This window comes from Leuresthes tenuis, unplaced genomic scaffold (genome assembly GCF_036924035.1).
Source record: "Leuresthes tenuis unplaced genomic scaffold, fLeuTen1.0.hap1 SCAF_5, whole genome shotgun sequence".
Classification (NCBI taxonomy): Eukaryota; Metazoa; Chordata; class Actinopteri; order Atheriniformes; family Atherinopsidae; genus Leuresthes; species Leuresthes tenuis.
In genome coordinates, this window is record NW_027325359.1 from 13,126,986 (window position 1) to 13,259,997 (window position 133,012).

General features: G+C 41.3%; 8 protein-coding genes across 10 annotated transcripts; 3 read left to right on the top strand and 5 right to left on the bottom strand.

Annotated features, from left to right (window-relative positions):
• Window positions 1-3,358: 3,358 nt before the first annotated feature.
• On the bottom strand, window positions 3,359-9,951 carry hbp1 (HMG-box transcription factor 1). Its single transcript, XM_072386108.1, has 11 exons — window positions 9,930-9,951; window positions 8,457-8,620; window positions 8,162-8,339; window positions 7,619-7,739; window positions 7,346-7,460; window positions 6,754-6,872; window positions 6,309-6,465; window positions 5,918-6,062; window positions 4,570-4,857; window positions 3,733-3,874; window positions 3,359-3,637 (listed from the first exon to the last, which is right to left on the bottom strand). The coding sequence occupies exons 2-11, from the start codon at window positions 8,527-8,529 to the stop codon at window positions 3,620-3,622; spliced, it is 1,356 nt and encodes a 451-aa protein (XP_072242209.1). The 5' UTR covers window positions 8,530-8,620; window positions 9,930-9,951; the 3' UTR covers window positions 3,359-3,619.
• A 482-nt stretch (window positions 9,952-10,433) lies between these two features.
• On the bottom strand, window positions 10,434-19,354 carry LOC140307297 (cAMP-dependent protein kinase type II-beta regulatory subunit). Its single transcript, XM_072386110.1, has 11 exons — window positions 18,669-19,354; window positions 17,606-17,641; window positions 16,587-16,639; window positions 16,381-16,464; window positions 16,068-16,174; window positions 15,784-15,937; window positions 13,546-13,647; window positions 13,383-13,457; window positions 13,182-13,250; window positions 12,938-13,073; window positions 10,434-11,812 (listed from the first exon to the last, which is right to left on the bottom strand). The coding sequence occupies exons 1-11, from the start codon at window positions 18,931-18,933 to the stop codon at window positions 11,679-11,681; spliced, it is 1,215 nt and encodes a 404-aa protein (XP_072242211.1). The 5' UTR covers window positions 18,934-19,354; the 3' UTR covers window positions 10,434-11,678.
• A 3,251-nt stretch (window positions 19,355-22,605) lies between these two features.
• On the bottom strand, window positions 22,606-27,992 carry hsp90b1 (heat shock protein 90, beta (grp94), member 1). The gene is made up of 18 exons (XM_072386109.1): window positions 27,840-27,992; window positions 27,256-27,358; window positions 26,860-27,001; window positions 26,633-26,749; window positions 26,197-26,528; window positions 25,892-26,003; window positions 25,643-25,771; window positions 25,263-25,379; window positions 25,016-25,153; window positions 24,820-24,897; window positions 24,651-24,716; window positions 24,268-24,537; window positions 23,918-24,163; window positions 23,654-23,790; window positions 23,455-23,533; window positions 23,172-23,327; window positions 22,982-23,080; window positions 22,606-22,876 (listed from the first exon to the last, which is right to left on the bottom strand). Exons 1-18 carry the CDS (start codon window positions 27,886-27,888, stop codon window positions 22,850-22,852), a joined length of 2,397 nt encoding a protein of 798 aa, XP_072242210.1. The 5' UTR covers window positions 27,889-27,992; the 3' UTR covers window positions 22,606-22,849.
• A 2,436-nt stretch (window positions 27,993-30,428) lies between these two features.
• nt5dc3 (5'-nucleotidase domain containing 3) lies at window positions 30,429-39,237 on the top strand. Its single transcript, XM_072386113.1, has 14 exons — window positions 30,429-30,841; window positions 31,591-31,763; window positions 32,046-32,120; window positions 32,228-32,283; window positions 32,532-32,622; window positions 32,708-32,845; window positions 33,950-34,010; window positions 34,141-34,243; window positions 35,098-35,199; window positions 35,349-35,430; window positions 35,555-35,641; window positions 37,597-37,737; window positions 37,852-37,916; window positions 38,011-39,237. Exons 1-14 carry the CDS (start codon window positions 30,556-30,558, stop codon window positions 38,264-38,266), a joined length of 1,716 nt encoding a protein of 571 aa, XP_072242214.1. The 5' UTR covers window positions 30,429-30,555; the 3' UTR covers window positions 38,267-39,237.
• Window positions 39,238-39,691: 454 nt separating this feature from the next.
• Window positions 39,692-41,317, top strand: parietopsin. Its single transcript, XM_072386114.1, has 4 exons — window positions 39,692-40,048; window positions 40,371-40,699; window positions 40,807-41,052; window positions 41,162-41,317. Exons 1-4 carry the CDS (start codon window positions 39,694-39,696, stop codon window positions 41,315-41,317), a joined length of 1,086 nt encoding a protein of 361 aa, XP_072242215.1. The 5' UTR covers window positions 39,692-39,693.
• A 2,694-nt stretch (window positions 41,318-44,011) lies between these two features.
• On the top strand, window positions 44,012-45,886 carry LOC140306540 (D(2) dopamine receptor-like). The gene is made up of 3 exons (XM_072385145.1): window positions 44,012-45,025; window positions 45,200-45,352; window positions 45,731-45,886. The coding sequence occupies exons 1-3, from the start codon at window positions 44,012-44,014 to the stop codon at window positions 45,884-45,886; spliced, it is 1,323 nt and encodes a 440-aa protein (XP_072241246.1).
• A 481-nt stretch (window positions 45,887-46,367) lies between these two features.
• Window positions 46,368-86,329, bottom strand: LOC140307303 (A-type voltage-gated potassium channel KCND2-like). Of its 2 annotated transcripts, XM_072386115.1 has the most exons (7): window positions 85,896-86,329; window positions 84,455-85,636; window positions 53,970-54,132; window positions 53,439-53,537; window positions 52,341-52,439; window positions 49,647-49,867; window positions 46,368-47,960 (listed from the first exon to the last, which is right to left on the bottom strand). In XM_072386115.1, exons 2-7 carry the CDS (start codon window positions 85,564-85,566, stop codon window positions 47,789-47,791), a joined length of 1,866 nt encoding a protein of 621 aa, XP_072242216.1. In that variant the 5' UTR covers window positions 85,567-85,636; window positions 85,896-86,329; the 3' UTR covers window positions 46,368-47,788. The 2 variants fall into 2 exon arrangements, with proteins under 2 accessions (XP_072242216.1, XP_072242217.1); XM_072386116.1 differs by lacking the exon at window positions 53,439-53,537.
• Window positions 86,330-108,088: 21,759 nt separating this feature from the next.
• On the bottom strand, window positions 108,089-129,762 carry LOC140307304 (filamin-C-like). 2 transcript variants are annotated; one of them, XM_072386117.1, is made up of 47 exons: window positions 129,037-129,762; window positions 126,567-126,815; window positions 125,039-125,136; window positions 123,827-123,977; window positions 123,308-123,426; window positions 123,077-123,154; window positions 122,807-122,969; window positions 122,469-122,669; window positions 122,187-122,303; window positions 121,434-121,571; window positions 121,129-121,255; window positions 120,891-121,027; window positions 120,599-120,792; window positions 120,404-120,517; window positions 120,149-120,292; window positions 119,886-120,009; window positions 119,469-119,629; window positions 119,274-119,364; window positions 118,940-119,109; window positions 118,736-118,853; window positions 118,378-118,640; window positions 117,657-118,254; window positions 117,282-117,455; window positions 116,265-116,427; window positions 115,776-116,104; window positions 115,559-115,682; window positions 115,210-115,366; window positions 114,939-115,128; window positions 114,803-114,826; window positions 114,442-114,683; window positions 114,231-114,330; window positions 113,994-114,134; window positions 113,751-113,879; window positions 113,460-113,633; window positions 113,168-113,332; window positions 112,823-113,026; window positions 112,582-112,734; window positions 112,366-112,488; window positions 111,993-112,241; window positions 111,639-111,908; window positions 111,366-111,503; window positions 111,095-111,210; window positions 110,245-110,377; window positions 109,964-110,140; window positions 109,654-109,872; window positions 108,948-109,169; window positions 108,089-108,790 (listed from the first exon to the last, which is right to left on the bottom strand). In XM_072386117.1, exons 1-47 carry the CDS (start codon window positions 129,410-129,412, stop codon window positions 108,603-108,605), a joined length of 8,235 nt encoding a protein of 2,744 aa, XP_072242218.1. In that variant the 5' UTR covers window positions 129,413-129,762; the 3' UTR covers window positions 108,089-108,602. The 2 variants fall into 2 exon arrangements, with proteins under 2 accessions (XP_072242218.1, XP_072242219.1); XM_072386118.1 differs by lacking the exon at window positions 122,187-122,303.
• Window positions 129,763-133,012: the final 3,250 nt, after the last annotated feature.

The following is a 133,012-nucleotide window of genomic DNA, read 5'->3' on the forward strand; positions in this document are numbered from 1 at the left end:
AACCTCATCCAACTCAGTGACCCCAGATGAACCGATGATGGATATCTTGGCACCACTTAAATCCTTTGTATACTACTATAATCTAACCACAGCTGAGGTTGTCTCAACGATGACGGCTGAGCTGGAAAAAGGGTTTCGTATTTTCAACCAAAATGTGAGAAGATTCGACTAATGTGTTTGTTTTTACCGCAGGATATTGTATTTCTTCAGTGTCGACACAGTAATGTTCATAAATAAGACACCTCCGCTTCCAATTTTTGGGAGATGAGCTGCTGATAACGGTGACATATTGGTTTAATTTACAGGATTGTGACAAGATTTGAAAAATGTTTTTAATTTCCAACCACACTTACAATATTCTTTATTCTTCCATTTAAACCTACAATGATATTCGGCCCGAGGCCTGTCAGGAGCAGCTACCTCCCACCCCCCCCAAACTACATAAGTGTTAACTTCTATTCTGCTTTTCAAGCAGCCTGTTATGGATGTGCTATAATTAGACTGCTGTACTCGGTAGGATTGCTGGGTGTTGATCATTGTTATTTAATGAGGCATGCAAACCTATGATTTCTCACCCCTTTAGGCTGACCATCTACTACAATTTTCTCTCGCCATAAATCATCAGAGACATGTTCTTTTTTTTCTCAATTTGCAGTGAGGTGAAAGGCCAATTGTTTTCTGCTATTATGCAGCTACAATGTGTTGTAGTCGGACCCCGTGTTCTCAGTGCTGTCTTTATGCGGGATTTGAAATCAAATGATCTGTTTCATAGAGATGGGAGACGTTTATTAGTAAAAAGCCACACATCTCACTGAGGACTGATGGAGCGATGGCGCCCCCTGGCGCTAACAATGTGTATTAGTCTTCTTGGTGAATGCTGACGTGAAAATGAAACTGCACCCGCTCACAGTTCAAAGGTGTCACAACATATATGTACATTTTAAAAAACCATCAGGTCTTTAACCGGTTTTAAAATCAGATAAATACAACCAAAAAGACGTGGCACATTAGTCCACGTCATTATTTATTGAACAAAAACTAAAGTAAAATGCAAAAGCAGTGCATGAAAAACAAAATACAATCCCCGATTCAATAACTTGTAAAACTCTCTTTAGCACAAACAGCTTTAAGTAAGTGTCTGTTTGACGTTCTAGCAGCTCTCTAAAGGTCCCACCAGTGCATTTCAGTCAGGCTGAGATCTGGATTTCAAACCAGGTCCAGTCAGACATTCTGTTGTAGATTTGCTGCTGTTTGGGATCATTGTCCTGTTGCATGACCCAGCCAAGCCCAGCGTGACCCAAGCTTTAGCTACGACAGAATACTCTGGCTCAGTGAATACAAAGTGCTCATGTCTCGTGGCTGCAAGCAAACCCCAATCATTACCCCTCTACCACCATGCTCTGCAGATGGTATGAAGCGTGTGTGCGGAGATGCTGATTTGTGTTTGGTTTTCACCAAACATGGCTCTGTACATTATGGACAGACACATCTGCACTTTGGTCTCGTCTGTCCAAAGGATGTTGTTCCAGAAGTCTTCTTGTTTGTTCAGATGCAACTTTGCAAGCCTGAGCTTAACATTCGACATGCTTACAGAGGCCTGTGGAGTCTGAGATGTAGCTCTTGTTTTTTTTTTTTTAAATCTATTTGTAGTTTGCTGAGAACTGTATAGTCTGGCCTTGGGGGGTGAATTTGCTGCTCTCTTAAGTGTTTTCCACCGGTGAGTAACTGAATACACTCCCTTACTGTAGAAGGATAGAAATGGCCTTTAACCCTTTCCAGATTGACGGGCAGCAACAGCTGCTTCTCTAAGACCGCTGCTGATGTTTTTTCCCATCTTGGCAATGTGTTAACACACACCTGAATGCTCCAGAGCAGCAAACTGCCAAAACTTCTGCCTTTTATAGAGGTGTTCTTGCCTGCTGATGATCAGTTGATTAACCTCTACTTAACTTCTTAATTCCTGCTGAAGCGGTTATGGGGCGATTCATTTTCCACACGTTGAATTTGCATTTTGTTCAGTAAACACGTTGTCATAGTGTGACGCAGTGTAATATCTCACACGTTGTTAAAAAACTGAGATTGAATTGACCTCACTTTAAGGACCAGAGGATTTTGACACCTTACACAAGGGGAAAAAAGGGCCCTGAGCTGTTTTTTTATAACTTTTTAAGCATGTGGAAGCAACTTTTAGCAAGGCATTTTTGTCAAATGCACGTTGAACAGCATCAAAAAATATTTTGTGAAAATAAAAGCCTGCCTTGGAACCGCCGTCTCCAATTAACAGGTGATCACATAGTCTCCCGTTTACCTTTCCTTTGAGGTTCCAGTTACTATAGGATTCAGTTAAAACCTTTCCTTACTCATCCCATAGAGTAAGGTGCGGTATATTGCCTCGATACGACCGATAACAAAGCCTCCCAAGGACCATTTGCACATGTTTTTGATGTGGCAGACCAACGTAGACGCCGTCCAATCCCACGTAACAAACGGTTCCTCTGTAAAATCAGTATATACCGGGAGCCCTTGTAGCTTGAGATGCCATTTCTCAGTTTACTGCATCACTTAAGGGAAAAGCACATGCTGATAGATATAAATAATTACAAGAATAAAAGGACAGAACAGGACAAAACCACCTTGAAATGTATTCAAATGCAAAGCTTCACATCCCCACTTATAATTACAGTTTAGAGCTGACGACAAGGAACCACACACTTCAATGAGAAGTTTAAAAAAATTATTTATAATATGATACAAGGATATTCTGTGCAAGAGGTTGTTGGTGCTGTGAAACCTGTACATTATGAACAAAGTACTTTAAAATTCAATAGCAACCTGAAAACAGAGCATGGCTGCTGGACCATGATCGTGTCAAATGGCTAACTATGAAGGTACTTGATGTATTATACATACTGTTTCCACCAGTATACAATGGCAGTATAGGATTACATTATTTATATAAAGTGCAGAAAATATAAGCACTTGCAGAGAAGGTCTGAAGTGCTTCGTGACTGAGTTTAAACCCACCACCACAGGCTGAAGTTGGATGACGGGTGGCTGGCGGAGCAGAATCATCAACAGTTGGCAACAGCTCAGTGGCAGACTATACACTGAAATACAAACTGTATGAAAGGGTAACCAATCTGTGCAATATACGGAATCTTACAAATATCAATATGAACAGTTGTAAAAAAGTTACCGAAAAATCCCCCTTTTTACAAGTATAAATAGACGCTTGCTGCTCCTTCTCTGCTGAAGCATGGCACCACAGGCTCGCAATTCTATTACCACCACTGAATGAATGAAATGACCTGAAATAGATGAGACGTCTCCTGCTTTTCTTCTTTGTTTTATATATATAAAAAGGGGGAATAGGACATCTTTGACATTAAAAATATAAGAAAATATATGCACTGTTAGTGACTAGATTATATGTTCTGTATACATCTTATAATTCTGTTTTGCCACTATAATGCTTTAAGGTTACAAAAGCGAGTGAATTTAGCATCACAGTTGAGTCTCAAGAATACAGGAGAGTAAAGAGGCATCAAGCGGTCCATCAGACTCTGCTCAGCACCTCTGCATGCTAAAACACCAGCAGCCGGGGATTCTGGGGGATTATCTAGGTCTGCTGGGAACCCTGTGGAAAGAAAGCAGGACATGCAGGTGTTATACTCTGTTGGTGTACAGTATGGAAACTGTTGGACTGCGATGGTCATTAGCTGTGGCCCTTACTGAGTTGGTTCGTTTACGCTTCCAGCAGTCCGGATTGAGTCTTTTCTGCTCCTCAGCCAAAGCCTTGGCCTCCATGGTGTACATCCTCCTCTCTTCACTTTTCATCTTCTTCCACTTGTCACCCAGGATGACGCTAATGGCTCTGCAGTAAAAGGTTGGAAAAAGAAAGGTTTTTTTTTCCACCCCAGATTTTTGACTTGTTAAAATCTTCTGTAAAAGTACAGCTGATAAACATTTAACTAGACCGTTTTAGAAGAAAACATTCTATCTCATTTAGGTATCTGTCCCTAAACACATTGTATTAAAGCTCAACAAAATGGAATCGCATTAAGGGAGATACAGACTATTCTGCCTGGTGTTTCTAAATAGGAAAGAGACAAACAGGAAATATGCGACCGTTGATCAGGGTGGTTGTCATGATGCAGACGTGATGTGCATCACGATGTGGGACTGCTCTGACATGTCCCTGATAGGATTCCTTGGATAAAAGTAGAATAAAACCTCTAAGTGCCCTTACATTTAGCACAGCACTGTATATTCAAAGGAGGAGTAAGTCCGTCTTTGGGTCTGATGCCCATCGACACATCAGCCTCATATCATTACCTTTATGTGGAGATATCCAAGGAAAGCCAAGGTCTTGAAAAGAGTGGGAACCCAAACTATTAAACAGTAAAACTGTAATACTGCGGTCAAGTTGGGTAATTCTCTTTTTTTTTTTTACATATATTACCCACATTGGACACACAGCTTGGGGTCGTTTGGCCTGACTGAATTTCAAAGTAAAGAGACATTCGAAAAATCTAAAAATCTGTGGTACTGTGGTTTACTGGATCCCACCTGTTGTCCTTCCCAGGGTACATCTGCGTGTACTCCACTCTGTACTTCTTGGCGAAGAGCATGAAGGCATTCATTGGCCGCTTGCATTTTGTAGGCGTGGCGCCACTGGCTGTCCCTGAGTTGTGGCTCCTGTTTGATTTGCTACTGGAGGATTGTGGGGAGCTGGAGCGCTCCAGTTTATCACAGTCTGGACTGACGGCACGCCCGCTGGACAGGGAGGCCCTGCGCTGACGGGCCATGTTGCTGAGGACATACACTGCTGAGGAATCTAGAGGGGTGAAGTCATAACTGAGGACAAAAAGGAATGGGAACATGTTTTAGTGGCACTCTCTGACTTTGTAATCTGTTACATTCACTATATAGTTTCTGGGAGTGTGAGCACACAGGTGCTGCTTGTTATCGAAATTTTGCTCACATCCCTTAATAATTCACTGTTCTGTTTGTTTTTCCTTTGTCAAAAATGTCTCCAATCTGCTGCTACAGCAAATGCACACAGACATGCTTCAGCTTTAGCTTCATTTTGTCGCTTAATGAGCCATTATCAGCTGAACCAGCTCATTAGTCTATCTGAATCTTTGCAGCAGGATAGCTCACATTTGTTCACAGCTACGCAGTGCGACCACATCCACACACACTTCTTCTAACAAGTCGGTGGTGTGCAGTTTTTTTTTTTTTTGTTCATGAGATTCAAGAAGTGTTTAATTTGAGTAAACCAGAAATGTGTAAATAAGGAGAGCAGCCTCTCTCTCTCTCTCTCTCTCTCTCACTCTAAAGCGGGACCATTACAGAAAATGCCTCTTTCTATCACTAGTTAGATAGACAACGGCCTACAAACTATTCAAAGCAAGCCCTCCTCTTAGCTGGACGAGTGAGATCGGTCTGTTCATGCATCCTGCTACATCGACTGCCTGCAAAGTGCAACATCTAAAACAGAGGCAACCTCTTATCTGCCTCAAGTTAAAGTCCGATGTATTTAAAACATCTGCGCAGCAACCTGGAAGACTTCATTTTGAGATTGTCCCGAGTGAGAAGGAAGCAAAAGTCCCGTAATCTGGTGCTAGTTTCGAACAGTTACTGCGTTTTCTATATTCTACTCATTCATTCATTTTTATGAACACAGTTAAATTTTCCATCGAGAACAAAGTTGCATAATTGTTTTAGCACGCTGCCACCGATTCCTCTTGGAGAGAAAGAGATTCTGAACCGGATTTTTTCGAAAATTAAATGGCAAAGCAAAACCGCAACGAGTGCTCGTTTATATCCTTCAGAAAGGAAAAGATGTTGAGATGAGTTACTTCATGCCAGGTGAATCACACTTATAGTCTTATAGTAAGAAAGAAGACTGCACCTTCTGAAAGTGTCAAAGACGACTGAGTCATCACAGTTAATTGCATCTGGGTGGTTTGGTGGCAGGCACACATCTCCCGGCTGCATCTCATAGCAAGGAATCCCATGGTGCACCACGGTAAGGCTTGGATAAAAGGAAGACCATCCTGATAAAGAGACAGATGGTACATGACAGATCAGCTGGATCCCGAGGCTGTTCTTTTAAAACACTACCCTGAACGGTCTGTATTTGGCCAGTGGAAGCTTCTGTTTTTGGAAAAGACTCATTTGACAGATTTCTACAAAATCTTGCTTTGTTGTCATTTTGTTTTCCCTTCATGCCAACACAGCTTTATTGTCTGCTGCAATATCAAATCATACTGCTCAAAAAGGATGAACTTGCATTACTGTACCTTTGTTTTTGACAAAAAAGGGGTGATCCAATCGGCATTCAGCAGTTAGAAAGCCCTTATCTGGCGAGCCTGGGTCAAATGTGAGTTTAAGAACCGCCTGGCCAAAAGATATCGTCTCTTCGTGGTTCACCAACTTAAGCCCATCTGAACCATATCTCTGTAAATACAGCAAGAGGCAAATAAAGTAGCCTTTTCATTTCACCAGCAAGACAGACGGCTGAAGTCACAACCAGAGAAGAAGTGGTGTCTTTCTTCAAGAAAACTTTGCGCTCTGATATGCAGAGAGGGATCATTTAAGGCTCATGACTGTGCGGAGACTGTAAGCCTTTCTGCCACCTTGTGGCCAGTCCAAGCCATTGTGATTTACAGTACACAGTAAAAGGGTCTTTTTATCCAACTAACATGAATGATCTGATATCATGAAGTACTCGTGTGGCTGTTTCACCTTGAGAGAGAATGAGGGTGCCATCATGGTTTCCTCATCTGAGTCATCGTCTGAATCCCGAAGTTCATCAGCTTCCTGCCACTCCACGTTAGGACCTCGATGGAAGCGCAGGCGAGTTCCTGAATATCAACACAACAGTGTAACATGATGAATAACCAGATGTGTGCAACGGTGTTAGGGAGGATGCTAGAATTCGGATGCAATACAGCTGTTTGGACACCAATAGTAAGAGCTGATTTACACATGAGTGCGGCCTAATCAGTGCTGTTTTGATGGGTCTATTCAGCGTATTTAAGGCTTAGAAATGAAAATTGAATCATGCTTTTTCAAGTGATTAAACTTTAAAAGAACAAATTCTGTATTTGTGTTAAAACATCACTGATGTAAAAGTTGCCACTGGAGAAAACATTCATGGATGACTTAACGGTTTTAAAGTGAGGAATGCGTTTTCAGTGCAGACTTTGTGATGTAAGTTTAAGGTAAATTTCATTAAGTTATTCCGATAAAAGCTCAGGTTAACTTCAGACTGTTGGAGCCGGTCTAAATGTGCGTTTGTGTGCGTGTGCACTGGTGGATACTGGTCAGTTTCTACCTTTCAGGAAGCAGTGCCAGGCAGTGGAGGGCCAGGAATGAGACCAGGCCATGTCTTCATCATCAGAAAACGACGAGGACATCGAGAAAACCCCGGACTCCGATTCACTGCTGGCCTGTTGTAGGTAATAAAGCAAAGTTGTTACAATGACCTTGGTAAAATGACAAGACTTGGAATGCTTGTTTTACAGACTTTTAAGAGGAAGTAATTGCTAAGCTGTCAGAGAAGTGAATGTTCCTTAAGTTTGAGAAGAGTCGGTGAGTGAAAGGTTACCCTGATACGCCTGCGCTCCCTGAGGTGGCCTCTGGACGGGTTGGGTGCGCTGCTGGCTAAAGGGGGCCGGGCGTAGGAATGTAAACTATTGCTGCTGCCAAAGATATGAACTGGAGATGATCTGAAAATGACAAAACGATGAATATAAGTAGATTTTATATATAGCTACTAATTGCAGTGGTGACACTTTTTGTCATACTGACTAGAATTCTATCATGTACATATAAATGATGCTATATATTCTGAAAGTGACAGATAACTCATACAGATCCTAAACAATCATGTAAATATAACGTTTAGCTTCTGTTTTTTTAAAGGTCATAATGACTTAAACATTACAAAAGCTAAGAATCAACACAGTCATGGGAGATATTTCCTTCTCGAATGTTCTCAGTCATGTTTCGAACTTGCCAGTCCTGCTCTGTGAATAGCCCCCGAGGTGCACTGGTGTGTGTCTTCATCTTATTACAAGTGTCAATCTGTTTGTTTTTTTTTCTTCTTACAATCTCTCTGGACGTTTCAAGTCGCAATGTACGGACATACCTCTTGTGAGGAGCATCCTTCAGCAGAGGGCTCTGAGGACTGGTGGCGATCTTGGCCAACTCAGCGAGCCAGTTGGTGTTGGGGGAGCAGCTGAACTCCTGGTGAGACACTGCTCCCACCTGAAATAAGCCCTGAGACCTCTGGTCCTCCTCCACCTCCTGCAGCTCGGGCATGTCATCTGAGGAGAGATTGAAGTAAAGTTCACGTTAAATAGGCACACAGCTCAGTTAGCTTTATTTTTTTTTTTTAATCTTTAAAAAAATATATATATATTTTTGCCTGTGTAACAGTTTACCGTAATCCATGTGGCACCCAGGTGAGGAAGGTAGGTCCTCGTTACACTTCAGAGGATCAAAGGACTCGTCCATTCTCACAATGTTCTGTTGTATCTTTTTCTTTTTTCTGCTAAGGCTACAGAACAGCTTACTCTGCTTCCATCATCAGAATGTGACACATCAGCTGGTGTTGACAAAACCAAAAGACAAAATTAGAACTTCCGCAGTTAAACTGAAACTGCTAATGAGATCTACATGCAGTGGCAACCGAAACAGTGAATAATGGTTTTCTTTTTTAAACCAAGCCATTATAGTCAAAGTGGTATGTGCATTTTTAATGCAATATTGTTTCACAAAGACATCGAAGAAGGATCCGTAGAAATATATATTAACGCGACAGACGTTAGTTTTCAAAGATTTTACACCATAGCACGTAAAAAGCCCCTTACACGGTATGCAGTCATTGTATATGATTTATTACATCAATGTCATGGAAAATGAGGGCAGCCTTTAGGCAACCCTTTGTCTTTGAATCGACACAGTAAACCTCTGTGACTGGTCATGTGACTCGCTGCGTGGAGGCCCTGTTTATAAACTTAGAGGTTTGACGCATGCGTAACAAAGCTCATTCATTCATAACTGCGCAGCAAAAGTGAAAAATAGCAGATATTCGTCTCGAAAAGTGGCACACGGAAGCTCGAAAACACGACATTTGGTAAAAGCGAGTAATGCTGTCAATGACCGAGTACAATATTGTATGCTCGTGTTAAAGTTCTCTCTGCTGACATACAAACTAAGTGTAACGATTACACCGTAATCGTTTTCGATACAAAGGAAGTTGTTCGCCAGTTGATGTAAATCGGCTTCCAAGAAATAAACGACAGTCGTCTGATGTCTTGACAACCCATCAGCGGTCGCTGCACGCGCTGAAAAACCGCTGCTCCGTCTTCATAACCGTGGAGACAGTGGCAGCGTATTGTCCATAAATGACTTTAAAAGTGCTATCTCGTCTAAAAAGAAAGAAAATGAAGGCCTGGCCTAACCTTCTGCGATTCCCGAAAAACAGCAGCGGGGCTCTCAACTCAACCCTAGAGCCTGTCGGGTCTAACACCGTAAACAAAAGAATGTCAACAAGTTGAGGCATGACGCAACCTATGCCCTGTTCAAAATGAATGACACGAAAACCTCTGGAAGCCTCTGACCCACATTTTCGCACTGAGCACAGCAACTTTCACCAAATGACGGACGTATTCTTATACAGAAAACTGCTGTCGGGTGGGTTTCTTATCACCAAAACAACAAGCGTCACAACGAACGAAAAAAACAAAAAACATTGTCGATCTCTACCTGTCAGTCGACATCAAATAAACCCATGACAGCTTAGTTAAAACACCATTTTAGAACTGCGAAGATGTGGATCGTACGGATTTCTAATCGAACCTTACTTTGAATCATTTATTTCTTCGAAAAGACGCTCTCAACTTCCCACTTACCCTATCTATCGCCATCAAGAAACTCTGAGGCATTCAGTCGAGAGGCGGGATTGAATGGTTCCAGAGAAAGCCTCCTATTGGTGCAAACGAATGTCATTAATAAAAATCTCGATTCTTCATTGGATACAATTGTTGAGAAAATCAAAAAGGGCGGAGCCCAGTTTGTTGATCCTGTTGTAATTGGATGAAAGTATATGTCTGTTACTACCCAGTAACAGCTGATTGGCAATAACACGAACAATACATGGTCATTTTTTATCTCCAATGTTGCAACGACAGCAAAAAAAACCCAAAAAACAGGGTACTCGCGCACCTTGCTTTCCAGATTAATTTATCTCCATTGTAATGAGCTCATCACCATAGCTTTCAACAACGGAATCTAGCGACTTAACAAATGAATGGGTGGATTGTGAATTCATTAATGGTGAATGAATGACGAACTACTGAATGAAAACCTCAGAAGATGTGAATTGCTTAATTCGAACTAATAATCATAAGACACGCGAATATAAAATGTTCTTTATTGACATGAAAAGTGAAACATACAGTTCTTTCTCTAGTTGTTGTTGTGGTTTTGCCTTCAAAAATGACCAGTACCACCAGAGGGGAATAAAATCAGCATGTTCAAATGTTAAGCCAGTTTAAAAACAATCTGAGCTGCAGACAGAATACAGAGGACTTCAATTACTGATTCAAAAAGAGAGGAAAAAATAAGAGGACCCACTTCAGATTCCCGCTGAGCGAGAATCTGTATAAGTTGTTGTCAGAGGTAGACAGCAATAATGAATGTCTTCATAATGTATATTTCACCTACACAAAAACAGCATGGGCTAACTTTTACAATAAAACACAGAAAAATCGATTGTTTCAAGACGTTGCTTATAATGACTACAGTCTACTGGGGCAACTTATTCAGTTCAAAGTGGGCCTATATAACAACAGTAAATACTTAATCTTTTTTTTTTATTTTACAGCAATGTGTTGTGTATTCTTACAAAACTATCAGCTATCTCTCGGAAGTTTGCTTTTGGGTAAAAGCAGAGCAGTAGTGGGGCAAACAGCCACAAACACTAACCAGGAATGATGAAAAGTTTATGAGCACAGATTCAGTCTGATGATCAACAGATGTATTTTTGTTTAAGAAGTGAACTCTGTTTGGCTGTAATCAAAATGGAAGAAATATGTTGTTTCAATCGGTGCTCTTTAGCGACTGTTTATCGTGTTGTTTTTCTCATGTTTGGGGATCTTTTGCCAGTGCACTGTGACAAGGGAACATGACATACTTGTTCACAATTATCCTAAGGTATAGGCTTTGGCATCTGGTTTTCAACCAAAAAGATTTACAATTTTACAAAAAGTAATATACTGTTGATGTAGCTATAACACTGTGTAATAAAAGTGAAAATGAACAAAGTGTTCAGTGATCAAACAAATAATGCACCCGACACCGACAAGTAAAATGCACACTCACATTATTAAGGTGTTAAGTCATATGAAATGTAATTAAACAAGCTTTAAGCAACTCTGCTTTGGCTTACTGCAGTCATGGTGCTGTGAGGCGAACTCTACCTAAATTACCCTTATCTCAGTCTGCTTTATTTATCTGACACTCAAATGTTGTAGTATAGTGGATATTCACATTTCTTGTTAAAAAGGAAAAAAAAAAAAAGTTTGAGTGGTTATGGGGGGAAAAACATCCATACATGCCTCCCCACCCCATTTAACTCTACATGGTCCATTGTAGTCACCTCATGCACTTTGTTGCTCAATCTCAGGGCTACTTCCAAACAGGGTCACCAACTGCTCCTCATAGTTGGCAATGTTTCTCTTCATGATGTCCATGCACGGGCCGAGCAACCTCTCGAAGGCTTTAACATCCAGGACTGACAAAGACAGAAACGAAATGCAGACATAATTTGGGGAGAATAAGGAAAGGTAATGTGAAGTAATTGTATACTAGGAAAGGTTCATTGGGGGCGTGGGCAGACTGCAAGCATTTACACTATTACTATTTGCATACCCCAAATGAACAGAAAACACTACATGGATAGAATGGAACATTGCAGAAAAGTAAAGGTTAGCCACCAGGGGTCTGATGTTTGTGTGCTCGGGGGTGATGGCTGGGTGTGCCACTGTTGTTCACATAGCCTCTCAAAACCTGAGGTGAGTATGTCATGTGCAAAAAACTGTGGAATTTTTGTTCCGTTTCAAATTAAAGACTGACAGTGTCACCCTTTTCTCAATTATAAATCAAAATCAGGTGGAGGGTGGGGCTTAGATATAAACACTGTCAACAAGAGTGGAGACCATTGCCTTGGTGACGATAGTTTTTATAACAAAGTCGTGCTCTTCGGCTTTCTGTGATGTTTTAAGTGTGAAGTGTATGAACATTTAGATTTGTTGTATTAAGCCACGCCCACTTTAATCCGTAATTGCCACCATTTGTGCACTGAATGAGTCATGGCCCCTCGTTTGAGGGTATGACTGAAAATTTAGTATAAATCCATGAAGCCAATCACAAGTTAAAGTGGAGTGTGCCATTGGAACTTGGAAAATCAAAATTCTGAGTTCTCAGTTGGAAAATCAAGCAGAACAACCCACAAAGTCTGTTTTCTGACTCATAAGCTCAGAGAAAATTCATCAGCCCCGACTTCAGAATGCAACATGGCTGCCTCGCATATAAAAAGAACTGGTGATAACTTCCACACTAAACTTTAATTTGCGCTTCTTATCTCATTAAATCAGTCATACACTATTCAACGTTTATCAGTGAACGTTGCTACATTACAATGTGTGTTCAAAATATTGAAAAATGCACTGATGCATACTGATTAACGTATATTGCTAATAATAGCAGGCTTGGTCAGTGAGGAATATCCTGTCGTTTTTTTTCCTTGAAACTAAAATTTGGTATGACGTCACTCCCAGCTTTAAGTTCCAACTTCCACAGCATATTTAAATTTCGTACATTAGTGATGTCGCCCAAACAAAACTGCAAAAAAACGTACCCAAGCATTTGACACTCCCCACAGCGTAGGCAGACGCAGCCCTGGGCTTGTTTGTGACAAGAGCTAACTCTCCAAAATACTGGCCCCTTGTGCACGTGGCAATATCCACCTCCTCTTCCTCCTGGTCTTTTTTTGCCTGTGAGAAAGATATGCACACAATAAGACACAAGAACACCTACGTGGACTTATTTTTAATCAAAGTTTGTTCGCACTTCAGAATTAAAGTGAGACTGTGCAAAAATACCCGGTTTCTTTTCATGGTGATTCTAACTTGACCACTCTCTACAATGTAGAAGCAATCTGCTAAATCACCCTGAAATACAAACCAAGAAGACACGTGTAAATGAACAGGAAAACAAGTGAGTCAGTAATTACAAATATAAGGCAATACACGGATAAATGAATTTTTTAAAAAATGACTTATCGTATAACACAGATTCATCACCTGAGCAATAATCTGCTGTGAATCACCGTACACTCGGGTGGATAGAACGTCTACTACCTTCATTCTTTCCGATAGCTGCGGATGAAAAGAACATTTTGTTAACAATGACTTTACTGCGAATCCACGATGCTCATTAACACTGAGGAATAACGTTAATCTTTACTTCTAAAGATGTGAGCAGGGGTAGTGTTTCAATGAATGCTTCATAGAGCTTTCTCTTCTTGGCGTTGTTCTTCACTATGATCCTCCTGAATGTCAGACGATCCTGCAACACAGGTTCAGACTCATTTCTAAGAATTAAGCAGGTTTCCTTTTCTTTTTATATGTATGCATATGATTCTTTTCAATGACACAATGATGTGGGGGAAGTAATCCAAAATGTCCCGGATGTTCAGTATTTTTCCGCACTGTTCCAGACTGTTCTGGTGCATATCAACAAACCTCAATTCATATTAAACCTCATTACGCAGTAGGGGTCACCATAAGCCTGATTTTAAGTGAGCAAAGCATCTTCAGAGGAGCAACAGCCCCCCTGCTTTTGTCACCCTGAGGTTTTCATCGACAAACATTTTTAAATCTTTCATTGACATAATATATTAAAAGGATATAATATCTTAACGCATACGGTGACCGGATGACTTGGTGCATGATTATATGCAGTTGCACACACAATACTGCAGGAAGCAGAGGGTATGCTTTAGCTAAGAAATCTTTTCCCACATCAAGACAAGCAAGCAAAGTTCTGATACTGATAAAATTGTTTGGCCTAAATCAGACTCCGATTAAAGCTCACACTATACTCTACTATATGACCAGAGGCTCTTTGGCAGCTCTGAGCCTCCTCAGCCTAAGCTTATTACACACTGAACAGGGACTCCTGCTTTTTCACAACCTGAACTACATACTTCAAGTACTCAGGTCAGCAGGAGATACAGCAGGGGATACAGCAGGGGATACAACAGCATCCTGCCCAGTCTGCACAGAGATGACATAACAGAGCTGCTACCCTCTTCTTAAGGACACAACCCTTACTGAGTCATAAATAAACAAGACGCTTTACAAAAAAAACAAGTTGGGACTGAATCTTAAGTGTTCTTGCTACAAAAACAGGCTGTTTGGTCTAAGTACAGTACCATTTCAAGCCGAAATTTAACTTTAGAAAGACCTTTACCTCTTCTTCTTTATTCTGCTAATGGGTATATATGAATATGCTAATCTTTCCCGCCTTGTCTTTCCATGTGCCAGCAGCTGATACCGACCTTCCATGTCTGTTGCAAAGCAATGACCAATTCTAACAGTGGTGTAATTCAGTCATACATTTATATAACATGTATGTTAGATAAAACCTAGCTTGAAAAAGAAAAAAGAAATTAATCCATTTCATATATATATATATATTTTTCTTTTCCTTTGCATTCAACAAGCCAGGATTGCTGGGCTAGCCCAAAAGCTAGCAGAGCAAAATCTCTGCAACCAGAAACTTGCCTGCAGCAGAAGCTGATAACTCTGGGAATGCTGGCCTAGCCGGCAGCTAGCACACCAAAGTCTTAGCTGAGCAAGCCTCCGGTCAGCTCGCATGACTCACAAAGTGTTTCAGCTTATTGCTTCAACCAGCTTCTGCTGTGTTCACTCTGCTACCTCACAGGTTAACATGCTAAGCAACCCTCTCTAGCCCGGTGCTCCCGGAGCTGGGTGCTTCCACGGTTAGCTTCTGTTCGACTGTGAGTAGGCAAGCAAGCCTCTTGCTGCCTTCAATGGCTCACCGAGCACAAAGGCTCCTTGAACTAGCTTGTTACCAATTTCTCCTCAGCTTGCAAGCCTCTCATTTCATCTGTTTCTCACAGCACATGCAAATTAGCTGTACAGGCCTCCACCACAAGCTGTAGACTGGTTCCTCTAAATAGTCTTTGCAGCACAGACATGACCTGGCCTTTCTGACACTTTGGTTTGGTGGTATGCACGTCCAAAGCAGAAATCATCAGACTTCACACATATGGCTGATTTTGTTCATAATATAAAATATATCTCATGGATATGTTAAATTTGATCTTCAATTGAGGGCGGCTTCAGGTTCAATGGATTTACTGGCGTTCTTAAACAGATATTCTTAAACAGATACTGTTATATATATAGTCAGTTTACTAATTCTTTAGATTTAATATGTATGTAAAATCATTCTGAGATATGATTAGTGCCCTTCTGTTTTCCTCGAATCCATGTTTTATATGTGAAGTTGTCTCACTTGGACACTGCAATCCGTCTCTGTGGTACTAAGTAGCAAAACTGCCACAGACAACCTGGGTGTTTATTTAAATTGTGCTAACTGACTGCACAGTGTGTTATAAAACCCTGAGCAAGGAGCCAGCTGTGCTCTTACAGGAAGATGTAATGGTTTACTCACCAGGCACCAAAGGGATCCAGGCGAGGTGGCGATTATTGTGGCTGCTCTAGGGGTGTTGTACATCAGCGCTAGTTCTCCAAAGCTGCCCCTGTTGTCATAGCAGCCCACCAGCTTCTCCAACCCCTCAACCTTCACGAAAATGTTAAACGTCCCGCTGAACGAAAATACAATCAGAAGATAAACAATCGGCACAAATATCAACACAAAAACGGCAGATATTGGTATGTTCGAAAATATATTGACACAATTGATTTTTATGGGGAATGCATAAGCTTCATAAGCACCTTTCAATTACATAGAAGTTGTCCCCATCATCATCTTGATCAATGATGTGCTCTCCTTCTGTGCAGAGCTTCTCAAACATGGCATCCAACACCTGAGACATCTCTTCCTGAGAGGGTGAAACAACCAATGTTTTGAAGCAAAAGTGCAAGGCCCACTGTATGCAATTGTTTTTCCTGCTTTTAAGAAAATGAACCATCTCTTAAAATCATACATAGTGCACTGATGAAGCAGTAAAACATTACTGGCCTTGGGCCATGTACTCTTTTCTGTAGTTTAATAGAAGGCTTTGTGCTTATGGAATAATGCACTCACTGGATCCAAATTCTTGAACAGAAGAATGTCCCTACATGCTTCCTGTAGTCTCTGTCTCTGCTCATCTGTTTTGGGGTGGGTGACCTGCGAGATAAAACACCATTTCTGTTATCGTGGCTGACGAGTACAGAGACAAAAGTCGTATTGACTAAATCTAGAATCTCAACAGTAAAAAAAATAAAAGTGTGGCATTTGATGCAGTTTACCCATGGCTCTTTGTCTTCTTCATCTTCATCAGGATTAAATGCCTCAGCACACACTACATGACAGAGATCAACAGATAAATGAAATGTAGATTTCAGAGGGTCTGTTGTGTTCTATGGATGTTAGAAAATCTTCCTCGTCTGAATGGATAGATGCATTTTATCACCTTAACGTTGGTGTCAAAGGTGTTTGTAATTGCAGTTTGTTGCTTAAGAATAGAAGTTGATTTATAGTGGAGGACTTGATATTTTCTTCATTCTTTTTATCAATAAGCTCTGTCTAATGGCTAAGTTGGCACATCGCAAAGAAAACAAGGCTCACAGTCTGTCCTTTTTGACCAGATCTATTCAAACATGGAGGTTTGAGGGTGTGTATGATGGCACTTGGACCACATTTCCTTGATATTCTTTCACCGCAAAACTTCCCAGTAAAAAAAACAACAAAACCATTTACTCTCTGTAACCTAAGAAAAACCTGCTAACTATTGAACTTAGGGATAACTACATTAAATCTGGTATGAATACACTTGCTTTAGTGTCAATTACTAACATTGTTGTTGTATCTGAAGATGTTCATTTTCCCATCTGAAGTTAAAACAAAATCTAGCAAACACAGTTTTACTGAGTAGCTCACGCTTTCCAAATACAGATTTTTGTCGCCATCAGTCCAGACGGAAAAGTTATTATACAAACGATCCAGCCTTATTACTATTTTGAGCAAGAGATGATTATAAGTGGCACTACCTTCTCTAATCTCCCCACCCACGACACTCACTAATATTATAAATCAGGTTCAAGACCAAGTGGGCTCTCAGGCTCTTATAAATCAACCCAATTATAATAAGAGGAAGACAAAAGAGAGACGGAAAAACACACAATATCGAAGCCAGGCTGGCACAGCCTCGGTGTTCATGTTTCAGAGGGGATGTTTATGTTTCCAGTACTGATACTATCCAGAGTTCTCCTTTTGATACAACATGCTATTAATAACCAACCTTAATAGACAACAAAAGGTAACTCACCTGATGCTCTCCTGATGAATCTGTTTATCACTGGGGCTGCAAGGCATGAAATCCATATGTTACATTTAGCCATAAGCTGCATTTTCCTGATGCCAATTACTGAGAAGGGTTGGGTCAATGTGGCACATGTGGAATATTGCTCATTAGAGATCAGCATTCATCGGGGAAAACCTGTATAAGGACAGCTGCTTTGAAGCAGTTTTAGGTTTTTGAATAAAATTTGCATAAGAAAAAAAACAGCATAACGTGCCAGGCTCCTGCACAACAGGGCAGTATGAAATATACATTAGATCTGGTCTGAACCACCTGGCAGCCTGCCAGCTTGTGTTCAACCACTGTGTTGGTCGGTGCTGCTAACTAGTTACATTTTACTGATAAATAGACAGAAAATTAAAGGGGATGTGGTATATCTGCCCTTGTATAACCGCTGCAGCCAGTCTTGCAGACCACTACTCATTGGGATGCTGTGTCAGAGCTGGGTTGCTGCTGCTTGCCACCCCGCACCGGCCATTGTGATAAATACGATCCCACTTCAGGGAAACGCTAAATAATCTCAGCGCGTCGAAAGCCGTTAGTCGAATCTGGGAGAGCGTCGGTCTTCCGCATTTGTGCGCTTTGTCACATTTTCACACTTAGCTAATCAGGGTAAATAGGCCCGTCGGGCCTACACCTGGACCAGAAAATGTTCAAACGCTCCACTGGTGGTGGGGGTGGGGGTGGGGGGGTTGCTTTTCTACGACCAACAATGTAACACAGTCTCTTGATTCTGCAGCTGGCGTTATTAAAGCCACCCTCATCACACACAAAAAGCGTGTTCACAGACGAAGAGAGAGACACGTTATGAGCCATCTTTCCAGCCAGCGTGGCCATATATGGAAAATGACAGCGAGGTGGTGGGCGCAAGGTGGCGAGCGCCGGAGCATCACGGCGCTCCGTTTCCATTATCTCCCACTTAACAGCGCACGCGGCGAGGCATGCTTATATACTTCCAAGTCGACTACATTTGGGTCATCCACATGCACATACATTATCGTGTACCTAAGACATAAATGCATTTGCCCACCTATGAATTCCTCGTCATCGTCGTCCTCCTCCTCTCCGTTCTCAGAATCGATCTGCATGGCTTCGTCAATGAAATTGACCGCTTTTCCAGATCTTGGGGCCGAATTTTGGTCATTGCCAAATGAGGCCTCTTTGGTCTCGTTGTCCTTCAGCTGGGTGAAGTACTGTAACGCAAACTCGAGCAAATCCCTAGGCTGATTCCTTAACACTTCCACGGTAAAGCTCTGTAACAGCTCCGTCAGTCCTTCAGGAATTTCTATACTCATTCCTATTATCAGTCTATGAATGTGGACAAAACCGGTTGGCTGCGAGTTTGCGACAATCAAAAGCACCCAGTTTGAGATCAAGAATACGCGGTTGCAGTCGGGGCCACCCAGTCAGCGAGCCGTCCACAGCGGATCCTCGGTTTTTCTTGAATGAAAATGGCTCTGGATTTGTGGTCCAAGCATCTTCTGCTGCTTCTGGCTATAGGAAACCCACGCATGTGACCCAGGAATCCATGGCAACCACCTATCCAGGGATTGCGTATGAGCAGCAGCGGCGCAGAAACTGCAGTGAGTCGCAAAATACAAATTGTGGGAAAGAGAAGCCCTCGGGTTGCTCGATCTGTCAGAGACTGAGCTTCACTGGAGGAGATGAAAATTCAACATCCGAGCTTCAGACTAGATGTGTCGCCTTTTGTCTTGTAGGAAGTCTCCTGTTTTCGTTCACACCGTTTACTCTAAATGCGTCCATCTAAATATGGAACGAGTATGGAAGAATCACCGGCAACGTTTACGGGCAGACAAAAAGGGGCTGCATTTGATTTTAAACAAACAAACCCCCCAAAAATTGTTTAAAAAGACAACCCAAATAGTCTTACAAACGGTGTTGTTGAGCCTGAATATGTTGTCTAATCAGTCTTGTACGGGATTAATCAGGTAAACATTGGGACTGTTAATGTAGAGAGTGATTAGTAAAAACCCATTTTGCATTCATAATGAGCGATATATATCTATATATAGATATATACATATTAGAAATAATTAGGCAAAGCTCATTATGAAATTATGAAGGAACATTCCCTTTAATAGCACAGAGAGTTTGGGGCCCATCTCTTCTGCCACAGGGAGAAAAATGAATAAATCTGCTGCACTTTGGGACCTCTCAGAGCGCTATGACAGATGCTGTGTGCCATCAGAGAGTTTCATTACAGTATGAAAGATTCCTCGTGATTAAAAACAGTCTTTGTCTGAAACAAGTTAACACTGTAGTCTTATGTGGTGAATTCTGGTTCAAATCTGACCCATGAATACAAGTTCAAATTTAGCCCTTTCATGTACACTTTTGAACTGCTTACAAAACCCTGATTTCTGGAATTCACATACCTTAAAAAAAACTAAAAAAAAAGACCAAGTTTATGTCAGATTTGGCGTGGTTGTTCTCACCGCTCAAGTAGAGTTGCAATATTCAATTAAATTCAGTTCAGTTCAATAATACTTTATTCATTGATCCTCAGGGAGAAGTGATATTGCTCCACTACAGATTATTGCTCTCTTACATTATTGCTCTGCGTGTAGATGGATGACACAGTGAAGTGAAGTGAAATGAAAATCAGTTGACAAACGTTTGAAAAGTTGAAGTATAGCAGAGGCTCCTTGAACCGATTGGGCTGTTGTTTCTGCAGCTTGGCAACACCTTAGCTGATGCTGTTACACGCAGCGTTGGCGCGTAACACAGGCAAACCTTCTTGGTGGACAACATGGACAGAAACTCACAGCCAGGGCGGAGGAGACGTTCCAGGCCCAGGATCATGCCACCTGTTGTTAAGCAGCACTACAGTCCCTCGTCTATCAGGGTTTGTAGATCAGTCAACAGAGCTTTAATGGAAACACGGCAGATCCAAACGACAATAAGAAAGATATGAATGTCACCCAGATTATCATGTTGTGTTGGAAATTAAGAGTAGACATCAGAGCGCAGATTGGTGGGAGGGAAACATTAAAGCAGCACAAACATTATTCATCATCAGTCCTCTGTGGCTCTGCTCTGAGACCCCTCCCTCTCATGTGGCCCATATCTGTCACCTTTTATCTTTTTAACATTTCCACTCCTCTGGAGAACATACGAGAGCATGTTGCACTGCACTGCAGCCGGTTAGCTGCAAGCTTTCAACTCTCCATTCAAGACCACTGCAAGCTGTTTGCCTCTGGGGCGGGGGTTCAGTACATCCTGGTATCTACTGCCAGAGGGAGTCGCTTTAGGTCTGCTCTCTGAACCATAGAACCTCAATATTGTTCTTGCTGAGTGCTTCACAACAATAAATCTCTGGGCAGTAGACATGCGGGACATTTCTGAACAACAGTTCAATTTAGAACTGATCAGGTGCTGACATCTACTCATGACTTTAGGAACAATAATCATTACGGTAGGCAAATTTGCAAAATGTCTTGGTAGTACGAGCATGAGGCCAATATCTGTAGACAAAGGGGCCTCACTAATGTGTGTCAAGTGAGTTTTTCAGTAAAATATTCTACACCTCGTTGTTGACAATGTTGGTAGTCTTTAAAAAACACGTGTCGGTCTTAAAGTTTTTAAAAAAAGAAAATAAAAAAGCATCACAGGCTGAATATTGCACCGCTGAAACAGTCGTTTGAGTCTCTCATTCATATTTTCTTAATGTGGGTAATAGTGACACCTGCTGGACATTATAGTGTAGTGCAGCATAAGTAATCAGTTGCCATTTCAGTGTTAAGGCAGATAATTCAGTGAGGAATGTCAACACGTTCCTAAGAGGAAATTACTTTTGGACATGTCAAAGTTACAAATCCTTAAAAATCTGTAAAATAGCATTAAAGGTGAACAGTTTTTATGTATGTGGGTTGTGTTGCGTTTCTACTATGAAGGTAGACATTTGTATGACATTAAGCTTCATCCTTATTGTACCCTCTTCACTTTGAGCTTGGTTGCTACCGTTCGCGTTCTTTGGGACGAGAACCAACAGGTCCAGATATAAGAGCATCTTTAATGGACCTGCTGCTTCCTCAGTGAAAACTGGACACATTTTGCTCACTTTCTGTGAACGAAAAATAACGTAGTGTCAGCAAGCTTGGTGAAACTACACGCCATCCAAAAAGCACCCTCTGTGTGAGAGACTTTTCACAATAAAATCTGCAAGTTTGTGAGACAGAAAATCAAAATTAAGTGGAATAATGGTTAAAAAGAACAAAAATTGACATCTTTCTGAGTCGAACCATATCAGTCACAATAGGATTAAAATAAACTCGGTTTCCTCTTCATTTTGTGTAGATGAGGAACAGGCAGTGGTGCGATACTCAGGTTAAATGTGGACGATATTTGCAAGGCAGATATGACAGATGGTCGAGCTCAATGTAAAACATTATCTGGGTCATGTATTAACTAAGAAACTTTGTGCTTTGTGTTTTTTTTTTTTAAAGTTCAAGTGCTGAGAAAACAAACTTTAAAAACAAACGAACTATGCTGTTAGGAGAATTCATGTATGGAGAAAAAAAGTTCTTAAAACTGATTAAAGTAATTTTCCAGGAGCCTGATTTACAAAAGAAAAAAAAAAATAAATAAATAAACAGAAGAGGCCAAAACTCACTGGAGAGGCTAAGCATAAGGAACAAAGTCATCTCTTGACTTTTGGACAGCAAGTGATCGTTGCAGTAGAGTTTGCGGCTCAAAGCAGCCTCGAGACATTTCTGGTCGCCTTAAGATGCTCCAAACACCTGCTTGATGGTTTCACTTCTGCACCAAACTGTACTGAAACTGAACTTTGAGGCAACTGAAAGGCCTTTACCGCAATAAAAAAAAAAAAAAAAAAAAAACCTTTTTCCACTTTTCATTTATTAATCCAAGTCAAAGCAGCATTGTTTTAATTTACTTTGGTATACAAAACATTCAGATTTCAAATCACAAGAACACTAATGCAAGACTTTTTTTTTTTGTTTTCCAGGAAACATTTATTTAATCAATAGACAGGATCGCATCTTTCCATAAACTGGTCAGTTAAATATTAACAAATTTACAGTCATGAGGAATGTAAAAAACAAAACAAAAACAAAGACAAACAATGCTCGCCTTAAAAAAAAAAACCCACCCAGAACATCGACAACCACAGTGGGTCTGGAACAAGACTGGAATCCAGTGTCCAGCTCAAACGTTCTCCCATTCAGTGCTTCACAGTTCATCCTTTTTTGTCTTTGACTGCAACAAAAAGAGAAAGAATACACGTATATTACAGAGTAAAAGCTGCAGCATCGATTTTTCTTTGGCACAGTGAACATGTCGCAGCACGCAGAGAGTTCTCACCGTTTCATCGTCGTCTTCATCATCAACTTCATCGTCAACTATTTCCTCTTTATTGTCGGAGTCGTCCTCCTCTGGCTCCTCTTCTGGTTCTTCTTCAACCTGTGGAACAGTCGCATCAACTTTTCATTAATAACCCCAAATATGGCGTCGGAGGAGGAACGGTGACTCGAAACGGCGGGCATCGACTTGCCTGTTCATCCAGGGGTACATTCAAGCTGAGCCGGAGCATGCGCTCTATTCTGTCGCCGTAAGCTTTTGTGTCAGCCAGCTGGTAGCCGGAGCGCAGCGTCGCCGTCTCAAACAGAACCACCGCCAGATCTGATGCGGTTTGGTCCTCGGCATCAGTCTGAGGAGACAAGGAAAAACAAACTGCTCAGTTCTACGCTTGGTTTTGGTTCAAAACCGAGTCACTAAAACCACGCCCGGTCAAAAATAAATAGAAATGGCTCATATACTGAAGTGCTCAAACTTACATTGACTCTGTTGAGCATCTGCTTGACAAGAGGATGCTTGGGGTTGAGTTCTAGTGTTTTCTTCTGGCTGGCATAATAACTGAGGTGGAGCAAGGAGAGCAGAGACATAAGCTGAGAGTGTGATGGCAACGGTAAAGAGGAAACAACCACGGGAATGAGCATAAGCATTACTGGAGAGCGCAGGATTATTAGGACTCACCTTGTGGAAATGTCTTTTCCTGTCTGGTAAGCCTGTGCCTTCATGATCCTCTCCATGTTTCCTGACCAACCGTACTGACTGGCAACCAGAGCGCAAGGCGAGTCGGTTAACCTTTGAGACAGAACCGCCTTCTCGATCTATTGAAAGAAGAAAACAAGAAGAAGTAAGCAGGATGTTAAATAAACACGATGGAACAGAGAGAACTTGTAATTGTAGCCAAAATTCTTTAATTCTGCAGATGTGAGCACGACTGGCCCTCTATACCTTGTCCTTCAGGGGCCCGTCCTTGAGCCAAGTGGTGAGGGGTTCAAACTCCTTCTCCAGGGTCTCCCTCTTCTCCTTGGCCTTGTCACTCTCTTCAAATTTGACACCCTCCTTAGCCACATTCTGGAAGCGTTTCCCGTCGAACTCTGGCAGTGCCTGGATGCAGTACTCGTCCACAGGCTCCGTCAGGTAAATCACCTCATAGCCCTTCTTCAGCAGCTTCTCGACGAAGGGAGACGACTCAGCCTGTAGAGCGGAGGGGAAAACCACCACAGATGATGTCAAATTCAGCACATCTGCCGCATGACAGCTTTGCATACAACAGTCGGCTGAGCACCAAACGCACTCACCTCCTTCCTGTTGGTGCCGGCCATGAAGTAGATCTTGTCCTGCTTCTCCTTCATGCGCTCCACATACTGCTCCAGGCTGGCCAGGTCCGTTTCACTGTTGGAGGTCTGGAAGCGGAGCAGCTTGGCCAGACGAGTCCTGTTGGAGTGATCCTCAATGACGCCCAGCTTGATGTTGGTTCCGAACTCCTTCCAGAATTTATCGTTGTACTGTTCCTCTGCAATCTTCTTAATCATGTCCAAAGTCTTGCGGACCAGCTTCTTGCGGATGACCTAGACGGGCCGCAGATAAGAGATGGCATCCAATCATATTCCTTTATTATTCATTATTCCAAACCCTCTTTATTTGGGGACATTTTAAAAAAACACATTTATGCTGAACTCACCTTGAGCAGTTTGTGCTGCTGCAGAGTCTCTCTGGACACATTAAGAGGAAGGTCATCAGAGTCGACCTAACAGAAACACATTCCTCTTAATCTCAATGCGGGCAATATGAAAGCGGAGACCAAGCAGACTGACGCATATATAGTAATATTTCAGCTGGTAATAACTCACCACTCCCTTGACAAAGTTTAGGTACTTGGGCATCATGTCGTTGAAGTCGTCTGTGATGAAAACTCTCCTGACAAACAGCTGTGAAAAAAACAAAACCATTTCAAACTAAATTCCAAAGCAATCCCTGAATATCTTTCATCTAAAAGCACTAAGAGTCTCTCAAAATGGATACTAAACACTGTTTTAAGGCACAAACCTTGATGTAGTCATTCTTCTTGGAGCCATACTCATCAAAGAGGCCACGGGGGGCTGAGGTGGGCACAAACAGGATGGATTTGAAAGTAACCTCGCCCTCAGCTGTGAAGTGGATATGAGCCAGAGGGTCGTCGCTGTCCTGTAGAACAGCAAAACGTTTAAGATTTTAATAAAATCAAAACCTACTGAGCTCTAAAGGCATGCAATCTGCACTGTGGCTGACAAAGCTTTGCTGTTCGTGGGCCCACCTTTGAGAAGGTCTTGTAGAAAGCCTTGTACTCATCTTCCTCAACCTCTTTCGCAGGTCTCTGCCAGATGGGCTTGATATCATTCATCAGCTCCCAGTCCCACACAGTCTTCTCAACCTACAACACAAAAGGTCAAATATATACATTTAAAAAAAAAAAAAAAAGAAGTTTCTTTTTACATTAGTTCAACTTAAGGCATGTATAGTTTAGTGTGACAATAATCTCAGGGTTATCAATGAATCAAACTTTTCCTCTAAAATTTGAAAAGCTTTAAAATAACCAAGAAATCCCAGTGGGACCCATCATGTGGATTGAGATAAAGTTTACTAGCATATAACTGCAAATGTTCTATACTGAGGGTTTTGATATTTTCAGGCTACCTTCTTTGTCTTTGGCTTGTCTTTGTCCTCCTCCTCCTCTTCCTCTACTTCAACCTCATCTTCAGAAGTCTCCTTCTCTGGCTCCTCTGCTTCAGCATCATCCTCGATGGGTTCTTCAACGGTCTCAGTCTTTCATGTTTGAGAAAGACACCACGTAACCATTTGCTCCCCTTCACATTTTTCTGAGTTATAACTGGTCAGGAATCATATCTGAGTCAGAGTTTGAAAGAGAATGTCAAGAGTAATCACCTTGCTGGCCCAAACGTAGATGGGGAAGTTGATAAACTGAGAATATTTCTTGACAAGGTTCTTGATGGTCTCCAGCTCCAGATAGTCTGAGGCCTCCTCCTTGAGGACCAATCTGTGGTGAGACAGAGATGAAGATTTAAGATCAAAGTTAGTACTTTACCAGAATAGTAGAATCATGACAAGTAAAACATCATCCATGTTCACACTGTGGACTTAAGGTTAACATACAGATATTTCCAATGAACAATAATTCATGTAAATTAGCCCAAAGCAAATATTTTTGGGGAATAAAATAAAAAACTCACGTAATGGTGGTTCCTCTGCCCAGTGTGTCCCCGCGGGGGTCCTCGATGACAGAGAACTGATTCGAGTCGGACTCCCAGATGTGCTGAGTGTCATTATTGTGCTTGGTTGTTACAATGACCTTGTCGGCAACAAGGAAAGCAGAGTAGAAACCCACACCGAACTGTCCGATCAACTCGGAGGTAGATTGCCCTTCGGACTGCATGTCTGTCATCTTGTTGAGGAACTCGCTGGTGCCAGATTTGGCAATGGTGCCCAAGTTCTTCACAAGCTCTTCTTTGGTCATTCCAACACCAGTATCGGTGATGTGGAGCATGTTCTTCTCCTTATCAGACTAGAGATGAAAGGCACAATTAAATTACAAGCAGATAACACCTATTCACATTAACAGTTAAGTCAAACATACAAGTACAACACTGAAACCTTTGATGTGCATACTTTAATTTTGATGGTCAGCTCTTCATTCGTGGCCATTGCCTCCTCATTAGTCAGAGACAACAAGCGGATCTTATCCAGAGCATCTGAGGCATTGGAAATCAGCTCCCTGAGGAAGATCTGCAACAGAAAAATCAGGAGGTGACGAGCCATAACAGACAAGTAAAATCTAATGAAATCACTCTGCAGGACTGGCGAGTTTTATATAAAAAAGGTTAATTCCCGCTCACCTCCTTGTTCTTGTAGAGAGAGTTGATAATGAGCTTCATCATACGGTTGACTTCAGCCTGAAAGACATGTTTTTCAGACTTTTCCCTGAGTTCCTTAATCTGTGCAGCATTCAAACCGTCCAGCTGGATAGCCTCCTCCTCTCTGAGGGTAGACAGATGCACAAGCACAGGTGAGACAAAGCGCACACACATCTGTCAAACATCTGCTCTGTTAACAGCATGAAAGCCCAAAAGCCTTGTTGGTAGACCTTTCAGAAAGGTCAGTTTCAGGGTTGCTCTGACCTTTTCATGTACACAAGTTCAGTCATGTTGACCTAGTGTTCATCAGAGGTTTAGGTGACTGTGTTACAACGATCTCTGGACAGTTCGCTCAATTGACAAGTAAGTGAGACCTACCTTTGCACCACCTCATCATCTGTTCTGGAGCCATCCCTGCTTTTCCCCAAGTCCTCCTCTACTGTCCCATCAACTTCAAGTTCATCCTCAGCCCTTACAGCAGCTGTCAAAAGGCCAAAAGTTATTATCTTTGCATAATTAATGTAATTCACTAGTTTTTACTTGTGTATCTGACAAAATATTTACAATACGAGATTTCTATCATAAAATAAGACGTCGTGTTGGGTTAATTTAACTTTTCTCCTTGTAAGAATGTCGACATGCATGTGTTAAACATGCAACCCCTTTTCGCGTGGATATTAGTTAACATTTGATAGGCTCAACGTATGCGTTTCTGCTAGAAACTTCTAGAAAGACAATTAGGAATAACTGTGTTGTTCCGAGGAATATAACAATCATGTTATCATTAACTTTCGAACAAATTTAGGCTAAGAAACGGTCAAACTACGACAGCTCTGACCATTCAAAGCAGTGAAGAAGCAAAAAAAAAATGAAGCAAGTTAACACTAGCTTACGTGCTAATAATAGCTAAAATGTTGGATAATAATACGTAAAATGGGATGGCATATATTTCTACTACTCACCAAAGGCAAAAAGAGCGCAAAGAAGACCTATCACCCAGACTCGTTTCATTTTGAGATACTGCTAGTGTCGCTTGTGAGTCTTCAGCTACCGAGACAATAGCCGGGAGAGCAGCGCATGCAGCACTAGCTTTACAACGGAGACTGTCCACCTACCTCTCCGCCAAACGAGCCCACTATATTAGACCCGTGACAATTGACCAATGGCTGCGCACCACGCACGAGCTTTGACCAATCACAGTGGAGCTTTCCGTACATGCGGTCCAATCAGATTCGTCAACATAAGTCGATACCCGAAAATCGTGGCTTGACACCATTGGCCAAGAATGAATAATCAGCACATCACTTCCTAAAATGTATCCTTCATTGTAAAAAAAAAAAAAATCTCAGTGAACACGTTGGTTAAAGTTTGATCGTCTTATGCAATGTCGCGACCAAGTGACACATCGAAGCTTGTTGACAGCAGATATGGCGGATGCATTGATTTATGGCCCTACGACAATTAGACTTATGTGTGTGTCAGTCTTTGTATTTCTGCACTGACCTTCCTTCAAAGATGTGAACTAACATGGTGCTATGGAGGCATAAAATAATCAACACTTAAAGAGAATATCCAAGAGTGAATAGCTGCACCGTAAGCGTCTACAAACCCTGTGAGTTACTTACAGGGTAAGTTTTCAGGGTGTACCCTCCTTTCTTCCCACTATAAACCTCGAAAGGCTTTATTTCCCTGGGACCCTGAACTCGATCCATTCATTCTTTACGAGAATGAATGGATTTATACGATGTGCACCACTTATCTTTCTCCACAAGGTGGCACCATTCAGTAATTGACTTAATGGATGCACACGATGTCAGTTTTCATAATCACCCAAAAAACAAAAAGTTGTTGCAAAAGTGAGATCGTGGTTCACTTGAGCCACAAATGGTGAATTCGTGTACATGAGATGGTCACACAAATGTGCACATATATAATAATCCGTTTGCTTTTTTTTGGTTTATTTAATATGGGCATTGAATCAGGTTACAGTTGTCAAATATCAATTACTGTTGGGCAGTTACATGTCTGTGTGCGTCCTAAATGTTGATACAAAATGTCAAATATAGCAATAAACTATAGACAATAGACTTTACTATAGTAAGTCTGAATGAGCTGGGCTTTTGTGCTTATATATTTTATAGTATTTTTATAGTATTTTACCTGCTTGTACTCAGTCCCACAAATTTAAAAGCCCAGGAAACATGGATTGAAAAAAAAGAATTAAAAATCCCCGTTGAGGGTTACAGGGGCCTACAGTCTATCCCAGCTAACAACTGTTGAGATGCAGGATGTCATCTTGACCCGTCACTTGCCCATCATAGCGCTAAAAGAGAGAGAACACAGTCTGTATCCATACCTATGGTAAATCCACAATTGTCAATTCACCTAACTTGTATGTGTTTGAACTGTGGAAGGAAACTAAAGAACCCGGATAAATCTTCTGCAGACACAGCAAGAACAAGCTAATGCCATCGAAAGGCCCAGACCAGCAACTTTGAACCTTGAACCTTTGCGCTATGAGGCAACATTGCAAACCAGCTGCTTAAAGTTGAACATGACAAACCAAATACAAATGAACATTGCCTGATACAGTGTAAAAGGTTTTATCAACAAAGTCATTATTATGAGACGCTCTGTCAAAATCTAGGCATAAAAAGATCACGTCTTAAGACATCAAATAAAGAAGAAATGTCATGAAATTACTTAGTAGTATCACTCAGGATCTCATATGTTTGACTTCATTGTTAGATATGAGAAAACACAAAAGAAAATGGTAAAAAAAATAATATATATATATATATATATATCTTTTTAACATTTTTTAGATATATATATATCTATATGTGAAAAAACTATAGTGAGGCAAACTTTGAAAGTTCATGTTATAAAATAATAATTTGACTGATTTTGACATAGTTTTGAGATATTGGGCTTTCATTGCTCTTCATTTTTTACTCAAAGCAAAGTTTAGGGGTAATGTTTAGCATTGTAGACCCACAGCATTTAGGTTCCAGAGTCTCTGGAACACTCTTCCAAATGATAGGGGTCGGGTGCTAAAAATCTCCTATTCAGTTAGGCTGAGATTTCATCAATGAGGGCACTGTATTCATGGAAAGACCCCTCTGAAGAGTATAACACGACAGAAAGAGTTCATTATGGGTTGGAGGTGAACGCAAGTAATTTGTAGAGACTCTAGGAGAATAAGTGGACCCACACCATATTTAAAAATTGCCCTTGCAGCATAACAGGGCAACTGAATCTTACAGTGGTCAACCCTTACAGTGGTCAAGGATTCACGGTTTTGTTTAGTTTTTAAAGTCTTCCCCGACAAATACACTCATATTACTTCCTTGTAAATCTTCGAAACCTTTCATTTTAGATCTGGGCGAGTGTATTATTTCTGTAGCCCTGATATGTATGATGGCGGGTTGTTTTCAGCAGATATTTAGTCATTCGACCCGATGAGCGGCTGGTCCATGAACAGCAGGGAGAGACTGAGAATCAGACGCATCGGCCTCTGATTCGCTGGTTGACTGGGACCTTTTCCAAACACGGAAGTGAGGTAAGAGCAGCCATAGAGTGGCAGTTTCGGTATTTGCAGAGGAGGTTGTACCCGCATACAGTCGTCTGGGAGTCCACTGCGACCTCCATACGGTTCGCCAGGCGTTGAACAGAGCAATGGCGCCCTTCTCACTGCCCCTTTCGACTCTTCTGAAACACACGGACTGTCTGCAGAGGGCGAGTGTTTTCTTTCATGTCTTACAGGGTTTACCCCGCCGCACGTCCAGGTCTTGCCTGTGGAAACGGAATTTCACGGCGGTATCTCGTGGAGTCGGGAAACTACTGTTCCACCAGCCCGGAGCCAAAAACTACGCAGCATCTGTATGCAGCAGCTCCTCAGACGGTCGGGACATTACAGAGAGGCTGTGGTCTGTTTACAATGAGACCAAAAGGCAGACAGAGGGTATGAGCACAGTCACGGTTCGGACATTAAATAAGTCCACAGCCCTTTATGAAACAGAAAACTGTTGTTGATTTATGACCCTGCTATGACTAATGCACCATATTACACAGCTCCACCGTCACTTCACATAGCTAATCCTGCCTTCATATGAGGAAAAGGGCTTACAAAACGATAACACTGTCATTTATAGTGTCAAAAACTGCCTCTTCAGTAAGCCTCGTGGTCAGTATTTTGACAGTAGGGTGAGCATATTTTACAGGCCTGTAAAATCTACTGTAATGTCAGTCAATGGAAAGAAGTCAGCAAAAAGGCAATAGAATTAAAACCACGGTTTAAAAAGTGACATAAACGAGCAGCCAGACTCATTCCAAAATGTCATTGCACCAGTTTTACTGGAATATCAGGGCCGAATTTGTAAGTTTGTGTTATTAACAGGCAGGTGAATTATAATTTAAGTCAGAAAGTGGATATCCTTGCTCCTCATTTCACCCTAATCTTACATTAAGTACTATAAGAGAAACTATGTATATTAGAAAGAGTGCTGACAGAGAGTAAACATTCATACTCGCACTATTCAAGGACGTAGTTAGAGGCTTTTTTCCCCTCATGACCTTAAAGAGATTTGGCTGCCTGAGATTCCAAAAACTCCTAAAATGCTTTTCTGTTACAGCGACATATGAAATACCCCGATTAAACAAGACTGCACTCTAACCTCTGGTGTTTTCCTCTCTTCTCTAATTTGACCCTAGCTACATCCACCAGCTCTGTCGACCCCGACACCATTTTTGCCAACAACGAGATGAGCCTGCGAGACATAGAGATCTACGGCTTCGACTACGACTACACCCTGGCGTTCTACTCCAGCCACCTCCACACGCTTATCTTCAACATAGCGCGAGACATCCTCATCACTAACCATCGGGTGGGGGCAGTGTGTGACTTTTTGTGGCTCCGTTACTTTCCAGCTGCTGTAAAAGAACAGTCAGCAAGATGGTATACGATCGTGTGTTGTCCTTGTTTTTATGAGCTGCATAGTTGTGTCACATTTTAAGGTTCAAAGTGGGTTATGACTGATTTTTACGTGTATTTCCAATATCTGGATTTGCCTAGAGGTTTATGTAATTTTATACTACTCAGACATTTTAGCATTAAGTAGATTAAGCACTGAAGTTTGAACTAATCATTGATTTTCTTTCATTATTAGTATCCAGAGGGCCTGCGGAAGTATGAGTATATTCCAAATTTTGCTGTGAGGGGACTTCACTATGATGTCCAGAAGGTGAGAAGAGCTTTTCGTGTCTTTAGCTGTTAATACAACATTTGCAAGTGTTGCAATGTTCGAGAAGCTTTGCCTTTTTCAGGAGAATATTTTGTCATTTGCAATAGGCACTGCTGATGAAGATAGATGCCTTTCATTATATCCAGTTGGGAACTGTATACAGGTATCTGAGCGCTGGGGCAATTCTTGTGTCCGTGTTGTGGTCACAATAGTAAAATTCACTAAACTCTATCGGTATGGCAAGCTTTATCATGTCACAACAAACGTTTATTTTGATATGCAAAATGTGCAATATAGTAGAAATGCATTGTTTTAATGCAATGGATTGACTATTACAGGGCTGCACTAGATGAAATACCTCAAATAACATTATCGTCTAAGGATTTGTGAAATCTCCGGTTTCTAATGCAGAGGTCTTCATCCAGTTCCTGATGAGGAAGTAGTCGCTATGTACGAAGGCTCTCACGTACCTCTAGAGATCATGAGTGACTTCTATGGCAAGGTGGCGATCACTTCCACATTTACCGGTTTTAACTTGGACACTGCAGACACAAACAGCCATGATAACGAGTGTTACTTTCCTGCAGAGTTCACACGGCCACGCCATGAAACAGTTCATGGACATATTCTCCCTGCCTGAGATGACCCTCCTGTCGTGTGTCAACGACTTCTTCATGAGGCACAACATCGACTACGAGCCCGTCCATCTCTACAAAGATGTGAAGGTGGGGGCCTGTTTGTGTGTAATTCCATAAAGTTTCTCTAATTCCATTAAATGAATTTCAATTCAGTTTTATTTAGATGGTGCTAAATCACAACAAATGTCATCTCAAGGCACTTTAAAGACACAGCCCAATCCAAGCCAATTACAATCCGATTCATTGTAATACAATCGCAATCCAATCGATTCCAATTCGTTAAATTCCAAATGAGTCCAATTCATGCAAAGCCGATATAAAAAAAAAAAAGTTTCTTAGCCAAGGAAACCCACAGATTGCACCGAAACCTCTCTTCGATCCAGTCTCCCGTCTTGAGTGCGCACAAGGTGACGGTGGAAGGAAAAAACTCCCTTTTAACAGGAAGAAACCTGTGGCAGAACCAGACTCAGGCAGGGCGGCCATCTGCCTCGACCAGCTGGGGGTAGAGAGGACAGGAAGGAGGGGAGAGGACAGGAAACTCCACATGATGATGAGTGCTAATGTATTAACATGTATGTAGAGTGCTGTGATACTCTAGCCCTTCACTGCCGTCTTAATTTTAGCTCTGAAAATCAGCCGCTAATTTTAGTCGAGCAGGCTTGCCTCCAGCCATGTGGCTCTGCTACTTCACAGGAAGAGCAGCGAGAAATCAGCACTGTGTTCTCCCTTTGAGGCCAGCTGTCATGCTGCTCCTGTCTGTTCTGTGTGACGCTGTAGCGTTTTTGACACATAGCTGTCTTTGAAGGCACTCACACGTGCTCTGTTTGAAGAATGCCTCTCATATCTTTTCAAGGACACCCTCTTTAATCTTTTCGTCTCGCATGCTTTATTATTCACTATCCAGTTTAACAATTTCAAACTTATTCTTGGCTGTGACGTTTCAGTGCATCAGATAATCTTTGATAAATGTCCTAAGTTTTCCCTTAACTATGCAGGTTTTCAGCCTTTTCTCCAATTCTTTGATTCAAAAGTGGCCTTGCTGTGTCAACAAAGCAACTAAAGTCCTTTGTTTATATTTGATTTGCATTCAGAGATGTACTCTCTCTGTGCTTCCAAGTAAACTGTTTTTAAGCAGAGCAAAGTTGCAGTCAGAGCTGAATGCTAAGGGATGTTTCATTTTCTTCTTCACAGGAAGCTATCAGAGATGTTCACGTCAAAGGCATCATGTATCGGGCCGTGGAGGCAGATATCGGTAATGCTCTCTTCAATCATATCTCTTTGTTTGAATTCACGAATGAATGTCATGATGTTCAAATAAAAAGCACACGAGATGCGTGCTACTCATCTATAACCCTTCCACCTTCTGCTTTTTCCCTTTCCAGGGAAATACATTTGCTATGGCGAGCAAAGCCACGCTGTGCTGAAGAAGCTGTCAGAGCATGGGAAAAAGATGTTCCTCATCACTAATAGCCCCTTTGACTTTGTGTAAGTGAGAGCAACCAGTGTTTGTGGACAAGATTAATTAAGAATGTCATGTTTTTGTGCCATCTTGTTTTTTCTGCTGTCATGTTTTTGTCACATCGTTTATGGGTGGCCAGACACGCATCAATGTGCTCGTGTTTGCATTTCCGTACAGTAATTCATGGACTATGAAGCCTTTTGAAGTCAGGGCTGTTTGCACAAATTGGCCGGCTACATTCCCCAGAGCTGAAAAGCCCTGAAATGATGTCCTTGTTGTAATATTTTCGTTGCATTGAGTCATCACAGCACTAAGGAGGAGCTGTGCGCATGCAGCAGTTGAAAAGGTTTTTAATTAATGCAGCAGGCCAAACTGGTAGGGCTTTCAATGTTTTGATGTATTAATATTGAAATTCCTGCTGGAAACACTAAAAGTTAATTTGCATGCCGCTTGGGTGGGAGCAGCTGTGGCTCAAGAGGTTGAGCAAGTTGTGCACTAATTGGAAGGTCAGTGGTTTGATCCTGGCTCCTCCATTCCACATGTCAAAGTGTCCTTGGGCAAGATACTGAATCCCTATTTGCCTGTCATGTATCATCCGCATGTGAATTGGTGAAAAATGTGTGTGTGTTGTTCAGCATGTAATAAAAAGAGTGCCGTGAGAATGGGTCAGTGTGAATGTAAAGCTCTGTGAGTGGGTGATAAGACTGGGAAAACACAATTCAGTTGCTGTCTGTTTTGCTAGTTTGGGCCCATATAGCTTTGGAGCAGCAAGGGTAAAGAATGTGAGTTTTTTTTGTTGAGTTTTATGAGATCACACCAGCATAGTGGCTTGCTGCATACACATCCTCTCACTGTACGATAATATCTTTCTCCTCCTCAGAGACCGTGGAATGAGCTACATTGTTGGAAAGGACTGGAGGGACCTTTTTGATGTTGTGATTGTGCAGGCTGACAAACCTAGCTTCTTCAATGACAGGAGAAAGTAAGTGTCATCACATGCGGCTCATACTCACATGCAGCGCATCCCACAGGGGGGCTTTGTGTAATGAGATGCATATTTGTAATGTAGGTGCATCTTCGAGCTGCTGATATTATCAGAGGCTAAAAGCTGCTGCCTGCATTTTGTTGCAGACCTTTCAGGCGAGTTACAGACAAAGGCGTTTTGCTGTGGGACAGAATTCACAAGCTGGGAAAAGGGCAGATCTACAAGCAGGTGCTGTACCAGGATCTAACCATGACAAAGAACGTTTAGCATTTCTGACAATTCACTGTGGTTACACCTCATGATCATCTAACACGAGAGTCTTTGTGTTCTGATGTTTGTGTTTAATCTACAGGGAAATCTCTATGAGTTCCTCAGACTCACCGGCTGGAGTGGCTCCAAAGTACTCTACTTTGGAGATCACATCTACAGTGACTTGGCAGTAAGTAGCATATTCACAAAGGATGATTTATTCTAATGACCCATTATTATGATTATGAACGCAGTTGTTTCTCCTTGCTTTGGCAAAAACAAGAAACATGCTTTCCCCAAACTCAAAGAGCTTTGCTGCAGTCTAAATCATCCAGCTTTGGAAGAGGATGCACAAAGTAAGACACGGAATGAAATAGAATAATTTATTCTGGAATAACTGGGCTGAGGATGTAATACTTAATGCATTAAATCCCTGTTACTGAGTCAGTGCAGTGGGTTGGGCAGACATTTTAATTGGTGTCTGTGTATATATCACAGCTACTGTACCGGATCTACAGTAATGAGAATCACTGCACCTCATTTACCTTTTTATCTGTAACAGCAGCTGTCCCTCATCTGTGCCAGAACAAAAATGACCAGTATCAGTGCATTTTACTGCATCACATCACAGAGTTTAAGTGATTCAGATATACGTGCAGATATGCTCGATCATCTGTGAAGAGTGATATTGAAAGACAGAGTTTATATCTCTGGCATGATGCCAAGTTGATAGCAGGCAGCCACGAGTCAATTATGTTATCTTGCTTGTTTAGACTTATGGAACTTGGCATTCTTAGTTTACACCAACCACAGCTTACCATCAGAGACTCTGGCTGTAGAACAAGATCATAGCTGTGAGTAGGCACAGAGGAGAAGCATCTGGGGGTTACTGAAGAGTTGGTTCAAGAACACAAAGCCCAAAGATACGTTCTCTGAACCCCAGATTCATGACAGATCGGCTGTCTCGTGTCAGACAGCAGTTCCAAAAAATACCACATTTAATAAAACAATCAACGTAGTGACACTTCGGAAAAGATGTGCAAAAGAACAACATAAACAGACATCTGCTTTATTGTTTCTCAAAAATAAAGAAAGACCAAAAATAGTGTTTCTTGACACATGACAACAAACTTAAAACAAAGTAACAATATAACAAACAACACAGCAACATTTCACCAAACACCGCAATTAAACAGGAAAGAAAAGAGACTTATAATAACACATTTCATGTCACGGCGGGGTAAGATGTGTGGGTGTGGCTTGGTAAAGAGTTAGGACCCGGATGCAGATATTCATAAACTATTCCAAACAAAAGTCACGGCTGAGACGGAATTCCAAAACTCATAACAAAAACAAGACCTGACATGAACTATGATAACAGACTTGACTTGACTTGACTTGACTTGACAACATGAATGATAGTGAACAGTGAGGATATGGCCATGACGGGAGGGAACCTGGAAACTAAATACTGTGGGGAGGTGATTGGTGATGGAGTGCATCTCTGAACAAAGACAGGTGACATGGATGAACCTAACATGGCAAGAAACTAAATACTAAACGGAAACCTCAAACATGAAAAACCTAAAGTCATAACAGAGACAACTCAACAAAACTGAGATAACAAAAACATTTCAGAAAACACGTCACACAGCAACAAAACCGACAACATGGCAGATTATGCTGTTTAAATGTTGCGTTTTCTGTCGTTATGTTGTGTTTTCTACATGTTATGTGTCTGCTTTTGTTTGGTCTTTAGCACCTCAGAGCGATTGTAACTAAGGTTTTAGTTACTCAACTGCATCCCGGGGGTTTAAGGCTTCAAGTGCATTTTCTTTTCACCTCATTTGTGCAGCTCCAGTGAGTGTGTTTTGGACTGTTAAATGTCACAGTAACAACCCTGAAGCCATGCAGGTCTATTATGACAATGCTGTGGTGCTGTTTAAGTGCTGGCAATAACTACGTGTGTGTGTGTGTGTGTGTGTATGAGCAGTTTGAAGTATGAAAGCTCTCTGCTTTGTTGCTATTGCTTTGTTTCCTGCATATGGAAACCATGACGTAAAGCTAAATACTTCAATCATTGCCCAATCCTGCTGCACACAGTAGTCTGGCTCAACACAGATCTTCTGATTCTTTCTTCTCCAGGATCTCACACTGAAACACGGCTGGAGGACAGGCGCCATCATTCCTGAGCTGCGGAAAGAGATCAAAATCATGAACACACAAGAGTATGTGCATATGATGACCTGGTTACAGTCACTATCTGGACTCATTGAACAGATGCAGGTCAGGAGACCATATCAGACTTTTGTTTTCATCCTCTTTGTGCCTTTATCACATCTGCCTTTTCACTCTTTCCTGACACTTTTGGGATTAACTTCTATATGTTGCCTTCGACAGGTGCACAGAGACCCTGCATCGCAAGCTGTAGTCGAGGAGTGGTACAGAGAAAGAGAATCCATGAAGTACTAAAGATAACTCGTTTAAAAGTGAAATGTAGTTTGGATGATTTGTTTAGATCTTTTAGAACTAATCTAACATCTTGTGTTCACACGGCAGGCCGCAGACAAAGGACATCTTCAACGCTCAATTCGGAAGCCTCTTCCGCACGTACCACAACCCCACCTACTTCTCACGCCGACTCTCACGCTTTGCTGACATCTACATGGCCTCCATCAGCTGCCTGCTCAACTACGACTTCCAGCACACCTTTTTCCCCCGACGCACTCCTCTGCAGCACGAAGCACCGTTCTGGCCGGAAAACAGCTCGGGGGTTTCTTCTCCAGCCCCACGGGACCAGAGCAGAACCGTCTGAACCGTGTGGGAAAGATAAAGATGGAACAATCTCTCTTGATGTTTTTACTTCATTTTGGTTTTATCTGGCTGCTTTAGAAAAGACAGGCTGTGTTTTAAATGATGCCGTGGTAACAGCCATGAAAACTGTTGACGTTTGTGATCATTTAAACCAGTTATTTATATCCATCCTTTCAAATAATTCAGTCTTAAAAGAGGAACGCTGGATGTAATGCTATTTAAGACAGATGTATGTTACTGTGTATGTGTGTGCATTTGTCACAGAGAATGAGGAGTAGATTTATTTAAAAAGAATACTTGTTTTACATAGTCTAAACAGTAGGGGGCAGTCACACACCAAGTTTGACATGTATTTTTGTGTATTATCTTTGCCTTTTTTTGTCCTTTGCATCTGCTGAGGAAACAGTAGTTTAGCATTCACATTACATACTCTGTTGCCTTAACCTGTTGCTCACATTATTTCAGAGGGTATATTTTTGTAAAGAGCTGATATCATTTGTGGCAATCAAGCTTTTTTTTCTTCAAATTTTGCCAGGCAGCATTTTAGTTCATTTCATGAGGTGTGTCACATCGGCACACCTAACACTTTGACTTTTCCAAGATCTTTGTGTTGAATGGTGTTAAGCATTGCTGCACAACACAACCGGCATGTCTCATTTTAGCAGCTGAGAAATTCTCAGGAAGTGTCGTTGCTGTATTCGGTGTGAATGCTGCTATTTCGTCTGTGATGGAACCGACGTTGCGCTTCTTTGGTTTTCCACAGTTTAACAGAGAATGGGTGAAATATTTTCATGGACATTGTCCAGACATGCAGCCTTGTGAAGGTTATTTTATGTCACGTCTTGAGAAAGGGAATAAAAAAGGGGAGGAGGAATGACAATGGCCACAACGAAAACCTCATTCTGTAGTTTTAAATGTGTGTTGGTGAAGTGTATTTCTATTTTTCATTTCACAATTAAAATGTTAACGGCCCCTTTCCCCTCCCTGTGCTTATGTGGTTATTTAAAGGAATTGGATGTAGACTGACAGTAGCTGGAATCAGATTTGATAACTGAATACGTGTCCATTTGTTTGCAATCTTTTTGTTAATTTGCCAGCATCAACATCGGAGGGTTTCAGAATTTGAAAATTAATTTTGAGGGCCGACTATTGTTTGTCAAATTCAACTTTCCAATTACAATTACAACCGTGGGTTTATTGGATTTAATCCCCACAAATCTTGTTACCAACCAATTTCCCATATTGCTTCTGGGGCTTTCCTAATCAGACAGGTGCACAACCAGACATCTGGGACAGTAAAAAAAAAAGCCACCAGGGATCAGAAGTAATAAAGTCTGTGATGCTGACGCCTTAGCTGACAAGAGTGTCTCTGGGTTCACTTTCTGGTCCTCACAGTAGCTTCATCAGAATCCGGAGCATTTGGACACCATGGACAGCAACAGCACAGCATGGAGCTCCAGCTCTCCTCCTACATCCACCTACACGGAGATGATGGTGACGGCAGCGCCCACCATCTTCCCTCCGGTGGGCTACAGCATACTATCTTTCCTCATGTTCATCAACACGGTGTTGTCAGTTTTCAACAACGGTCTCGTCATAATGGTGATGCTCAGGAATCCGTCTCTCCTCCAGCCTATGAACGTTTTTATCTTCAGCCTGGCCGTGTCTGATCTCATGATCGGCTTGTGCGGTTCGCTGATCGCCACCATCACAAACTACCAGGGCTCTTACTTTATTGGCCACGGAGCCTGTGTGTTTCAAGGGTTTTCAGTGAATTACTTTGGTGAGTGTAGCTGCGAGGAGGTATTTCTTTTGTTGCTGCAGTTCACGGGTAGATTTGAGCTTCTTGTCCTTCAACTTGTCAATAATGAACACTTGCATTCCTGTTTCGGTTGCTGTGCTTGAAATATAGCAAATATTTGTTGTTGCTTCCCTGTGACACCGTGTCAACTGTGACACTTTGCTGTTAATACTCTAATGATCTGCTATCACTGTCTTACGGGACCTATGTTTATTACAGTTAAGACCATAAAACTTTATCTTATTTGCAGCTGCAAGCTCAGGTTTGTGTGTTTTTATAATGTTGATTTGTTTCCCTTGCCTAGGCTTGGTGTCTCTTTGCACTCTTACTCTACTTGCCTTTGAGCGGTACAATTTGGTGTGTAACCCAAAATCTGGTTTTAAGCTGAGCATGCGGAGGAGCATCACCGGGCTGATGTTTGTCTGGGTCTTCTGCTTGTTTTGGGCTGTTACTCCATTATTTGGGTGGAGCTCCTACGGACCGGAGGGGGTCCAGACTTCCTGCTCTCTGGCGTGGGAGGAGAGATCATGGAGCAACTACAGCTATCTGATCCTCTATACTCTCCTCTGCTTCATCCTCCCAGTTGCAATAATCATCTACTGCTACTACAAAGTGCTGAAATCTCTAAATAAGGTGGGCTCAGGGGTTTTGCACATTTAAGAAACCCTTTGGATGGTAATTAAAATGTGTTATAGAACAGTTATTGGTTTTTAATGTGGCTCACATTTTCTTTCCACCAGCTGAACAGGAGCATCGAGTTGCAGGGCGGACAGTCCAGGCAGAGTGACAATGATCACGCTGTTATTATGGTCTTGGCAATGATTGTTGCATTTTTTGTCTGCTGGCTGCCTTACACGGCATTGTCGGTGGTTGTGGTTGTGGATCCAGATTTGTTCATCCCTCCACTGGTAGCCACATTGCCCATGTACTTTGCCAAGACCAGCCCTGTCTACAACCCCATCATCTACTTCCTCTCAAACAAACAGGTAAGCGACTCGAATGTGTGTTTACTTTGGAGTGATGAAACTGAGAGAGAAGAAAAACATATTTTAACAGCCCAGAGTGCTCTTGACAGAGTTTTATCTCATCTACCAGTTTCGTGACTGCGCCCTGGAGGTGTTGTCCTGCGGGCACTACATCCCCCATGGGCCCACCAGCCTCAGCATCCCCATGCGCTCCATGAACAGGGGGAGCTGTCTGTCCTCCATAAGCAGGAGTGCCAACATGCACAGCAAGGTGCTGCCCGTTTGATTTTTGCCAGCCAACATAAACAAGGTGACATGGTTGTCAGTGTTCATCGTTGCCTCATCAAGGACACAAACCTGAACATCTGTCGGCTTGTGTCTTTCACAGACGTTTTCACTGTTTTCCATTGAAAACAGAGACGGCACGGAGACTGTAGCTCGATTTTCAGACAGTGGAGGACTCGCAGGGAAACTTTAGGATGTGCACTTATGCAATAAGATAGCATAATTGGGAAAACAAAGATTAATTATTTTGTTCATTTTCTTATTTTTTAAATCCTTTCTTGAGGCTAGTTTGTTTTGCCATTTATTTGAACAATATTACTTTGCAGGTATTTCATATTGTCTCGTCCTTCTGTTTCACTCTGTAGCAATGAGAATATTCACTGAGGCTATTTCATTTCTTGTGATTGGTTTCAAGTCAGTCAACTGTCGCATTTTTGTATTGATATTTGGAGCCTTATTAGAAACTTTCCAGATTGAGAGAGGGGCTCTTGTGAGGAAAGAAAACACTGAATCAAAAGAATGTTTTGTGAGATCTGTAGTTCCAGTTTGTAATTTTCCATTTGTATGCATATTTATCAAGGCAAAACAAAGCAATCACAGCCAGTCTGCAAAAGAAGTAAAGTCCCTATTGTTCATGAATAAAAGGCAGCTGATCTGGTTTCGCACAGTTTTCACACAGAGTATGGAGGCATTGAAATGTAAATAAAAACATAAAGCCTTTTACTGGAAACAAGAGTTCTCATTTTATGTATGATGTGCTGTATGACATCTTTTCCTATTTAAGATTATTATGCAAAGAGAAAATTAGGTCAGCAGAGACCAGCTCCATGTTCTGGGGCAAATTCTTAGATTTGTTGCGTCTTCAAAAATAACTTGAGCCCTTACCCATCTTGTGCAGCCTCCCGACGTCCTCTGCACAAAACACTGCTGCAGTGTATGCAGGTATAATTTCACACAAAAGCTCCTGTCTGGATAAGCGATGCACTGGATTCAATTATGTATTCGGGTGTAGAGAAACAGCAAAAATAGCATAATATGCTCAAAGCAAATTATCACTTCCAGTGAAATGAGGTTAGAAAAACATAGAAAAACACATTTGGGGGGCACTTGATAGCAAGACTGCTGCACAGCTCACCTTGTGCATGGGGAGTAAAAGACTAATTCATTCATTTGACTGTTCTGAAGTCTCATCATTCTTTATCATTTAGTATTTTCTATTGAGTTTATTTTGTGTTTTTTTTTTGTTTGTTTGATAAACAGTTAAAGGGGTATCAGGCAGTTCAGAGAAGGATAGCATGATAAATAAAAAATTCTGGACTTAATTCAAACCCAGAAAAATCTTGCCACAACTCACAATGAGTCATGAGGATTAATGCGTCACTGGATAAAGATAAAGCAAAAATACTCACTCTTTTTTAGTTGCTGTAAACAAAGGGGATTTAGAAAAAATGTATTAATAGATTTGATAATTTGTGTGTTTGACTCTCCAAGCACTCCAGCTGGCTCTTTTCAGTTGTGAATATAAAAGCTGTCCCTTACTGTTCACGCTGAAATGAAGCATTTGGTTTCCTCTAGTGAGCACAGACTGTAAGCAGACTGCCTCCTTTTGTACTGTACCATTGTTTGTAAATCTGCAAGCAAGACACATACTTTGCTCTCTGTTTGGTACCCCCACTTTAATATTTTCTGTGTAACTTTTTGTAGACATGTTAGCCCTTTTTGATTGGTTTAGGTTAGTTAATGAAATAGTCAGTCTGATTGTGTCATTGTTTGCCACACTTACTTCAAATATTGTAAATGGGGATTTGCTTCTAAATAAAGTCTCTGTAACTACTATTCATTCTAAGGAGCATATTTTATCCTGTCTCTGTTTATGGTGCGCTGATGTTGCATTGATTGTTGGCTGGATCCAGACTTGGATCCACCCAAAGAACTGACTGAGATGGAAACAGAGGGGGAAAAGGGACATCTTTCAGCAGTTTCTTTTCCAGTTTATTTCCCATATGATTTTGAGAGACGTTTTCTTGGTCTAATTTGTAGAATGGTCAGGAGTACATTTTATTGTGTTGATCTAATCCCAGATTTGGCATAGTCCATAAGCCTTCACATTTGAAGCAAAGAGCATTTCACACTTTATCTCCAAACAGGATTACACAATGTCATACCATAATCCTGCAGCACTGCTCCCATAATTTCCTGAGCCAATTCGAGAACTCCCAACTCATCAATCTGGCATACATAATGCCAAGTTGTTAACCTTATGGAGGTACTGTTTTTAAATTAAACAGACAGCAGTTCATGTGCATCACAGTGCCATACTGTCATCATTATTGATCTGAAGTCCTGGTTGGTTTAATAAAGTTTTATATATACATTCATCAGTGATGCAATAATCATGACATAACTGCCATTCAATTAACAACCATCTTTTGTTCCCCCGGTTTTCTCTGCTGTGAAAACACTGCAGAGTTTTTAATGAATGTGAACAGTGAGGCCTCCCAGGTGGCCAATGGGTGCTCTGGAGTGATAATGAAAAGGGTGGGTACTTTGGTTTAACTTGTCTAAGCTGCAGCTTTACCCATTATTCATTCATTGGAGATGCACGGCGACAGGAGAAGCGGGCTTGACGTTTGCTCAGTCAGAGCAGACAGAGTGAAGACAGACAACTGAGCATGTTGACTCTTTGAACCTGGAGATGAGAGGGGAGCCTGCACCTGCATGGGACTCTGGGAACATCACCATTTGGGAGGAATACATCAACGTTGCCCTTGTAGTGGCAAACAGCTTGGTTCTGTTAATCACCTCTGTTGTGGGAGTTGCAGCGAATATTTTTGTCATACTGGCAGTGTATCACCAAAAGTCTCTGCAAACTTCTATCAATGCACTGGTGGTGAATCTTGCTGTCATAGACTCTCTGCGCTGTGTAATCGACTGCCCCATTCTACTACTAATTATCGTGACAGTGTATCAAAGAGCGACTGTGGACGATCTGATCTGTGACGCACAAATGGCCTCTTTCTCTTTCAGCTGCTGTATCCAGTTGTTGACTCTGGCATGCATAAGTGCAGAGAGATACCAGGCAATTGCACAACCCTTCAAAGCCAGTCAACGAAAAAGACGGATCATGGTACTGATTCCTCTCACATGGAGCTTGGCTATTCTGGTGGCTGTTTTTTGTCTGATATTTTTTAAAGACTCGCCTGTTTATGTGAGATGCCAAGGAAGTCAGAGAGGATCAATGTTCTCCTATGACACCATTGGACTTTACATGCTGCTTCCACTTTGGGCAGCCTGCTTCACTATTATCATTGGATTCTATGCTCGCATATTTGCCCTTTTGAGATCACACAATCGCAAAATATTTGATGAAGGTACTTCTGTCCCCAAAAAGGAATCAACAGAAGATAAGCAAAAGACAGAGGAAATCACAGTTGTGGAAAATGGACATGGAAAATCTGAGCAAGGTCAGATCCTTAGGATAAGTGTCGCTCAAACACAGGCTGAAACAAATCCATTCAAGGAAAATCCTACTCTCACCTCGGGAGAAGCCCCACAATGTGTCTCCATCAGGTCTGAGGAGAAAAAAGGATTAAAAAATCCAGCGGAGGGGAGTCACTTGGAAACACAAAAACCTCACCTTCTTGCAATGCAGGTTGCTGTGCAGGCTGTGGAGAAACCTTTAAAAACAAAACAATCCAGCCCCTGTTCCGTGAAAATTGAAAAAAACGTGTCTAATCAAGACGCTGTTACTAATGTTGAGAGCTCAAACACAACAATGCAGAAAGTGTCAAGCAATTCTAACACAGAAACACAGGCCAGAGAAAGACAAAAAACTGACAAAGCAGCCAAAGAAACAAGCCGCCTTGTTGTTTTGTCTCCACAGTTACAGGATCCTGAATCTACCTCTGTCTTGGAGAATGATCTGAAACCAGCTAAGAGCATGAACGGAGAAGAAGCACAGGCTGTTGCTTCATTAGATCAAGTGTCCTCACCACCTCCAGTCACAAGCAATGAAGCTCTAAAACAACCCACAGAGGTAGAAGGTGCTGTTTGCATGATGCCTTCAAAATCAAGTAATGAGAGAGCAAGAAAAAAGAAAGAAAGCAAAATGGCCAGGCGTGCTGGCTACATCATTTTAACCTTCCTCATATTTTGGCTACCTCTGATCACAACTATCCTGATGAATTTTCTCATTCACAAAAACAAGAATACAAAGGTAAGTCTTTATAGAATCACTTATAACAATATAAAGATATATTATAACACGTTTCCACGTGATGGCATCATATACTTTGATATTTGATTGAGCATGTCTGTACATGTAGACCCATGGCTGAAAACTGTTAGCTCTATGATAAAAGGCATATCTAGGGATCTCTAACACTTTGCAAATTTCTTTTCTTTGTTATTTCAGACACAAATTTTTCAGGACCTGGAGATCCTGTCGGTGTCTGTTGCCTGCATCACCTCACTGAGTGACCCGATAACCTACGCTGCAGTAAACCCTCAGTTCCGATCAGAGTTTTATAAGATGAGAAGCTGGATTAAATCCAGATTCAATAAGAAATGATAAAGTCTCCACATCTGTCCACCTCATGATGACTAAATAACCACATTTGTACATATGCAGCTGCATATTGAACTATCAATGGATCTGAATTGGACATGCCATAAGTATGAATTTGTTGTTTGGTGGTAAAAGGCCTATTATTTAATATGCTGCTGTGTTATCTTAGATTTTGTGCAGCTAACTTCTCAGCAGTTGCTTACTGGGGAAGACCAGACATGACGGTTGCTGTGAGGAGCTGCCCATATCAACACAGTGAGCTCAGCTGTGAAGCTCTCAGTCAAACAATCACCAAGGCCAGCTTGTCTGTCTCTGGAGACCATGCTTCCACGACCCACCGCTGGGCGAGTCAGGCCCTCACATGTTCTCCAGCAGCACATCCTTATTATCCAATCCTGCTATTAGTGATGCTGTTGGAGTAATCAGGAAAAAACATTATGAAATCATCCTAATTGAAATGCATGTCTAAAAATAAAAAAAAGACATGGGTCGTTTCATGGATGCTTCAGTAGAGCTACACTGTTTATTCTATCCACTGCACCAAATGCACAATGTGTGATTATTTTTCCCATTTCCCTACCCCAAATCTTTGCAGTCCTTGACAAAATTTGTATTTAATTAAAAGCACGGTGTTGAAGAAAATACATCAGCCTTATTGTGTTTCTCTCCATTGATCTGTTTTTTTTTCTTCTTTTTTTTTTTTTTACTGACAAACCTCCAACAAGAAGCAGAGACACACTTTAATAAAACAGAATTCCGCAATGACAGCATGCAAATCCTCAATTCAATCGTTTAACAGACAGAAATAGTTTGCCAACAAACTGTTGAACTAAATCTAGAAATAAGAGGAGCCAACTTCAAATGCATTTGATAAAGTCTTAACTGAGATATTTACAATATGAAAAATACACAAAATGGCTTTTTAACACGATGGGGTCTACCAAGTCTTGCTTTTGAATATTATCATTTATGAGGAAGTCATGGAATGGATGTTCAACACTCTTTCATAAGGTTTTCCAGGTTAATACTACAGTGTGTGTCCACATTAGGGTTAGTATTAGTTGCCGAGAACATTCAGTTACATATTTACCTTGTGCCCTAACTAATACTGTATATACCCTGTATAGCTCTCAATATCAATTGTTAACAGTGGCTTTTACACAGATCCAGAATGTCAGATATGTAAGATAACACAGATTTTTGTCATTTTGATTTTCACTTGCACATTTCACAAACATGTCAGGATGTGTTGTATATTTTACTTATCAAGCGATGACGATCAACCAGTTAATGAGTCAGTTAATGAATATTCACAGCAGCCATCCATTGAAGTGGATGTAAGTTTTCTGCATTTACAACAGTGAAGGAAAGATGAGAAAGTATTCATTGAGAGGTTTCAGAAACAATCCATGGAACAGGGTGGTGAGAGAGGTGAATGTTAAACAGATTTAATATTCACAAAGATGGTCTTCGGGTAATCAATACATGTGCTTTGTCACCAGAGGCCATTGAGAATGATCCCTAACAATCTGCCTTCTCCCCCTTTGATTCAGAGACGACAAATACAACTACATTACATATTCAAAAATAAAGTTTTTTTTTTTTTTTTTTCTCAGTATGTTTAGGCAACAATGACAACCACACATTCCCAACACCTCCTCACTCTGCTGTGCTTAGTGACGCAAAATCTGCAGGTTCACTTCAACTTCCATGGCAGCTGTCTACATCATTTCAATACCATGCAGAGTTTGACATCAGATGAGCTCATGACTTGAAAAAACCCCCAACCTCTGTTAATCTTATAATCCCTCCAGATTATGGCAGGTTGATGCTCGGTGGTCCCTCTCCTCAGCATCTGGTGCATCTTGAGACCAGTTAGCTGATCAGATCAGATAGGCATGACATCTACAAGGCAGATACTCGGACAATGTTGCTCTGAGAATACGTGGTGGTGGAGCCATCCTCGTCTGATGAGGTCACCACAGGGGCAGATAGCCTGACCATGGAGGGGGTGATGTAAGGTTCATCACATTTCAAGGGCACAGTCTCATCAAGTTTTGCATTCAGGCAGGAGCGGCTGAGAGAGAAAATCAGATTGAGAGGGGCTGAAAAATCTGACCTTGGAAATGTATTACACAAAGCTCGTAATACACTCTAAGAGTCCCTTTACACATTCTTATATAAGTACAGAAGCCAGTTTTTATAAGAGTTAAAAAGCCTCTTAAGAGAAATATTATAGAGAAATATTTGTTTTTTTTTAAGAGCAGCATTTGTCAATAGAAAATACACCCAATTAGAACACTGTATACATGAAACCAACAGCTGAGACTGAATAAACTGCGTATGTCATCACACTCTGTTTGCACATGCTTCATACTGTGAGAAAAAAGTTGTTATAAGCAAAATCAAGTGTCACATAAGAAATGTGAGAAACTTAACTTATTAGAAATATCTGTGAACTTCATGTGCATGTGATTCACAGTGAGATATTTCACTCACATTATTTACAGCCCCATTTCAAAACAAAAAGTTAAGACACTGATACATTTATACATATGTACACACACATATATACATTCTTTATATGGGATTTCAACTACTTAACAATCTGGGGACTTTTTGTGCCATGATCTGTCAGCTGTTTTGAGATTTAGCACATGGGCCCCTCCTACAGAGTAATGCTGTTGTAATTTTAGCAGAATGTGGTTTGGCATGATTTTGCTGAAATGAGCAAAGCCTTCTCTGAAAACATCTAAATGGCAGCATATGCTTCAAAACCCTTGATGCTGTTTATGTGTTGTTATTTTTTTCCTTTGCATGGGAGAATTTTGCCCCCCTAAGATTTTTTGGGGGTCAGCATTGAATGATGGTGACAAACTAAAACCTAAAACCAGAGGTGTTCCCGGGCCCATGTAGAGTTTTCCCCCGACAGACTCGTGTCTGTTTATAATGTAGTGTTGCTCGAGCAACAACTCGGGGACAAAAAGAAACTGATCAATCTATAGTAGTCTAACTATCTCTAAAAGTTGGTATTTTGAGAATGTGAGCTCAAAAACAGCCAACAGAATACAGCGTGATGCCCCTGGCAGGAAGTGGTAGTCACTGGACCTGCCGCAGGCCCTGGCCCTGACCTGACTGTAGCCCTCAGAGAACTGAGGATAAACAAGGTACTACTTGCAATAAGCAAGGCATAAACTGGCTTATTTTAGTGCGTGTACCCACATTTGAAAAGTCTCTTTAGACATCTTTCTTTAGGTCCGAAACATAATGCTTTTTCTCAATCTTTTTATATTACTATTTAACTTGGATGGTAAAATCTTTTTCAATCTTTACAGTAACTATTTTTAGAAAGTTGAAATGTTTCAGTCCCCATGGTGATGGTGGTATCAAATTCAAAATAAGCATATTTTTTTCTCAGTTTTAGCATTTGGAACTTTATATATTTAAAATCAATTTAGATATAAAAGATTTGTTCACTTTCTGAAGTCTTTAGATTTGCATTTTCAGCATTTTCTGCAACATGTTGTTCATTTACTGTTCTTTGATTTCATTACAAATATTTTTTCAGAATACAATGCAAATTTGCACAAATCAAGTCAACACTGTCTGCAGATTCTCTCACAATGAATCAGTAATTAAATTTTCTTGCATGGAATCAATTGGGTGTGTCTAATCTAAGTGCCTCTAGGATTCACAGTCTGCATGTGTTTATTTAATGTGTGTCAAGGGAAACAGAGATAAAGAAAAAAAAAAGACAGACTACCTGTTGGGCACTGGCCTCTCTCTTATCTGTATGGTGCTGAGCTCCTGGTTGTTTGTGCTGGGCAGGCTGAAACTGTTCTTCTTCCGGTGGCGTCGAGAGCAGCATGAGCTGAGGCCATGTGGAGACGAGGACAGCGAGGAGGTACGGGAGCCCGACTTATTCACCACAGAGATCTCCATGCAGTTGGCCTGAAATGTCTGCTCGTCCACAAACTCATGATTCTGCAGAGGACAAGGGTGGAAATTTGGAGTCAGTGTTGCTTGTGACTCACTCTTTCAGATCAGTGATCGACTTCGCTAAATAATGAGTAAAGTTGTTTCATAGCGAAGACTAAGCAGACTGAACAGAAGCCGTAAGAAAATTGTTTGATAATTGGAAAATGACTCATCAGGGGAATAGAACTATTCTGGCCCAGATGTCCATATTAAGTGCCATCTGTGAAAACACAACTGTTAGCTCTGACAAATGAGCATGACTTGAAGGTCAGACTTCACGTGTGTTTTGGGCCTGGCCAGCAGGTGGCAGTGCGACACAATGGAGGATCTGATGCCATGCCTTGAATCACGTCTCTATACTCATACTTCCTTTCTGTTACTGCTGCTCTTCTCTCTGTCCAACATTTAAAATACAAATCGTGGAAGGCCTGATGTAAACATCTGCACTGGCATCTGAATGGTATGACCATTACAGAGCTTTTCCCAGACAAGCCTCCTACCAGTAGGAGAATGAACTAAGGGGAGCCACACCGATATGCTACCTCTCCATGTCCCTGGACAGGGTTTAGGACTCTGAGTGGAGAAATCGTGTCACAGCCATGCATTAAAGAAGCTCTTACATTTCTAAACTATAGATAGTATAAACTGTGGTGGGCTGGCTTGTTTGGAAGAAATAATGTTACTGGCAGACAGAGTCGTGTTATCTTTAGCAAGTTGCTGGCAAAGGGACTCAACATTTCCCAACCCCATTTAGAGCTATTTCTAACTAGCGCTGCTTATTAAATAGATTCTACAGTTTGAGCACGGATGAAAATAACTCACTTCTATTTACAATTATAACATATGATGCAATTATGTATAAAAGTAACAGGGTTTTTTGTTTTCGGAAAGCCATTTTAAAGCAGCACAAAAGAAGTCTGTGAACCTTAAAACTACGTGCTTCAGACTAATTTTGAAATACACCAACCTTTGTCATGCTTATCCTTGGGCCCTCAACTGACCAGAAGCCCGAGGGATGAGCGAGTGCATTTACATTGGTTCCCAGAATGACACAACACCATTTTTCCTTGTTGCACCACGTAATACACCAGCAATTAAATAACAGCACAATTTTGTCATAATAGATGAAGGCAAAAAGTAAAACAAAAAAAAAAGACACATTTGCCATTATGAATAAAGCTTTTAAAAAAGCACTCTGGCAGGTGCAGCAACTAGACCCGAGACAACACTATGAGAGGAAGAACAGAAGAAGAGATAAAGTGTACGAGCAACACACAGGACAAGAATAAACATCGGATTGGATTTTACGTCTGGAAAGAGTTCATAGACTCAGAGTTAGTGTAATTGTTGCTATGAGTGAGTAATAACTCATTAGCTCTCAAGTTCTATCGTGCTTGCTTTGCTTGGATCTGTTGGTGAAGTAGTGGGTTTGAATTCATGAAAATAATACGATCATAACCATTTCTCTCTGAAGGCTGGAAATCAGACGAGGTTGGAGCTGTGACTAAGTCCTATAATAAAACCAATTAAACATGTTTGAATTCTCCAGGCATTTACTTTTGTGCTCAGTGTCGTCACTAACTATTACAACAGCAGAGTTTTTCTATTCATGTTCCAGAACCTCATCATTATTGTTTCTGGCTCACAGAAGAAGCCTCAGTTAGGCTCCTCAGGTCCCTTTCAGACTAACATGAAAATACGTCTCATGTAAAAATGTTTGGTCAGTTTTAGCAAATTTCACATCAAAATCTTGGACGTTTGCAGCCTTTCAAACGTCCTCTACTATCTTGCAACACTGTAATATATACAATGAGCATTATGTTGCACATGTATTGATTTCACACATATGGCAATTCAAATCCTTCAAAAATATAAGTCAGAAAAAGCAAACTACATTACAAATGAACTGGAACATTTTATTTATTTGTTTTGTCTTTTAATGAGTACTTGTAAGCTGTGCATGTACAGGGTTCACACAGAGGTTAGTTTTTAAAACAGCAGGGTTACATCCCAGAGCTGTAGAGAGAGTGAAAGATCAAAAGAAGCTAGAGAATTAGGCAGTTCTTTACCCTTAAATAACAACAGTGTTTTTTTTTCTGTAACTTTATTTGTAATAGTGACTGTGCCGATTTGTCTTTTTTTCAGTATGGCAAAAGTCTGTTTTTATCTAGTTGCTGGTGAAGTTGCTGGTTTCTTGTGTGTTATGTGATACTGTAAGCAAAAAAAGTTGGGCAGGAACTTGGGCAGGAAAGCAAAGTGAAGTGCGGTATCTTAACCTCTGGACGTTACAGAGCATCTTCAGGCCAGGGAATGTGCATCACAAAGGTTGGTGTACTTCAAAACGAGCCAGAAGCACATGGCTTCAAGGTTCACAAACTTGCCTAGTGTTGCTTTAAAGTGTGTCACTAAGATGGTGAAAATTAAAGTTATTGCATTTCTACTAAACACAGATTTTAAGGAGAAACAAAATTCATTTTACCGTGGTCTTCTCCAAGCAGTGCAGCAGGTGATGATGTTGGCTCTCAAAAGGAGGGTGGGCAGATTTCCCAATCAGGGCTTGTCCTGCCTCCTTGGAGGCCTTGAAAGACACAAAGTTAAAACAGACAAAGACAAGGGGGAAAAAAAAAGGTGCAATGTAGATGAACAGGCTTGGACTCTGAACAGAAACAGTCTCAGGCAACAGCTAGTAGCTCGGTGATGTGGCGGAGAGAAGGCGAAGCACTGAGTTGAAATGCTGATCTGTAGCACGGCAGCCAGTCTACTGAACCTAGTGAGATGGTAATGTTTCACAGATGTATGGAGACTGTGGCTGACTACAACGTGTTTGACCGATAGGATTGATATCACCACTCTTTCACTGTTTTGGTATGGAGGACCAGAAAAGTCTAATTCAAGCTGAGCTCATTTCAGTGCAACAGCAGTGGCACACCTGGACACAGATCGAACAGATTGCACCAAACACAGCACAAATTCCAGACCATAACAACACTACACATCTGACACACACACACACACACACACACACACACACACTTGATGGAGTTCTGCACGGCTCTGGGATGAAAGGTATGTTGTATTAGTCTGCACGACAACCTGGATGCTCAAGAAATCACACACAAAAACACTTAACAGATCAAACACAGAGTTTAGAGGAGATGCAGGCTGAGCAGACAGCCGCCATGGGCAACCTACTCTCCAGTAAGCCTTTGGTTCCCTCCTTCCCCTCCAAACCCTGTTGGACAAACATGCATAGCTTGGTCATGAGTCACTGTGACTGTAATGGCCGTGCTCCCCCAGAAGGCAAGTGTGCCCGCCTGGCCCTCCTGCTGTATTGACAGAAAGAGAGAGTGTCGACGAGGCATGTTAATGCTGCAGCTGAGAGGTGTGATGTACGAGAGTGGACGATAACACTGAAGCACTGGAATGACAGCAGCCCCTGCATTACAGTATGAGAAGCCCCCCCTCCACCTCCCGTGTGTGTTGTGGCATGGCCCCCCCGATCCCAGAGCAGAGCGGCATGCAAGCATCAGCGAGGCCCAGGTCAGGCAGCCCCCAAGCTGCTGCTTGGCCCTGTTACCTCCTCCAGTGAGTCGATCAGGAGCCCATTTTGTTTGTAGCGCATATAGGCATTAGTGCCTCGAATCTTCGTAGCGCGGATTCTAGCAAGGCGAGTTTTCTGTTTGAACAAACAGATCTCTGTTTTAGCCTCTGACGGTTTGTCTCTCACACTAATTGGCTCCGTCTCTCTGGCAGCCACAGTATTTAGTAGTAAGAAGTTCTGTTTAAATCTACGATTACTAAATTCTGCCTTAGCAAAGACTTTTAGAGAGAAAAAAATATGCACATTTTGCTACTGAAAAGCTGCTGACACAATACTCTGAAGATCATTTTCACAGTTAAAGTCATTCCCTCTCTTATTTCTTTCTCCCACTGTAATACACTCAAGAAAGTTTAACCCACTCAACACACACACAGACACACACAAGCACAGTAAAAGATTAATATTCTGGAAGATAGCGTCTGCCCTGTCATTCTGTTTTGTGCAGATAAGACAGCGACAGAGAAAAAAAAGGGCAGAGAGAAGCAAAATAAAGAGAAAAGGGAGTACCCTCTGCGCTCGTCGTTTCTCTGCCCGCTGGCTTTGGTGGTAGATACGGCTGAAGTTTGACACTATGACAGGGACAGGCAAGGCAATGACCAGCACCCCACTCAGAGAGCATATGGACCCAAACACCTTCCCCACGATAGTTTTTGGCACCATGTCACCGTACCTGAAAGACAGAAAACAGTGAGCACACGCTGAGCAGAAAAAACTAAGAAAGAATACTCCTTTTGAAGAACCTGCCCTGGAGATTTGTTTTTGCATGTTCAACTGTCCTGTGTTTAATGTTATTTTTAATAGTCTTGAAATAGTTACACTGACCTTGGAATATTTCACAACTTCAAATAGCAAGTCACACATTTGAAGTGGGTGAGGAATAAATAGGACTTCTCTGAAGACTCCACTTATTGGCCTACTTTCAACGTGCCATCGTGATGTACTTCTTTCAAAGCCCCGTTTCATATATAATTACACTCCTGCTGGCAGCGGCTAATGCTTTCACGTCGTGACCAAATGCACTACACATCCTCTGTGACCTCTGTTTGCCAAATAGCTTGTGAAAAATGCAGGGAGTAGTTTCATATCGAGTGAAAGCGAGTAGGTGAGGGTCACAGTGTGATGCTGAACCCTGGAGAAACAGTTTAAAATTATGGACCTCTGTAACAGCCACTGGTGTAAATTTTATTCTCTTTCTCACATTAATGCAGGGCTTGAATGTGAAATGCATTTGATGGTGTGCCTTAGCACAAACAGGCTGCATTCAGTCAAAGCAGATGTGTCAAATGGAATCAAATCACTCAAGCACATTAATGTCTCGGTCCTCTATTAGAAAGTCAGACATGACTACGCTCCAGGTAAAACCAAAACTCAGCCTCTTACACTCGCAGACAACTCGAGTGCCATTTCACAGGGAGCACAATCAGGGGCACAAAACTAAACATTTAGCTGCAAACAGTGACATCATTGATTAAAGACTGAGCCCATTGAGCCCATTCCTCACATTCAAACTAGAGAATATTTCAGCAATAAATACAGAGTTCAACCTTGTCCTTGTGTAAGCAAATCTTAATGTGATCACCAGAATCTTTACATCATCTTGTTCTCTGATGAATAAGGAATAGATTTAGTTTCAGTAGTGAGGACAGAGTTCATACACTGGAGTCATACATACAGTCTTTGGTAGCTCCATTCAGCAAAAAGTAAAAGGACCAACTTTAATCATCATTGTTTTTTTTTAGATGTGCCAGAATGAACCAAAATGTGGTTTTTCATCTGTAGTCCCTTGACAGCAGTCATCCAAAAACAGAAACAGAATATAAAAATGATCCAAATCAATACAAGACAGATAATTCTAATTTGATTGCATTTGTCAGCTGTACAATCCATATTCAGAGGCTTTGCTGAAGATTGCAATTCTGCACAAATACAGCTATACATGTTATGCATTGAAAACTGTCCCTTGTCACCCTTACACTATTACATTTCTATCATTCTATTTGTAATGATGTAAATGTAATGAAAATAAGATTCGCTGTTAGAATTGCTGGAGGATCAGCTCAACATGGCAGGCTAAAACTTAAGAATAAAGTAATTGCTTTCTGAACTATTCTATCACCTTATCGATTCAGAGTTCCTGCAAATGATCTCTGAGCCCTGGTTTTATTGTTGTCCAAACAAAAGCACGGAAACTCGAGTGATGAAAGACATGGCAGCGTGTTTGTGGAACTGTGAGACTTTGGTATATTTACACTGGTGACAACTGACTTAAACGATTATGAAAGAATTGGGTGAGAAAAACCCAAGAATTAATTTCTGCTCAACTTCAATTCAAGATTCAGTCTTAAAACAAATATGACAATGTTTCACAAGCTTCAGAAGTTTTCTGCTTTACATACCAAAAATAATTAATTGCACTGTTATTGCAACCCATTAATTAGTTTCCCCAAAATTCACCAGAAATGTTGTGCTTTTTTACTCTGCTTTAACCACCACTTGCTACTGCATTCAGCATCATTACGCAGGCAAATTCCACCAAGGCTAATTATCAAATCAGACTCAAACCTAAAAATTCTTCACAGAAATCATCCAAATACATTGCATATTCAGTAGTAGCCCTCTGCTGACATGTTAAGCCACAGGCAACGCTGGGTTTCAAATGCAGTGCACATGAATGATTCAGTGTGTATGTTTTCCTTCTCAACACCCATCTATGTGCTACAGAGGACCAGCGCTTCGCAGGATTGCAGGTGAGGGAGATGAGTGATCGGGACCCTAATGTGCAAATGACCTGAGAAGACCATTACCTCCTGGGAGTAAGATGAATGCAGGTAGGAAGGGACATCAGCATTGCTCAGTGTCTGTGACAGCAGTGCGTCTCTCAAGTGAGGCAGGGTAATATGAATGTATCGCTACACGGGAGGTTGACTGTTTCATAAATGAAGTTGTCTAATGCCCACAGCCGCCTGCTTGAGTCATTAGCTTTAGGTTTCCATCACGATGGGCCCAACAGCCTGGGATTTTACAGAGCTTGGGCGGAAAGATGTAAAAGTGGACATTTTAATATCACGCTTGATGGGGCTTCATGTACAACAGTTTGCTTTCAAGTTGACTAATTTCACACAGATGTCATTAGTTTTACAGTTCATTACAGGTCAAGTCATTTTCCTATGTAATCACAGACGGAGCCTGACAGCAGGTGTCAAATTACAGATTCTGGATGTACTGTTGAAGGCCCATTAAAGGGATCCATATAAAAATGCATAATAGCTTGTTCCCTCACAAGAGTGTTACTGCTCACATATGTTTTATTCCAATGGGAGGAGCGTGAAGATGATGACACGTCAAGTGTGGGATACAATGTGTTCCAGTCCTCTCAGCGAGCGTCATCTTCTGAAGCAAAGCATAGTAGCGAGCAGGTGAAAAAAGAAAGGAGCAAGCGTGCTCTGGAGAGAAGCACTAACAGTGATGGATTGCTCTTGAGGGGAAAGCTGAGATGCACAAAGCTGTGCCTGCTGGATGATGGCAGAGGTAGAAATTAACGGCAGCAACAGATTAAAGTAATGTTCCTGCTTTGTTCTTGTTGTCTCTAACTGCCAGGTAGCCGCGCTTGCTACCACGAGCAGAGATGGGTGAGACACGAAGATGGATGGTCAGATTCTTATCCTCACTGCAGAGGAGGAAAAGGAATGTCGGAATGACTGAGTATCAATTTCTCAGTTCCACCCACCTGAGACCATACTGTGCTTGCACTTGCACCGGTCTTAAAAACAACGCATTCTGTGTGATTGTCCCGCAGTGAGATGGCAGCATTGCAGATGAAGCCAAGCACTGTGAGAGAATCAAACTGGGGGTGTGCCTCAGACAGTGTGAGGGAAATGTCAGACTAAAAAGAATATTTGAATTCCAGAAACGAGGGATGAATGTCTCCGCCCGGCTCGGATAATAGACCAATCAAACATTCATGAGTCCCTGTATCAGCCTGTGTGGCAGGGTTTGTGCTGTTGACCTCCATCAGGGGTGCTGTGAGACAGATTTCTGTACATGACCTCATCGCCTCACAGCAAGTGCCACTAACACTGGCCACGCCTGAACCAACAGGAACACACACACATGCAGTCACGAGAACATACACCTGTTGGTTGGTGTGTGCGTGCGTTTGTGTGTAAAAAGGCCCTTAAACTGACATCTAGTTAAACCAATCCCCCCTTCCTAAAAAAGCAATCTTGTTCCTTGATTGTCTTCCAGAACCCTGTGTCTGAAATCTGACTGCCATCTGGTTAGTGGGAAGTGAAGTATTAAAAAAGATGAAGAAGATATGGATCATTTTACAGATACGTAATTTGTTTATTTTGCTTCTCCGAGATAGCGCAGGTTCTTTTTTCCAAACAAGATTCAATTGAATCTTTTCAGGGAAAAATTAGCCCACCTTTTTTCTCAGTACCGTGCTTGTGTTGTTGGCAGTGTCTGCTTCACCTCAATAAAGTGTTGGTGGTTGGTAAATTACACAGACTCATAGCTCTGATAAAAGCCCTGAGGTCTGGAATAAGTCCTGCTATCCCACCAACTCACATTCCTGTTGTGATCATTGCAGCAGCTTAGCAATGCTGACAAAAGGATTTTGGATGATCTTTCAGCTGAGAGGGTTTTGTCAGGAGCATTAAAATCCAATCATCCTCTGGCACCTCTGTCATACTTCCAACTTCCACCTCCTGGGTTTCACTGTATAACCAGCTCACCTCCAACAGAGCTGACCGTAAAGTGTAATAATGAGAGTAAAAGGGTGTTTTAAAATTTCTGTGGTACCTTGGCTGAGGTGAAAAACATTTTAGAATACACAGCAACAACACTGTATATGCCACATTTTTTAAAAGGTCTGGAAAACATTCCTGTCTGAGATTGGACGGCAATAGAAACACATGAAATTATTTTTCATCATACTATTCCTTGTGCAAATGAACTGAGGATGGAGGGTATGGAATGATAGGAATGCTTCTAATAAGCAATTAAGCAACAAAAATGCTGAAGCTATTGCCTTTCATGTTTCTTAATAGCTTTTAAGCTGTTTAACCTTTGCTTTTCATATTTTACTTTTGCTTTGTTATTTCTAACCTGCTTTTGATTTTTCTATCAGCCTCTGCTATTTCCCTGCTGTGGGTCTTCATCTTGAAAACTCTTTTGTGAAACACAAGCTAGTAACAACAATATTGTTGGCTTGTGTATGCACGGTTTGGAGAATTGAATGGAAGAGAAAATTCCACGTGATCTGTTGGTGTCCTTAGTAAGGCAAGGATTTATGAATTGTCATTAAATGGATTGGACTAATATGGATTTTAAATCATCTGATTTCATCTGATTATAATTTGATTACGATGAATATAATTGGATTGAATTGACTGCATCTTTAAAGTGCCTTGATGTGACTTTTGTTGTGATTAATGCTACATAAGTTGAATTGAACTAAACTGAATTAAAGAATGTAAGATTGCACTAACACGTGCAGGTTATACTGCAGTCACATTGAAGAGCACCTGCTAAAGCCTGAATACACGCATACAGTAATTAAAAACTGCCACCAGTATCTCACTTGTATTGTATGTGCCTGTGATGCACTTTGTTGTCCATACAACCACTTTAAACTAAATCAAACGCTGCATGTTCAAGATCAGAATCTGCCAACTTTAACATTCTGTTTAAGAGTAGCACAGCAGCATGAAGCCGGTGAACAGCAAAAGCAATTCAGAAGTAACAAAGGAAAAGCAAAAGCACAAAAGCAAATGACACAAAAGCTACATTGTTGTACGGGGATGTGGTGGTTAGCACTGTCTCCTCACAGCAGGGGGTTCCTGGTTCAAATCCTGGCTGGGGTCTTTCTCTGTGGAGTAGACATGTCATCCCTGTGCATGTGTGGCTACTCCAGCTTCCTCCCTCAGTCCAAAAACATGCAGGTTAGGCTAATTGGTGATTTCAAATCAACCTCAGGAATGAGTGTGCATGGTTGTTTGTTTCATTTTGCCCTGTAATGGACGGGCAACCTGACCAGGCTGTATCCTGCAGCAGGGACAGGCTCTTGCCCCCCTACAATACTGAATTGTATAAAGTGGATACAAAAAATGGATTGATACATTTATCAAATCCTATCAAAATAAATAATTCCACATTGATTTATTTATCTTATATTTCTCTCTATTTTTCAGTATTTTTTTTCATTCATTCCTCTTTATATTTCATCATTTACTGTTATTCTTTCGTAGAATTATCCTATTTGTGGCACTCCTTATGTTCCACTGAGAATGAAATTAGAGGTGAAATTGACCTTGCTGGGAGCCTGAACTTCCACATTTTACATTATTCCTCTAAAATGCAGCTTAAATATGAGGCACAAGGTAGCTTAACTGGTTCGGTGGGATCCCCATCTGCTCGTAGATCAAAACCCACTTTCCCAATTCTTTCCTCTATCAAGTAAAGGCCACCAGAACCTGAAAATGATTTGAAAAGGGACACTATCGTATTAATTGTGTCTATTGTGCTGGTCTGCTGTAAATGTCAACATGTCCATGTAGAGAAGAGATGAAGCACAGCTGGGGACAGGCATGTTTTGCTTTTTTTCTAATGTATGCACCAAATGTGCAGAGAATTTCTGAAATTTTGTGTTTTTGGAGACGTGTTTTACCTTTTTTTGCTGTATTTTTGGTTTTTATTATTGCGTTTAGCCTTTCCTGGTTCGTGTATAAAGAGCTTTGCAGTATTTGATTTTACTGCTAAATGATCATGGGCTGGTTGTTCAAATGAAACAAAGTGTATAAAAAGAAATATATAATATGGTGATGAAGATACTGAAGCTGATGGACCGTGACATGCTTGATCAGTTTATGAAGTTAACCTTTCACCTTTCACATTACAACTTTTTGAACCATTTCAATGACCTGTTTGACCTGCAGTAGAGAAGCAAGTTTAATGTTACAGTCGCATTTGAAGAGATTTTTTGATCTTATTAAATCAATCATAGTAAAGATATTGACTCTATCTTTCATCAAACTGCATTATGATCTACACCACTTAGATATTTCACAGAGAGGCAGTGGATTGGAACTTGTTTAATTAATACATTAACTCATTTGATTAATCAGTTGATTAGAATTAAGATGAACTGAGCACACAGTCCTATCTCGTGCACCATCTATGCATGTGGCTTCATGGCAGTAATTACTGTGAGGGCCTGAAATCTTGATAATCTGAATCTCAATTTAATTTCAATCTCACCTTCATCCATGAGGTTGATTTAACTGTACATCCCTCCAGCATTTGTCTCAAGTTCTCTGGAAGTACGAACAATCGTACTAAGACACTTTTGTTGGCTTTGCGAGAGCAAGACATTCATACAGAAATGAAAAGTTATAAATAGTAACAGTAGTAACACTCTAAGTCAGAAATTTGAGAGTCTCTCTGTATCGTGTGTCCTCAGCGCCTCTTTGGTAATTCTCTGAATGCATGATTTTCTGTTTGACCTTCACCAACCATCTCATAGCACACGCCTTCCTATCTTGCTTCCTGAGGTAATTCTCTAGCCCGGTTTCACAGCTCAGTAGCTTCAACAGCGCTGACAAGCCCTCCAAACCTGTGAGACCAAAACCTGTCAATTATGTTGAAACTCTGATACTATCTCCGACTGTACCAGAAGTTGAAAATGATAGAGAAAGTCGTTAGACCTGTGCAGGGACAGCAGTATAGTGGAAAGGTTGGGAACTACAGCATGCCTGAAATTTGATGGCACATAAAGCGACAGCAGAAGATCAAAGGATGTCAGGGTGGACAAAACCTTTACATTTTTGTCCTCGGACCTAACATAGGCTCCTCAAGACATTAATCTGACCAACTAGAGAAAGGCTTCATTTAATACAACTCATGACAAGAAGCAAATGGCGCAATGCTGCACAACAATCCGATTCTCTGTACCTTTATCCACAAGGCTGAAAGAGCACAATATTCATCCTTGCTGACAGTTAAATAATAGATGGAGCAAAAAAAAATGCAATTTTCCTTCTGAACTCCATCATGCTATGAACTATGAATTCAAAATTTGAAGAAAATGGATTATACTGCCTGAGTGCCACAGAGGCGTACAAACATGAGTGACAAGAAGAAATACATTTTCTGCAGTTTTATTTGTGAAGACTGCAAGATTTATGGAGTGCTGCACGAGAGGTTCCAAGGGTGGTTGTGTCATATTAAGAGCCTTCATAAAAATTTTAGTTTAGGACAAAAAAAAAAAAAACACAAAGTAAAACCCGAATGCCAACAGGCAGTGAGTCTGACCATCAAGTCAGAAAAGAGAAATACAAAAGAATTCTGGACTTAAGGATGAACAAGGGTAAGTAAAAGTGATAAAGACTCTCCATGGCGTATCATATCTTCTTATTATTAATGTACTGAATCTTCTTTGTATCATCATCAGCATGTTAATAGATTAAGCACATTCTGTGTTTATCTATCTGCACTGTGACAGAGTGCCCATAAAATCTTTGTAGCAGCAGGGTGCGTGCAGCACTGCAGTGCTGGGAGACATATCTCAAGGTTTCAATGATCTGAAACCCAGTAAATGAACATGATCTCCAACACGATCTCAAAACACAAAAGATGGTCTCTGATGTTCTACACTGTATCTCTGGCTTTAGGCTGGGAGCACAGCATCCAGAATGCTGCCTCTCCTCGATTTGGACACCAAAGACTGATGGGATTAAGAGTGTGTGGGCTGATAGGACGGTGCTCTGATGCTATCCCTCAGATATACATCATTACAGAGAGGGGAATCCCACGGGCATCAGGATTAGCCTGCTAGATTTTCACTGCAGGTGATAAGGGAGAGAAGAAGAGCCTGGCAGAACTACACAACATAATGGAGAGATGGGAGAGCAGAGATAAGAGGGAGCCAAAGGGCCATGCTGCCTGGTGTAATGCGTGCGGTAGGAAAAACACAGCGCTCGAGTGTGAGTAGCTGTGAACAAAAGCAAGAGGGGAGGACAACCTTGAGATAGGTGAGCATCACAGTCTCTGTAGGCAAAAGGACATGTTGTTCTGACTGAATGTCGAACTGCAGTGAAAACAAATGTGGAACAGATGTGCGAGATTCTTTTTTTGTGTGTTTCACAATCCAGCTGAGATCCAGTCTCTGCAGATTTATGAGAGGGGATGGGAGAGGCTGAAGGTTGGCATGTGAGCTTCATGGAAACAGCCACACAGCGCAAGTCAATCAGTGGCAGTGTGTCGCAAATGAAAATTAAATGCAGACTTTGTGGTGCAGCGCTGTGAATGAAGCTTTGATCTTCTAGCTTAACGTTCACCCAACAGTCTTAGGAACCATACAGACTCAATAAAGACTGGTAAAATAACTCTGTTTAGCCAGGCAGACACAGATAAATCATATAGAATAATCCACCATGTATAGTTAAGGCAAAGGTACCTCAGCCCGCGCCCACATATCAAACATGTATTCCCTCAGCCCTTCAAATCCCAGCTTAACCCTAACCCTGCAAAACCAGGCGGCTAGTTATCACCATGGCTTTGACATTAGCATGCACGCCCTTTCTCATTTGGGAGATCTTCTTAAGAGTCGGGGATGATAAAAAGCCTTTCCTCTCCAGCGCTCTTCCTTTCCTGACTTTGACTCACCCTTCCTCTGCCTGGACCTGCTTGCCTCTAACGACGAGCTGGAGATGAAACGCTTCATTCTTTTTCTTTTTTTTTTTTTTTTAAATCCTTTTTTTTTCTATTATCATGCTCTGCTTGCACAGCCCTGCTTGACATTTTTCTTTTCTTCTGCTGCTCTCCAGACTCTCAGGCTATACCTGCTGACACTTGGGAAACAACTGCTGTCCTATGCAGAATAAAAAAAGAAACACTCCATTCCCCTGCTATTATATGCTAAGTCACCTTTACTTCAGCCCCTTGTCATCATGATTACGAGCAATTCATTGTGGCATTCTTTTAATTACTCGATGAATGGCTGTTCTGTATTATTAGAAGTTTTACAAGTCTCTGCATGGGCCCATAAAATAGCCTATTAGCCAGCAAACATGCAAATGTGAGAATAATGATTTGTGTGAGTCAGAGGGAAGTCTGGATACAAGTTGTCAATCAGTAAGGACGTGATAAAACCAAGGTGAATTGACTCAAACCTTTTCCAGAGACCAATTTGTCATTCCATATTTAGATTTCTGTCCATTCTACTTACATTAATTCAGAAAGCCAGGGGCTAAAAATACATCCCCACAACATCAGCATAATATTTTGATAATGCAATTACGCTGCTTCGTGGCTGAATGGGGAGGGCAAAGGAACATGAAAGAAGGGTTCGAGGCGCAAAGGGTTTAGGCGCAAAAGGGTGCCGAAGCTATGGATTATGCCAGAACATGATAATAAAATATAATCATCAGACACTCAAGAGATTATGCTAATTAACTCGTTATGTATTCATCGCAGGTTAATCGGCGCACAGGCGAGAGAGAGCAGTGACACTTTCTTGAACACTGAAAGCTTTGATTTAGCAGGAAGTAACTTGCCTATAACCTCTGAGATGTAAAGGTCTGAAACCGGGTTAAAGGCGAGGACTGAATATTAGAGTTGATCAATTATGAAAATATGTGTAACAACAGTAGTAGCCATAGTAACTGCAGTTATATAATCTGTTTTGTCTCTAAAATACCCCCCCCCCCAAAAAAAAAGTGCAATCAGGAGCAAAATTAAGTAATAGAGACATATTGTTCATCAGAAGGAATTCTGATGCTCAAATATTACTGTTCAGGGGAGTTTTCAAGGTCAACCCTATGACTGTTGTTGTTTGGAAAAGAGAAAAAAAATGTGAAAGGTTATGTGGATTAGTGGCTCTGTGCTGGAAAGGGGAACTGGTCCAGGAGCCTCATCACTCTGACAGCAGATTAGTGCTCTGCAGCACCAGAGCAGACGGTGCGAGATTAACTTTGATGTGCGATTCAACACAGAGCAGCCGCTGGATATCAGCTTCCTCAACCAAATGGCCTTATAACTCTAAGTTTACTGTATGTGCATTCATGAGCTGCAGCTATATGTGAAATTGTGATTTTTGAATGGCAGACTACAGTCTGGCAAGATTTATAGCACACAGGTTTGGGTAGTGTTTCACCTACTGTAAAGAAACATTTAGACATTTTTGGCTTTAACTGAAGTATGCCACTTATGGCTGTTTGTCGTTTAGGCCTGTGTTTATCATCTCCACCCCACCAACTTTACAGATGAAGATCAGTTTTCTTATAAAGAGGAGTGCTACTTACATTTAGTTCATGAAGACAGTTGCCGAACGTCTTCTGTGGATCTTGAGGAGCTTTATAAAGTACTACCGCAGATTATGTCACAGTCTTGTCATCACGGCTATCTCTACTCAGACTCAGAGACTTTCAATTTATAAGATAAAGCCTTGAAATTTGAAGTTTGAAACTGGCAGGAATTTACCAGGGAGAGATTAATGAAAGAGGCTTTCAAGTTGCATTTTCCAGAGTTGTAAATCAGACAAATTTGATCATCCTTTTTTTTTTTCTCTAATCCCTCTGTCGCAAGTTTCCTCACTTTATGAAATTGTAATACCAAGCGCAATATCCCATTCATTTATCAACTGTTTAAACAATTAAATGTAAATGTCAAAAAATAATTGAAAATGTCCATCACCAATTCAAAGGGTTGAAGATGATGTCTTGACCTTTGCTACTATAAGGTTACTTAATTCCCTATTACAGAAGGCAAAGACAAGCAGTGCATTCGAGAAGCTGAAATCTACAAGTGTTGATATGAAAATGACAGCACTGCATGTCGACTGTTCCATCATCAAAAACTCAGTCAAATCCTGCAGAAATACGAAAAGTACGACCTATAAGTATTGGTGTAAGTAATCTATTGACTTGTGTTCTTTGACACGACTCACACACACAGACATAACAGTTATTATAGGAGAGAATGGTCTCATGACATTTCACAAAACCATCATGAAAGACATGTTTACAAGCAAAGAGTTTATATATCTTGAGGTTGGAGTCACGTATGATTGTTTTCAATAAAAAAAACAAGGGTTGTGCTCCAGTCTAGTCATTTTCACTTTGGTTTATAATCACTATTTTGTTGTCAGCTGCTCCCTGGTCAGGTTCAAGCCCCTGAACAACTTGGTCAGGTCTACACTCTTTTTCCATCTCATTAACAGGTGCACAGTTCTACTACACTCGATCCAAAGGGCCTTGCGCATGGACTCCAATTATCACATTCAGTTGTTGTGAATTGGTCTTTGTAGTGTATTAATTTGCCAAAGATGGATCTATAGTGATTGCTACTATAGTTCTATAGTTCTATAGTTTTATAGTAGCAATTAAATGAAACCAAAATAGTCTTTTTAGCTTGGGAAGATTCCTGAGTGAAATGATCCTTAAGTATTTCAGTGACACCAAGATAAGAGCTGGTTGGATTCTCTCAGTGCTAAGGAAAAGAGCTTCAGTGTCTCTTATCTCTTTTAGCATAGAAAAAGCAGAGCCATCCTTTGAACCATGAAAGAAAGAGAGACAGTGACGCCCCACTATTCCGTGTGTCTGAAACATTTAAATCAATGCCCACTTGCTTTGATGCAGTCCTTTTAATTGGGATATAGACAAATCTAAGGACAACTATTCTCACTGTAGCAACTATATGTTATTACTTTAGTGGATTTTTCTTTCCCTGGGTCCTGCTTTAAATTACAAAACGTGGTAATAGGTCCTATTTTCACCACACAATCCACATATAAGTAGCCAGCATGATGCAAGGTATCAAGAAGGCACAGGTGAAACATCTGAAGCGGTCCGTCTTTAACACAGTTGTAGTTTCATCCTGGCAGATCTTAGCCGAGTCTAATTTTTTTAGAGCGTTTGTCGTATAAGTCATGATAAGCAAGGAAAAGTGTTAAGGAGAAAACATAGGATGTTATTCCTTTTAATATTTGACCTTGTGTTTTGCTTGGAATCCTTCTCTCTTTGAGGTAATTATCAATTGGGTCAGCACTGCCATGGAGGCCTGAACATGAGTACAGGAAGGGATAATGGAATCCATGGCAATCGCTGATGCTGAAAATAGATGTTTGTAATGTAAAAAAATAATTAAAGCTATGAAAATTGGATGATGAGACTGCAAAAAATTACTATGATTGTTCTTTTTGTCGATTGTCATTTTTTTCTGGATTGACCATGACACAATCATTTTTAAACCCTATAAAGTGTTTTTAATTCCCCCAAAAAATCCAAGTTAAAAACCACCCAAAACACTAAATAAAAGGGCAACTGAATTATGGTCCCATACTTAAACCTCAATCTTCTGAGTCTCATTCCACTGAGTGTGGATTTCCGCTGGGGAATTCAGAATTTGCATACAATTGCATTGAAATCGTTTATTTCGTATGCAATGCGATGTCAAATAGGAAGCGGTTACTTTCAGGGTATTTCCATAAGATTAGGTTGTGAAACGCGTGCATTTATTTTTCTCAAAATTCAAAAATTATCTTTCATAACTGACTAACCAATGAGAATAGTTAAGACAGAGTAAACATAGAAAGTAATGCACCAGTTGGAGGAAGGTGAACGTCTAATGATGATGTATGTTTTACTTCATATTTGAAACCATAACATTTTGAGAATCTGTTTGAGCTGCAACTTTGCATTGTCCATATCAGCTTTGTACACCAAACAGCTGCAGCCTGCTATGTTCGGGTTTGCTTTCGTAACCTAAAAAGAAGCAAAGAGTGAAAAAATAAAAATAAAACAGCTAAAAACAGTATTATACAAAAACAGTATATACAAGCATTTTAAATTCCTCAGAGTGACTTCAAAACAAACCTTTAAACATCCAATTGTTAAAAAAAGAAAGAGAGCTGCAAATTTAAAGGGACATTCCTCCGATACCCAGTGAAACTGGGTGGGTATAGCAGAGGCTGGGATGAGGAAGAAAACGTGGCGAAGCATAAAAATGTGCTCGGCACTCTCTGGAAGAGTGTGGACAGCAGCCAGAGTGGTGACAGCAGCGAGCCCAGATAACAGCGAGAACAAGGAAGCAGTGAGAACCTGTAGGGAGAGTATTTTGGGGAGATGCACCTTCTGTAACAGCTGCTGAGTGGGCCCTGGGGCAGAGCTGCTGCCATATTCACCACCACCACACCACTTCACGTGTATGGGGACATCATTACTTTTCACATTTCACTCCACAAGACTTGTTCTGTCAAATCAAAAAAAGGGACATGGAAAACAATAACTTAGGCCATGGCTAGAACAACAATAACACAACCTAAAGGTCATTTTGTCCATGAAAATTGGTTTTGCATCAATTCAATCTATCAGTCATCAAAGAGTTTATTGCTCTGTGTGCTGTCAGAGCAGGGTAGGATAAAGCCTGAATTAAAATGACCCAGGGTCAATATACTTAATGACACAATTCCCATTATTTATAACTTCAACATCTTTGTCACTGCAGAAGACAGGCTTCATGATTAATAATGATGTTAAAACTTTGAGGACAGGCAGGGTAAAGGCCCTGACAGCACATTCAAACGTACCGTTTACAATTGTGACTGAATGAAGGTTATTCATTTTAATCACACTATAGCACGCCCTCCCATCTATTATCCCACGGGGTTGCTATATTTAAGCACTTTTTCATTTCTTCTCTTTTTTTAGTCCTGGCTGATGGTAACGCAATAGCTTTGTGGGACATGTGCCCTTGAAGAATCCGTCTACAGAAGTAAATGTAGACATAACCTAGAAAATTGTTTCTCACTCATTTTTGACGATATGGTAGAGGTAATCTTTTTTTTTTTTTTTTTTAACTATTAATCCATGTTTTTAATGTTTAGCCTTGAAATCACATGATGTTGGTTTTGTAGCGGTACTCTAAGATTAGCTGTGAGTCCTTAGGGAGAGACAAAGAGTTGGAACGTTTGTCTCCTATTTTTTCCCATTTCGTTTGCCCACTTTCTAATTGGACTTCTCCATCTGTTGAGGTCCACAAATTGTCTTCTGGGGATGCTACAGCTAAAACGTCCTATCAAACACACGAATACATCAGGGACACTTCTCTTGGAGTTCTGCCAGAACAGACACTGAAAGAGAAACCTGTGATTGTGTGTGTGTGTGTGCTCCAGGTAACACTCATTTTGTGGTAAAGTTAATATGTTTACATCTTATAATGGAGACCAGTGTTGGGGAGTAGCTAGTTAAATGTAAAAGTCTTACGTCACAATTACTGGGGACAAAAAAGAAGAAGAATTTTTAGTGCAATACCATATTATTAAATCATATTATCTTAACTGTACACATTCAGATTCTGAGCATAGTTTCTATTTGTCATTTTTTGAATTTGTAGCAGCTTAAATGCAGTGCAGTCAAAACAATGCATAATGCTTATGCAACTTGAGTCTGCCGTTCTTGTAATCAGACAATAATGCCAAAGCAGGTGGACATGTTGTTGGACACGAATTAATTTGCTCAACATAACTGTCCACATAAAATGAGCTCAAAGCTTATTTCCCAACACTGAAAGCAGTCAATAACAGTGATATTAATAAGTTAAGTTAATGCAACGATGTCAGATATCAGTCCCATTACACAGCCAAAAATTATTTTCATGTACGATGGAGATTTAATTTAGCTCCATATATAGCTCAGTCCATCAAGTAGACTGCATAATTATGTGTGATATCCATTCATGACAAACTAATTGCTAGCTAGCTAGCAAGGTGCACAGCTGACTCTGAGATCTACGTGCTTATGATTTGTTTTTGTGGTTGTGATTTAGTTTTGATTCAATTAAATTTACAATGAAGAAATTTTAATGAGACGTCTTTTCTCAGAAATGGATTAAGCATTGTCATGGACCTGTAATCAGTAACTGAAGCTCTTCTTTGGATTTTTTTGTCTTTGTCTGCAAAACTAAACTGTAGCATTTCATAAGCAAGATTCCAAAAAAGGATAGAGAGCGGTCTTCCTAATGAAGACTAAAAGTCCACCCATTATGCATCACTACACTTAAAAACATGCTCTAAAACTTAATGGTAGTTACACGTTACAGGAAGGCAAATAGTAGTTGTAGTTACGACTAGTGTGGGGCTCCAGGAAAAAGCCACTGAGATGTGCTTTTGTGCAGGACTGTGTGCATGTGCAAGCACCTGTGTGATGTATAATCAGTCCAGCATCAGCATACAGCCTTGAGATAAGTAGACGTGCAAGATGCGGTGAGATGTGATTTGAAGCTGGCAGAGCTGGCTGCCTGGAAAATGAATCTATCTACCACACAGCAGATCTGTCATTAGCTAGTGGCGTTCTTTAATAAGAATTTTTTCTCAAGGTGACAATGTTGATTGGTGCGTGAAACACAGAGTCAGTACTATTGACTGTATGTCACATGCACATCTAATAAATATTTCTTCTGCGCAGCGCCCAAAGATGTTGAGTAAACAGAATCAAGATCTGAAAAATGGCAAACTTTCTGGATTCTGATCCAGTTCTCACTTGAATCTGCTAATGATATGAGAAACTGTGTTCCTCACGCTTGTCACTCTTTACATCCCATTGACTGGGAGTTGAATACTCTGGAGCGAGCAGTGGGATGTGTGACAGAGTATTTGTGGCGATGATTACAGCCCATTAACTTTGATGGATGCCATTTCATGGAAAAGATGATGGGAGTTGGAACAACGGCTGTGGAGCTTGTTTTCTGTCACCAACATGTGTACCAACAAAATTGTAGAGAGGTTTTCTGCAGTAAAATCTATGCAAGATTAATTTTCTGATCCAAATGCCGAAATTAACGTTTGGAGTGAGCTTAACATGACGTTAGGGGTTAAACTGATGCGAGATCAATCTCCATGGATACTCAGGAATGACCCTGTGACCCAGAGGACAGCAAAGACCAGAGCATCAGAGATCGCCACATATGCAATCAGCACAAACATTTGGATTGTAAATGGTGTGTGTGTCATCAGTGTTTCAAGGGACGTAAAAGTGAGTCTGTATGTGAAAGTAAATGAGACTGAAATTGATTGCACTGTCTGATTTTATTACTGTTAACTCTCTGGACAGCTTTTTCTTTGCACAGCTCACTTGCGTGACTTTGCCTGTTGGCCGAAGTCAAAACAAGACAGATTCCATTTGCCTGTGGCCGCTGTGTAAAGATAAGGACATGCACGCCAGAAATCAAGCTTAAGCTTCTTCACAGGGATTACAAACAATTGGCTGACGAGAAAAATGCAAATAATCGTCAACTGTTTATGGTTTTGCACTAATACCTTGAAAAAAAAAAATACAATTCTTAGGCAGTTGAGATATCCCTGTGTAGGGCACACAGGCAGATAAGAGCTGCAGATAAACCACAAACTTATCAGTCTGCAATGGCAATCATCTATCTAGATAAATCTTTCACATTTTAAAAGATGATTTTCAACCAGCTCAGTATCAGAAGGCATTGAGAAGACAACAAGACGAATAAATTAGTTTTTGTTTTACACTTTCAATTTTAGTAAGCCTACCTAGTATTAGGCATTAGCCTAACCTTCCCTCTGGGGTGATGTATTCACCAAGCTTAAAAAACCTGAATGTATTACAAATAAAGTTTTGTTGAATCTTTGAATATTTCTTATTAAATCTAGGGCTTTGGAGGTTCTGGTCAACATTCAAGAAAGACTCTGATCATTGACAAAGTAGAAAAAAAATACAACAATACTTTGTTATAACTACATGTTAAGTAACTCTTTTCAGAGATCTCTGTTGGCCAATTATTGTATTGCATCTCTGGATTCTAACAATTGTTCAAGTAATGAATAAAAAATGCTTTAATATTTGTAGTCCTACTGTTTTAATCTATCACAATAATTCATATTTGATTTTTTAATGAGAGTAATTAGTGGTTGCAGAGCTGTGAAAGCAGCATGGAAAGCAAATACTGCAGCACCTACTTTCCTCCAGACAACATAATCACAGAACAGTTGAGTAAATATCTCATGAGATGCTACAACACAGTTACACCAGCTGTCCTGACCTGCCACTGCCCCTGTTGTGACAAAAAGGGATGGTGCATTCTGTGACAAATGGGAAAGCAGAATCTCTAACTTCTGACTGGTAAACATTGAAGAATGCCAATTAGAAGTCTGATTTCATTGTAAGGATATAAAATACTACACAAAGTACTGGTAGCTAATTTATTTTTCTTCATTAAAATGAACTATATAACTTGTATAACTAATTATTAAGTTTAATGTTAAAAGCAAAGTAAAAACCAAGACCAAAAGAGTATTTACTTTGAATTTCCAAGGTATGGCAAAAAAAAATAAAGCTAGGTGGAGAACAAGAGAAAATGGGCTGAATAGCTTTGAAGAAAGTTTACACTACAGATCTGTACGGCTCAGTGAATGGCTCATTTTGAGATATATGGAGCCCAAAACAAAAATACCTTGGTTGAGTATTTTCTGAGTTTTTGAGCTAACTTCAGACACCCAAATATGTGATCTCAAGCACAAAAGAAAAAAGAAAAAAGATTTTTCCATAATGTGCCCCTTTTAATGCTTCAGTACAGCAGGAGTCAGTCAACCTGAGAAAACACAGAGGAACGTAATACTATAATGATACGTCTTTTAGCGGCAATGATAGCGCAATCAAAGTCAGTGAGTGTGATATTAGAACAGTTACATAACACAGAACTGCACTATCACAAGGTGTAATTTCACTGCACAAGCTCAAAGATTTGAAGACATTCCTGAGCTACAGAAGCTTCTCTGTTAGGTTGTATTCAAACATAATGTTGCTTTAATTGCTAGTGAATTGCTAATTTCTAAATGCTATCATTATTATAATAACCTGCTCGTACAGTACAGATAACACAAACATGGTAGCGTCAAGCAGTCTATCCCTTGCATGCATGCTTTGGACTGCAGTGAACATTTGTTCAAACTACACCTGAAACCACATTGTTTCCTGTAATTACACCAAAGTTGTGGAGGACACTGTCCCAGTGAGTCTCTTCTTTGCCTTGCCATCACTGTCTTTGACAATGTTTGTTACATCAAAATGTTCAGTCCTAAACCCAAACTGTCAGACGGTTTTGAAAATATGACTGTTCCATCTCTAAAATCTTTACCTTTTATCCCACAGTACAATACACATCCAGGTACAACACAATTCATTCATTAACTTTTGTGCTGGGAGTAGTTTGATTAAAGTCTGATCCACATAAAGTTTGTCCTTTTTTTTTTCATGTGAGCAGACTTTATACGGGAGATCAATAGCGGAAGTTTCATGGTGTTGTATAAGAGGCTATATTTTACCTATTGAATAGCATTTAAGTTTTTTAAAAGAGGAGGATTTTAGAATAAAGGTTTTACAGTGAAGAGTTTCTGTCATGCACTGAACGCAGCTCTTTTCAGTTTTGGGAAAAGTACAGATCAGGTTGATAATATCTAACTCCTAGCCTTTTTTTTTTCTTTTCCTTTTGGATATTTGAACAAATATCCAAACAAATTTCTGAATTTCTGAGTGAGCCTCGAAATGCATTTTAAACCAAACTGACAACTTGCTGAACGCTGTCAATCACAGGTAATACACTCACTGCTTAAACAATGAGGTGATCATTTACTCAGGCCCCTGTAGAAAAAAAAAAAAGTTATACACGCTTTACATGGAGTTATTTGGGACATATTTTTGTAGATAAAATAAAGTGTTGAACACCTTAACCAATTGCCAATGCTAGATAAAAAGCCAGTGCATCACAAGGTAAAAGTTATCTTATGAGAATGCTCAATGTCTACAAAAAAAATTAGCAAAAAATAATAAAGCAAACTGTTGGACTGACAGACAAACAGGCTTTGCCATTCAAAAGGTCAAGCTTGTAAAGTAGCTTAAAGAGAGTGTGCTTCTAGCTGTTTATAGAAAAACCTGAAGTAGGATACACAATATATCACAGTGGGATACTAAATTATGCTTAAACACACAAGAGAAAGACTGACACCGCTAAGTGCTGCTTTCCACCTGTCATGTAATTGCACTGAATTTAGTGTGTGGGTACAATAAAACCATCATCGCCGTTTCCTTTTGTGAAGATTTAATACGCAATTCTTGACTCTGTAAAGTGTCGATTTAACACTTATGTGTTTTTTTTAAAAACAGTTTGCGGTAATTTGATGGAATCGAGGACTTTGACAAAAGCACCTACACAAAGAGAGTACATAAAAACAAGTCAAATAAATAAAAACACATTTACATGTCCACAAGCTTGTTGCCATTGCAGGGCTCTTATTTTCTAACTGTGAAAATGATCATTATTTTCTTTTTCAATCACCTATAAACAATGGTCTTAATAGTGACAGTTTGAAAGCTATGAGGGTGATATCCTTGTACATGAAGAATTAGTTGCAGGTGAAGGAGAGAAATATGGCCCGAAGCACATGCCCTGTTTAGTTTCTGTTTGACCAAATGGCCTACATTAGGTGATATATTTTGCTATTTATAGAAGCTGGGGCAGGCAGGAAACAGCTGCCATGCGTCAGGGTGACAGCCTGACATCCCTCATCTCAGCAGGACCTCCCTGCCAGGCAGACAGGAGGAAGGTCTTTATACCTAAACTGAAATGGGACATGGCCTCTTATCATTCATGCCACATACAGAAAACTAATGATATATGGAGCCCATGGCAAAGACCCAACAATGAAACTGGGTTAACTGTGATTCGTGTGGGCAGCTCGATCCAAAGCCGACACTTTTGCAGTTTACAGGGCTCAGAATCCTTTTTATTTTCTGTAAAGTGAACACAGCGGATTTCTTTTGAGTGAGGCCAGTAATGATCATGAGAGGCTTTTATTGCGGCATGTAAACTGGCACACGATTCCTCAGCACTGACAAAAAAAAAAAAATGAGATGAACAGCAAAAACAGGGTTCTCGGTTTTGAAAAAGGACTGAATCAATATTCATGACTTTGCCACGAGTCTGCTCATGTTCAGGTAATATGAATGGTTGTAAACAAAGATTCACTTTATGAGTTAGCATCAAAGTATCGTTATTCACTGTGAAAATGATGACAAGAAATGCATTGTTTGCCTGTAGCACATGAAAGTTTATATTGATTTCAACTCTCTCAAAGGATACAAGACAACAACTGGTGCTAACCAAAGTACTGTTACATGATGACAGTTAGTCACCTGGCATTGAAAGAATGGATCCCATACAGGACTAATAGTAGGTACTTTAAACTGTCAAAGTGCAAATTATTTCTCTCATTTCACCTCAGTCAGTCTGCAGTGATATCCCATCACTCTTCAGACGAGGTGTCAGAGAGGCACAAGTTATGTAACTATGTGAATTCTTTTGTTTCCGCTTCATTCACACAGCAGACTGGTGACTGCTGTTGGCTATAATCTGCGAATCTGTGCTGATCACAGACGTTGGCATGTTGGCTGAGGGGGGTTTTTTGATAAAGAGACAAATGTCGAGGGGAGGGATATTCACACTCTGGTATTATAAAAGCTGGCACTGTTTCAAGAGATTGTGCTTGCTTTACTGTCCCAAGCGCCTGAGAGACATAATCATTGCAAATAGTGACACACCCCTCCCTCATTGTGATGGGAGAGATTATCACAACTTTTCAGACCTAAATCTGTGCTGCAAATCTGCACTTTGAGGTAAAGAAGGGGACAGGAGGGCTTGTTTGGCTTTCGAGAGATGCAGAATAATGACTGCCAGTTCAGTGTAATGACAGTAGCATCTAAAAATAAAAGAACAACTGCTTCTCCCTCAACCTGCACTTATTACATGCCGTTGTGGATAGCGATGTAATGTTCACACAGCCATGGCGGACATTAAAAATGCTACAGCTCAACATTAAAGCTCACATAGTGTGTGCTTTGTGTGCTGATTAGCTCAAGAGCTACACAAAAGCAACATGTGCGAGGCCCATTGACACTATATCGAGCTTCTAATTAGGCTGCGGAAAACTCAGAGCATAATAGTTCAAATAAGTGGCAGTGACTGTTTTTCTTCAAGAAAACTTTCAGACGCTGCTACTGTTATCAAAAGGGTTTGTAAAATCTTAAAGTGGAACATTGCAAAAAAGGCTTTTTATAACCCAACCACTCCTTAACTTAAGAGAGCAATGCTGCGGTTAAGAGTGGTCAGCACATATCAGCTCAAAAGAATCGCATCGACATTTTGTTTTATGAATAAATCTGCATTAACACGTGACAATATGACATAAAAGGTTTAGACACGTGAGATAGGAAAAGATCAACAGCTTGTTTGGATAAGTACTGTACTTAGTAAAGTTAGGGGAATTTATGAAAAGATAACAGTTTTGTTCTACTTATTTTGACCATTTGGTCAGCCAATTGTCTTAGAACACAGCTCCTTCCCAAAAAAATTTGATGCTATAGAGAGTAAAATATGACACTTTGCAGGCCCTTGGGAGCTTAGGAGACCAGTTGCTGTTTTGAAAGTGAAATGTATTTGCTTTCCTGTTGGTTAGGATTTGAGTTTAGCATAATTTGAAGTATACAGTGCCCATTCACAGCAAAAAGTAATCTTAGGGCACTTTACAAAAGGAAGAAACTTCCTTTGAGTAAATCCACAATGACAACAAAAAATTCAGCAGCTCAAAAGTTTGTGGACTCCTGTGTTTTATTTTTCACATCAGAACTGACCAAATGTTTTCAGAGAATAACTGATCTGGACTGAAAACGCATCAGGCTACAAAGTCATGCTGTTTAAGATTTGCAAAACGGGGTTTGATACTGTTTGGCTGAATAACAAAGAAGAAAGAAGAAGAAAGGCCTTCTTTTGAAAAAGACTGTGTCTGTGTTGCATCGTATGTGGCTCCAAAACTTTTATATTGTTCTATGTAGTTTCACAGATGTGCAAGTTGCCCATACCACGGGAACTACTGCACCCCGGTGCTCATGCATGCTGACTTTTGAACTGTGCACTAATTCAACAATAAGTTAAATTAGCTCAGAGGCTACAGGTTCCATGATTTCCAAAAGAAAAGTGTCCTGTTTTCATACTTCACATCAGCCCCTCACAAAGCAAAGTGTTTTGGATTGTTTTATTTAAGATTTGTTTTCTTTACATGGTATCGACCTCAATCTTTTGATGCAGAGATATACCATTTTCGCTGACCATGATATTCACAATATTTCCCCTGTGTGTACAGAGATTTCTTTAGGTTCTTGTTTTTTAATTGCTGAAGTGTTTATCCACACTGATTTTTGCACAGTGGTGAATCCCTCCTTTTATTCACTAAGACTCATTCTCTCTCAGATGTTTTATCTAAATCACATCAATAGCTTTTTTTTCTTCTAATTTTCCAGTCTCTTTTCCAATATTTTTCAAAAGCAGCAATTTAATCAAATGAGGAATTATCACTTTTTTTATTGTTATTAAAAAATAAAATAAATGTTCTTTTCATTTTTCAGCATTTGAGATGTGGTATTTTGAATATTCAGTGGGTTAAATAATCAAACATTTTTGCCTTTGTTTCTATTAACATTTTACACATCCCAGCGTTTCTGTCTAAAGACTGGAAAAGAAGAGAAAAAAAAAACTTGCCTGGCTTTTTCCAAATGTATCTGAATCTCCATGAAAACCCTTTAGAAGTACACTATGTATTTTAAACACACTATGACTCAGTTTGACAGAAAAATTGGAAAAATCCTCTAAAACTCTGACAGTCATGAGAAGACCAAAGGAAGCTAAACACAAGAAATGAAAGAATATTTGACTTTCAAAACAAAAAGTAAACAGTCATCTTTAAAGCATAGACTTTCTTTGCTGTGGTTGTGTTTGTATGCATGGTGACAACTTTGATGTCACACGATTTTCATTTTTGTTGTCTACTATTAACACTCTTTTGCACTTTTGCAAGTAGTAAAAAACTGATGCGTAATGTTAGTGATAATAAAAAAAACATACATATAAAAATATGTTTATATATATACATATATATATATATACATACTGTATATTCCCCTCATGAACCATGGCTCATGCTGCACATTGTATAGTGTTACATTAACTCTTCTAATATCACCCCATTCATAATGAAAGGCCTCACATTTGAATCGTGGTCCTGGTCTTATATCAGTATCAGATTAAAACCAAAATTTGTGGTACTGAACAACCTGAGTGCATCGTTGGTCACTTGAATATATCTCTGCTGAAGTCATCTTTACTGATCCCGACATGATAACTCAATTGATCGAATGCTAGTGAAAACCAGCAGACCAAACCTAAAGAGAATCCATTTAGAAATACTCCAGCACATCTAAACAAAGTGATGATGAGGCATTTATGAGTCTGCATACCAATGTCCATGACCAGACAAGCCATTTTCATCTGTATGTAAATGCTGAGTATGTAAATAAGCCATGCAGCACCAGAGGAGCAGACAGCTCTTGGGCTTGGATTTATCACTTGCTCTCTGTTTGATCCACTGATCTCATGGCATACACTTAGCATCCGATATCTTTTACAACACATCAACTTTGAAAATGGGACACAGTTACATAATAGGCAATATTTCCCCTTCTCATCCATTCACTCAGGCGGGGTCAGGGTTTCAAGGCTGTTAGATTGGATGGAAGTGGAGCCGAGCAGAGCAAATGCGTTCCAACAACAATGAAATCGAGGTGATGTGTTTTCTCACATATCTCCTCATTTCCTAATGCAGTGATGCTGCATTCATTTGGAGTAACTTTAATCTTGTTCCGGAAAATTCCATTAATCTGCAGCATTGCTTGCAATACAGAGAAGAAGATAAAAATGCTGAGCTGTGGGAAAAACACTGATGCTATATTTTACATCCTCACACTACGTTACCCAGGCCCAAGTGCAGAACCTGTGAGTTTAATTCCCTGCATAATGCAGCACACTCAACGTGAATTAATGAAAACCCAACACGTAGAATGTGTTTTATTTGTGCTGCATCGAAGACGAGTTGTCAAAGAAATCGAATCAAATGGGAGGACAGCCATTTTGTCCTTGCCATATAGATTATTTATCAATCTGACCATCCGCAGTGATGCATGCCTGCTTTTAGAGTCAGTTCACATACACAGTAACCTCACATCAACCTACCAGCAGGCCATAATCTGTTTTTCAGCTCAGGGTTGACTGACCACAAACACACATTCTGGCTGACATTATCTTTCAGTAAAAGAAATAAATGTATAACATCATTAACATCTTTGAAGTTTCTGCCTATGAAATATGATGTAATAAATCTGTAATATACGACTGCCCATAAAATATTAATCAATCATTCCACCCACACCTCCATAACACCCTCTAAAAATCTCTGACTGCTTGCGTGAAACCATTTACGCAAGCACAGAGGATAAAAGACAAGCAGGCGCTTGGTATTTTCAATTAAGCCAAAAAAACAGAAGATCTGTGTCTTTTCTTTTTTGCCAGATTCTGTCTTTTGCAATGATCTTAATCTCCTCTGAGGATGGCTGCCTGTTTCCGCCCCTCGCTATCACTCCTCCATTTCGCAGTCATTTGCATGGACAAAAGGGAGCTCATACAGAACACATTTCAGTGCTTGGATCCTCTCATTAAGTCACCTGTCACTTCAGGACCATTATGCCAGCCTCACATTAGCATCTCTTCTCCTCCCTACTAAAGCACCTGGGGGTGAAGGATGGGGGGGTGGGGGGTGGGGGGCATGAACCTACAGGCGAATAGAAGCCTACACATCTCACATTAGCTACTTGTGTTTTACACAGTAGCATATCACAGCGCTCATAATGGATTGCTGATTTTCATAATGTGCATAATGTACACAATGCCAAGTGGTGTAATGTATTCCACTGAATGTGAAAATTACGCTCATTGCACAATATAATCAAACACACCAAATGTTCTAGCTGAATGTCGTGCTCTGTAAGGAAAGAAAAAAAAAGAAAGAAAAAAACGGGTGAAAATTCTCTGCATTGCCTGCCAGGCCCATAGTAAATTATCCAACCACACGAGTACTAAATCGAAAATGCATTTGTTATCTCCCGGGTCCAGAAACAGTATAAGACCCTCCAGATTGTTCCTGTACGTTTCAATTACATTTGACATGCACTGAAGAGTTTGGACTTCAAAAAGCTTTACACTGCACCATACTGTACCATGGACTTGATGCTTTGTATTGTAGGCTTTCACTGCCATGAGGCTGAGGTGTCAGAACTGGCAAGCATGATAATGGTTACACTTCTGGTTGTTTATGGGCCCTACAGTGACCCTCCTGTGTATTAACCTTGCTTCCTCGGTCTTATAAATCCTACCCTGAGAGGTTTATGGGCCTCACTTGTCAAGCCTTTCCAGTTGTATTTGGTGGGTGGAGCTGCAGCACCAACGACTTGGTGATAAATTCAGCTTCTGATGAGGGACTACAATGTAGAGGCATGTTTGTTGCTCCTTAGGACAATCAACATAGTAAATGTCACAGCAAATCAGCAATTAGAATAATTGCTCATCTCGGCATTATCTTTACACTGTAAAAAATAGTTGTAAATTTGCTGTGACATTTGAACAGCGTTCAGGTATTATTGCCACACTGCAAACTTTAATGCAGTCTGCAGGAGATGAAAGCATGTTACAGCTAAAGAGAATGTTGACCTGAACAGATGAGCGTCTTAGATATGTGAAAAATGAACTGACCCAACAACAGCTGTTTAATATCTTTCACAATTTTGGCTATGCTGCTTGCAAGTTATTTTTGTTCATTTCAACTTGTATTGGCACCATGGTGTCTTTCTGTGTGGAGTTTGCATCTGTTTTCTGTTTATTTGTGATTGCTAATTTGTGATGCTTGATTGCCTTCTTAACTGTGCGTCTCTGTCTTATCTGTTCTGACGGATGACCAGCCCACAGTGTATGATACCTATCATAGGATAGTAGTAGAAATCTTTTTTTGTACAACCTGAACCAAAGTTCCAAGCAAGCCAACTGACAAATACAACAACGTGTAAACACTGCAGACTGCTGACTGGCCAAACGGCAAGATTGCAGCAGCAGCAGTGCACATTGCACATCTCCTTCTTCTATTCAGTCATTTAAAGGTTCTGCACACAATTTCTAACATAATATTCACAAAAGTGACAGTAGCATTGTAAGGAGTGTATTTTTGCCCTAACCACAATAATTTTCTAACCCTTACCAAGTAACGTAATTGCCTATACCCAACTAGGGTGTGAAGTGTTTTAGCACAGAGTTGCCATGTAATTGACTGAGTGCAAATCAGAAGTAAAAACACAGCTGTTGGTTTTGATTTAAGTTCACACAGGAAGTATGAATGCATCATCCACATCTATTCTGGTGATCCTGTCCTTCCTCCCACTTTGTGGCTTCTTCAACAAGTTGCTTTAGAGTCTGCTTAGATGTGGAAATGCCCCAAGAATTGTATTTCCTTCATGCCGCTTGTAGGGGTGGTACTTTATAGGATACCATTATGGGTTGTATTTAAGGGTGAGAACAAAGGTCTGTGGTGCTTAGTTGTTATGATTCCACCCAAAAGATATTCAAAATCCTGTGGAAAACTCATTCACAACAATAGCCAGTTGAAACTCCTCTATACTCCTCAGTATAAGTGAGTTTGGATAAAAGTGTCACACACACTGTGCCCACTTTGAGGGGATACTGTCAACAGTGGAAAATAAGGCAGGGAAGACTACTGTACTGTACCTTGAAATGGAAAAACATCTTAAGATAGTAAAGCTGTGAGTTAATCACTGCAGTTTTATAGTAAAGAGTGTTACAGTGTAAAATGAGTAATAGTATGGAAAAGGAGGGATGGAAGTAGAGAGTGTGAGTGCCGGAAACAAGTCTGTTCTTGTCAGAAGCTGAGGCACTTCTTGTCTATCAAGGGTGATGTCTGCCTGTGTCCAGAGGAATGAGTGTGTCTATGTTCCAGACTAAACCCCTGTCCTCCTCATTCCCTTTCCCTTGTGGGTTGCGCTTGACTTCCACCGTTTTCACAGCTGCTCTCAACAGTGCACTCCATTACACATTAAATCACTTAAAAGATCTGAAGCACTAAAAAACTCCCTCTGCAGCTAATTCACCCTGACCGCGTGGATCATCGAGAGAAAATAAGAGCAGGAAAAACAGAGCAACACCTGATTCCATCCTAACAAAGTGCAACACAATATTTGAATTAGAATCTATTGCAGCCTTAAATGGCCAGTACTAAATCAATTCACAAAGGTATACTTTAGCACAGTTTTAAAAGATGCTACAAATCACAATATCACAGATAGAAAAAATGTTATTTTACACCCAGTTAGCCAGTTCTACAAAATCTAGGCAGATCCATTCAAGCAGTGGCGGATTTCTCTTTGTTAGGTATCCAAAAGCAACCCCAGAGATTAGGCTCGATAAATAAGGAGGGATAAGTGGGTCTTGTCCCATGTTTGGTGGCGTAGCGCAGAAGATACACAGAGGCATGACACGCAGCTGCACAGAGCTATTGATTCTCCGCTGGTCTCCAGGCACCCTCTTCCCTTTCGTTCAGGCTGCCTGCCAAGAGCCTCTGAACAGGAGCCCCTGCTCTCCCAATGTCTGCACGTCTGCTTAAGCACAATCAATGGGCCATCAGCAGGGGAGAGAATGCCCGCCACTGTCTTTACTTCCACAGGGTGTGAGTCAGGGAAATTGAAAATATATGTAGTGGAAAGGCATCATGATACCATTCAAGCATAAAGCATCATTGACAATTGGAATGAAATAAAATGCTTTGCCCACAGGTCTCAGCCAACAGTGTCCCTGCTAGCCTTTAGAGAGCTTGTTTGCCACTAGAGACGGAAAAAAAAGACAAAATCATTCACATCAGTCTTAAAAACTATTTGTTACATGTGGATCAATTTTTCTGCATCCTGGGCTCTGAAACAAATCATCAGAATACATCATATCCTCTAAGCAGATGAGCATTTTAGGGTTATTGGTGGAGAATAAAATAGAAATTCTCCACACTCCAGTGTTAATACAAACTATGACAACCATGATTTAGCTCTACAGGTTGAATGAGATGTGTTTTTATAATAGCACACCTGGGGACAATGATGGATCACGAAAAAAGACCTGACTTTGTCTCTCAGTGATGAGTTTTCAGTCGCTCCACCGGTGGTCCTCTATGCAGTATTCTGCAGCATTGGAAAGCTTCAGTTCATGTTGCTTATCTGTCAGCCAGGCTGTCATGGCTCACAATGGAGTGACAGAAACGTCCCCATTACCAAGGACATTTTACTTTTGTTCTCACGCACAAAACGGCTTTTTCAAATCCATCTTGAACTGAATCCAGCAATATATTTGTTGCACCCCAAAGATAAATAGCATAGCCTCTTGCAGAACTTGTCTTTCATATTCAAACCTAAACAGAAAGTATGTCCAGTGCAACACTAATGTGGTAGCTTCAGCTATTAGGTCGTGCATATTACTAATTATGCGCGCACTGCAAGTTGTAGTTCTACTGGCATTGAGTGAGCACAGGGAGAAGATTTGCATATGCCATTAAGAGGACAGAACAGCCACTAACTCAGCATCAACAGCTGCATGAGAGCAGATAGAAATAATCTGATGTGAGAGTGAACATTTTAATGACAATGATGATTATAATAATAATCAAAAACTACAAATGCTGCCTGCAGAGCTGAGGAAGGTGATCTGCATCAATGCAGCTGCGAGAACTGGCAACAGATAAGAAAAAAAGGATGGTAGATCTATCATTTGCCTTGTGAAGATCAGCTCAAACCAGAACCTGAAGCAATGCTTTTGCATTTGTATTTTTGCTTTAACATATCTCAAGCACGTCCTTGCTCAGATCCTGCCACACTCACACACACCTGCAGACAGGCGTGTGTAAAAGCAACCACACAAAGCTAGTAGTAATTTGTTTGCATGATAGATTTGTAGTGCTAAAACAATACCAAATTTCTGTGTCACTATCAGAATCACTATCAGAAGCTGGGGAATAGGTTTTACGTTTGCAGTAGTTAGTGAAGGCACAACCATCAGCCTCTATTTCAACACAGAAATCGGGAAATCATCTGATTATGATTTTAGGTCGTTTAATCTTCGTCTTCTGTTTGTTTATATGAATAGATAAAAGCCTAATTCTACCGAAAAAAGTTCTCAGCACCTTGGAAAACACGTCGTTCCGGAGGGCTGCGCGAGAGTGAATAATGGTAATAATAGCTCAACAGTAATAATAATAACCAACAGCGAGCAGCTGAGCGCTTGAGTGCGCTCATCAATACGAATTAATGTGATGTAATCTTCTTAACACTGTTTAATTATTTTATGCCACATCAGCACACGGAGCGGTTGAGGTTATTCATGAGCATGAAATTAGCATTCAAATATTTACTGTACCACGTTGAAAGGAAGATGAACTGGGAGAGAATGAATGAGAGGCAGAGATGAGGCGGAGAGGTGTGTGTGAATGCGTGTGTGTGTGATTTATAGCACACAAGTTTGCTTTTAATTAAATCTCTGCACTTGCCTCAGTTTGGTCTGCGGATGCGCCGTGCGTGATCAGGTAGGAGGCTTTCTTTGTTTGTTACTGAGAAGCATAGGGGGATTTTTCTTTCTTTTTCTGAAGACCCTGCAGTGTTCAGTGCTATAACCTTTACAAACGATCCACTAAAGACCCTTGAAAACGGGCAGGGACGAGGCCTGACCTTCAACATAATAAGGGGTGCTAGTGTGGAGCGGACTCATTGATGCGCAGAGGCCTCAACAGCCGTCCTCTGATTGGCTGAGAAGGGCTCAAGGCCGTTAACGTGCCCAATGAATGCACACCTGTGGCAGGTTAAATACATTTGTGCAAATTATCAATCGGTATAATTGCAATTACAATACTTATTCTTTATGTCAATATAGTCATTATAAATATGGATATTTCATGAAGGTTTTCCAAGCTTTCAGGGAGTCGTTCAGCCACCTACCCCAGTGTTGTCATGGTGACAATGGTGTACCAAAACGCTGCAGGAATACTGGTGAACTTGCTGGATGGAGAGCCTTTCTCTGCATAAAACATGACCGTAGCAAAGATAATGATGGCCATAGTGAGTGAGAAGAGCAGGAAGCCCAGCTCGGAGGCGCAGCTCTTCAACGTGTAGCCCAGGATACGCAACCCAGCGGAGTGTCTGGAGAACTTGAAAATCCGAAACACCCGGAAGACCCTCAAGGTGACGAAAGCTCCGCTCACCTGGTCATTGTCGGTCATGACCAGGCCGATGTAGTAAGGCATGATGGCGACCACATCAATGACGCTCATCACACTTTTCATGAACTTGTACCGGCTGGGCGCTGCGATCAAACGAAGCAGATACTCAACAGTGAATATCATGACGCACGCAGTGTCTAAACAAAAGAAGGCCAGCGCGTAACGGTCTCCACAGGAAACTTCCTTCGACCTGTTAGGCAGAGTCCCACAGGGAACCGTCTCCGCCACGTTGGCCATAACTGATATGGCAATGAAGAACCCTGTGACATAGTAGAAGACCAGAGCTAAGGTGCTGGTGTGAGGGTTTTCAAAAGCCCGCCACAGGTACTCCCGGTGCGTCAGGTTCACCGGCGTGACGTCGTTGTTCATGTCCATCTCCTCGTCATCCTGAAGCCTCTCCGCATTTTCGCGCCTTCGGTCTTTGTACTCCTCGTAACAGCAGTCCCCAATGATCTCGGGGATTATACCGAAGAAAGCGAGCTCCTCGTCGTACGCAGATATGCATTCTTGGCGCGGATAGTGTAGCTTCCCCGTGCGGTAAAAATTCAGGATATGTCTGAAGATGTCAGGGTCGCGATCGAAAAAGTACTCATTTGTTTCCTCGTGGAAAAAGAAGTCTCTCTCTGTGCTCCCCAGCAAAGTGTCCGGGTACCTCTCCAAAGTGGTTCGCCAAGTCTGAAACTTGGTCCCACTCACGTTAAGAATGATGAGTCCATCCTGGGCTTTCTTCTTCTCTTGAGGAGGAATGGGCATCGGGGTGCTCGCCACCGGCATCCATCCTATGGCCGCCGCTCGGGCGAAGGGAAGCCATGCCGCAACACCTGCTGCCATGCTGACCTGTAGTGTTTAATTCGACCCTGCTCCGGTTGTCACAGTGTTATGGCTCATAGACGAATTGCATCTGCATGAGGAGCAGCAGACAGAGATTGTTATATGCATCTGAAGCACATCGTTTTAACAGAATGTGAAACAAAAACGCACACATCCATTTACTTATACTGCGCAAAAGAGTATCACTCCAGCTTTTTCCACAATGTAACAGTTGAGTTATTGAAGCCTACTTTGCGGCAGAATATGAATTACATGTCTAAATTGCCATCCACTCTTAATCAGGAATCCCTCTCTTCCCCCAATGAATACCCAAGAAAAAGCAAACTCACCTTAGAGAGGGTTGCTCAATAAACTGCATTTATGATGAGTTCAATAAAAATACCTATCCTCGGAGAAGAACACTTGCAATTCCGCCCCCCATCTATTTGTCACTGCGGTCAGACGGTAGGGGGAAACGGTGCAATTACGGTGCATCAACAAGTTAAACAAATCAAGCGGCGGTCTCTTGCCAGAGAGCGGTCATTTGTCCGCGCGCGATCTTTCCTTTCTCTCCTCTTACCATCTGCAGGGCTCATGTGCATAGGTTTTTCCCTCCCGTTGCAGCTACTCCTCAATAAACTCCTGTTCCTCTCGTCGACTGCAAGACCACCCTCCCCCTTCCTCATCACCAAGCTCCGAATGTGGAGAGAGGAGAGAGAAAACCGAATGCAGAGAGAGGAGTGGTCCTATCTGCACCCAGAAATTCCACTGCTGCTGCTTCGCTGTGTGGGAACTATTCAATGCGTAATGGTAGTCTAAGTAGGCGGTATCTCCAAAACCTCAAGTTAGCGCTAGTGTTTGTGTTTTCTCCCATCGCACAGAATGGACTTACAACAGCTAGACATTAAAATATCTTTAATGTCGTGAAATATCTTAAATAAAGGAGCAGTTGTCAAAGGGGTTCGTTTTGAATGTGATGTATATTAAAACGCGGAGTCTATAGGGGAAATGCGAAGTCCTTTCAAGTTACCCTCACTCTTTTCTTTGGAAAATTCTGTTTTGTTTTGTTTTTTCAAATCCAGAAGGGAAAAGTGACGTTTAACTTATTCAAACCTTATCACGGTATTTTCGTTTTTTCAAACATTAAAGCACATGATCTGCAACAAAAACGTGCGCAATATTGTTTTTGTTTTTTTAAAAACTGTTCTTTAATGCTGTTGAACATCTTCAAAGGTCAGCATCATTGTGTTACACTACCCTGCTGACATTTTCCAAAATCACCATAATCAATGAAATGCATGCGCTCCCTAACGTAACAGCACGGACATCTCCGAAGGGGATCTCAGACATCTGTGACCGTGAGTTGCTGCATTAAAACATATTGTGGCTTTGGCTCCGCAGAAGACCACATATCTCACTTTGAGATTTAGGTCCGATTTTATTTTTTTAAGCCTATTTCATGATTTCAGCACCGCGGACAGCTCCCGAGCTTTCAACACTGCAGCTGCCGGCAGTTTCTGGCTCCTCTGTACGCGTGCAGGCTACAGATTCCGAACACGTCACACCACAGCTTCAGCTAAACTCACTGGGTTTCAGAGTCGTGCTTAAGTAAACACAGCCACTGAGCCTCGTGAAAGTGAATGGCCAGTGGAGATGAGGTGTAGAAAATGTGTAGCAGCTGTTCCTCTTATTTAAAGTACTGCAATTTGCAACAAATAAGTTGGAAGGAAACCATGTTTTGCAAAAGGACAGATTGACAGTATAATAAGTTGCTGATGGACACACTCGATGCTGCACCAGTGAGACCTTTGGCCTTTTGCACTCCAGATCGTCAACCAGCTTACTACACTCACGCCCATCTACGGATCCCCTTTGGCACACTGGTGCGATGAATGGACCGTCAGAAGTCCCATTAGTGTATGCTGAGCATGTCAGAGCATACTCGGTGTTCAGTTTGAGCAGTCAGGCCCAGGGGCTATGTATTCATCAGGGCATTTAAATATTCCAGCAGTTGCCAAATGGCAACCAAACACAAGCATCCCTGCTAAACTGGCAGTCAAGCTGGAAGCGTTTTAGACCACAGATAGCCACTGTGTTTTAATTTCAAATGTAGGAAACTGGTTATCTAGCATTTACATGTCTTGTCATTTTTAATCACGGCGATTTGTCAGAATATGTGTTATAGCTGACAAAACAGGGTAATACTTGCATAGTAAGATGGGTAGGCATGTTAAATGAAGTGAGCAGATTAACATTTTGTTCCTCATATATCCATTTGTCTTCAGTTTGTCGATTGATGTTCATTTTAAAACATCTCAACAAGCAAAACCACAGTTCAGTCCAATGCTTTGGGGTTTTTTCACATACTAGTGCTGGTCTGTGATCAGATGGGTTGTACATGACACCATATATGTGGCACTTACAGGCTTTATGAACACACAAATTTCTAAAGAGTTCCAAGGTCATTTCAGATGATTGGTGTTGACGCAGAGCTGTGCAGATGATTTAATTACATCGTCTGTGTGTTTATGGATTTAGTCTTTGGATCAAGCAATTAGCTTGTGTCCTTACCAAGGTTGAACACCTCATCCAGGCTTTTTTCCCTTATTTTGCCTGGACATCCCTATCAGAAGCAGGAATTGTTGAACTTAGGTCAAATATAAATGCTCAAACCTAAAAGAAATAAACAAAAAAAAATGTTTCTGATAGTTATAACAATAATATTTATCTTTTGCTTAATCTATCAAAATAGTGATTTCTCGCATGCTGTTGACCACTGAACCAACTCTGATGCCTTTGGGATTTGGTTGTGTAACAGGATGAATTTTTGTAAACAGGTCTTTAAGGGTGCTCAGTGTTGTAACGCAAAGCCAAGCACCCAAACCAAACAAGTACTCACACGCACACACTGTCTGTCTGATGAACCTTTAGACATTCACGTGGGCTCACACACACACGCAGCCATATTTTTTGCTCTTGATCCATTGACAGCGGCAGACTGTCCACTGCGTGCACTAATACATCCCACACTGCAGTCTGTTTTCTGTATTCTATATTTAGTCAGGCTCAGCTCAGTGATTGAGATGATTAAACAAATGAGTCCCGTCCACTGGAGATGTGCCAGGGTTTGTTAAGGATGAAGTGAAGGATAGACGGCATTTGATTTGGGTCATCAATAGAAAAACTGACATTTTTTTTTAATGATTGAGGTGATCTCAGAAGGTTAAGCCAGAAATAACCTGAGCATTATGAATCATCTACAACACAGAGAATTGTTTCAATGAAAGCATTGCTTATATAGACAAACCAATAGGCATGCACTTTGCCTTGGGTTGCTAAAGGGACCGAGGTCTGGTTTTTATAATTAACTTTGATTTCCTTTTTTTTTATGGACACTTCATTGAGATGCAAGTTCGTGTCAGGCAATAAAAAGGTAATAAATAAACACCAAAAAAAAGGGAACTGTAAAAATCCCAGAGCTGGAGAAAAATAAATGTTTCAGAGAAATAAAACAGGTATATATTACATGTATTACCTTATTTCAGCCATGTAAACACCCTGATGTCTTTAATGAAATGCTGCTAAAGAAGTCTTGGATTGCCCTCTTGACCTGTGGGCACAATGACATGCTGATATCTGCAGGTGAGCAGCCCACAGCCAACCAGCCCACCAACCACCACATCATCTCCCTCAGCTGCCTCTGTCTTTCCTTGGGTCTAATGAGTTATTGACCCCCTGCGGATGTGTAGAATAGAGTAGGTCGTCATGGTTCTTTATTGCACAAGGCAGCTGGTGTGTTTGCGTTTGTATGTATGTGTGTACACAAGTACGCACTCGTGTGTAAAGCTTTTTATATATGTGTTCATGTGCTATGTGCTGCAGGGAAGGGAGTTGCCCTGAAGTGGGAGGCTAACACTTGAGAACTGTGTGACTTGTTTAATTCCTGTTTGGACTGAATGTGCAGTTTAACCACTGCTTGTTGTCAGACAACTACAGACAGGACATATTGGTATGTATGGCTCACAACACATGGAACCCTCCTTTTTACCATTAAAAGCATATTAGTTTGCATAACTTAACTCTCCTCCGGCACTTAGGACAGTAATGTATAGAAACAAACACAATTATCACAATTACAGACAGACAAATACACAGTTTCACTGTTAAAAATGCCCATTACACCAATCTATCTTTCATATACAGTTTTTTAAAAGTATGAGGTAAAGTATGAGACTGGGAGAAGTGTTCCACCCACTGGCACTTTTTTAATTGTCTTTCTCAATATTTCTAAAGGGAAACTATCTTTTGTCATCTGGTGAAGAGGTGGAGAAGGAAAAAGGAGAAGTCTGTCACTGTGAGGGTTTGTGCCTATAGCACATTCACTACAGCTTTTGGGTTTTGCGACATGCACTGCACAGTATGCAGTGAGTCCCTGAGCTACTACTGGACAAGGGCACAGGAGCTTGGAAATCTAAAGCACAGCCATTAAACCAAAGTGAACTTTCCCTCACTTGTCTGTTTTATTTCCTATGGCCTTGCTGCAGTGCAGAAAAAAATACAGTGTGCGTGTGTGTGTTTATTGCACAATGTGTAATTAAAAGCTAAAGGCAGCATGGCGCCCAACTGGCAAACCCTAGCAGAAATAGTTATTCTTTGCAGGGATATTGAATTGTTTACATCTGTTGAACACTTGCTCTATGGCAGAGGTGCTGAGCAGATGCATTGTAAACTAAGCATCTACAAACAAGGCTTTTTACAGGTTCACACTGTCTCTGTAGCGGCATCCCCAGGCTGAAATGAATGCATTTTTTCACATGTGACAAGTGATGAAAGCTTTATGCTTCAGCTGCTTCTGTGCAACAAAGTAATGACTGAGATAAATACAGAAATTAGTAATGGAGTTCTGCTTAGAATCTGATCATATATCAACCAGCACATTCAGAGTTCATATTGGCACACAAGGATGGCATCCAAGATATTAGGGAAAATTATGATCTAATCTACTTTGAAATAATATTTATTTGGCAGATGTGAACTACAATTTCTCTGGATCATCATCAGAATTTCATTACTGTTTCAACAGACTTAAACTTAAATGTTTCAGACTTTAATACTGTTGGCACAAACGTGCAGTAGTTATTCAATCTGGATTTTGGATCTATTTTCTGTTGTCTCTTTAGATAATCTGACTGCAGCAGTCTAAAACTCTCCATACTCCCATAAGACATATTTTTCTTGTTTTTAGCAATTCAGCTCATTTCCAGAGGTACCATCATGGTGTGCCAGTCTGGTATAAGCTATAATTCCCAGATTATTGTTGCCATCATTACAAGCAACCAAAATCAAAGTAAGGGAAGGGTCACGAAGGGATCAGGCTCTGTGGCAGGGTTGTTTGTTTGGGCAGAGACAGTGTGGGCTTCTCCTGACGTCATTTGTCTGGACTTGGCATTGGCTGGCCTGACCGGTGACATTTGCTTTCCCACCATGTGGCCCCTGTACTTTGAGGCCAGATGGCAGATGATGCCTGCGAAGCAGACGCCACACAAATACTCACGCACACTCACCATCAAGTTTCCCTTCTCTCAGCAGAGGGGGAGAGGCAAAGCAGCGGATCGATTTATCACCCAAAATAATTTATAAAGTCCTGATAGAAAGCCAAAAAGTAAACTTGGGGAAAAGTAGATGTATTATGATTGGAGCTGAGTAGATCGATGCCTTCCTCTCTCTGTGAGGCTCATCTTGTTTGTTCAGGGTGAAATATCATCATGAAGGCACAACACACAGCTCCTACACCTCCTTCTTTTGTGGACTGCAAAATTTGTTCCCCTTTTGCTCACTGTCTCATCTCCCTCCCTTACCCTGCTTATTTCTGTGCCTGTGTCCCATGTGAAGGAATAATTTGTCTCCTCGGAAAATAAATAACCAGTGAGCAGGGATTTGTCATTGAACTGGGTATCTTGTGATTTAGCCAATGGTGGAAAATATTGAAAGTCTAGCTATGTTTTTGGGTGTTGTTGTTCAGGGTTTGTAAATGTGGGAGGAGGAGGTAAATCAATTTCCCATTTTTGAAAGCTTAATCAATCATAAGCATCGTAGTTAGGTGGGAAAAAAAATTGAGGAACAGAAAAGTGTGATAAGTATCTGCACTTTAACCTGAAGCTTCTTTGAGCTGCTTTTGTCAGAAGATTTCTGCTACACTACAAACCACTGAAAGCTCGACAGGGAGATAGGCATTGACAAGAATGCACATGGTGATCAATGCTTAAGCTTCTTTTCTCTGCATATTTCATTATTTCTTCATTCTCTTCTCACAGCTCGTCGTGTAACTCACCAGACTATAAATTAAACAATTATTTTCTGTGAGGGGGTAAGGGGAAAGCATTTCAGAACATGACCAAATTAATGCATTCCGTATCTCAAAGGGGGCTGATGTTTCCAGCAGCAACTAAAAGAGGTAGTTTGACATTTTGGAGGATATACATAATGAGAAAGTAATGAAAATATTGATACTGTTCTCATATTTTCTTTTTAGCATGAAGCCACAAACTGCAGCAGATTAGAATAAGTTTTGCATAAGCAACAGAAACAGAGGTAATAAGTAAGCCCAACAGCGTCAGAAAAGTGACAAACTCTGCCCAAAAAAAAAAGATCAGATTTTTCAGTTACTTATCTATTGAGTGTTTGGAGTGTATACATATTGTGGAGTCAAATTGTGTAGATTAGCAGATATTTTTAAGGTGCAGTTAGTGGGGCTTTCAGTAAGAAGAGAAGCAGTCAGGTGTGAATATGCACCCTATTTCAAATAACAAGGATCTCAAAGTGTATAATACAACAAACTAAGGGATCAAATAAACACCTTGGTGACTTATTTAGCAACCCCTTCATCCTTTTCTTTTGCAGCTATTCTTTTGTAGATTTGCTGATGTGCTTTGGATCATTGTCCTGTTGCATGAACTGATTTCAGCCAAGCTTTAGCTGTTTGACAGGCGGCCTCGCATTTGTCTCGATAATAATTTGGTAGACAGAGGAGTTCATGGTTGACTCAATGACTATAACGTATTGAGATCATGTGGCTGCAAAAACAAGCCCAAATCTTAACCCCTACACCATTGTGTTGGTATGAGGTGTTCGTGCCAATATGATGATTTAGTTTTCTCTGGACTTGGTGCTGTGCTTTGTTCTTTTTAGAGAGAAGTGACTTTTTTCTTTTTTCTTTTTACATGCAATCTAATCTAATCTAATCTAACATGCTAACTGACACCTGTATGGTAAAGATATAGCTCTTTGTTGTTTTTTCTGTTATTGTTCTTTGCATTGCCTTTAAGCGTTGCATCGTCTGACCTTGGGGTGAACTTGCAAGTTTGTGGACTCCTGGGAAGATTGACAACTGCCTTGAAAGTTTTCCACATCTGAAAGATCTTTCTCACTGTAGAATGGTGGACTGAAATAGCTTGTAAATGGCAACAACAATTGCTCTTCTAAGAATGCTCCAGACCAGCAAACTAACAAAACATCAGCTTTTATAGAGGTGCTCACCCCCACTGATGATCAGTTAGTCAAATGCAGTTGATTAGCAGCACCTGACCTCCTACCTTCCTTAGTCCCATTGTAACAGTCAAAGTGTACTTACTTTTTTTACACACTGCTTCAGCATTTTAGCTTAGTTTCTGTTAAGTAAATAAGAACAAAGTGAAATAAGTCATGTGTTGTTCTGTATTTAAGGTTGCAAATTTGTTTCATCCAGTCTTGGTAAATTTTCCTGAGAATCGAATTAGGATGTGTGTTCTGTGTACATCGTGTGTAAAAAGTACAGAGCTGCAAAGCTTTTTGATTCAACGCTTGACATAGTAGCAATCTGCTGTCAGCGATGTCTTTTTCTCTGCTGTTTTGGTTTGTGATGTAACAGATCAACCGGAAAAACCCTAATGCTGAAAAAAGTTGAAGGAGTTATTCATACTTCAATCAATTAATTAATTCTTCTTCCGTGCTTGTATACTGGAGCAAGGACGGTTGAACTATTAAACGGTGTGATTTTTGTTAACTGTGCATGGGAATGTACTGAATTGTATTGATCATGTCCTTCAGCACTCAGCTTATGAATTTCTCTGTACCTGAATGCCAACAGTGTCTTTCATTGCAAATGTATTTCATGTTACTATTGAGGTATCAGAATGATATCTCAAAAGCATGTCATGCATCAGTGAGAGAACCTTGTAATCAGCATCTTTAGCAATGGGAAGGTAGACAGTGAAAGTGGAAACACCATTGTAAGTGTATGTCATAAACTCAATAGAAATTCCATTGTGGACAGGGCTTTAAAGGAAATCTTTACATGGAACAACTTGATACAAATATAATTGTGTATTTGAGCCTCTCAGAAAAAGCAACGCTGCAAATGACTGGCTGAGGTGCGAGAAATAATGAGATAACCTGCCTATTAAAGATAAAATGGAGGTGTTGAGGTCGTCAGCTCCACAGTCACTCCTATTGGATGACGGCTCAGTGTAAGAGGGGGTGGACCGTCCTTTGAGAGTTTTGTAATTAATCAAAGTCCCCCTTTAAACTCAACTATTTCACATTCAATTTTATCCGTTCATCTCCCACGTGCAAAGCCCCTGTGTGCTGTGAGCCCATATCTTAATTACTCTCAGATCACTGATACCCCCCGCACACACACTTGCAATATCACTTGAAGAGACAGAAAATCATTTTACAGCTGAGCAGATAAGTCCCCTTGCTGCCTTTAACACCCCTCCACCCCTCTGCCCCATCCCTACCCCCCAGCCCCCAACCAAAAGCCCATTTGATACTGTTGTAATGACAGACAGGCAGCGAGGGGCCTTGTTTCGATAATTCATCTCTTACATATTAGTAATGAGCCCCCACACTCATGATGGATTCAAACTGAACCCTTGCAAAAATGTTAGTTTCAAAGCTGGCGTGCTGTACATCGTTACTAAGTTATTAATGACAGTGGCTGCTGGAGCTAGCCTGCTGCTGTAAAAGTTTTTCAAGTTGAGTGAAAGATCATTACCGAATATGTGTTTTAGTCATCGGTATCTACGTGTGTGAGCATTTACTGATGTGTCTCACTTTATTGGCAACCTTTGAGGCCACTAATCACTGAGTCTACTTCAATCTGATTGTATTTGGTTTCCTGCAGAAAAACGTTAGTCACACTCAATGGGTCACAGATCAGTCACCAGGAGCATTAAAGGTGTAACATGGCCACTTTTCAGCTGCACTCACCTCCCTTTCGATATCACAATCATAAGAGCCCTGCTAAGCTTGGTCGATAAATGTTTAATGTGTGTTTCACAGGCGATTAAGTATTTGCACACCCACAGGAGCAACTGCATCAATTGAAAAAGTCACTGCAATGGGATGCGGCTCCGCTTATGAATATCTAAATGGAACAGCATTTGGACAAAGAGCATCACTGATAATTCTCAGACCTGGACTCAAGGTTGCCGTGCACAGTTGAGTCCTTGGAGCTGGTTTGTCAGATACTTTCACGGTAAGTGTTACATATAAGGTAAGAAAAACTGAAAGCATGTTTTTTTCTGCTGAACTAATTATACATCTTTAATACTGTATACAAGCCTGCCATCTAAAAGTGCAGTATTTTGATGTGCTAAGACATGTGGTTCTTTATCTGAAAGGAGAAAAGTGCCATGGGGAAATTCTGGGTCTTTGAGAGTAGCTCAGGGGCTTTGCTGGCAACACAAGCATGTGGTTAAACACAAAACTGAAATAAACGAGTGACCCAAACTCAACTTATGTTATTAGATAGATTTCTACTTTCTGATATGCCTGAGCAGACACAGGGTAATAAAAGCACTTCCATTTCATTGTGACTTGGTGGGCCCGGTCTAAATTAGAATAGTAAAAGCAAATTTTATTACAATTTAAGACCCTCATTGCGATTGTGCTCACCATCACGAGTATACATTTTGTTAGAGCTTGAAATACTGCAGAAAGCAACTCAAATATTCACCTGTTCTTTTCCCCACTGGTGAGTGAATCCACCTGCAGTTGTCTAACCACCTCCTTTCACTCCTCTAGATTGTTACTGGCTAATCATGCTTATTTGAATGGCTCACATGTGTAATTACTGCTGTCAAGCAACGTCGAGCCTAACAGGTCAGCTTGCTTAGAGGGCCAAGCCCATTATGGTGACTAACTTATGATCATAGCTATAGACCAGCTGTAGTAATGCAACCCAAGGGAGCAAATGCCAGCCAGTCTCATTGGAAAAATAAAGTGTTTGCTTAACATAGAACGAGGTGTGTGTAGCTTTGATTAGCATAAATGACCATAGCTCATTTATAGCTCATAAGAGGCTACTGTTTTCCAATCAGACAATTTTAGTTGAACTCAGCAGCCTCTAATGACGAGGCAGTAAATTTGTGCTTCCGTTTCTCCTCTGACAGCAAAAATGTCTAAACTAATGATGTCACGATTAAGAAAGATTCATGCAGTGTTTCTTTTTTCTTTTTTATGGGGCTGTATGAGCGATTGGGGATAGGCTGGGGTGGAGAGTTGGACTGGTTACCTCTTGGGAAATGTCTGCACTTAGTGTACAAAGGATATTCTTACTTAGGTTGCGAAAAAGGACACTCAGAGGATTAGCTGCGCTCTCAGGACACCCTCAAGTCTTTCTCACTTTCCCTTTAGCTCCTTGTTTCTTCCTCTCACTTCTCTTTTACTCCACTGTCACACTCCCAAGAGGTGAATGAAATGAGCCCTGAACTGTTGGAAGAGAGGAAGAGGAGAAAGTGAGAACAGGGTGAACAGAAATTCACAAGTTTTTTTTCCTTACTAAGATGTGTGTGCTAGCTATATGTGTGGGAATAAAAAGACAGACATCTGGGGATGCTCTGCATCCTGCAGGCCATTAACCAATGTTAAGAACCAGAGCAGATCTGCAGCTGAATTGCACCAGTGTTACAGCTGGTTTATGGACTGTGCCCATCCAATCAGAGCACTAATTAAGCAGAAGCAGTGAGGGAATGGTAAGAGTGTGTTGTTTACTTGAGCTGACAGACTGCACTGTGTGTGTGCCGCAGCACCGTGTTGACACGGCCGTTTTATTATGAGCAAATAGTTGTTGTTTTTTTGTTTTCTTTTTTTCTTGCTTCTTTTCTGCTTAAAGGAGTCTTGGCGAGGCAGACCCAGGAGGCTGCACATTCTATTTCATTTTCATTTGAAAAACAGCGCAGTGGAAATGACAAATGTGTGAGGCCTACAGAGAAGCCTTCAGGGCAGTAATGTAAATAACAGAAATTAATCATCTTCTCCAAAGAGGGAGAAACAAGCCTCACAGTCACAACAAAGGTCACAAATCCAACCTATGCTTTCATATCTTCCAAACAAGAAATGACAGACTTCTGACACTCCACTAATGCTTGACTGTGTGGTCTGTGTGTTTCACCTTGTGTATGAGTGTGTGTTTTCATGAGAGCGCACAAATCTTTTCTTTTTCCTTTTTGCATTTCTGAATCTGCCTTTAAATTTCTTTAGTATGTTTGTGCATAAGTGTGCACCTGCATCCATATGCATATGTGCAGGCATACACCTCTACTGTCTGTCCAAGACAATGTTTGCTTGCAGAGAACCTTTTTCTCTGTGGGTGAACCATCTACTTTTAGCTGACAGCAAACAGTTGAGCAGAACCAATTTAATCTTGTTTTTCAGCTCAGGATGACATAAGGGAGAATAAAGCAGTGAAGCTTGTACTAACTCTCCTGGTAGAGGCACTCACTACGGGCACCCATACACGGAGGAATAGATGGTAATTGCAATGTGTTTATTTGAACTTTATTGCCATCATAGGAAGCTATGGCAACACTGTGGAATTATCAGAAACTGGGCGCAGGCATTCTGCAATTCTCTCCAAGTTAGTCCAACAGCTTACAGGGAAACTAATTTGCAGCTTGGGAAAAACTATCAGACAAATCGATTCATCAGTTGTGCCCACAATTAATGGATGACACACACTTGTTAAAAGAAAAAAAAATGGAATCCTCTGGCGAGGTTTGGCACAGGAGAAAGGGAGAACAAATGTTGTTCTCCTATATCTCATAAATGTCACAATTAAAACTAACCTCAAGCTCCGTGTACATTGCAATTCCTCTCAGGGAACAGCTTGACATTTGGACAATCATGTTGAGTTTCTCATGTCTAAGAAAGTCGAATCTTATGTGCCCAGAAGCACTTGTGCATTGCAGCATTATTGGACTCATTTGGGGAGAAAGACGCAAAGACATTGGATATAAAGAACAGCAGAATTTTGCACATTTATTCATAGCAGCAACAGCAGCTGAAATGGCTTTTTTTCAATGAGAGGGATCTATACATAGAGCTGGTCTGAGCTGAAGTGTTGTTGGTGAAGAGCACACACCAGCTGTCAGTGTGAGGAAAGAGAAAAAAATAGCTTTCATCATGGATGGGCCACAGGGAGGCAGAGACTGAGTCAGTCATAGATTTTCTAATAAATTCACATGGGTAAACTAGAATTTGACTGCAGGAATCCAGAGTGGTACGTAATGTAACCAAACTGCTCATCATCCTTGGACAATCTGCTGATGAATGCAGTAAAGCTACAAGCAACAAATCCTTTCAGTTCCTAGAAATCTGCAGAGTCCAGACAGATTAAAAGTAGCTTTTCATCGAGTAGTTCAAAGACCTTCAGATTGTTTTACATAACATCAAGGCTGAAGCGACCATGTCGATGTTGACACTGTCTTGACTCCCTCCACTCTGAAAGGCTGAAACCGGGAAGATTAATCATCGCCTTGTTGCTTATGTTTTTGTTGATGGACAAAAATTATGGGATTTGACTAAGAGGATTAAAATGACAGCGGTTAATGAGACACAGCTGGGACTGGATCACAGCAGACATAACTGAATGGCACCCCCTCCTCCCCAACACGACCAGAAACAAACAGATGAAACATTGTACACATTAGCACATAAACACATGTGATCCTTCCATTACTTTCTTTCTTTTTCTAACACTCACCTAGAGGCCAGAAAAACAAGCTGCCAATCACCTCCATGTAATGTTTATTAGACAGGCTTTATTATCCCATTCAAATGAAGCAGATTAATTATGTTTTCTCTGAAGGATTTGAAGTATTTAGCCTAACAGGACACACTGGGAATAATAGCACAATTGTAAGCTCTCCACAACCCCTCCCTTATTATGTAAAAATAAAAGTTGTTTTAAATGTCTGTTATGAGAGAGAGAGGGACAAAATATGCACATGAGAATGAAGTGTCTGATATTTAAGGTCACATTACCAACTTGATTCATGTTATGTATTATATAGCCATCTATCTAGCTCAGACCATCTCCAAAAAAACCTATTGTCCAAAGAATTGTCTCTGGTTTGAAGTGGTTACCAAAAGTGGTCCAATGAAGTACAGGTCAATTTAATTATTCCCAATGAATAAACCCCCTGGCAAAAGATATGAAATGATCATTTTTGGAGAATGCTATTTCAGTCGGAAAAAAAAAGGAAATTAAAAGAAAAATATCTAATCACAGATGTGACAGAAAACTATTTTATTTAACAGCTAAACATTCTGGCCTTGTAAAAATATCTAGAAAATTAGAGAAAATGGTTGTAATTAATGAAAACATTTCTTTCAAAGCAATTAGAAAATGAATGAATGCTATCGCCATGTAATTTGCGTTTCTAAAACAAATACCTGCACAACTCTAAACATGCAAATGAGTCTGCAGCTGAAAGAGAGCGCTCGCAGCTCTAAATGAGCTGTTGCGCCTGGCTGATTTTCAAGAAACATGGCCTCAACAAGAGAGCTGTCAGTGGAAGCAATGAAAAAAGATTCTATTACTCTTTCAAGGAAGTAATTCAGCTCGGAGTGTGGCAAAAGATGTTGGTTGTTCCCAGTCAGCTCTGGCTCAAATTTGCAAGTACAAACTTGGTGGGGGAGCTGTAAAAGGCTGTAACATACCAGTCAACCAAGGATGTCAAAGCTGAAGAAAGAAGATGGGGCTTGTGGGTTATGGAAAATGCACAAGAAAAGAAAAGAAAATCAAATGGACAGAAACAGAAGTCCGTGTTTGTGACTGAAGAAGCTGCCAGAAGAAAATGTGATTTAGATACAGAAAAATCAAAGCTAAATACTTAAACAAGGTAACAGTGAGCCAAATAAAAACAGTCAAGGATTATTGATGATTGGATGAAAGGGATGTTCAGTGATGAATCACCAATCTGCATTGGACAAGAAGATGATGGTGGAACTTTGGTTTGGTGCTGGTCCAAGTTCCACAACCACTGATGATATGGGGTTATTGTCAGGTAAAGGACCAGAGGAGACAGTCATCATTACATGTACAGTAAATTTACAACTGGACATTTCTTATTCCATTAATAAAAAGGAAGCCTGGTGATACTTAAGTTGTGTTTCAGGATGATGATGTATCTTGCCACAGAGCAAAGAGAGCTCAAACCTTTCCTCAGGAAAGAAATAGCAACTCAATAACATTGCCAGCAAATGGTCTGGATCAAAATCAACTAAAAGTTTATGTTGGAAATTGAAAAAAATGGACCATGACAAGGCTTCATCCTGCAAAGCTGATGTGTCAACTGCGATACAAGAAAGTTGGAACCTGATTGATGAAGAATATTTTTTCATAAGAGAAGTCCATGCTTCAAAGAATTCAAACAGACATAAAAGCCAGAGGAACTGCCTCAGTAATAATAGTTTTGGGTTTTTTTCTTCCCATTTTGTTTCACCAAAAGTAGTGATTCCATATTTTTCCAGTGATTGTTGCACCATTGCCATATATGGGAAGAAAACCCCAGCCTGGGAGATCCAATCCAATAAAGCATCTATAGTAGCCGAAAACACATAAATCCAAATGCGGTATATGAAAGCAAACATATGGATCCCTGTCAGCTACCTAACCATAGAGAAATGCAAGAAAGCAATCTTTTTCTGATGAATGAAAATGTGTCTTTTATATCAAATGGACTAGTATAGAAAGAAATGGCATCAGGGTGTACTTTGGGAAGACAAAAAACTAGCTGAAACAGATTGATGCTCTGTGCAGTGCTCTCCTGAGAAACCTTTAGTCTTGGTTTTCATGTCAATAATATTTTCATACCGATTTATTTAACCTGCATGCTGTGCTATAATGACTATCCACTGGAGGAACAACAGCCAACATTTCTTGGCTTCTGGGAACACAAAACGATATTAAAAAAGGGATAATGGAAAAAAGATTTATTTTACATCTGACAGACATTGTTTCAATGCAGCAAAAAAAAGATTTAAAGATGCTATTGAAAGGTTCAACTCAAGATTTAAGTTTGCTTTTCTATTGTTAATTCATCAAGCATATTTACTGTCCACACAACATAAATGCAACCAAGCGTGCTCAAAGCTGTTAGCAAATACTCCTTAGTTGTCAGACAGACTAAATGGTGAAACCAGAAAACTACTGGAAATTATACTTGTTCCCAGCCTATATATTCTACATATTCATTTGGAGAAATATGCTTGTAGAGACTATTTTGACATGTAATTCCTACATAAAATTGTTGCCTATCATACACAGTCCCTCCACATTCCCTGATGGCAGTTTCCTCTTTCAGCAAAATAACATGCCCTGCAACACCACAGTGATGGCTCGAATAATATGCAGTGATTTGAGAAACATAATAAAAAGTTTAAGGTAGCCTCCAAACGAGGATTTGTGCGATATGCTGAAAAAATTATTCTGATACTCAAGTCTTCACCTGTTGGAATGAAAGGATATGCTGCTAAAATCTTTGCACCACAGGACACTGTCAGAGTTTTCTTGGAGTTTATGCCTGGAGGGATGTTTTGGCAGAAAGAGAGACTTACACAATGTTTGGAAGGTAGTTGTAGTTGATGCATGCGTTGTCATCTGTAAAGACTTGTACAGCCACAACATAAACTGGAGGCTGAACACATGAGTTGTGAAAAATAATGACTTTTACTGTAGAATATCTAACCAAAGTTTTAAAAATTAGCTTATATAACATAGTGGCCAGCCATAAGCTTCACCAGGCTTAGATACACACCTTCACTGGTGCAGCCAATAAAGCCAATTAGGGCAATAGAGTTCATGCTACACAGAAACTCTTAGATAGAATATGGTGAGCATATTAGCAAACAGCTGGTCATAAGATGTAAACATATGAATGCAAAGCAAACTTGAAGCAACAATAGCCATCACTGCAGGCACATTTCAGTTTTATTTATGAGTTAACAACAGAGCTAAATTGTGTAAATGTGTGGCCTTTTTATAGTCTGGACTTTGCTGTTTGTAATACTGCGTTTGCTGTGGCGCATCTACAGAGAGAGGTATGGTGTGAATTTACTCAACAAATCAAGTCAGAAGAATCAGCACGCTCACCATAAATAGCTGGGTGTTGCATCTCTCTGCATCCCCAACGGCCATTTGTTGGCAGTGCAAGACATGAGCTTCATTATCATAATTGTCTTAACTGGCTTCACCTGTGAACATGTGAATAAAAGACATGCCTGGGGTTACCAGTCTTTCGTGGCTGCAGTGGTTCATGTTTGTGCTTTTTTTCCCACCACCTTAATGTTATAATCCAAAGGGGCAGTCTGTACTGACCTATGTGTCAGGTCACATGCGTTTCTACACAGAACCTGAGTAGACGACAGTATAAAAATATTTATTTTTATTATTTATTACAGTAATTATTGTTATTTCATTATTGATAATCAACAAACTTAAAGGCTTCAGAGATGTTCATAACCATACATACATTAAAAAAAGCATGCGTAACAAAAGCAAATTAAATTTTTATTTATTTGTTGGTTGCCAGATCATTACAACATTAACCCAACATTAAGCTTTTTAACTGTGCTGTTAAAAACAAAAGACCTGTACAACTGAGGACGGCTGAAGAATATGTGTGCTTTTACAGCTTTAAAAGCAAAGAAAATCCATATTATCCAAAAATGTCCAAAATTATCCATCACCAGCATTAAAAGATCTACAATTAATTTACTATAGAAAATGCTGAGACCTGCTTTGAATCCAACATTGATTGTTTGGTTTCTTAATCCAGTGGCCTGTAGCAGACAGCAGTTAAACCTGAATTAAGAGGGGTGGATTAGGAGTTTGAGTGTGTGTGTGCGTATGTGTGTGCGTGTGTGTGTGTGTGTGTGTGTGTGTGTGTGCGTGCATGCATGTGGGGGGGGAGGGAGTTTGCTTATATCATCAGTAATGTTTGTAAACACAGCGGTAAAATGGGCTTAATTTAAACCTACACTACTGACTTAAAATCGGCATTTCTATGTGAAAAATATATGATTTGAATGTCACTCTCTGCCTTTACTGATTTTTAGAGGCACCGTATTGCTCCATATCTTCCACGTAAATGTCACCATGTGGTATTTAGTGTGGTAATTATAGTATCCCTGATATGGCATAAAGCTTTCTTTCATTAAAAGATTAGAGACTAATGGAGATGTTCACTTCTGTCGCCTGATTTGTGCCTCCAATCTTTCCAAATTTGAGTAATGACATTTTTATTGTATGCTTTAGATAAAAATGTGGGTTGTCTAATGAACATAAAATGTTGATTAAATGTTCCTGGACAAGATGTCCCCATGAGCAGCCTGAAGCAATCCTCCACACATATATATACACACTAAAGAAAACATGCTTGATTAAATTCCCAGGTGGTCTTACATGATACTAATGTGGTCTGAACCTATAAGTGATAATGTAATATGCATATAGAGGCATCTAATTTAAAGATTCTAAATAATGTAAGCAGCGCATTATTACTCATAGATGAGAGCATGCCAAGAAGACAGCGTGCCTGCAACAAATGCATTTTGAAGCAATCTTGATGAAATCATTTGTGAGTGCCTGTCCATCTGTATGGGTTTTTTTTTCATCAGTGTACACTTTGTAACTTTCACACACAGTTGCAATGTGTTATATTAACATTTTTTCATACAGCAGTCAGTAATGATATTCCCAGCATTCGTTCGCAGTGGCACATTGTCTGAGATTCTCTAATGTTTTAGTCTTTCAAATAAGGTTCCCTCGAAAGAGGGCAGCTGTGTTATAATCAAACTCTGCTACAACTACCTGTGGCTCATGTATTAAAGAGCCCCTGCTAGGCAGTCAGATAATTGAGGATAAAATGCAAAGAAAGGTTGGAACCACGGCACCGAGACTGAGGATGTGAGTTTCTGTTGTTGCTACGATGTGGGCGGAGGAGTAAGCCTGCAAGATCAGAAGGGGAACCTGTTGGTTTGCAGCTTTCATCTGGTCAAGGCTGCATGACCGACGGTGTCTCACTATGCTATGCTGCCTGCCAACACTAACGTTCAGCAATTATTCCTTGTGCTTGTTTAGGCTGTACACAGTCAGTCTCCTTGTATGTTTGGAATCACATCGCCCTTTCAAATCTCAAGGGCCGTAGCATTATTTAGCTTGGCCTGATGCTGTGATGAATTAGTGAGTTTCTCTGAGTGTGCTCTGAATTCCATTATGCTAATTTTAACAGACGGCCCATCTGCAAGGAGCATCATATAGGTTGTATTTCTGTTCGTGTGAGCTTTTTTTTGCTCTGGGGAACATACATTTAACCACCTGTGTACATGTTCTAACACAACATTTCACAGGAGGTCTGTTGTTTTAGCCGAGTTAATATTCTGTGATAGGAATTGGCACACTCACTGAAATGTAAAAAAGCTGTGCAGGTTGTACCCAATAACCCACAGGCCCCTATCATCTGTGGGTTAAAAGCTGATTGAGGCTGGTGACTTTGAATCTCACAGCAAGAAAGAACAAAAAGTTATGCCTCCATTTCAAATCAGCCTGAGTTTCAGCCCCCACATAGGAGACGCTTCAGTGGTCTGAGAAATTACAGGATATCACCACTTCCAATTTCACCAGCACTGGACCAGGCTGTTCCAAGCTCCTGAAACAATTACCCCAAGGGGCGCAGAGCAACCTTGTTTATAGCTCATTGAACATCCACAGTTCCGATTTAGCACAGGTAATTACAACATCGTTATCTTCTCTTAAATCTTCACCAGAGGTGTTATCACAAAAAAAAAGATTCTTTTGGCTCTGTTATTTGCCATTTGGACACTGATCAAAACAAACACAGCATCAGTATGTACCGGCATCTCTTGGATTGGCCAGTGTTCGTTCTCCAGGTGTCTGTGACCCAAGCAGCCCTCTCACCCAGAACGCATCAGTCACACTAACACACATCTGTCATACCAGTCCAAGCCACTCCATCACGACACATGGCTGGTCTCTCTCCTTGAATGTTCCGCCCTGCTTGGAGAGGACAAACAAATCTTCTGATTTGCCTCTAATCTGTAGTCTATCGCCATGGGATGCCATCAAGCAACAACATCAAGGACAAGCACTCCACGGGGGAGCTATCCATTAGCTCAGCATCCTACCTCCACCATAGTGTGATAGAGACAGGGCAGAGGGACACGCTCCAATTAGAGAAGGAGACATTGGGACTTTGCCCCTGACACATTCCTGCTGCTCCACAAAAGAAGCGTGAACATGCCTTTCTCATACAGAAGGACAGCTTTTCTTCCTGTCATTCCTCCTGCCTCAGGCAGTTGCTACTTATAACCTCATGAAGCCAAACCATTTCACACCATGCTGTTTCTTTTAATATTTGGTGCTACCTGTGTGCGTTGGCCTGTGACCAGGATTGGCTGGTCAAACTGATGTATGTTTGTGTTTGTTTGGGAGAAATGGAGAAATGTGTGTGACATTGTGTATGTGCATTTGCTCTGTGTTGCTCGTGTGAAAATGCTGCCTTGGGGTAGGAGATCTTTGGCATGCATCTCTTGTCCGAGGCTTCCATAAACAGAAATCCATCCCTCTTTACAGTGAAGCACGTTTAGCAACGGGGTTGAGGTACATTGGATCGGTTTCATGCCTCATGCATTTGCATGCTGCATGAACACAATCTGCTGGAGCCCAGTGGGAACTCTATTCATCCATTTGCATTGTTTTTAAACATTTACATGAAGGGAACCAATTTGTGATCGTAGTCCATCTCATTTTTTATCAGGGCAGTGTACATGAGAGGTAGGAGACACAGAAGAAAGGATATACCAAAAACATTTTGTTATAAATATTTCATCTTTGTTCTATATGAATAAAACACAATGTGGTCCTGATTCAACCACAGGACAGAATACTGTTCACTTGTCCCATGTGTATCTGTCCATTTCAAAGGAGAAAGATGAACACTAAGATATGTATAAGCTTTTCCATTCCACAACACTAATATACAACCTCACTGGTGGACTACACAGTGCAGGTTTCTGCAAAAACACTGAGAAATCTCGTGTTATTTGAATGATTATGCAGTGTATCAACTATGCATGAAGCAATTACATACCACAGTCTTCGGGCTTGGACTGAAATTGAATGGATGAATTTTTACATTACAACATTCCCTCCTTCTACTATGTCTACATGTTCATTCATTAACCCACATGACTGCCATTTCTTTGTGTAAATGTTTGTTTAGTCTGTTTGTTTCCTTGTTTGCTCGGCCAATAAATTTTCCTTTCTCAAATGCTCTTCAGGAGATGTCAGTGTCTTTTGACAAACTCTTCAGGGACTTCCAAATGAGCTAAAGAGACAGACTCTATTGACAGATAAAGGGTCAAAGGTAAAGGAAGCAGGCTTGTAGTGACAGAGGATGTAAGACAAGAAATAAAGCAATGGATCTGCGGGAGCCTTAGATTGATTGGAGTTTAAAGAGAGGGAGGAAAAAATTTAACTGGGAGAAGAGAGGGTGCGAGGCAGGGAAGGAGGGAGAGGCTGGATCAGAGTGGATGGAGAGCAGGAGTGAGTATGATAGGGGCAAGCCAGAGAATTAGATTTTTGCCCTGAGAGTACAGACCTCAAAAGCTTATGGGGGCATGCCATTACACAGTTTTACCCTTAATATAATCCCAATTTCTTAGTGTGTGTGTGTGTGAGTGTGTGAGTGTGTGCATGCATGTGGATGAGACAGAAGGACAGAGGGAGGACAGGGATGAGAGGGATATAAGAAAACAAAAGCATATCCGTGCAGAACAGAATTAATGACTCATCATCCGTTTCACTTGCTCCAACACTAATGATAGCTTTGAAGGTTAGGTTATCCGCTGCATTAGCATGTTCTAAATGAATTCGGGGCAGTGATTGATTCATTTGCAGTCGGTTTTTCGTGTTGTCTCAGATGTGTTTGTGTCTGCCTCTCATTCTTCCATCACTATCCCTTAAATCCCATTCTTTTCCTCTAATCCATCTTTCTCACTCTCTTCCTCCCACACTCTCCTTGCCCTCTTCTCCCCTCTTCTTCTTTATCTTGCCTGCTCGATGGCTGCTGCCTGCTTGGGGAGGAGCTGCATCTTCCACGATTCACTTGGCAGACGCTCGAAATAAACATGTTGCGGTGGACAGACGCCTGAGTCCCGGTCCGGAGAAGCAGGATGGGGAGGACAGACTGACGTGGGTGGGCCCTGCTCTGGTCCTAACGTCAGCACAGACAGCAGCAGGCAGCTCCAGCCACTTGGCCAGATGGTCCAGAGTCAAGCTCTCGTCTCCGTTTGTCAGATGTACCAGCTCACTCTGTCTTACCTCACTATGGCCCCCAGCATCATGTCACAGTGGAATGAGAGAAATTAGCACCTAATTATAGGCTCCTCTCTCTGAAGAATGGAACTGGTGCTGGTGGAGTGTGTCACTGTGTGGAGGCTGGATGGTTGAGTCACTGTGGGACTGAGGCAGAGGACATACAAAATACACACACAGGTCATGAAGAGATTACACACACATATTGGAACACACGCGAGCAAAGGGGTGAACCGCCCTTCTTCCTGGTTGGTTTGTGCCTCAACAGGGTTCCTCCCTCCCACGGGGGTGCCGTTACAGAAACCACTTGGGTTCCGTCTCTGATCCAACAGAATTAATTACACACACTCAATGGAAGCTGATGCTTCTGGTTTCCACGCTCTGCAGGCTCCCTTGAGGTGACGATGGTGTAGTTAATCTTCACTGGAAACAATGGAGATTTTGTTTTGGTGTACTTGATGGAGATGTAGATGCAAATGTGAGTTTGACTTTGCTGCCATCTTGTGATTGCATCTGGACATGTAGAGGATGTAAATTAGAAGACAAGGTGAATACCCTGGACAATTTTCATTAATGCAACACTTAATTACAATATTGAATTAAAGGTAAATTAGGGAGATGTAGGAGTTTCAGTATCTGACATTCCTATCTGAGCTTTAAGGGGAAAGTTTTAAACCCTCAAAATCTAGCTAGATACAAGATACTCATCTGAGAGCCTCTTTGATCAAAATAAGATATCCTGACAGCTGCTCATGGCGCAACGCGCAGTGATCAGGAAATTACTGAGTGCTGAAACTAAGAAAATCTTCCATTTGCTGAACTAGCCCAGAGTCTGCCAGCACTGTGTGAAATCAAAAAATCCACTCATTTTCATTTGGAAAGTTAGCCATAAATCTTTATTAGGTCTGCAAAGACTTACCAAAAAACGGTTAATATAACAAAAAAGTAAATTCCTCATTCTTAAACCATACAAAACCACATTGCATCACACTTTAATACTGTTCATTTCTCCAGCATCTCTAAACATTCTGTATTATTCATCTGTTTACACAAAAACAGAAAGCATCAGGGAAATTTTATGGACCAGGCAAAAACATTTAACCAACTTTAGTCAAAGACCTCAAACACCACACTGCTGCCTCTATGTCCCCTTCTGCATGTGGATTTATAGCTGTGAGTGTAAAACTCAGTTTCTGAAGTTAATACAAAACTTTGGCACAATAGATATTCTGCCATCGGTAAAGCTGTAAGCAAAGATTCCTAAGGTTTCATTCACATACTGCAGTGTCAGGGAAGAGGTACTAGGGGAGCTGGACTGATGAGTACAGAAGATACTTCAGAAGGGTGGAGGAGTTGGTGGAGGAGACTTGATGGTGGCATTTGTGCAGTTTTTTACCTAAGGGACAGCCACTTTGTAAGGGCTCCCGGGGACGTTATCGTCGCCCCATTTGACAATGACAGTATAACTGCCCTTGTCCTTGATGGTGTAGGTGACATTATAGAGCTTGTTGCCCATGTGCTTGACATACACCTCCTCGCAGGGAGCATGTGGTCCATGCACGCCTACCATCAGCATGTTGGTACCTGAATGGAGAGATAAGAGTAAGATTGAATGATTCTGGTGAACAGTTGTTAAAACACCCAAGCAGCCAAAAATTATTCACTTTAACAACTGCTTACATATGTGTCTGGTAGCTTTTTTCTTAAATTCTTTGACAGGTAGTTATCTTTTTCGTCTCACCTGCTTTGCTGCAATCTAGGGTAAAATTGTTTTTCTGCCCAATCAAGGCCTTCGACAGTCCTGTTCCACGACAAACCACCTTGCTGGCGTCAGATGTCAGTTTCGTTGAGGTGGTGGAAGAAGAGGAGCTGTAGGCCCCACCCACTTTGGACGTCTTGGTAACAGTTTCAACCAAGACTGAAGAAGTCTCATGGAGGCTGTGTCCCCCTGACAACCTCACGCCTGCAAGAGAGAAAGACAGCGAGAGAAAGAGAAAACAGTCATCTAAAACTGTCGTGGCTTGGACGTTGCATAACACACTAAGTACTGACAAAGATGTGAGGAAAGCAAGGATGCTGCTGCTCAGGGAAAGTGTTCCTCACAACAGCAAAGTGCGAGAAAGAGGTCTAAGCTCAAATGGGAAAATATGCAATATCATTCTCAAATAAAGTGAACTTCCAGGACTCTTGGGGATTGTTTTCAACCTTAAAAGTACTTTTTCTTTTACATTACAAACAGGGAATTTGTATGCACCAGGTAGTGATAGGAATACTTCACTGTAGTGCAGCAGAAAGACAGCTTTTATCCAAGATGTACACTGAGCAGCACACAAACATGGATGACATAACATTTGTCGAACTTCCACGCTTTTTAAGTGGAACATTTGTTTCATAATCAAGACATTTGTCATCAACAGTTCAGATGGGAGAATGACTGTCAGGCAGACCTGTGATTTTGGCTTTGAAAGGGCTGCCCACAATGTGCTGTGGTCCGCCATATTTGATGGTGATGAGATAGTTGCCAGGTGCCATGGGTGTGTAGGTGATCCTGTAGCCCTCAGGACACTCCCGACAGTCCATCTTCACCTTGGAAGGACCGTCGATGTTGACAGATAGAGTGCCAGAGCCTGCATTACATGTGTTGACCACAAACTCTGATGGTACTCCTGGAAGAACAAAGAGAACGCAGACGTGAACACAACAGCTCATTTGCAGCACATATCATCCTGATATATGCATGGTACATGTGAGACTTACCTGTGGTTCCTCCCTGAAGTCCAGGGCCATGTGCAGTCACCAAACCCGGGTCTCCGATCATTCCTGGATCTCCCACTCGAACATTGAAAGGGCTTCCAGGAATGTGGCATCCATTGAACTTGACATCTATGGAGTGAACGCCATTCTCACGTGGAATGAAGCGGATTGCACTCTTGTCTGAAAACACAAGAGGAAATTATTCAACTCTGTTCTCATGCACAATGCTGCCAAAGTCTGAAGAAAAACTAAAATATCTTCTTCAAACTGAGGGTGGAGCATACCAGTGTCAAGTTCAGAGACATAGCATTCCTCAGAAGAGCCAGATGGTGTATGAACTTTGGCGTCAACTACACCTCGAGCTCCATTGCGCTGCACCATGAAGGATGCCTCCTGGTTTACCTTTAAGTCCTTCTCCTGAAAAAAATGTAAAAGATAAAAATACAATCACATTATGTGTCTGTGCCCACACCAGGAGGGACAAAAGGTGTGTGACTCATGCCTGAACAAGATTAGAGAGAAAAGTTGGGTGAGAGATGGAGCAGAGGTCAGAGTTTACAATAGGGCATTTAGTGTAGAGGTCCAACCAGACAGAGACTTTTTTAATGCTGTTATTGCTCTTCACCTGGCTTCAAGTGGTAGAAAAATGCTCTGAAGTGGCATTTTAGTTAACTAAAAGTACATAGTTTTCACATTGGTGGCAGATGTAATGGAGAATATAAAAGCAAATAAAACAACATCCGTTCAATACTATGACCTGCCGCAGGGTTCTTCATCTTATTCTAATTCTCACTCTGTTCTTTCCTGCAGCCTCTCAGGCAGAAACACAATCTCTTGGACTAGCTGAGCACCCACATAGCACAGCTTGTGTTGCCCCACATTAGTAAGGGACAGTTAATCCAGCCCTTCATCATTGGCCAGCATCACAGTATTACAGTCATGCATACTGCTCCAACACTGGCATACAATTACACTTCAAGGGCAAAGTACTTTTAGACAATATCTACAACCAATCATACATGCAATCTCCTATTCAGCCTTGATATTTTGCATATGTGTATCTTTTGTGTGCAAAACTGCCGCTGCGGCTATGCAAACAACTAGTCAACTATGTCCGTGTGTGTTTGTCCTCACCTGAAGGCTTGTCACAGTGAGCCTGCGGGCCTCATCTGACAGTGTAGCAATTGGAACGATGAAGGGGCTGTCAGGGATGTGCTCGTTGTTGAATTTGATTGACACCTCATAATCACCTGGGGAAGCAGACACGTTATTTGCTTTCATGATCAAATGAACTGCAGGAAGCACCGAAGAAGTACTGGAAAGCTTAACCTTAAACAGGCACAGATAAACGGATTAAACATGCAACAGAGGAAAATTCTGTTTGTGGGTGACAAATGTTCTTTACCTGGCTCTTTCACTATGTAAGAGACGCCGCAAGACCCATCTTTCCTGTCCTCAAAAGAGATTTCAGCCTTGCTGGGACCCTCTACTGCAATAGACAGCCCACCAGCACCTGCCTCTCTGGTCCAGATACTAAATTCAGCTAGAAGGTGTAACACAAATCTAGATTAGCAGGAGATTATTCGCATCATGTCATGTAGTCACGTCACTAACAGTATAAGGAGAAAACTGAATTCTTTCCAGTGAGGGCACATCCGTGTCCACATAATGAACTTACAAGGAGCTCCAGCCACGCCTCTTTCTAGACCGGGGCCGCCAGCGCGGACCTTGTGAGCACCTCCTTCACCCATGGGCCCCACAGTAAATTGGAAGGGGCTACCAGGGACGTGTTGGTCTCCGTACTTGACGTTGACAGTGTGAGGTCCAATTTCCTGGGGGATGAAGCGCACACTGTATGTGCTACTCCCTCCATCCACAATGTCAGCATCCACTGTTTTCCCACTAGGGCTGGTCACCTGAGCTGTCATAGCCTGAGAACTATTCTCAACTAGTAAGGAGGAGAAAAACAGCAGGTTAGATGCAATCAAGATATATGATATATATGACAGACATTCTTGGTCTCTCAACCCACCCTCAGGTCTGGCTGTGATGCCAGCAAAGCTGCTGAGGCTCTCTCTGCCCAGAAAGTCTCCAAAAACATCTCTGAAAGGGCTTCCTCCTCCTCCCACCTGAGTGCTCTCCTCTACTCGTACCTCCCTCTTGGTCTCTCCGCCGCGGGTTTTGCTGATCTCTGTGCGTTCAGTGCGAGTGTAGGTGTGGCTGCTGCGTGTAAATGTTCTGGTTAGCCTCTCTTGAGCTGACACCATTTGGAACCAGTTTCCTGCAGCAGGGAAAATGCAGTGAAAATACAAAGTTACGTGTGCAGCAGCTTCATTTTCTTTTTTACAATGGCTGACCGCTGCCCTCTAACCATTTCTGGTTCATGACTGGCTCCTCGAACTCACCAGGGATCTTGAGGTTAAGACCACATGTGCTCCCAACTGAGGCAATAGAGGATGCCTGTCTCTTCCGAGTGATACTCTCCTTGATCCTTCCCTCTCCTGTCACCTTCACAGTGAAAGGACTTCCTGGAGATAACAACCAGAAAAATACAGATTTATTTCATTTGAAGGTGTAAATATTTTGGGTATTTGTAAATTATCTAAGTAAAAGATTTAAACCTGGAATGTGCTTTTCCGCAAACTTGATGTTAACAGTGTAACTTCCAGGTTCTGTCGGGCAGTACGTCACTCTGCACGTTCCATCCTCCACATCTTCGCAGTTGATATCCACTTTGCTAGGACCCTCAATTGACAATGCCAGACCTCCATACCCTAAATGTGGATACAGTGGATTAGCTTTCTACTTTGTCCAGTTGTGTGTGCCAAAATAAATGTGCCGCATGAGATTTCTAAAGCTTACCTGCATTCCTTGTATCTACAAAAAATTCCGCCATTTCGAAAGTGTGTGCCTCAACCAAGCCTTTACCGAAAGCCTTCACTCTGCTGGCCTCGCCAATCTCAGACTGGCCAACCATGATTTTGAAGGGGCTGTTAGCCACATGCATGCCATTCTTCCTCACGCTCACTTCATGCTCGCCAACCTCCTTAGGAGTAAAAGAGATGCCTGTGAATGTGAACAGAAGACGGGGAGAAAGCAATCATGAGAGGGAAAATTAAAAATATAACAATTAGATAAATCCAACAGTGTCTTATCAAGGTTCTATTATTTGTATTATTTTGTGTTTCTGGCAAGTGAATTGCTCACCGAGGTGTCTGTTGGGCAGCTTCTTGAGCAGGCAGGGCTCTTCGTTGCCTGATGGAGCTCTGATACTGGCAGTCAGAGAGCTCAGATCAGTCTCTGCAATCTTCAGTGACACGTCGGCCGCAGTGCCAACATTCAGCTGGGATGTTCTGGTTATGGAGTCATCCCCTGACATAAAAAGGCAGTTTAGATGTTTGTCTATCTATAAAATCTGATTTACTATATATATCCAATATAAATGTACATTAAAGTACAAAAAAAAATTGTCCACAGGACACATGAAGTATTTCCTCACCAGTGATCTTGGCAGTAAAAGGGCTGCCAGGAATGTGCTTGTTGTCAAATTTGACAATGATGTTGTAGTCTCCGGGAGCTGTGGGCATGTAGGACACAGTGCAGGTGCCGTCTTTGTTGTCCTTGCAGGTGATCTCAGCTTTTGAGGGACCCTCCACTGCCAGTGACAGGCCACCTGGGAGGAAGAGAAAAAAAATTATAATTTAAATTCTTTATTTCCAGCTGTCTGGGGTTGAAAACAGCTTTGTAAGGACTTTCTTCTAAAGACAGGCAGAAAAGTATACTGTTTTACCTTCTCCTGCATTCTTGGTGACCACTGTGAAAGTGGCAGCTTTGTTGACCATGCCATAACTCAGACCTGGACCATAAGCTGTAACCACTCCGCTGTTCACAGCATCCACATAGAACTGCAGAGGACTTCCTATGGAAACATTAAACAGACTTTGACTATGGTTTTGACAAACATTTATCAGATTTTGTACATAAAATAGAAGCAAAAAGGACTCAATCCCTGCTATCATGGTGTATTGCTTACCTGGAATGTGGTTTCCTTCATACTTAATGTCCATCTCATGAAGGCCTCTCTCTGTGGGCTGGTACTTGATTGTGATGGTGCCATCCTTATTGTCAGTGATGTGAGGGCAAGCAGTCTTGCCAGACGGCATCCGCACCTCACCTGGAGTGGTAAAACATTTAAATATTAGTGACCTAAAAAATACAAGTTTTGCAGGGGTGTGTATGCAGAGGATTTCCCTTCTATATGGGTCCTCACCTGTGATTTCTCCTTGCTGTGGTGTGAAAGGAACCAGGAAGTTAACAGGGCGGAAGAGAGGATCCACAGTATCCCGGGGAACCACTGGCTCATTTGTGGCCTGTCAATACAAAGAGAAGGGAAATTATTGGGGGTTTTTTGTTACAAAATGTCAAAACAATAGTACGGCTAGCACACAACTGTAGCACTTGTTCAATACTTCTTTACTCACCACCACATGGAAGGGACTCTTTGGGATGTTCTGTCCCCCAAAGCGGATGGTAATTACATATTTTCCAGGTTCAGGGGCTGTGTAGTAAATGTCAAAGGTTCCATCGTGATTTTCCACCACATCCATGTCCAGCTCCATCCCTTGTGGAGTCATCACCTTACAGGTCACCTTGCCTTTCCCAGCAGCCTTAGCATCCACAGTGATGACTGTATCCTCAGAGGTTTGCAGCTTCTGGAGATTTGCTGTTGAGAGAGATGGAAGGAGGATGGAAGGTGAAATGTGCTCCAAAATTGACAGATTCCTGAAAGATATTGTGTAGCACAAATTTACAAAAAAAAAAGAAGAAGCTTTGGTTACTCACACACTCCATGTCCTCCAATTGAAACTGAAAATCAGAAGAACATAGTTGTGAATATACATAAAAACAACATTAGAAACAATGATAATCTCTTTATTCTATTAATCAGAACCATTACAGATACATTGCAACTTTCTACCTGTGAGAAGACATTTGCTAGCATCTCCTGTTGGCAGGGACTGGATGCGGTATGGGGAGTAAGGAATCTCATCTCCTCCATATTTGATAGTGATGGTATAGGGACCTGTAGAGTCAGGCACATAAGACACAGTGTAGGTGCCATCCCTGTTGTCTTGAATGGTTGCATTCTTTGGTTTGCCCTCCGGGTCCTGTGAATAGGCATAATAAACTTTTTTGAGAGATCAGCTTATAGTTGAGATACTAACTGTGTAAATGGAAAGTGAACCCACCAGAATCTGCACAGTGAGCAGTCCCTCTCCAGCATCACGAGCATCAATGGTGAACTCAACAGGCAGGCTTGCAGACACTCCTTTGGTGTCTAGACCAGGGCCACTGGCGCGCACCTTACTGGCGTCATGCCCAGGCTGAGACATTACCTTGAAAGGACTGTTGAAGGGGGAGAAAATAGAGAGGGTAATTAAAACTCCAGTCTGTGAAAAGATAGAAATAAGGATAGAAAAATTGCAGAAGTACACTTTTTCTTTCTAACATCCAGACAGACTGAGTTTTAATTAATACATATCTGAACACGGCTGCCTGGCTGGGTGTTATATAAAACTCATAAATCTTATACTGTACCTGTGTGGGACTTCCTGATCTGCATATTTGACTGCTACAGTGTAGGGGCCATCCTGTGCAGGGGTGTAGTGAACTGTGTGGGTTCCATCACCATTGTTCTTCACACCCACAGGCTCAACAGTACCTGTAAATAATGATACACAACATACTTGCTGATTTTTTTCCATCACATTGTGCAAGGTTTATGGATTTTCATCTTCATGCAGTATGTCCTCACCTGTTGGACCGTAGAGTTTGACATCCAGGGGGGCCTGTCCAGCCTTGGTACAGTCTACCGTGAAAGTTTGAGGAACATGGGCTCTCACTCCGGCACCCAGACCCGGACCAGAGCATTTTACCTTGCTGGGGTCCACTGGATCCTTCACAAGCACACGGAATGGACTGCCAGGGATTGGCTGACCTCCATAGTTAATATTTACATCATAGTCTCCAGGTGTGAAAGGGACATATTCCACACTGCAGCTGCCATCTTTGTTGTCCTTGCAGGATATTTTGGACTCTGAGGCTCCCTCAATGGTCAGACCCAGGCCTCCTGTACCAGCACCCCTGATAGAGAAGCCAACACTTTTTATCCTTTTAATTCCTCTCTCTTCTCCATTGTTTCCTGTCTACATCTATATTTCCAAAATTGGTTGAGGGAAAAAAAGCTAATATTTGTTCACATTGTTGAGTTACACCCTCCACAAATTTCTCATTCATGTGTTACCTGGTTTCCACAGTGAAACAGTTAGACTTGTTGGTTATTCCTCCCTCCAGACCTGGCCCATAAGCACGAACTCGTGTTGGATCACATCCCTCAACAACAGACACTCTGAAGGGGCTCTTAGGAACAGGCGCATCATCATACAGTACTTCAATCAGATGCATTCCTGCATACAAGCAGATTGATCAGTTCATTATCTGACGTCACACCCCTTTGTCTGAGTATTCACACAACAGGCAAAAAATGTTCTGATACTGGATACTGCTTCTTGCTTTTAATTATGAGCCAAACCAAATTCCCTTTTAGGGAGATAAACATCTGTTTATTTATAAAAGACACTATCTAGAGTGCAGATGCTCTGGTGAGCGTACAAGACGTTACATCTGTTCCCAATTCATTATTCTGTTGCAACATTTTTCTGACAGAGCGCTCTCAGTAGGCCTATAAGCCAGATTCCCTGCTACACTGCTATGATATTAGAGCATGTCTGGTGCTGGAGAAGTGTTCTGTGATCTCTTTGCTTTGTGTTATAGGTCTCTATTAATATCCTCTGTCATTCCCTCGCTGTAATGCCGCATGCAAGCAGCCTTCAGCTCACATACCTGCCTGGTTAAGAGCTTCTGTTCCAGAGCACACTATTTATAAAGCAGAGCCTGACTGCCTTTCTGCCTCCCTACTCTCTGCCCCTCACATCATTGCTCGACTGCATCACTCTGTATTTATACCCCTCTCTTTTTTGCTCTTTCTTTTCCCACTCCTTTGCTTTATTCCCAAATGGCCCCCAGCACAAGCACCTGTTGGTGATTTTTCTGTCCTTCTGAAGGCACTCTTTCTTAGACTCCCTGTCTTTGTAAAAATATAAAATAAAAATTTTAAATCCTCTATTTATTGGGATTAGCTGTGGTAATTGTTATTTTCACACAGTTCTTAGTTCCATCACTGTTGTCCAGCACTGACCCTTTAATTGCATTAATCAACACTGTTAAATGACCTTGTGTAATATTTCCTCTATTCTCTTACCATCCTCGAAGGCTGTATACTCCACTCGGTAAGTGCCGTCTCCCTTGTCAGTAATGTAAGTGTCTGTGTTGGCGCCGGAGGGGTTGATAATGTGAACCTTTACGTGACCGCCTCCAACCTTTTTGAGGGCGCGGGCATCAACAATGAAGTGGGTAGTGACTTCCCTGAGAACCCCTTGAAACCAAAAAAAGCACTTCAGGCGAATTGTTGCTCAAGGCAAACAGGCTCAGTAACATTGGGACATCATTCATCATTACTGATACTGATTTCTACAAACTTCAGTGGGGACTCTAGTGGCATTAATTGTTAAATTCCATTGATTTTAAACCTAAAATAAAGTGCAAATTCATTTTAGGTTATATTGTCCACTGTTACCTCTAGGCTCCACTCCAGGCCCATAGACATGCACCCCACTGGTGTCCACAGAGGGCTCCACCTGCAGGACCTTTGGAAATTGTGGAATAGCATGGCCGCCATATTTGATGGTGATGGTGTGTGAGCCATGGAAGGATGGGATGTACGTGACAGAGAAGGTCCCTTCTGCAGTTTTCTGGATGTGCACCTCAGCCTTAACCCCAGTCTCTGACACAATCTCTATCGTGAGCTCAGCGTCACCAGCTCTGGTGCAGTCCACAGTGAAGGTAGCAGGCTCACCTGCCTTGGCCCTCTCCAGACCTGGTCCACTGGCTGTCACCTTGCTGGGATCGAGGGCTGGGCGAACTGCCGCTTTGAAGGGAGAGCCTGGAATGTGCTGCTCTGCGAACAGGATGTTGATGGCGTACTCACCAGGCTCGGTGGGAAAATAGGACACTGAGCATGTGCCATCACCGTTATCTTGGCATTCGATTTTAGCCTCACATGGGCCCTCTACTGTCAGGCCCAGTCCACCGGCACCAGCTCCCTTTGTGTCAATTGTAAATGGAGCTGGTTTACCCACAATGCCACTCTTTAGGCCTGGACCAAACGCTCGCACCTGTGATGTAAAAGTCAAACCACTCTTTCAAACATGCCTTTAAAAACTTTCATTTGAAAGAAAAACATAAGAAATGTTTCTTTTTCATGAGCTCTGAAGTGCAGAACTAAGTGGAGCTTTTACCTTTGACGGATCAGCTGGCATGAGTGCTTCAAGCCCAAAGGGACTTCCCATAACAGGGTTCCCATCATAGCTGACATCAACCTTGTACTGTCCCTCCTCAGGGGGAATGTACTTCACATTGTGAGTGCCATTGGCTTTGTCTGATTCCATCTTGCATGGGATTTGTCGGCCAGAGGGAGACGTCATCTTCACACCTACATTGCCCTGCCCACCAGCACCCTTGGTGTTAACTGTGAACTCCTGGTCCTTTCCAACCTCCACTTCTGCAAGAAAGATTGCATTAAAATACTTAACCAACATAGATGACTATTTTGATAGCATTTACAGAAGTATTGAAGTCAGTGTTGTTGTAACTTACTGGTGTCTAATCCCTCCACTTTCACTTTTCCAAGATCCATAGCTGGCGCCACTGTGATGTGGAAGGGGCTTTTTGGAATGGGATCTCCTCCATGAGTCACAGAAATTGTCATGTTGCCCTAAAAAAAAACACCAGAAGAAGAATGAATAATTACTGAGGTGTAATTGTGATTAATGTAACTCCTCAAACAGAGGCCCTCTGTACCTGTTGAAGAGCTGTGTACTTGACAGTGTAGGAGTAATCGTGGTTATCGATGATCTCAAAGTCACGAACTGCCTCTCCAGGGCTTGATGCTGAGAAATGGACCTCAGGCTTGGCCTTTCCAGCTCCCTTTGTGTAGATGGTGAAGTGTGTTGGAGTGCCCACCTCCACACCTGAAACACACATGCATTTTGTTAGTGCTGCCAGAGCTAGTCATATCATTTGCATGACATCAAAGCACTGTAGGGGATAACAAGTAATGGATAACCAAAGTGGCTGTTGCAAATGTAAACACCTGATTATACTAACTACGCTTTTTAGACATCAAATTTCTCACCTGTCTTGTTTAGTCCAGGACCCTCTGCTCTCACCTTACCGGCATCATGGGATGGATCCACCTTGACTTTGAATGGACTGCTTGGAATTTCCTGAAAAAGACAAGCATAAGATAAGCATTCAAAATATGATAATTTATCATTTTAAGAGTGATGTCACACCACCCAGTCCCATCTTAACTGGAATTTTTGTTTACCTGTTCAGCAAAGAGCACCATGATGGTGTATTTGCCTGGACCGGGGGGAGTATACTTGACAGTGAAGGTGTCATTGTCATTCTTGATGATGTCAAAGTCGATGTCAGCTTCAGCAGGGCCAACCACCCCTGGGGCACACTTGATTCCAATGCTAATGTCTCCTAATGGTGCATAACAATAAGCCCAGTACACGAAGGTTACTCAAAAGTGGATGATCGAAATAAATTGAAGCTGCTGCTGCATTGCCTGGGGCTTGATTTTGAGTACAATTATGCATTTCATATAACACTGCAGCTCAGTCTAAACTTAGCTGTTCTGCTCTATCTGATTTTTAATATTCACTAGATGCAGCACATTGTTTGGTCAACCAAATTCAGGAGTGTTTTTGTAACCTCTCATCTACTTGAGCAGGCTCACCTTGACCAGCCTCACTGCAGTCCACAGTGAAGTATGTTGGCTCATTAGCTTTGAGCCCCGTCTTCTCCACTCCAGGCCCGTAGACCTTGACTTTGTCAGGATGAGAGCCCTCTCCAACCAGCACCTAATGAATTCACAGTGTACTTGAGGCAGAGGCAGCTGACTGAAGTATAGCTGCTGCAGTGCTCTTAATTTGTCTATATTTGGTTAAGTATCATCATACTGAATTGACAAAATCTTACATGTCTATACATATATCTTACCCTGAAGGGGCTGTTTGGCACATTGACCTCACCCCAGGTGATGATAATGGTGTGTTTAATGGCCTTGACAGGAGTGTATACACACACAAATGTGCCATCTCCTCTTTCAGTGATCTTGATGTTGATGGTGCAACCTTCCGCATCCTTAATATATACAAAATCCTGTCAGTTCTCGTCTGTGCAACCTCATGCAATATAGATGATGGATTCCTATGAATAAAAAATGAAAATTCCATAAACTTGTTTGCTCCATACCTGTGCGTAGATCTTCAGGTGACTCTTCCCAGCCATGCGGGCATCAATGGTGAACTCGGTTGGTTTATTTACAATGACACCAGTTGGCTGCAGGCCTGGGCCATAGGCTTTCACCTGTAAACATTTTCATTAGTATATGGATAAAACAAGAGGCTCATGTTGAATTTATTTCTGTTTGAAATGAGTGGGTATTACCTTCTCAGGGAAAACATCATTGACTGCAGGGAGAATGTGAGCCATGAAGGGACTGTCCTTGATATCTTCGTCATCACAGATGACATGGACAGCGTAGTCACCAGGCTCAGTGGGCCAGTATCGTACATCACAGGAGCCATCACCCTTATCATCACACTCAATTTTAGCCTGCGATGGGCCTTCAATGGAGAAGCCTGAGCCAAAGTAGAATTCACACATTTAGATTTTAGATCTTTAAAAAGATTAAAAACTTTGCTTTTATAAGAGCTTGTATCACTTCCACACATCTCACCTAGAGTTCCAACTTCAGTGCCGATGGCCTCTACCACAAAGTCAGCAGATTTTCCCACCATGCCGGTCTTCAGGCCAGGACCCCAGGCCCTCACCTTCTGAAAACCTGCCTCCTCACCTACCTCTACTTCGAAAGGGCTGTGACACATAATAATGCAAAATAAAACACCAAATATTACCTGGTGCCGTTATAATTGTGTGTTATTCAAGAGGAGCTGAAGGCACTTTTAGGACCGTACCTGCGTGGGATGGGCTGGCCTCCCCAGGAAATGCTTACTGTGTATTTACCAGGTTTAAGAGGATAATATTCACACTCATACACTCCATTCCCTGCATCTCGCACTTTCACTTGCTCCTCTGCTCCAGCTGTAGATCAATAATACTGTCAGTATGGATTTTTTTTCATACATTTTCTTTAGTGCTTTATCATGAGCATGTGTGAATGCAACCTGCGAACATAAAAGCCCAAACAAAGGAAATACTCCCAGAAATGTACAAAGAGGAGTGAGAAGGGATGCAGAGAACAGAGAGCTGTCTGACTCACTTGGTCCTTTGACTGAGACATTCAGTTCACCGCTGCCAGCTCCTTTGGTGAAAACTTTGAAGTCTGCAATCTCCTTTACTCTCACACCTTTAGGCTGAAGTCCTCTGCCAGTAGCTCTGCATGCATTTGGGTTTATGGCTGAAAGTGAAAAAAAATAAGTGTTAAAGAAAAATCTATTTTACACAGGAAAAAGCTGAGAGTAGCCAGCAGTTCAAAGCAGTGTTAGTAACGCATTCCATTTCACATGGGATTCCTTAAACGATGACAGACCTGTAAATGAGAATGATGCTTTTTGCAGAACATACGACACAAAGTACACAATGCTGGAAAAGATACTGAAACATTACAGTGCATCAAGGGCGCATCTGACAACATTTCAGTAAGTCACTCCGAAATGTTGAGGAAAGACTTTAAACTGAATGCTGGCTAATGCAAATTTAGACAAACAAGTCAACAGCACAAGCAAATATATTTAACAAGGAAGAACAAAGAAGTGCAGAAACTGACAGAAATGCAAACTGGGGCAATCTATAATATTTTTGTACAACATTGCACTTGTCTCTCTCAGAAATTAACTAAACCATCAAGCAGCAGGAAGATGGAGCAGGCAACCAAGCATGGCATTGTGCCACGGCACCAATATCGTAGGGAAAGCACAGAGGGGCATATGCAGGCCCTAGCATAGGAGGGGTGGCTCTGAAGTGGTTCGACTGAGCAATGGGCACAAGCTCCTCCTATCAGACATATACTAACTTGGACGGCCAGGTTTTGGGGGGGGAGCCCCCTTCCCACCCTTCACTCCAGGAGGGGTGCGCACTGACTGAGGAGCTATCTGCAGTGGAGCTCCCGTGGGAGGAGCAACAGTTGGAGCTAGAAACGACAGACAGGAAGGGTTACAGTCTGTACAGGGTGGCTGCTCCCAGGGGAAATAAAGATGAATGTAGACTGTGATGGACATATCACCCTGACACTAACAGCAGATTAAGAAATCAGATTTGTCTTGACAGTAATTTACATCACAGACAGATGGCTTACCCTCTGCGATGTTGACCTTGTACGGGCTCTTGGGGATCTCCTGGCCAGCAAACAATACGTGAATGGTATGAGGCCCCTCCAGCACGGGGCGATAGGTGCAGCGGAAAACACTGTCGCCCTTATTCTCCAGGATGAGCTCCACTGTGTCCTTTTTGCCCTGAGGATCGACGATGACCACACTAATGTCACCATGACCAGCACCTGAACAAACAAGAAGAAACGATTAGTTATTAGAGGATGAGCCGATAATTTAATAACAACAAAAAGTTCAAGTGATTCTTTGCTCAACATTTGTTGTCTGCAGACCAGTAAAGTGGCAGGTGATGTCATACACTTACCAGCTGTATAGATGTCAAAGTAAGTGGGTTTGTTGGCCACGTTGCCTGTAGGCTCCAGACCTGGTCCTCTGGCGTGGACCTTGCTCGGGTCACCCATGACCTTCGACACATTCACCGTGTAAGGGCTCTTGTCAATGTCCTGACCTGCGAACAACACTTTCACCTAAAGTTGAAGATAAAGGAAAAACCAATTTAAAACCCCTTCAGATTTGGTGGTTAGGCCACATTGTGGTGAGATATGTACAGAATGTACTTAGAAGTCATAATAACCTTGTGGACACCCTCAACTTTTGGAACATAGGTGACAGTGTAGGTTCTGTTTTTGTCATTGTTGGGTTTAACCTTTGCCTGGAGAATCAGAAGTCAAAGTGAGAGAAAAGGTTAAATCACTGATAAGATGCCATACCTTACAAAACTTACCAGGCTCCTGGCTTACCAGGATTACGAGACAAAGCTAAGAGAATATATGCTACGATCCATGCACCATCATTTTTGACTTGCCTCTTCTTTGTGTCCTTCAGGGTCCTCCACAAACACAAGGACCTCACCACTGCCAGCCTCCAAAGTTTCCACAGTGAACACAGCTGGTTGCAGAACTTTGTTTCCATGGGGCTCGATACCTGTTATGTAAACAGAGACACAAATGAGGCGGTTTACTCATGAAGATATGGGGCTTTCTCAGGGATAAGTCACATTAGACAGAATACAGAAATTGTGCCAAAGTATTAACAAGTTTAAGTTTATATACATGTGCAAGTAAGGCATGTGCATTAAAGATAGAAAATTGACTTCTCCCAGAAAGGTTTGGGAAAATGCAATATTAGTAGAAATCAGCAACAGAGTGGTAAACTAAGAAAATAAAGTGTTTAAACATTTATCTAAGAAAATGATCTGTGAATAAATCTGTACTAGTTCCTCACAAAACTGCTTTGATATTCAAGACTTGACAAGGTGCAGAGCATTTATTATTCATGTCCATGTGTTTGTATGAGCTCCAGGTATTCAAGTTGGACTACGTACCTGGTCCATAGGCTTTGGCCTTGTCTGGAAATAGCTGTTTGGGTTTGAGAGAAGCCCCAGGCTTCAGTTTTGCCTTGGGGAACTGAGAGAGGTACGTCATCACTGAGTGCTCGTCCACATTTGGGTCCACAATTTCCTCTGGAGCAATAACCTACCGCACAGAAAATGTTACAGGAGTTAATCGTACAAACTGCCATGGAGTTTTTTTATTAAAAGAAGTCCATAAAAAACATATGCAGTGACCTAATCTATTCTCAGCTTAATTACATTGTCATGTGCAAGAAAGCTATGGATTACTCTTTCTGCAACTTTCCCTTATTGAGCAGAGCAATGGGATTTAGCATGGATTAAACATATTTATTATCTGCACCTCTGACTCCTCTCTCTTTTACAGCACTTGTTTGCTTGTCTATCACACAGGGGCACAAAGCTGTGCTCCATGGAGGTTATATTTAACCTCAGGACTGCAGAGTTAAGCCAGGGAGAGGGGAGGGGAGTTTATCCTGAGCCAGTCCTCTCCCACATCTCCTGAACAACACCACACCGGAATCCAGCCTCCCAAGACCTAAAGAGCCATGACATAAACCCCCCACTATCTATCCAATGCTAAGCCTCATGGAGAATAAGTAACACTGTGTCTTAGACAAACAAGTAAACAACCTCCATGGTGCACATTATAATACAGAGAATCAAATGGGAGTGGATATATTGCATGCTCAGTCTGTTCGCATTGTTATTCTGATGAGTGCAGGCATATTTACACCTTTGTTTCAGGCACTCGCTCAGAAGGTGTTAAGACATCTCACACCTCCACAAATTCTCAAGTTCTATAAAAAACTTACTCAGAGCTACAATAAAGTAGTAGAAATATAAGGGACAAGCAGAGTAATAAATATTTAATTTCACCCTCCAGAATGATATCCCTGGGAATGCACTGGACTACTTATCAAATGTAGTAGAACTTTTTTTTTTTTGTCCAAGTCATATTTGTCTCACAGGCATATGTGGTGAGATGTGTTTGAATTTGCAAACAATGACAGCTTGGAGTTAATTTGTGCTTACTGAATGTTCAATCTGTCCATTAAGTGTTAGCTATCAGAAAACAGAGGAAACACTTTTGCTTTTGCCTGTTGTTCTGTCTAATGAGATCAGCCCCTCCCAGCTGTTCAACAACAAACCAAGTTTGTGACTGACGTCTGCGATGCACCTTACCTGAGGCACGCCCAACCAGTCGTCAGCCTGTTGCATGGCTTCTCTGGCATTCTGCACAGGCTGGTTTGGGTCCCAGTCTGCCCAGTCAGGACACAGACCTAGTGGAATGCAAGAGGGCATTTAGACAATTGTGCACTGAGTAATGGAGGCCAGGCGAGACAGCAGTTGCTAATAATAAGGCCACTTAGGCTGTCAGGGCTATCTCTGCAACGCTTCTAACTACAAGAGTACAAGGCCTTACCAAAGCTGTGCTGCTCCTGTGAATTCTATATGTGTGACAATGAATGTATCTATTGACTGCTCACAAGAGGCAGCTTCGACTGACACAGTGGTGCTTTCACTGTGTCTGAGACTCGCCTGCTCTGTGCTGCTAATGCCTAAATTGGATTAGTGTTGGCAATAGCATGGCCACTCACTCAAAAGGCCCATGCAAGCTCACCACAAAATACTTTTATCCAATTAATTTAGACATAGAGCCATGAATAAATAGGGTTCTGTTTGCATGAATATGGAAGGAAGGATGCAGTGTGAAGTGACAGGACAGAATAAAGCTTTGTAAGCCCTTTAAGGATAGAGATGGCTGTTGCAGTTGTGGACAAAAATTGAAAAGCTCTAAATCTACAAAAACTAAAACTGATGCAGTCTGCCTTGAAAGTTGTTTTCTTGGTCTGAATTCTGAACCTGTTTCGTGCATTGTACCTGAATTAAATCAGAGCTTTTGTGTTTCAGAGCAGACCTAGTTTCACCCTGCTCTTTAGTAATAGCTGAAGAGACAACGGAACCTTGTATGGTCAATGCTGCAGGACAGTGTTTGAAAGATGCGTCTTCTCAACTCATGTAAACACAGTTAAACACGGTGTTCCACACTTGCTACTCCCCCACTTTTTTACAACTGAAGCACAGTTGGGAGAGGACCCTCTAATGTTCATTGTTGGAAGCAGAAGCCTCAGCTGGCGGTGACTCAGATAGTGGCCTTGTGATCTTTGGATCTGTGGCTTAGGCACCTCCCTGTGACAGATTACCCTCCAGTTTGTTGTGGGGCCAAGCATCCCCCTTGATGGAGGAGGAGGAATGGTGCCCAAATTTGGGGGTGTTGTGTAGCAGGAAGGCTATAAACACTAAAGCCAGGCTTGGGCCTCAGGGCCTGTAACACTGAGAGCAAATGCTTTAGTTATTGCAGGACAGCTGGCATGGATGTCCTCAGGCCATCAGCAACCCTTTTACAAAACACTAATATTACCTGCTCTCACGGGACAGATCCCTGAACTGTCTGATATCTGAATCTGGATGTGTAATTGTATACTGTGTACTCAAAAAAGATGAGAGATCTCTAGATGAGGAGAGAATAAAACAAATTATCATTTGAAATTGAAACTGTTGCTGATATATTGATTGAGCCCAACCTCCATAGCAACCCATGAAAAACTACACATACAACAAGCCTGTCAACAGGCACAGCACATATTCTGACTCAGCACTTGCACTGTTCAGTCTGTAGAGTCAGCTGACTCCACTACAAGCTTCTTACCAGGGGCACAGTTGTCAACCAAAGCTCCCAGGGCTTTACCATCCCGCCAGTCACGGTTGAAATTGTTGATGGGCAGCTGGGGCACCTTGTTCTGTATCCAGCCCAACAAGCGTTGTTTGGGGGTCAACTTTTTCGTTTCCTCATCATCCTCGTCATCCCACATGGGCATTGAGATGGAGTAGTGGAGGATAAGAGTCCAGATGAGGCCGAGTATCAGCTTTAGGTTTCCATCTACAATGGCTTTGCTATCTGTAGTCAGACAATGGAGGAAACATAGACAAACAGGGTTTAAAACATACAAACAAACACATTGATTTATATACTAGTAAAGCACAATTTCCCTCCGACTGTAGATTGGATTTTCTTTCATTGTTTTAATCACTGAAACTAAGATGTATTGTATCAAAATGGTTTTTCTTGCAATTGTTCAGAGTTGACTGGGCTATTCTGGGTTGAAATATAAACAATGATGATTGACTGCTGAGGAGACAAGAATCTAATACTCCTCACTGCTTCCCCCGAGCCCCTTTCTCTCAGACAGCTGTCTGGCTGAAGACCCCTGACAATCTGTCAGCCAGTCACAATGGTCCTCTGAAGGCAATGACAGCTGAGGATATGTGGAAGTGGATCCCTCTCTGCATTAATACCACTTGGATTTCAATTACCTCCTAAACTTGTAGCATTAAGTGCGATAAATCAAATAGGTAGAGATTAGATTCATTGACAGTGGGCACGCAGCTCACTTCCTGAAGTTCTCAGAGGAAAAGTTTGTCAAACATGCCTGTTAAAATCCGCTCTAAATTTTATATGCAGCCATTTAAGCTAAATTAATAACCTCAGAGGAGCAGCGGGCTTTAATGCTTTGTGGGCTAATCTTGTGTGATGCAAAGTTAATTCACTGAGATTTTAATAAGCAGGGGTTTCGATACCAATTGTTTATCATAAGACTGTTTTACTGAGGACTGTTTCACTTTTTGCAGATCAGCACCGCATCAGAGGGTAATGCTCGATGTGTCACTGCTTGACTGGCATAGGCAGGTGGCACAATGTCTGTCCAGCTTTAAAGGCAACTGCTTGGTCAAAGAGACAGCCATCAAATGGTATCTAGTTACACACTGTGACACATGTGCAACTGGTGATTCTCTTCGGTGTCCCTGCTGTAACGAGGCTGATACATTATCTTCAGAGGGCTTCCTTGACTCACTGGGGCTGCGTGCAGAAAGGGGGTGCCAGGAAGTAAAATGCCAGGACTTTTATTATCACGCCCTGTTTCTGTCAAAGCAGTCTGACCTAGTGTGTGTCTTACAGCAGCGACAACTGTGCCAGACACACACCAGCATATTAAGTCCTAGACTCATTATTCAAGACATACCGGTGAGGTATTATCTGTGATTGTGACCTTTGCCCTCCTGTGAAGGACAGCTTCAGACTGGATATTGCCATTTAGAGTCCCCCACCACCCCTCCCACTTCCCCTAGTGTCAGCACACACATACACAAACTGCATAAAAAACACACAGTACTTTTCTGGGGGGAGGGACCCACTGTGGCCTTCACAGTCCAACGACCAAAACCTCAGCCCTGCCAGGAATTTCACTCAAGTGTGTGGCAGGATCATTAGACACTAAAACAGAGGTACTCTGTCAAAGTTTAATAACTATTTCCTGCATGAACTGCAGTTGGTAATAAAGCTGCTGTTCATCACAGAATATCAATGTCTTTCATGTGAGACTGCCAGTTTCTCCTGATCTATTATAACTTTCTATGACTTAGCATTCTGCTCACTCAGAGTCATCCCTTTGTGATTCTGTGGATGCGACAAAACACAAAATCCACAAATCCACCACAAGCTAATGTCATTTTAGTTATCTGTACCAGAGTGTGATCCCCAAATCCCACCACACCAGGAGCTGCTGATGGCTCCGGACTGAAAAAGAGCCCCACTGAGTTGTTCTGTCCCCTGACCTGACAGAAACAAAAGTGTGTGACTGCTGCCCACATGTATAAATTGTGACATTTTCATTAGCACTGACTTACTGAATTTCCAGCCCATAGTTTACCACACTGCGGCAGTGGGAGTAAGCTAAAGAAATATTCTCCATCCAACAGGTCTTGACCATGATCCAATTTAATGACCTCAGTGACACCTCTGCAGTAAGTTTCCAATGAGCTGCTGACCCCAACTCAACAAAACTTTCCAGAGGCCTCTCAAAGCACTGTCTGTCTACTGATTGGCAACTGGGCTGATAATGTATGAGTAAGTGTGTGTGTGTGTGTGCGTGTGTTTGTGTGTGTGCGCGCGTTTGCGTATGTGTGTTAAGATATGTCAGTTGAACAGCTATAAGAGTTTGGTTTGTCAAACAAATTTAGGATAAGGACAGATATTCTATTTAGTTTTTCTTACATAACAAATCTTGCATTTTACAGCTTAAATTTCCATGAAAGACTAAATTTCCCCACAACTAACTTACCTATTGAAACCAGTTTGATATGCTCTCTGTCCAGGAACTCAAGCGCCACAGAAACATTTTCCAGTTTCATCTGACGGAAGTTGGGCCTGGTGTGGTGTTTTCTGTACATTTTCTTCTGGCTCAATACTTCCAAGAGTGAAATTAGCTTCAGCCCATCACTAAAATCCCTCTGCAGGTCGGTGACGGTCTTGTTGACGCACTTCAGGTGCTCGTTGCACCACCTGGTGAAGGTGTTCTGTTGAATCTTCTTCCATGGCGCATCTTCGGCCAGGTCCTTCTCCGTGGCTGGCATCTCGTCGTCCTCCTCTTCCCCAAAGTCTGTGGCCTGGTAGTACTGTGGAGGCAGCTGGTCGTCGCCGTAGTTATTGCTCATCATGATGGCGTTTTCCCTGTCCACTTTTATACCTCCGTGACACTTGTGTGTTGAACCGTGTGCGCAGCAGCGCAGAAAACTTTAGCAGGTCGATGGCAAGCGCGCACTCGTGGAGGAAAGTTTGGATGAGTTTAAAAAGCAGCCTAGAGATTCTTCGTAAGTACTTGCGAAGAGACCACTTGTGTCAGGACAGTGATTGATTAAATTATCCGATTTACAAGGCAGCTGGACGTCCCTTTTTTTAATTGACACCTTCCCGATAAGTCGTTCCTCTCTAGTTTGGCCCCGAGAAGATTTCTGAAATGCGGTGATCCGCGGCAGGTGAGCTGGAGCAGCACTGCTGAAGCTGACAGAGCGTGTTTAACTTGAATGTTGAGAGGGGAAAGACATGGGTTTATAAAGGACCCCGGGCCACGTCACCCAGCGTCTGTGATCATAGTCTATTTGCTAATCCATTAGGATAACGGGAGTCGGTTTTCGGGGAGGATGGCGCAGCGATTGGTCAGACCCCGAGCAGCGCAACAGTTGTGGCATGCACCTTATTTTTAGGCACTCCTATTTGAGTGACTGGCGGGGGGCTGGGACTAACCGATTGTTGTGAATGTGTGTCATGCTGCAGGGTCCAAGTGGTTGAACCACTGAGCTAAGAAAAGTAAGTGGAACGTATAGTGAGTCCATGTGGCCCACAGAGTAATAATTTTATGAAGAAAATAATGTAACAGTGTGATTTGTTCGTCAAAAAATCCTTCAGTTAGACCGTAGAGGGAAACATTTTAAAAGATGAGGTCAGCCTGTGAAGCTGCTGCATTACGTGTGTTTGAGAGTTATCTGCCACCACAGAGTGAAATGCATTTCTGTGTAGATAAGCAAAGCTCACTATGGGATTGGTTATGGTTTCGTCTTTTATTTGAGTGCAGATAGAAATAGTAATTCATGATTCTGCACCATCAAGCAAAACTTGAGTTATAATAGGTATTTCATTATATCATCTTCAAGAACAGATATTCTCTTTCAGCTCAAATAAACTAAACTTTAAATAGTTTGAAACTGGCTCTGCTTTAAATGAAACTTTGTTTCACTTAAATTTACTGAAGTAATAGGCATCATCCTCATCTGGCAGCATGGCCATCTGGAAATATTCATTGATCCCTCAGCTCAGCAAATTTTCATTCATCTAATGAATTTGACTCCATTGGATTATAATGAATTGGACTATATCTAATTGGGCTTGTTTTGAATTTGTTTACTCTGTCTTTAAAGTGCCTTGAGATGGATTTTTCTTGGGAATTGGTGCTATCTGAATAAACTGAACTGAATTAATGGGGTTGTGTATTGTAATGCAGTGGAACTACAAATTAGCTCATCGAGGGAAAAAAAAGTAGCCTAAAGGAGTCAGTAAACATTATTGTGCAGGTTCAGAGACTGTCGTGGTGTTGTGACTCAGCACTCATTGACACCAGCTGTCAGTACCAGCCTTGATGAAGTAGTGGGAGGTAAGAATAACTGTGACACATGCAGAAGGCATTCTCAGGATACCCAGTGAGGTCACAGAGGGGGTCTACAGGTTGATCTCCCAGGATGTCATAAGGTACTCAGAAGATTTTTTTTACACTTCATCAACTGTTTGATACACAACATGAATTACATTCACTGTAAAGGTCCTGGTGTAAACATAGATAATGGCATCACTTTAAGTGAGTCAGGACCTCTCGGAAAGTTCAGTCGATGTTCAGATGTCAACCTTTTCATAGAGAGTTTGCTCCCAGACAAAGTATTCACCGCCCTACTTCTGTTCGAGGCACCGTCTAGGCAGTTACTGTCAGAAACCGGCAGGACACAGGTGCAGGATCAGTTTCAAAATAAGATAGTTTATCAATAAACTTTCTTAGCAGGTCTCCAGTCAGAGAAATAAACACTATGAAAATATCTAAGGCATTGATTTCTATAACTATAGCAGAGACAGATACCAGTATAAAACTTATTCAAAAGAAACACTCTCTTCACTCTAGGAGGAAAACGAAAGGACTATGAAAAGATTATTATTTGAATTTGGCAACACTCTTCTAAAGAGGTGGACAAAGAAAACTCTCCTAATGGAGGAAACTACAGAATTCAACAAAGAACAAAAATCAAGCATCCATTCCTATAACAGAGGAGCTAAAAAACATTACAACATAAATCACCCAAAAGGAGGAAACCAAAATCGACTATGAAAATTAGTCAAGGGCTAAATTGAGAATTTACACAAAACAGTAACCAAATGAAAACTCTGAAGGAGATACGCTCGACTTCAGTGATCAGACAAGGGATCAAAATACTGAGTACCGCAATGGTCAAGAAACTTGAGCACAAAGAATCAGGCTAGAGGTTTTCTGAGGCTAGGATGAAGACTGAGAAGTACAACACACTGGCAACGAGACAAGGGAAGACAAAGACTATATAACACATGAGGATCCAAGGGGAACAGGTGGAAACACGGATAATCAGGGGAGACACGCAGACACAAGACACGGAAGGAAGGGCAAGTTAGAGGAGCAGTTAACATTCAAAATAAAACCGGAAGTGACAAGACAAGGTACAAAAACTAAAAGTGTTCAGGGCTCATGACAGTTACAGTAAAACCTGAAGAATATTCTGGAATATTCTCCAGCAAACAACTAAAATGTGTTACTCTGAGGTACAAGATAGAACAACCGTTGGCAAACTTCAACAAAAACACAGCAAAGTTTCTGAAAACACAACAACAGAACACATCAAGATTTCAGCAAACTCTACAAAATCAAAAGTGAATTATTTCAGAAAGCACAGGGGACAAAACCCAAACCAAGAAACGCAGCATTTCACGGAGCAAATATGAAAATGTTACAGAAAACATGTTGTTTTTATAATCTCTTAGATGTTGTCTGGTTTTATGTGTTTTGTTCAGTGAATGAATGAGATGATCAGAGATATTGACTTGAATCTCTGTCTGCGGTCTCAGTAACATGAGTTATTTCATTTTGAAGACCAGAAGAATAATTTCAAGCAAAACAAAGCCACATTTCACTCTCTAAAGCAATACAAGTTGTATGTTTTGTGTGATTTTGAATATATTTGTATCTCTTACACCAAAATAAAGCCAAATCGCAGAGCTACATCTGTTGACCTGGACTCTGGTGAAAGGCCATTATATCTTCGGAGACTGCCCACGGCTGCTCTCAGAATCAGCTTTCCACCTTTTTTAATTAGCCGTTTCCCTGTTTTGCTGTCAGTTTAATATATTATATATTCAAGAAAGGATTTGGAGGGAATTTGGTGGACAGATATGCCTTAGGCTGAGGGCTATTTGATTAGATTTTGCTGGTGATCTGAAACTGACATCCATTAAGCCGCTTTTTATTTATTTAGGAATAACTCTCATGCAAGATGAGACAGGGACCTGACTAACAATCCAATGGGAGTATTTTCCATCTTGGTAAACTAATTTACTTCAACCCTAAAGTAGCAGAAGGCTTCCCAGTGAAGGTTTTTACGTGAAGCTTCACACCCAGGGCACTTTTAGATAAGTTAGATGCATTTAAACTTAGTAAACCATGACATACTGAGTGTAGTTAGAGGTCTGAT

Excerpts from the sequence above, each read along its gene's own strand:
- LOC140307297 (XM_072386110.1), bottom strand. The coding sequence starts at position 18,933 with ATGAGTATAGAAATTCCTGAAGGACTGACGGAGCTGTTACAGAGCTTT. Across the intron at positions 13,648-15,783 it reads CTGGATCCCTTTGGTGCCTG|GATCGTCTGACATTCAGGAG; the intron begins GTGAGTAAACCA and ends CCTGTGTTGCAG. Across the intron at positions 13,251-13,382 it reads CACAGCAGATTATTGCTCAG|GGTGATTTAGCAGATTGCTT; the intron begins GTGATGAATCTG and ends TTTGTATTTCAG.
- nt5dc3 (XM_072386113.1), top strand. The coding sequence starts at position 30,556 with ATGGCGCCCTTCTCACTGCCCCTTTCGACTCTTCTGAAACACACGGAC. Across the intron at positions 34,011-34,140 it reads GGCCGTGGAGGCAGATATCG|GGAAATACATTTGCTATGGC; the intron begins GTAATGCTCTCT and ends TTCCCTTTCCAG. Across the intron at positions 37,738-37,851 it reads GACTCATTGAACAGATGCAG|GTGCACAGAGACCCTGCATC; the intron begins GTCAGGAGACCA and ends TGCCTTCGACAG.
- hbp1 (XM_072386108.1), bottom strand. The coding sequence starts at position 8,529 with ATGGACGAGTCCTTTGATCCTCTGAAGTGTAACGAGGACCTACCTTCC. Across the intron at positions 7,740-8,161 it reads AAGGATGCTCCTCACAAGAG|ATCATCTCCAGTTCATATCT; the intron begins GTATGTCCGTAC and ends TGTCATTTTCAG. Across the intron at positions 3,875-4,569 it reads TACCCTGGGAAGGACAACAG|AGCCATTAGCGTCATCCTGG; the intron begins GTGGGATCCAGT and ends CTTTTACTGCAG.
- hsp90b1 (XM_072386109.1), bottom strand. The coding sequence starts at position 27,888 with ATGAAACGAGTCTGGGTGATAGGTCTTCTTTGCGCTCTTTTTGCCTTT. Across the intron at positions 26,750-26,859 it reads CTCTCTACAAGAACAAGGAG|ATCTTCCTCAGGGAGCTGAT; the intron begins GTGAGCGGGAAT and ends TTTCTGTTGCAG. Across the intron at positions 23,328-23,454 it reads AGATGCTCAACAGAGTCAAT|ACTGATGCCGAGGACCAAAC; the intron begins GTAAGTTTGAGC and ends TTGTCTCCTCAG.
- parietopsin (XM_072386114.1), top strand. The coding sequence starts at position 39,694 with ATGGACAGCAACAGCACAGCATGGAGCTCCAGCTCTCCTCCTACATCC. Across the intron at positions 40,700-40,806 it reads TGCTGAAATCTCTAAATAAG|CTGAACAGGAGCATCGAGTT; the intron begins GTGGGCTCAGGG and ends TCTTTCCACCAG. Across the intron at positions 41,053-41,161 it reads ACTTCCTCTCAAACAAACAG|TTTCGTGACTGCGCCCTGGA; the intron begins GTAAGCGACTCG and ends CTCATCTACCAG.
- LOC140307303 (XM_072386115.1), bottom strand. The coding sequence starts at position 85,566 with ATGGCAGCAGGTGTTGCGGCATGGCTTCCCTTCGCCCGAGCGGCGGCC. Across the intron at positions 54,133-84,454 it reads GTCACCATGACAACACTGGG|GTACGGTGACATGGTGCCAA; the intron begins GTAGGTGGCTGA and ends TCTGTCTTTCAG. Across the intron at positions 52,440-53,438 it reads TGATCGACTCACTGGAGGAG|GCCTCCAAGGAGGCAGGACA; the intron begins GTAACAGGGCCA and ends GTGTCTTTCAAG.
- LOC140307304 (XM_072386117.1), bottom strand. The coding sequence starts at position 129,412 with ATGATGAGCAATAACTACGGCGACGACCAGCTGCCTCCACAGTACTAC. Across the intron at positions 121,028-121,128 it reads GGCCAGCCCATCCCACGCAG|CCCTTTCGAAGTAGAGGTAG; the intron begins GTACGGTCCTAA and ends TATGTGTCACAG. Across the intron at positions 118,641-118,735 it reads AGTGGAGGGATTAGACACCA|AAGTGGAGGTTGGAAAGGAC; the intron begins GTAAGTTACAAC and ends TCTTTCTTGCAG.
- LOC140306540 (XM_072385145.1), top strand. The coding sequence starts at position 44,012 with ATGAGAGGGGAGCCTGCACCTGCATGGGACTCTGGGAACATCACCATT. Across the intron at positions 45,026-45,199 it reads AACAATCCAGCCCCTGTTCC|TTACAGGATCCTGAATCTAC; the intron begins GTGAAAATTGAA and ends TTGTCTCCACAG. Across the intron at positions 45,353-45,730 it reads CTCTAAAACAACCCACAGAG|ACACAAATTTTTCAGGACCT; the intron begins GTAGAAGGTGCT and ends TTGTTATTTCAG.